The 142,345-nt window shown below is 41.5% G+C and overlaps 10 protein-coding genes and 1 long non-coding RNA gene across 13 annotated transcripts; 4 read left to right on the top strand and 7 right to left on the bottom strand.

Annotated features, from left to right (window-relative positions):
* Window positions 1–20,313: 20,313 nt before the first annotated feature.
* On the bottom strand, window positions 20,314–26,754 carry and2 (actinodin2). Its single transcript, XM_030401797.1, has 6 exons — window positions 26,648–26,754; window positions 25,975–26,066; window positions 23,004–23,048; window positions 22,542–22,705; window positions 21,343–22,245; window positions 20,314–21,127 (listed from the first exon to the last, which is right to left on the bottom strand). The coding sequence occupies exons 2-6, from the start codon at window positions 26,045–26,047 to the stop codon at window positions 20,732–20,734; spliced, it is 1,581 nt and encodes a 526-aa protein (XP_030257657.1). The 5' UTR covers window positions 26,048–26,066; window positions 26,648–26,754; the 3' UTR covers window positions 20,314–20,731.
* Window positions 26,755–31,820: 5,066 nt separating this feature from the next.
* On the bottom strand, window positions 31,821–38,175 carry LOC115573427 (COP9 signalosome complex subunit 9). The gene is made up of 3 exons (XM_030404221.1): window positions 37,943–38,175; window positions 37,242–37,314; window positions 31,821–32,462 (listed from the first exon to the last, which is right to left on the bottom strand). Exons 1-3 carry the CDS (start codon window positions 38,036–38,038, stop codon window positions 32,425–32,427), a joined length of 207 nt encoding a protein of 68 aa, XP_030260081.1. The 5' UTR covers window positions 38,039–38,175; the 3' UTR covers window positions 31,821–32,424.
* Window positions 38,176–39,549: 1,374 nt separating this feature from the next.
* Window positions 39,550–42,196, bottom strand: apoda.1 (apolipoprotein Da, duplicate 1). The gene is made up of 5 exons (XM_030402010.1): window positions 42,133–42,196; window positions 41,772–41,920; window positions 40,578–40,699; window positions 40,380–40,465; window positions 39,550–40,219 (listed from the first exon to the last, which is right to left on the bottom strand). The coding sequence occupies exons 2-5, from the start codon at window positions 41,886–41,888 to the stop codon at window positions 39,984–39,986; spliced, it is 561 nt and encodes a 186-aa protein (XP_030257870.1). The 5' UTR covers window positions 41,889–41,920; window positions 42,133–42,196; the 3' UTR covers window positions 39,550–39,983.
* Window positions 42,197–48,040: 5,844 nt separating this feature from the next.
* LOC115572156 (apolipoprotein D-like) lies at window positions 48,041–53,774 on the top strand. Its single transcript, XM_030401988.1, has 6 exons — window positions 48,041–48,153; window positions 51,389–51,536; window positions 51,639–51,772; window positions 52,875–52,996; window positions 53,185–53,273; window positions 53,397–53,774. The coding sequence occupies exons 3-6, from the start codon at window positions 51,653–51,655 to the stop codon at window positions 53,639–53,641; spliced, it is 576 nt and encodes a 191-aa protein (XP_030257848.1). The 5' UTR covers window positions 48,041–48,153; window positions 51,389–51,536; window positions 51,639–51,652; the 3' UTR covers window positions 53,642–53,774.
* A 1,305-nt stretch (window positions 53,775–55,079) lies between these two features.
* On the bottom strand, window positions 55,080–58,224 carry LOC115572954 (apolipoprotein D-like). The gene is made up of 5 exons (XM_030403482.1): window positions 58,188–58,224; window positions 57,943–58,076; window positions 57,635–57,756; window positions 55,550–55,638; window positions 55,080–55,406 (listed from the first exon to the last, which is right to left on the bottom strand). Exons 2-5 carry the CDS (start codon window positions 58,060–58,062, stop codon window positions 55,165–55,167), a joined length of 573 nt encoding a protein of 190 aa, XP_030259342.1. The 5' UTR covers window positions 58,063–58,076; window positions 58,188–58,224; the 3' UTR covers window positions 55,080–55,164.
* Window positions 58,225–62,700: 4,476 nt separating this feature from the next.
* Window positions 62,701–72,217, top strand: samd7 (sterile alpha motif domain containing 7). The gene is made up of 9 exons (XM_030401950.1): window positions 62,701–63,006; window positions 67,631–67,765; window positions 68,105–68,228; window positions 68,886–69,010; window positions 69,111–69,192; window positions 69,360–70,036; window positions 70,639–70,754; window positions 70,842–70,952; window positions 71,454–72,217. Exons 2-9 carry the CDS (start codon window positions 67,663–67,665, stop codon window positions 71,694–71,696), a joined length of 1,581 nt encoding a protein of 526 aa, XP_030257810.1. The 5' UTR covers window positions 62,701–63,006; window positions 67,631–67,662; the 3' UTR covers window positions 71,697–72,217.
* On the bottom strand, window positions 68,919–69,459 carry LOC115572131 (uncharacterized). Its single transcript, XR_003982027.1, has 3 exons — window positions 69,325–69,459; window positions 69,129–69,234; window positions 68,919–69,047 (listed from the first exon to the last, which is right to left on the bottom strand). It is a non-coding gene; the product is annotated as an uncharacterized LOC115572131 (long non-coding RNA).
* Window positions 72,218–73,550: 1,333 nt separating the features above from the next.
* On the top strand, window positions 73,551–87,141 carry sec62 (SEC62 homolog, preprotein translocation factor). The gene is made up of 8 exons (XM_030402932.1): window positions 73,551–73,641; window positions 79,061–79,169; window positions 79,956–80,061; window positions 80,658–80,895; window positions 81,201–81,296; window positions 81,388–81,448; window positions 81,539–81,658; window positions 83,010–87,141. The coding sequence occupies exons 1-8, from the start codon at window positions 73,606–73,608 to the stop codon at window positions 83,579–83,581; spliced, it is 1,338 nt and encodes a 445-aa protein (XP_030258792.1). The 5' UTR covers window positions 73,551–73,605; the 3' UTR covers window positions 83,582–87,141.
* A 1,221-nt stretch (window positions 87,142–88,362) lies between these two features.
* Window positions 88,363–100,885, bottom strand: nadkb (NAD kinase b). The gene is made up of 12 exons (XM_030403721.1): window positions 100,670–100,885; window positions 97,742–98,035; window positions 97,547–97,630; window positions 96,866–96,995; window positions 94,560–94,668; window positions 94,220–94,305; window positions 93,547–93,649; window positions 93,272–93,456; window positions 89,939–90,038; window positions 89,595–89,752; window positions 89,402–89,484; window positions 88,363–89,304 (listed from the first exon to the last, which is right to left on the bottom strand). The coding sequence occupies exons 2-12, from the start codon at window positions 98,032–98,034 to the stop codon at window positions 89,145–89,147; spliced, it is 1,491 nt and encodes a 496-aa protein (XP_030259581.1). The 5' UTR covers window position 98,035; window positions 100,670–100,885; the 3' UTR covers window positions 88,363–89,144.
* Window positions 100,886–105,240: 4,355 nt separating this feature from the next.
* On the top strand, window positions 105,241–108,090 carry gpr160 (G protein-coupled receptor 160). 2 transcript variants are annotated; one of them, XM_030403723.1, is made up of 2 exons: window positions 105,241–105,330; window positions 106,728–108,090. In XM_030403723.1, exon 2 carries the CDS (start codon window positions 106,799–106,801, stop codon window positions 107,696–107,698), a length of 900 nt encoding a protein of 299 aa, XP_030259583.1. In that variant the 5' UTR covers window positions 105,241–105,330; window positions 106,728–106,798; the 3' UTR covers window positions 107,699–108,090. The 2 variants fall into 2 exon arrangements, with proteins under 2 accessions (XP_030259583.1, XP_030259584.1); XM_030403724.1 differs by lacking the exon at window positions 105,241–105,330 and adding an exon at window positions 106,332–106,387.
* Window positions 108,091–109,348: 1,258 nt separating this feature from the next.
* On the bottom strand, window positions 109,349–142,035 carry skila (SKI-like proto-oncogene a). 2 transcript variants are annotated; one of them, XM_030402501.1, is made up of 7 exons: window positions 140,881–142,035; window positions 121,787–121,882; window positions 120,881–120,969; window positions 118,814–118,956; window positions 116,181–116,560; window positions 115,252–115,497; window positions 109,349–113,873 (listed from the first exon to the last, which is right to left on the bottom strand). In XM_030402501.1, the coding sequence occupies exons 1-7, from the start codon at window positions 142,000–142,002 to the stop codon at window positions 113,613–113,615; spliced, it is 2,337 nt and encodes a 778-aa protein (XP_030258361.1). In that variant the 5' UTR covers window positions 142,003–142,035; the 3' UTR covers window positions 109,349–113,612. The 2 variants fall into 2 exon arrangements, with proteins under 2 accessions (XP_030258361.1, XP_030258362.1); XM_030402502.1 differs by having other exon boundaries at window positions 115,252–115,482.
* Window positions 142,036–142,345: the final 310 nt, after the last annotated feature.

The raw sequence follows: 142,345 nt of genomic DNA, 5'->3' as shown, positions 1-142,345 counted from the left end.
TTTCAGCATTGGACTGCAGCATCGTCAGCCTCGTTATGTGAATATGTCGCCTGCTCTTCCTGCAGCAACACATCAGTGTCTTCAAGTTTGAGTGGAAGGCATTCCAGCACGGTGTGACCAAGAATTCCTCCATCTATACATCTGTATCCACTTTCTTCAACCTCAGCACATATGCTGATTCTCTGGCTGGTGTGCAGGTAATTCAACAGCTCATCTTAGCTGATAGCCCAGCTGACACCGCCAGCTCCGAGCCAGGTGTCCGCAGACGAGGGAGGCGATCTCAGACGAGATGTGTGTTGTGTGATTTCTTGTAGTTTGGAGTTATTCTGTGCTTCAGGTCGCATCATGGGTCTGGACTCTGGCAGAGCGAGCGCTGTAATTACAGTGAGGAGCAGGACATGTAATGCAACGTTAATGGCAAAATGGACTGATGCTGCGTGCACTGTGTCCTCTTTTCAAACACGAACAGTGCATTAGCAGCAGGGATCCACTGTCCCCACACTGATTGGAGCTATTAAATACAATTGAGGATGTGTAGAGAGGGGAGTGAAAGTGAGTGGTGGAGAAATGAGGTTCGTCCTAGTATAATGCTGCCAGAATTATACAAGGGAAGAAAAAAAAACCCCAGCATTTAACGGTTTGTAAGTTACGGCTCGGAGGAAATGTCGAGTGGCTATCCTCCACCGTGTTGCTCTTTTCTTTGTTGTGCCCTATTTTTGAAGGCATTTTCTCTGCATCAGCTGCCATTTCTCACAGAATTTACACAAAGAAAAAGTAATTTGAGCGTGAGATTCGTGAAAACACCATTTGTGCTGCTTATTTAAAAATAATGATGAGACAAAAGGTCATTTATGGATGCAGTCTGTGTGTGTGTGTGTGTGTGTGTGTGTGTGTGTGTGTGTGTGTGTGTGTGTGTGTGTGTGTGTGTGTGTTGTGTTTGTGTGTGCATTTCCAGAGAGTGGGAATCTATGCTGATCATGTGTTCGTCTGTGCATCTGCCAGCGCGCATGTGACCGATGAAGCGTAACCTTCTAATGTGTTTACACACTGACATTTCAAGATCTGTTGTGTTCCTCTGTGAAAGTAAAACCCCTTGACATTCTTTAGGCTCACATTTCCCTGAGCTGCTGGCCCCGTCAGCTCTCATATCCTGCAGAGCCGGCATCAACAACATAATTACATCAGCTTCACTACCTCATCTGCCCCCTGTCAAATATGAAGATGATGTTTTTCCCTTTAAAACAAAGTGTTCCACCCACCATCTGTGTGTTCTGTTATTTGGGCCGTCTCGTGATCTCGCTCGTCCACGTGGGAGGAAAATTTGATGTCCTCTCAAAGTGCTTATAAAGCCCTATAGATTTCACGGTGTACAGTAGTTATAGCTCGAGACGAATCCTTTCTCAACAAACCTGATGATTCACTCTCTCTCGGTGTGTACATCAAGCTTCACCACCTCGCCGAAATTAAAAAGCAATACTAACTTTTTTATTTTAAGATTACACATCCAGCCTGTGATACTGGCTTTTAAATGAGCCCTGACATTTAATGACTGTGTGGGTTTGAGTCCATCTGTTCATTTGGCTTCTCAATATGGCCACCCATATGTTGTGGTCTCTGTATCAAACTGTGAGTTAACCTGGCAAACTCAGTGATTCACCTCAGGATATTATTATTCTGTGTGAAGATAAGACCAAAAGTAAAGCTCTGACTGATTAGGATAGGGGCAAAGAAATAACTCAAACTTTAAAACACACAGAAAAAATATTCCTGCGGACATCTGCACCCTAGCCCTGGTTTCAGAGCCAAAGAGACTTTTTTATAAAGAATGAAAGAAGGAGACCAAACCAGAGCTAAAAGGTGAATACATATTAGACTCAGATTTATAAGATATAATTATCTATATTATATATAAGACTTTACCCATTAAAGTGTGTTTACATGTCTTGGGAAGCCTTAATGCACCTGTGAAGAAGTTGTAAAACGTCTTCAGTGGCTCCAGAGGAAGCTGCACGTTATCTGGTAAATTACCTCCAGTGATGTCACTTAGTGGCACAGTTGCATTGTGGGTAATGTAGGTTCCAGGTTTTGAAAAGCAGTCCACTTTTCTAGCATTCCACTCCTGCAACACTGTCAACTCATTATGGACAGTTTAAAAACAAATGATCAGAATTTATATATCACCCACAATGCACCTCGGCCATTGAGTGACATCAATAGAGGCAAATTATAAGATTACATTGAGCTTCTTCTGGAGCCACAAAAGGCTTTATACTATTTTTTACCATATCAAGACCTGTAAACACACTTTAATGTGTGAAATTGACGAAGTTACCCTTTAATAAGAAGACAGTGTTTATTTACCGCTTCTTCTTCTTCTTCTTCTTCTTCTTCTTCTTCTTCTTCTTCTTCTTCTTCCCCCTAAATTGACAAAACTGTCTGATAAAGAATGGTGTGCCTCTGGAGCGGGGCTGTGTGCAAAAGTTGTCTCTGCAAAGTGTGACATTGACAAGCAGTGCGACACCACGGTCTCTGCTAAAAGGATCAGAATATTTTCACTTGACGAATGCAACAAAAGAGCTCAGGGCAAACAGTGGTTTTCCTGGTGCATTTGTTGCAATGCGCTTACGGTGAAAATTACCTTTTTTCTTCAAAGTATAGAAAGGTTGTTTTTGGCTTCATATAGATCTGTTTTAAATTTGTATTCATTGTTCTTGTACATTTCCCCAAGTGCCCAAAGGGACCTGAAACTTATTTTCATTTTCACTTTACAATCAGAACACAATCAGGGTCAGTGGAATTTGATTTGCGTGGGTGAGCTGAGTCTGCAGCCCGAGCAGCATCATATTTTTGTTATACAGAAAAATATATTTTTTGTTTTAAAGAGTGAACATCAAAAACTTGCACTCATGGAAACATTATGAAAGCTTCAAAAGCGTCCACACACTGACACAAGAGTCTTCTCACTATTGCTAAAGATTGTTTTGCCTAATTAAAACGCACCTTAAATATTCCTTAAAGCAGCCCCTCCAGGAATAAAACAAAAGTCGCTAAGTCAGCCTTCTCTTCCGCAGCGTTCAGTCTAAACGTCAGTGCTTACCTTCCCAGCTGTCTGTTTGCAGAGCAACGTGTCCCTTGTGTTTCCAATTTGGAAAACATGCTTACTTTCATTTGGACCCCAATGCTCTTGTCAATGTAAATCAGGTAGGACTGTCGGGCAGATCGATACAGACGTGAGAAAGGATTCACTCTGTATACCCCTGGGACTCATCAGTGACAGCAGTCTATTACTCCAGAGAGCGAGCAGACGTGTGGGGGGGGAGCTGCTATGAATTGCAAATGTGAAACTACTGACTTGCCTGCTATGCAAACTCCATGATATATTATGGCACACTTGGGATTATCTTCCTATAACACAAAGGTCCTACAGCATGATGAGAACCAGCTCCCTGAAAATGCCCATTCAGTATGAACAGACTCAAAACAACGCTCAAACAACAGAGGTGAGCTGCAGACCCTGAGGATTCATCCTGATTCTCATTCCAGAGGAAAGCACTGTTTGCGCTTTTAACCCCAGAGGGTACTTGTATCACACTGAGGATTCAGCCTGAAATTCGCTCTGCTATGTAAAGTGAAATGGGTGCACAGTGTTATTTTTGTCCCCCTCGCTCTTTTTGGTCTTTCTCAAGTGGTTAAAGGTCATTTGGGGCCACACTGTGTCACACAGACGCGATGCTAGCCGGCGCGCTGAAGAAAACTCTCAGGCTCCTGATTAATTCAGCTGATGGAGAAGGTTGATGCTCTCGCTCATTTCCCTCCTCTCGTGGTTTAAGCTCAAGGGGTGATTATTAAACATCCTGAGGGGATTTTAAAATGTTAAGAAGTTGTCGAAACTTTCCGATGCATCCTCGTGTTCAACTTGTAGCGACGGCTGCCTCTAAGGGTTTGGTAAATTCCTTCAGTAAGGACTGAAGGGTGATTGGCTTGACACTATGCACACTCTATTTCTGTAAATGCAACAACAACAAACAGCTGTTCACTTTATTACGGAGAGTTAAATGAGAAGATTGATACCACTCTCAGGTCTGTGTGGTAAATATTAAGCTTCAGCCGACCCAATTAGATTAGATAAGGCTAAGGACGGAAACTGGGTGAAAGAGCTAGCCTGGCTCTATCCTAAGATAACAAAAATCCACTAAAGCCCTCCAATTAGCATGTTGTGTAGTCTAAAAAACTATTTCTTGGCTGGGATTAGTGCCAGGCCACCAGCGGAGACTCCAGGACCTAACTGGTCTGGCCCATAATCCCACATAAAACAGCAAATTGTTAAAGGGGCTCTGTGGAACTTCTGTGTTCGTTCATGTCGGCGGACCCCATTTCTAAACTAACGTTAGCTGCTGTTGCTCTCTGTTAGCGGAGCGGAAAGAGGCACTGAGACTTGAGAACATAAAGTCACATCCTTTGGACTGTCTCGGAAAATCCAACTCGAGTCCTCCACAAAGAAATCCAGAGACCAGCAGCATTAAACAGCTTCAACAACAAATGGTCCACAGGCCTGTAAAGGGCGAACAAGAGAGACGGGGGAGCACTCATTTTTCATGTCATGTTACGATTTGCTCTTGAATGTCCCCCCCCCCCCCCCCCCCAAAAGGGTTGATTAATTAATTTCTACATATCGTTACATAGAGCCAAAAAGAAAAAGATATTATAAGTTTAATAGTGAGTTTTAGAGCTGGTTTCCAGAAATTATTAGCCATAGACTCAGGAGGTCAGATTCTGTTAATTTTGTTTTCAACTGCATCACATCCACTAACCAGGAACTATCTTTCTCAAAATAAAATCTATCTATTATTATCTATACCTCCCTTTTGTATATAGCTTGTGAGCTTCCTGCTCTATTCATCTTTTCATCTGTTTAGTCTCCCTGGGTCTGTTCCTGTGTTTCCTCATGTTATTCCTAGTTTGTAACCCTTGCCTTTAGATTTGATGCTTTGCTTTTGTGTTTGATCCTTGCAAAAGGCAAAATACACACCAGGAATAATGCAAGGAATCTGTAATGAAAAGCCAGAAACGCATAACAGGAAGGCGGGACAGGGGGACAAAACAGACAAAATTACAAAGATAAGAGGGAAAGACAAGGATCGAAATAAACAGGAGGTGACAGAACAGAACACAGGTGGGATTGAAAAGGGTGGGAAAAGGTGAGAAAAGGACAAAGGGAGGAAATGAAAAGCAAAATGTGACACATGAGGGCAGAACTTCAAAATAAAACAGGAAATAACAAAACCAAAAACCCTGACTTTTACTGTTCAAACATGGGAGCGATAACAATCTTCTCATCGAACTCTCAGAAAGAAAATGACTCAGCTTCAAACTCTTCCATTACATAAAGGAGGTTATATAAACATTGAGTCTGGGTAGAGGTGCCATCTTAAACCTAGATTTCCTCTGTGACGCTCTCCAGCTCTGCCGCGCCTAATTTGTCTCTCTCTGCTCGTGTCAGGTCATTTAGGTTCATTACCCGTCGGCAGCTGATGATGAGCGCTGAGTGCCTGGCTGGAGTTTAGTGTCGTGTGCTTCCTCATTGTGTGTGACAGGAGGGTCCCAGCTCTCCAGTCCAGCACTTGAATTATTGAGCAGGTTCTGTTGGACTGACCCGGTGCAGTAGCTCAGTGTTAAAGGTGGACAGAGTGTGACTGAATCTTTCTCCCTGCAGGCCGCACGATACAGGACATCGTAGGAGGGCATTAACATATTAATAAATCATCAGTTACAACTAGTAGCGGGCCAGGGTCAGCTGAGGATGAAAATAAAAAGTGATTTGCCAGCGTATTTACCACATGCATCGTGCACCCAAGGGGCACGCGTTTCTATGGCTACTCATTTCCCATTCTGATTGTTGCTGCAGCTGATTATCAAACAGTGAAAGAGCAAAGCAATTCCCCGCTTGCGTGCACGGTGTGCGCGGCAAGCATCAGGTGGGTAATTTCGCAGTATCGTGCCCACTCCTGCCTCTCCGTAAAAAAGACACAGCCTTGTTAAATCTGGTCGGTGTTGATGCAAGTATCGATGTCAGGCAAGACACCAGCGAAACAAGTCAACCTACATCAAGTTGATGACGCGGGGAGGGTAAACAGGAATGCGAGGCTGCGCAACTTGCTCTCCTCTAAATGAGCTCTGAAGACCAGTTTGTGCACGTGGAGGAGAGCTGAGAGTTAATGGTAGTCCTTGAGCTAATGGGAGGGCTGTTCTGCTGAGTAGTTGTTACTGTCGAAGATGAAAAAGTAGCTGAAGATTCCCCTCTGTCTCCACAGTGGCATAAATCTCAAAAACGCCACTCACAGCGTCTTCCCGAGGAGATTGTTTCCACGTGATTACACAGAATGTCACTCAGTGGCCTTTTATTGTCCCTCTTTCTTGGCAGCAATCAATAGTGTATGCAAACATGTTCTAGGTGTGTCAAAATTTGGGAACAAAGCAGCTGAAGAGTTCAACTTCCTGACAGCTTCAGACAAGATATCCGCCTCTTCTTCATTCCCAGTCGGAGCTTCTTTCCCACGTGTTGCCTTGACAAGTGCTGGTCCTTTATATGTTTCAAAAGGCAGCAGGGCTCCATCTTAAGTCGAATCTTGAAAATGATCGTCTCCCTGGCTGGCAGCTTTCTTCAATCTAAGCTGCGAGTGTCATCTCAATTCTTGACTTTGTGTGCTTTGTCACCATTTTTCATTTTCTATCCAGCCTCAAAACACAAAGGAAAATGTAGAGCTGTGATTGCAAACGCACACACTGCGAATCCCTCTCCTCAAAATCCACCTTCAAATCACATACAACATGCCTAGCACGCGCCAGTTTTTCCACGACCACAGCCTGCAGCTGAAAGGCATGTTCTCAGCAGCCCGTTAAACAGAAAGTGAATTCCTCCGACATGCTTTAACCTTGACATCTGCCAAGCATCTGTTTCGGTACGTCCGCCTCCGAGCTGTAGGCCGGTCAGCTCTGTGCTTCAGAGACAGACCAAATTAAAAGCACATAAAGCTACAGATAAAACGCCCCACTGCCGTGATAATGATCAGTTTCTGCAATTTTTCTGGGTTTTTCGCATCGCCGTATACCCCAAGACGCCGAGGTGCATTGATTTTTAAAAAGTAAATAATAGGCAGCAAAGAAATAGATCAAACTGAGATAGAAAGTGTACAACAGGCAGCACGGAGTACATAACGAAAGCTGTGTGTCTCTGAAGGAGAAAAAAGTGAAAGGGTTTTCATTTGTCTTTTATGTTGTTGCAGTTCCAAATATATTATCAGAGGAGCAGTTACGGCCAGCAGCCTGTTAGCTTAGCTTAGCATAAAGACTAAAAGCAAGAGAGAACAGTAATAATGTCCATCAACCAGCACACTCTAAAGCTCAGAAATTAATTTCTTTAATCAATTAATTTGTTCTCTTACGATTAGCTTTAAAAAAAAAAAGCTAGCAGGCACATGTTGCTGCCTGTGGACAAAGCTAAGCTAGCTCTTTCCTCGTCTCTAGCTTTTTGAAGTCCGATGTTTTGGAAGATGCTCTTATTTACTTTCCTTCCAAGAGTCAGTTGAGAAAAATCAATACCACTCTCATATGTGTCGCTAAATATGAGGCTAGACTTAGCTTAGCATAAAGACTGGAAACGGGGAAAAAGCTAGCCTGGCTCAGTCTGAAGGGAGCAATCTGCAAATTAGCACCTCACATTAGAATCAATTTGCCGCTGTACAGTTGGTTATGTGCCACCACCACTGCTGACGAAAATGTATCTGAAGACATTTTTAATAAAAAATTCTTACATATTATATATTTAGCGGAAAAATAGAAACATTGGTATCGATCTCTTCATCTAACCCTGTTGTGATGGAACTTTTCAGCAGCGGAGAACAAAAAGCAAAGTACATAATATAGAGGTATCTCAGGGAAATTGAATAAGTCATCCAGCTGCGAGGGAAACAGTGAAAAAAAAATCACTGTGGTTCTATTCAGTGTTGCTGTTGATGAAAAGATGATGGCAAAACAAGATGGCTCTGCCAGTTATCCTTCTGTCACAAAGACAATGCTGTGTTGCCTCCACAGACAAAGGACATGTCATCTTCCCTCTGCTCTCCTTTTCTCTCCCACTCTGCTGCAGCACACAATTGACCTTCAGTCAACGTGTTGTGAACTTTAAAAGACAGGAGAGAGCGACAGTCATGTATTTTCTGCTTGTCCGAGCCATAATCCTGCAGTGAAAAACACATTATTTCTCTCTTGACTCTCTTTCACTGCCTTCTCTATTTTCTCACACAAAAGCAACACCCCAGGCGAAAGCTGCCATGGTTTTCTTTCCTCCCCTTCACATACGGTAGATTCAGCTACGATTGAGATTGTAAGAGGTATGCTGATTCCGGTTGAGAGCCCACTGAAGAAGGTTTCACTACACAAGTCTGTGTTCAGCGCGCAGCGTGTTTGACAGCAATCTGAGAGTATTTGGGTCAAAGGGATGTCGACAGAATGACCTGTGAAGTCTGCTTCCCTCCAACATCAAGAGCACAAGACTTAAAGATGTAGCAACTCTGAGAAACTCATACCGAGAGGAAGATTCTGGGCAGCAGATGCTTCAAAGCAAATGCTCAGCAGTGTGTGTGCGTGTGTGTGTGCGCGCGTGTGTGTGGGAGTACTTTTCCATATCAATATGGTCAATACCATTGAATCTGGGGTGTCTTTACGAATGCTTCATACATTCAAAATATAAAGGGACCTTAAAGGTGATCAACGTAGTGTTGAGGAAACTGAATAAATAAGCATCCCCAGAGGAAAATAAGGCACCTACAAAACTGAAGTCAGAACGGTGGCTAATTAGAAGAGTACAGCCGTCACAAACAAAGAAAAACAGCACACAATTGTATTTATTTAGTTTAGCAAGTCATAAAAATCAATCAGATTAGAATTTCTTTCCCAAAACTACACAGCACACCTTTGAAACAAGCTTTAAGAAGCCGTAAAAAAAAGAAAAAACACATTTACCTCCAAATCTGAAGTAGATATGTAGCTGTAAACTGCATTAACAATGACCTTGATATTCAACTGATAATCTGAACAAATGCCCAATCAGAATAAAGACGGTGACAGAGCCGACCGCGCCTGATCTGATGGGAACATGAGGGGTGGTGTAAACCTTTGACGTTCCAATCAACAGAAGATCAACCATGTAGACGCCTATTCAGCCATCTCTCTCTCTCTCTGGTTGAAGGAACGCTCACCTCATGTGGGGGAAACACCACAGCTGACGTCGCTGCCAGGAGGCACAAAAACACAACAGGAGCAAAATAAAACTGTCTGTGATCAATACAACTTTTGTGCTTTGGAGGTTAAAGATTGATTTAAAAAAAAAAAACAATACAGGCGCTCCATAAAAGAAAATATCAAGAAACGAGGAAGGCAATTTAAAAAGCCTTTATTGTCGTGGCTAAATCATAAAAAGTGAAATCGTCTATTTAGCCAAAAGGAAAGTAAAGTAGGAGTTGGAATAGTTTGTAACTAAAGTCGGCCTGTGAAGACGGACTAGTGAGTGGATGAATCCGCGTGTGTGCGCGTGTAAAAATGCTGACTGATTTCCGTGTTTTAGGACAACAAACTACACCACTCTATAAACATGAATGTGAAAAGCGTTTTGACAGACGGTGCAGAGGAATGATAAACTGAATATTCTCAATGCAGCTGGAGAGAACAAAACTCTTCTGTGGTATGTTCCAGCAGATCAAACCCTTCACAGTGGGCAGAGCCAGAAAAGTTGTATTCTGATGAGAAACACACGTTGTTATCGGAAGACTTTTTTTCAGCATCCATGTAAACGGTTAAAGTTTGCGTCTCTCGTCAGAATCACTTCCACCGGATTGAGAGAAATATTGTCCATGTAAACACAGCTGCGGTCGAAGATTGCGGATTATTTCGATCGATCAATCAAACCTCATCTATACAGCACTTTCCAACAAATCCAATGCAATTCAGAGTTTTATACCAGTGGGACTCAGACAAAGATAAAAGGCTGTCGATGGAGACAAAAAAATTGATTCATGAGGCTGCAATAACAGATTTGTTGTTCAAGTGATAAAAGAAAAATGGATAAGACGAGCAATGAAACATTTCCTGCAATCCACTTTGAATTATGCTTTTATTGAAAGCCGATACCCCCTCTATGTTTATGAGGTATGAGGACTTTTTAAAAAGTAGCATTGGAATGATTGTGGTTCGGCTCAGACCAGCTCCTTTGTGAAAAAAAAGTCGAAGAATTTTTAAATAATAAATAAACCCTGAGGCAGAGAAGCACTTTGACAGCACCACTGCCTTTGAACACAAAATCAGCATCTGTATCCAAAGGATGGGATAAAAAATCATTCACGCGCTTGAAAGAAGTGTGCCATATTTCTATTAAATGTTTTAAAGATGTCATATGATATTTCTCTTGGCTTTGTTTGAAAGGACCGCTCGGATGTCTTTGTGCTGCTGAGGGAATATCTCCAACAGGATAACCTGAAAAAAACTCTTGACAACATCCCTCCTAAGGCGGGGAAACATTTCTGACTCCTCTCGCTCCTTGTGGCGCTTGAAATTTAGAAGTAATAAGAGCAACTTTGTGAATTTACAACCACCAGTACATCTACTTTTTCCGACACAAGTCTGCCTGCAAACAGGCTCTCTGTTGTTGACTGGGGGCTTGCTGCACAAGCAGCAACAGTAATACACTGCAGAGGCCGTGTTTGCCGTCTTCGCCGAGTGTCTTTACTTGGTGTTTGCAGATTTTATCTGCTGGGATCCTCGAACAAACAGTGTAAAACGAAGCCAGTTCTCTTAAGTTGCACACAGACACTGACTGATAATGTTAAGATGACTTTCGGCAGCATTCAAGCCGACGCCTTTCATTTTAAACTTTTGATGAACAGGCTACAGACGCCCTCCGTGTGCTGAATCCCAAGAAGACTCAACAGTGCAACAGTGCAATGAACGAACAGAGGAGCTAATTTCACTTAGCTTATTCGCCAGCTCTGTTTCTTTTTTTTTCTTCTTTTTTTTGCTCCTCATTGCCATTCATAGACTGTAGGTTTGATTGGAGGTAATGATATTCCCCCGCTCTCTGGAGGTGCAGGGTGCTGAGGCCTCACTCAGCCACAGTCAGCACAAACCTCACCCGTGCTGACTCAAGCAGCGGAGAGAACTCCCCCAGCGCCCAGGACTCCCCCGCAGCCTCAGAGGCCGAGACTTAGTGAGCAGCTTTGTTTGTAGCCAGTCAGCTAAAATCGTTGTCCACAATACCCCGGAGGAGCGCCCAGCTGAATAACAATAATGGAGTTCAGTTGGGTTTGGTTTTTTTTTTAACACTCCAGGGCTGTCTGACTCCTTCACCCCCCACTCCCACAGTTTGTTTGTCTGTACATCTGTCGGTTTCCTTTCCCTCATTTTCTCTTTCACTCCCCTCTGTCAGTCCCTCTCTAAGTCTCCATCTGTCCATGTGTGTTTGTCTGTCTCTCTCTCCCTGCCCGCCGTATCTCCCTGCAAATATCCGACGTAAACGGCAGCTCTCTCCCGCTCAGAGCCTCCTCGCTCAGTCTCCTTCGCCCTCCTCCACCTTCCGTCCTCGTTCGCCTCGCTGTGAGTCAACGCTGCCAATCAGCAGGCGTCTCCCGGTTTACCCACGGGTCTGATCTCTGCTGGCAGAGCCGCCGAGCTGCGACAGATCGATGACAAAGCCTGTCAGGGCCGCTCACTGTTATTCAAGGCTAGATTGCATCTGAAAGACCGTGTGCCACGCGGTTAATGAATTAAAAAAGTGGCCAGCAAGCATTGATCAGATCAGCTGACAACCATCGATATGTTCCTTTTTTTTATAGGAGGGAAGAGAGGTTGTTGGGAGACGTAATGCCTCGGCTGTGATTCTGCTGCTCTCGCTCACTGTTTATTTATTTAACGCTGTTCGGCTTCAGTGCGAAGAAACACTGAGAATACAAAGAGAGACTTTAAAGCTTGAAGGTTAATTATTGACCTTAAAGACAGCAGTTTAAACAAAAGGCAGTTTACTTGTTTCTGAATATTTCAATCCTCACGTCCTCTGGACTTCTGCGTTGTTTTAAACCATCCTCAGACTCTGGCTTCCTTTCCCTTTTTCCTGTTCCCGCCTTAATTTAAAGCGGCCTTTGAGTCAACCAGAAGTCCCTTCATTCCGATGGGAATCTCTGTGATATCCGATGTACCTCCGGGACTCCTCCCCTCTGTAATATTTCGGTGAGGAATTCATTCAAAAAATGTCACTTTTGCCGTGAATTTGGGCCAAGCCAGTGTGTTATCTAAGCTAACAGACAGCTAACTAGCTAACAATTTTGGTCCTGTTCATGTCCATGTTGTGCTCCGATCTCATGTTCCAAACGACGGGTTGGCAAAAAAAAATGACAGAATTAGCTTTTCAGTAAAATTCCAGCCAGTATTATTACAATATTTCATACTTAAATAATAAATACATAAACAAAATTTAACAGAATTTACACTAATTCACTCAAGTAAATCCACACGGAGCTTTCACATTTAAACTTTGACCATCAAATTCATTCATTTGAGGCAGTTTGACTCATCCACGCATCACAGGAATATAAACTGTTTAACAAGACACATGGTTTGCAGTAATGAGGTAAGAATCAGTGGTAAAAACTATGTTCACTCACTGTATGGTTAGGGGTCAATCTGAAGCTAGCTGCATAAGTCTTTGAAAGTAAAAACAAGTATAAACACAAACAACAAACACTTATTTTCTTGCTGCAGCAAATCTAATCCCGAGTAATTTGATTTTAAAATCATAATTTTCTACCTATTTCTAACCTTTGATCACTTATCAGAACCCGCTTATTTCTAAACTGGAACCAATTTATTTTGAGTTTTCTTGTCAAGTTAAGTTATCCGACTTTGACTATTTGGCATTTAAGGGAAAGTTTGGGTCTTTTAATGTGGGGTTGTGCGAGGAACTTCTCCCTAGTTAGTGTGTTGCAGTCTCTCACCGTCAGCTCTAGACCTGTGGGGAGAAGCAGCGAGTAGCACTGACAGGACGAGGAGCATTGTACTGCTGTACAGCTAACCAGCAGCGAGACGTATTTCAGCCACCTTAAAGATATGTATCTGTTGAAGTGTAGGCTACGTTCTGAACATTGGTTGGGGAAACACAACACTTGGTCGGGGGTTAGGAGTAGGTTTGGGTTTAACTCTCACTCACCCTCTCGAGATCCTTCGCAGGTCTGGTTTCTCCATCTAGCCCTGCATTAAACTGTAAAGAGGAAACAGTGAGCCTTGATGGGAGATGTGTCATTAAAAAGGGAACGGGAATAAAGGCCGCTTAATGGCGTAATACATTATAAGAATACGGCAGAATCAGCACATTTGCCAAGTAAGGCTGTGGCAGCAAAACCCCTGTGTGTAAGTAGAGATGAGCAACAGTCCCTTTTATATCTAATGAATTCAACATTTCATCTGGAAGAGTTTCTTCCTTTCTCCGTCTTAAATTATGCATATACTGTAGTTTCATATTAACAGGCCGAACTGTAGTCGATCAAATTTCAGACGTCTCTCATGAATCTGTCAAAACATTACATGCAGTTGCTAAAAAGACCTCACCTGTCCCTGAGACATGGCAACCCAAAGAAAACCCATTAAGAGCAAAATAATAAATAATAAAAAATAACATAAAAAAAGGTTAAATTAATCAAATAAAACACCTAAATTACCTCTTTTATCTTATATGAAAAACAAAACAGGCTCATGCAGCCTTGGCAAGAGAGGAAGCTCTTAAAACGTCTTGTTGCAATTACTGCCCTACAAAGCTGCAGGCTTTTATTCTGGTGAAAAATACAAAAGACTAAGTTTTATTAGGGGGATGTTTATGCAGGAAAATTGATTTTTTTTTTTTTTTTAAGGAACAGTAGCAGCTCTGTTGTCGACAGAGATTCTCCGTGGGGTTTCTCTCCATGTTTGAGAGTTCTCGCTGTGACCCCGCCGCTGACTTGAGACTCGGTAAACGTTGATAGGACAATGAGGTGATAGCAGAGGTTCGGCCTGCACGTATTCATTAACAGCACTGCAGCCTAAGATAAACTACCGCGCGTAATTACCCATTAAAGCATGAACAGCTTCATTTAACCAAAATGAATGGCAAATTAAATAAATTAAGTAACAAGGACATTTTTTTCCTTTTTTTCTTTTTTAAGAATTAGAGCAATTTTCTCACACAAACGGAAAGCCGGTGCAGACCAAACACCTTCTGTTCCAGCTGCAATCACATCTGTATGCAAAAAAGTTCCTTAGATTTATGAATTTAAAAAAAAACACTCCGAGAGCTTACGCGGTGCTGACCTTTCAAATGACTCACTCTCTCTGCCTGTCACACTCACTTTCTCACACAACTTTTAGTCTCCCACTCTGCTAATCATTTGCATTTTTCCATCATCTCTCTGAAATAGCAAAAATAATGCAGGGAGCAGAGAGCAGCCCACAAAACATAATTATCATCTGTAGCACAAGTGCACCGGGGTCCCTGCAGACCGCCACATATACGGGCCCCTGTCAATTTATGGCTTTAGTGTACCTTTTTCACGGTATTGCCTCACTCATATAGAAAGCAATATCGAGGACAAGGCAAAGAAAATGAAATATTATGATATTGCTTCTTTAGACTCAGTCGGTGGCAGAGAGAGACAACTTTTTTGCTCGACTTTAAAGGACACTGACCTCAACCAGCTGTCAGATGGTCTGTTAGATGCTCTGGTCAATTCTGGTGAGTAATGAATACATGTGATGCCCATTAGTGTTGTCAGCCTAACTCTTTTAAAGGGACAGTTCACCCCAGAAAATGCATCAGCCTGTTCCTGATCCTGACACATCAGAGACAGAAGCCTGGTCGGAAGCTTCCGAGTACCTCAAAGTTTTGATGCTGTAGTTACGGCTCTCGCATAATTTCTGGAAGCTTCCCTCTGGTGTGGCAGTGTAAAGAGCAACAACGGTCTGAACACCCGACACCTATCTGCTGCCATACCACCAGACTACGGAGCACCTTCACTTCTCAGGCCATGAGACTCCTCAGTTCATACTCAACAACACTCAACGCTCCATAAAGAAAATGTAGCAGGACATTATTTTCGTTTTTTTTTTTTTTTTTGCCTGCCTCACAACCTGTCATTGGACAATCATGGATTTGCAGTGTGGAATACATCTAGGAATTTTCACCATAGAAAGACAACATTCACGCACTATGCAGTTGAAACATACTTCATACTCACTTTGACACCATCGTTAGCACGAATTGTACGACGAACACACACCATTGGCGAGAGGCCAGCCGGCTAAGCTAAATGAGCTAGCTAACGTTACAGCTCAGCTGAACCATTTGATTTTATCCATGATGTGGTAGATGATGGCTTACTTCTCCACGGTGTTACAGCTGGCGGTTGTCGTGTGGTCTGTGGATTATCTTGAGTAACTGGGTCATGATTTTAGAGAAAGAGACATTAGTGTTACTTTTTTCCAAGTACGTTTTTTTTTGGCACTTTGAGCACCCGAAGAGATCTGCTGCGTAGTTCCATCATATGAGAGGGGAGAGATGCATAAACAGCCATACAGGTGAGAGGAAAAATAGGTATTTTTTTAATCTTATGGTTGACTTTCCTCTTAAATGATGGATTCAGAATTTAAATGGATGTGACTCAGGACAAACTCTGTGCTTATTTATGACAAAAAAACTTATCCTCAACCAAAAACAGAGGCGGACCACAGACTTTTCATGTAAAATGTAGGCATGTAGGTCTGCGGCACACTGACATGTTTCTGATATGAATAATTCAGGAAAAATCTATCTATCTATCTATCTATCTATCTATCTATCTATCTATCTTTCTATCTATCTTTCTATCTATCTATCTGTCATGAATGAAGAAAGGAGCAGGAGGAGTAAATATGTTTTTCACAGCAGATAAATCCATCAGTTATTTAGTAATTAACACAAAACAGGCAGCCGTGATAAACCAGTAGACTAAATGCGTTCCGCTGTGACAAGCTGAAGAGGCGCTTATCTTAATATCATAATGTTTAAAATCCACAGCAATTATTCTTCACGGAGGCGTGAAATTGATTCCAAACATTTCTCTTTTTCTCCTGCTCACACTGTTTGATCTCTGCTCCCCCGAGACGACCTTTGATGAAATTCAATTTCCAACAACGACACTTTGTGCAGCTTCCACGTAGCTCACCTAAAGATATCAAACTTTCGCCTTTGATGAATTGTTCGGCGTGGCTCAGATTGGAAAATGTTTTGACTCGTGTCAGAGAGGAGGTCGTCCAGCTGAAACAGCCAAGGCTGGATAGATGACTTAATTACAATGAACTCACTTGTGTTTTTATTCTTTATCCTCAAATGACTGCCTGTCGTTTATTAAAACAGCAATTACAGTCAGGATGTGATGGAGACAAACATTTATTTGCCGAAACAGTGGCGACAGCAGGTAAACACACAGAACTGAAGGCGCTGACAGCTTCACGTCACGGAGCTCTGGGAGATCAGCGCCACCTGCTGGAAGTCACGTGTAAACATGAAGGGTCACGCTGCAAAATCAAGTGGGAACATCTCGACAGGGGTGCAGTTTTACTTACGTTCAGTGCATTTTTACTCGGTTAAAGTCAAGAAATACATTTATTGGACTGAGGCAGAGTGAAACAAATTAAAAACATGAGAGCTGACTGGAAAGTTTCCTTTAAAACAGTAACATCATCTGAAATTATCTCTTTCAAATGGCAGATTTTACTTTATCTACTTTAAGACCAGTAGGATTTAAGACCTTAAAGTATTTTATCACTTTAAGTTCTAGGCCAGAAACTTCAGTTTCTTTCAGTCGTGTGTCTCTGAAACTCTGCCATCAGCTTTAAACATACAGTGGATAACATCCCATTGTGAACATATATTGCACTTTTGTCAGGATAACCAAGACTATTTGAAAATAAAGATTTATTTGATTTGAATGATTACTATTAAGACACACAGCAGATTGTACAGACATGTAGAATTAGGTTCACCTGGAGAAAATTGGCAGCAAAATGCATTTTACTAAAATTCTGAAGGTGTCGAATGCATTAGCTCTTTATATAACGTAACTAACGAGTGGCTTTTACAAGATTTGATGAAACTGATGGCAACAAGGAGCCCACAACATTTTCATAATCAATGAATAAAACAGGAGTAAAGTTTAACCCAGGCTTTTACTCCAAACCATTGATGATTCTCAAGGGTCGAGGGTCAACACCTAGAGTATGAGTAGTTCGACTGAAACGTGAATAATACAAGCAATACATCACTCCCTGGACAGATGATAACATGCTATGGTGGCCACCACAAAAAACAGCTGACACCTGAGAACAAGTTTGCAAAAGGAAATTGTGCTTTTTACAAATAATACCAGAATTAACCAGAACTCTGGGGGGTCTGGAGGCCTGGCTGAAATGAACAAAAAGACGGAGCAAGTGTGAGCCAGAACTTCCTCCTAACCCCCTGAACTAAAAAGGCTACATAAACTAAACTAAAAAACAAACAAAGCTACCATCCTCAAAAGAAGGAGAAAAAAAACACTTGCACAGGAAAATGACAAATCAAACTGTAAGATGGTTCTTCTCCCTTAACATCCCTTACGTACGAGCAGGGCCTGATTGCCTGATTAGGAGCACCTAAAGAGGAGAGGATCGGAGAGGAGAGGAGAGGAGAGGAGAGGAGAGGAGAGGAGGAGAAAACACAGACAAATACCTATTTGAGCTGGAGCCCACATCTGTGGGAAGGACTGGCATTACATCACAGAGCAAATAAATGCATCTTGTTGAGCTGGAACCACCGACATTCAATCTGTTCAAACAAATAATGAGTGAAACTTTACGTCTTGAACAGTGAAAATGTCCTTATTCAATTTAAAATCTATGAACCGTTTCGTGATATGCATGAATATTCCAAATGTGTTCCACTGCTTATCTAAATGTGTTCCACCTTTCAAGTTGCCAGTATTGTTAATGGGGAATAATATTTGTCTTTTGTTTTGTAATGATAATAGTGGTGTCTTTTTTTTATTTACACTGAAAATGGAAGAGCAAATTCCTCCCTGTGGCCTTTAATTTAAAAAAAACATACAGAAAATGACCAGCAGCCCACACATTGTTGCGGGTAAGAATAATTTGATTTGAATAACTCTCAGTGCTGAATATGCTTGATGCATTTTCTTTGCACCGAATATGTTTTTTGAGATATTGAAAGAGAACTCAAATGTTTGTGTCAGCATCATTGTTTCAGAGCTTTGAAAGTATTCAGACGAGATAACAATTACTAATTAGTTAAAATGCCATGTCACTTGTATTCTGACCCAATCCTGCAGACGCGAATGACACTTTAAGTTCTTCTTGCTTCAGACGGTTTTAATTCCTGTATGACAGGAGAACTCAGCACAAGTCCAAACCTTACAGGACAACAGCTACAATTAGGAACATACCTCCATGAGGCTTTCTTGAGTGCGTGTTGTGTTCAGGTAGTCATTACTGCACCCGGCTGTGTGTTATCTGCCTTCAAAACTGTCAGCGGCTGCAGCAGCCACACTGCTCGTCTCCTCGAGGCGACTGCTGTGCTCTGCAGTTGGAAAAAGTTGGCTATTGAAAAGCAGACTGCAGTCCTCGTAGCCCACGGCTGCAGATCATTTCTAAAATATAACGTTCAGCATTGGGAGAGAAATACCACAGTTCATCCTTCAGTATTTCTTAAATATACAGACTGTTGAAAGAAGACCTCCAGTCATCAACCAACGAATTAAAGGACATTTTTAATGTTTTTAACTTTAGGTTAGCATTTAATTAGATCTGCTAGGGAGTCAGTGAGTCCTAACAACAAACAAGTGTGTGTGAATGTGTGTGCAATGACATGGGTCCTTCATTTTCACCAGTGCCATTTGCAACTTCATGTCAGACATATTCCTCTGACATCAGGCTCAGGGAGAGAAACTCAAATGTCGCACTGCTTCTACTGTTCCAGTTTGCAAGTCCTATAAACGCTGGGGAATTTTGAATCCCAGAAGTGAAACACACTTGATGTAATCAAACGGTAACATTAGCTAGGAAGTGGTAACTAACCACTAACTAACTAACTAACCAATGTTGTTTTACCTTCAAATATGACCGGATGTCCAAAGGTTTTCATACTAACTGATTGAATTGTGTCATGAATTACACATATAATGCACATCAGTTGAAAAGTTCCTTTTCCAAGTCTGTGGTTTGTCATAAAACCAAATGAAATATAAGAGTGTGAAAATACGAAATAATAAAGACTGAACAGCCATCAGTCCACGTTAGTGACGTAGTCTCGTTGACCGCTCACAAAACATTGTAGAGCTGCTGCTGTATAACAGCAGCTCACAGAACTGAGGAACTACACTTTCAAATAACTGCAGTTAACAGTATGACCAGATTTATTGTGATTTTCATCTTTTTTAGTACCTTTTCTCTGCCAAGTTGGCCGCCATAAGTTCATTGAAGTTGGTTTTGAGGTTGATGAATACAAACTAAGTCTAGCAGTCAGCTCAAACCACCACTTTGTCACAGCAAAGACATGAAATCATCTTTACTGACTCTGATGGCAGTAGGGTTTTTGTGATTTGGGTGATTAGGGCACTGACCTGTTATTTCCTCTTAATAGACCATTCGGTCAACTGTTAGCAGAGTTTAAGATTGAGTTTTATAACTGCAGTGTCCGTTGCTGGATCGACCCTCACTGAGCGTCATCCACCTCTCTCCCTGTGTTTCCTGTCTGTATCTCTACTTCTACCACCAATCCTTCAAATAAAGTCAAAAATGATAAAAATACAGGATGAGTATTGGATGTATCGTGTGTTAATGCCTCTCTAATTGATTAGGGGTCTGGAATGCAATGTCCTATCATGCAAAACACACATTTCCAGTGATTCTGTATGAAAATGAATCGTGCAGATGTACCAACAATTAGCTATTTTCATAATGGTGGAGGATAAGCTGGTGCAGGCGCAACACGCCAGCTGGCACACTGAGGCTCAACTACGTGCTGTGTGTTTTAGCTGCAACAGCTGGGGACTGATGTGCTGAGAGGTGGCTGCGTGCACATACAGAGAAGGCTCCCTCTATTTAAAACTTTCAAATCCACTTTGGAAACTTAAAGTTGTGGTGTTTTGCTGCTATCATCATGAGGTTTTACACTTGTCTGTGATAGTTTAACCTCGAGGCAAGAAAGTAGAGAAGTTTTTCAAATCTTTCTTTTTTTTTTATTTAGAACTTCATAAAAACTAAACAGATGAAGCATTATGAGGTCGAGAGTTACAGAAAAATGTGAAAAACAACTTTAAATACACTTTGGGTAAGTCAAATGGAAACAGAGAATGTACAACAGAGAGAAAATGATTGCCCGCTGACACAAATTCAAACTAACCCTAATCTATCACACATCTATACATACAGCTCCTTTCTACAAACATACATACATGAAGTTTTACACACTGTTCTATGTTGCTTTCCTCCTGAATTGTTCAGATTAGATTTTCTGATTTTTGTGTTTTGTTTGTTTGTTTTTGTGAGGACTTTATGACATTGTGGAAGGTTTTTGTCCATAGTCCAAACATCTTTGGGACTTTTTCTGCAGTTTTATTTTTTTTTCTGAAATCTACTGGCGCTGGTTCATGACGGCCTTGAGGAAGTCTTCAAAGCGTGGGGCAGCGGCCTCCTTGGCGGGCTCATCAGCAGCGGCCTCCTTGGCGGGCTCGTCAGCGGCAGCGGCGGGCTCAGCGCGGCGCAGGCGGCAGTTGTAGTCGAACTCCGGGTCGCAGTCGGGGTCGGGAAGGATTATGCCATCCTTGCCGGGCTTCGGGGCCTCAACGTTGGAAGGTGAAGCAAACTTGCCGCAGCTGGGGTCGAAAGGATGGCAAAGGGGCTTGGTTGGAGCCTTGATGGAGGCTTTGGCCTCTGGGCCAGACTTCACCGGGGTGCAGTCTTTATCATAGTGCACATAGCAGTCATAGCCCTCCTTGGTCTTGCCGTGGACGCCGAGCTTGTAGCGGACCTGATTGATTGATTGATTGATTGATTGATTTGTGTTTTTGTTCAAAAGCAGATCACAGATAGCAAGTGAAAGCATTATGCAACACCCATTTCTTTTAACTACATCATTTAATTAACCAAGTGAGAAGGAAAAGAAGATTAATTCAACAAGCAAGATTACACTAGATTAGTCAAAACATTGAACTATTTAATCCAACAATCAGGACTAGATCAGACCTGGTGCTCGGGGATCTGTGGAGCGGGCTTGCGCAGAGCGGCGGCGGCTGCCAGTATGCAGTACGGGTCGACGCGAGGGTCGCAGGACAGAGGAGCAGCAGGAGGTGCTGGCTGGTCGTTGGCGGGGTACTCCAGCACAGGCTTGGTGAGGCCGGACAGCTTGGTGGCAGTCAGGGGGTTGCAACCGGCATCAAACAGAGGGTTGCAGTGCTGCTCTTTAGGGGCCTCCTCAGCAGCGAGCGGAGCAGGAGGAGCCACGTTGCTCACGCACAGAGGATCGACTGCTGGGTCACAGCTGGGGTAGAGCAGGTGGTAGAAGCCAGTGGGAGCTTTGGCGACCAGGGTGGGCATGCAGTAGGGGTTTTTGGGGTCACATTTGAGGGCCGCATAGGATGGGGCAGGGCCAGGGGCCGGGCGGTAACCATAAGCTGCCCTCAGGTGATACTGCAGACACTCCACATCTTCAGGGTTGCAGATCCTCATCAGCTCAGTCCTCTGCTCATCACTCAGGAAGGGCTCCAGGACGGGGGCATAGTGGTAGAAGCCAGTAGGGCTCTTCAGGGGGAAGGGCAGGAAGGGGGTGAGGATGGGGGCTGGCACCTTGGCTGGAGCGGGAGCCGGCTCAGGCTCAGGTGCAGCAGCCTTGGGGAGGAGGGGGAAGAGGCAGTAGGGGTCGAGGTAAGGGTTGCAAAACCTGACGGCAGCAGACTTGTAGGGGGCGGGCATCACCAGGGCAGCCTTAGGCTTGCTGGTGGACTCGGAGACGCACTCTGGGTCATCAGAGTCGGCGCAGGACTTGTAGATTTCACTGAGGTGCTTGAGGTAGTGGTTGAAGGTGGGGCCCTCCTCTGACCTGTGCTTGTTCTGCAGGTAGGCCATGTACAGACGATCCAGATCCTCAACCTGAAAAAAAGAGACAATATTAATAAACCTGCTCTGATTTCATTGAGAGACTAAAGATAAAAATAATTTAAACCAAGCTTTTGATTGATGATGTTTCATACACATTCTCTGAGGAGAGCTCACCGCAGAGCTCTTACATGCTGAAACATGTCTTGTAGTGAAGAGTAACTTAGCATAATAAGAGGGTAAAGGAGTAATAATACTTTCTGTTGTGAGCAATAACGAATTAAAAAACACTGTTTCATAATCTCGACTCTGAGAAACTGAATAATTCATGTGAAGCAAACTGCACTCACTCCCTCCTGGTTGTGGCTGTCCATGAAGTACTTGTACCATCCCCAGAAGTCAGGCAGACGTTTAAACTGGGGCACCGCCAGGACCGGGACGTTCCTTCTGTTGCGAACCAGCTTCGTCAGGCTCGCCATGGCCTCGGCTATCACATCGTCAGACACCGCCGACACTGAGGGGAGAGCCGAGGGAGAGAGTGGACTACATTTAGTTTGCTGCTGTCTGAACTTACAAATGAGGTACTCAGACTGAAGAGACATATATATAGAGATGGTATTATGTGTATTTGTATGTCCTCCTACTCAAGATGATCGTAAGGGTGTGTTACTGTGACCACCACCTGGAAGAATGTATGTATGCTTGAAATTTGGATGGGTATTATTAAAGGTCTGTGATTTAAGTTTTTTAAAGTCCCTTCCCCAGTGACTTAACAGCCAATATATCCCAGGTGCCACGTCTCAGGTCCTCACCTTCCTCCTTCTTGTGCTGCTCCACTGGAACGGCCCCCAGAAACTCTGTAAAACACGAGCAGCAGCCACATTAGCAGCAGCAGGCGCACCAGCTGACGAGGACCAGATGTGGAGCAACCCCTCAACATCAGGGAAAACGCTGACCTGCTAATAAGCCCCTAGGTGAAGCGCGGCAGGTGCTGGGGCTCTGGCGCCCGGCACAGGCAGCATCCTGCCGATTAAACACCCCTCCCTCCTCCTCCAGACCCCCACCCACATCCATGCACGCTCAGTTTGGCTTTGAACCACACTGGTGGAGTTAGTGCAGCTACTAGGGGCCTCCTGAAACCTGTAAAACTACAAAGACTGGGCCCTCACACAAACCAATTACCAATACACCGTAAAAGTGGAGGTGGAAGGAGGGGACATGCCGGTGTGCATCCCTGTCTCCACATGTGGAGCGTCCTCTGCTCCACCAGGGGGTCTCTTCAGAAGTTTACAGTTATGAGAAAACAGCCGAGTCAGCTGATTATGGCAGAAACTTCCGGAGCTTTCTCAGTTATTAATGTGGAAAGTCTCCCGTAGGAGCAGAGATAAATGTCTCTTTATGACTCTGGGGAGATTCTGAAGTACTTACAGGCTGCCCTGCACATTAACATGTCATGCTATCTCAGTGTTCAAGAGATAAAGGTAATTGTGTCACTGTAATTCTGTGTCATAAATTAATGTGCATATTCCCAGGGCTGTAGAAGGGATTTCAAATACTCTCAAACGCTCATAATACATTTCTGACCAAATACCAGATACTTTTAACTGCCTTTATTTATTTTAATTATTTATTTTATTTATTTATCCTTTATTTAAAAGCCATTGAGGTCATGGATCGCTTTTAAAAGGACACCTGGCCAGGAATGACAGCAAACACATAGTTAAAATTGTGAATTTAGAGATAAATTCGCTGTAATACTAAAAGAACCGACTGATTTCACCATAGTTTTAAAATTGTTCACTGATATAAAATGATATTATGAAGTTTAACCACTTAAGGAACACCATTCCTACATAGGAACACCCTTCACTAAACGAACACCCTTCGTTAAAACGAATAGTTTTTTGCTAATAGTTTTAAGCATCAGATCTTAACAGTATATACTCACTGTTGGAAAGCTGAGACTGTCATGAATATTTTAAGCCCAAAAAAGTTATTTCCAGACCATGTAATAGCCTTCTAAACTCACCATGACACAACATTAGAAAGAGCCCTCTACCGCAAGAAGCAAGAATGCCTACATACCTTCGGAGTGTTCCCTTTTTCCACAGCTACAACGTCATGCCACAATTTCTTTTTCATAGTTCGCCAAGAGTCCATAGAATGGGAATATTCATGTCATTTTACCCAAAACTAGCTACAAGTGTCGAACCAGCAAGAAACCCCAGGGTCTTAGCTTTCATTTGAGACCACGATTATGTTTCTAGGTAAAGGGGTTCTCAAGTTATAAGCCTTTGAATCTCAGTAGGCGCTCTTGGAAAAATAGGACCCAAGCAAAACGCACAGACATGCCTTTAGAAAACAAATTGTGAAAAATCAATTTTTTAGTCTTTTGACTTCAAATTTTGAGTGTAGCAAGCTGAGACCTGTGGCTATGGCCTAATTGTTCTGTGTCCATAGACATACCTGAACCCTTATATCTTAGTCAGTTTACTGACATTTGAATTGGACGAAAACCAAAACCTGTGTTCCAACCTCTGTAACTCTGTGTCAGTATGTCATAGAATCACCACTTCTAGAAAAAACTTGAGGGTGTTACCTTTCCAATGGTACCAAGCACATCCCTGAGTCTAAAACTATGTGGGAGCTGTCATGCTTTTAATTTCGGTATGTCGTTTTGGAAAAAGAACCTTAAAACGGGGGCGTTCATTAAGTGGTTCAGTCTGTAGATTGTTTCATGCTGTGAGTGCCTGAACCTGAGAAACCTGAAGGCTTTCTTTCCCAAGTCAGTTCAGACTTGATGCTACTAAGTATATTAACTTAAGTACAATCTTGAAATACTTCTACTTGTTGTACTTTACTTGAGTATTTCCATATTGTCTGGTTTGTTCCATTCCATTGCTCTAGTTACTTTGCAGACTGCATGTTGCATCAGAGCCAAAGTAGTGCATCTTTAAATTAATTGATTTTAGTGGCAATTGAACTACTGAACTGCAACTGCTGTGTAGTCTGGCAGTACGGCGCCTAAACAAACTTATTGTCCGCAGGGGCCGCAGCAAAAGATTCTCACAGCAGCTTTAAGTAAAAGTAGCAATAAACAGAACTACAACAAAAAGTACAGTGTTAATGTTCTGATAGTATTACAGCACAATATCTGGAAACTATATCCCTAAGTGGAGGAACACGTTCACTGTTTCGCTCTGAAATTATTTTGGAGTAGAAGTATAAAGACAAGGAAAGGGGAAGTAAAAGTAAAAAGTAAGTTGGGTTTTTTTTTTTTACATTTTTGGTGTTCTTTGTACATTACTGTGTACTTTTGTCTCTTTAAAACTCTTCTAAGAAAAGAAGGACTCTGCAAATGAGATTCACAACCTGTGACACTGCATGGCAAGCTGCTTTAAGTAGTCGTAAGCCAGACCGATTAGGAGCGACTGGTCTTACTGGTTATTCAGTGTTTGCTCACTGTCATGAATATTATAAATGGAGCGAATAACTTAAATTTTTTTCGCCATTTTTTCATTCTAAAGATATTTTTTTTATATTTCAGAATTCATAAAATAACCCTCAAAGTATCTTGAGTGTAACTGTAGAGAGTGAAGACCTCCTCGGGTGCTGGGATCCCCAGAATTCCCCAAAAGACCTCATTATCTTTCCCTGAAATGGTTGCATCACTGAATGTGCAGATAGTAAACCAGGGTACAGTTCCACCTTTATCACAGAGACCATCTAAAGTCACACACACACACACTTCTTTCTGTAAAAAAGTTGTAAATCAAGTCTCACCTGGTAATAAAACAATAGCTAACAGGAGCCCTGTGTGGATCAGGGAAAGTGACGGTCGTCCAACGCGTGCCATTTCCTGTTTCGTGTGCTTCCTGAGGGTGAAAGACAAACAATGGTCACTGATGATGATGTAACAGAAGCTGTATTTGAGTGCAGATAACACAGTATGACCTCCTGGCAATAACAATCCAATTACACTTGGAGACTTTGATGACTGTGTCTCAATTTTTTGGGAGAGTTTTTCAGGAAACTCTCTGATATGGAAACAAAAGACTATGCGCTTGGAAAAAAAAGACGGAGGTTTCTATTTAACTGGCTGATACCAAGACAATAGAGAGGATTGGGGACACGCTGTAATGGAGCTTTTCATGGATTACTGAGGAAAAATAAGACTTTAGTTCCGAATATCAAAATATCAAATAAAGCTACTGAAGTGAGCAATCAAACAGCCAAAAGCTTGAAATGTTCTTCTCAATTACTGCACAGATGGCTGCTGAATTACAGCTGCTGTGCCCAAAAATGAGAGAGACTGTCTGCCACAGTCTCGCACTCATGAATAAATCTCTCTCACTTTTCATCCAAAGACAGTGAAGTTTCAGGCAGCCGCTGCTTCTCTGTGAACTCCAAAATATATATCAACTTCAGCACATCCAGCACTGACATCAGGCCTTACCTGCAAGGGTGCTGAAGTTCTGGCCTCCTGTGATCAGGAGCGGCTCTCTGGGTCGAGCTTCTTGAGGGCTGACTGAGCTGTGTAAACCCTCTACCTCTCTGCTCCCTTGTATGGGATGGACAGGCAGGCAAACATTTTTAAGGAGCCCACTTGATCATTAAAAACAAAAAGGCATGTCGTACGGCTCCAGCGTGCTGGCAGGCGCTCCGGGATTGGCTCCTGCACCGCCGGCCGTCCAACCAATAGGGGTCCTGTAATTAGCAGAGGTGAGCAGCACAACTGCATTAACAAGGTGTCTCTTGACTTGAAGTTTTTTCTTCCCTCACAGGTTTGGAATTTAGGGGTCAATGTGCGAAGGTGACATCGTATGTGTAAGCCACAAGTTGATTTTGAGATTTGAAATTTAAGCGGCTCAGTGGGCGTGAACTGAAAAAGTGTGAGCTGTTAAAACCACACAGCTTGAGGCCTCCTGCTAGGGGAGAGCAGATTTAGAAAGAGGTGCTTGCGGCTGTCGCAGAGGTGACGCTCATAAAACTTTCAGTGGAAAACTGTAGAGCAAGAGGTAACTCTGGAAAAGAAAAACACATAAAACAATCTAGCTGCAAATAACACAGAGAAAATAACTTCCTTTTATCACGTAAACGAAAGAAATCAGTCAGTGAAGCCTTGTGTTTTTGATTTATCTCCTTAAGAACAGTCTCTTTGTAGACACTGACTGAAGAGAATAAAAACATCTTTCTGAAATAACCACTGTATTGCATCAGTATATTGACAAATGTGTGAGCAATATCGTCCAGGATGACACGAACGTGACTCTTTTCACATCAGTGGTGCAACGTTTCATCCAAGCAGCAGTTGCACCAGCCTGTTTGAAAGTGTTTCCAAACTTGTGCCAGCCTTTTTCTTTTTCTTTGAAACAGCTACTCGGCCGCTCTACGAAGGAGCAAAATGTGAGGAGGGAAAAAATCCCTACTACAAGCGTTGTCCTCAGATTGGAGATGTTTTCATTCTCGTTGACCGGACCCACAAATCCTGATTATAAAAAAAAGTTTATTGTTTGCAAACATATATTAAGATAAAGTGTCTTCCAGACTACCAATAGCCGACTTTCCATTTATCCAACACCATGGAGGAGGCTGGGGTCGTTAGGAGAGGTCGGCCTCGTGTGTGCCACTAATGAAGCTGCTGCTGCTGTGCAGACCCATTAGGACCAGCATGCCAGCACCACTGTTTGTTTGGTACCTACAGATTCCTGAAGCCTGGATTGTGCCACGTAGCCTGTGCAGCCTCCAGCCTGTGTTAGTTAGTGGAATATGCAGTATAGGCTGCCACTGTATGGGAGCCATGGAAACTTGAAGTCATAAGTCAAACAACACAACAGGCATTTTTTTATAGGTATCTCCCCTAAAATTCTACACAGACATATGTAGTACATATAAATACACACACAGTACAGAGTGTTTGTTTGGTTCCTAACCATTTAAACTCCCACAGCCCTGTCACATCAACTTAAGGAGGCCTATCACTACATATGCCTTATATATATCTTTTACATTTGTGTTAATCGATAACCGTAGTGCATTACTGAAAGTGCACATTGTCACTTAAGTTCTTATAAAACATAATTATAATCTTATATATTATATATATATATATATATATCACTTAGGGTTAGGGTTAGAGTAACTAACCCTAACCCTAACCCACTTCAACCATTTGTCCAAAACTAACTAGACCGATGTTCACCATTCATAACTTTTATCTTACACTATTTATCCATTTTAGCCTAACAATAACTATTTCAATCATTCATCATCCACACCATTTTGCTTAAGTTACTATTTCAACCATTTATCCATAACTTGTAGCCTAGTTAACTGTTTCAGTGTCATTCTCAATCATTTCGAACACAAATATCTATTCTATTACTGTCTCAATTAAATCAAATACCAGACAAAATCAAAACAAAATCAGAACATTCTGCATTAGGCACCATCTCCACTCGGTTCCTTAATGCTCCGTTCTTGAAGTCTAGTTTAGTCCCCTGGCACTGTGCCGCTCTAGCATGACTGATGATGACTCAGCCTCGGCTATGATCCCTGCAATTTACACATTTCAGAATAACCAGTGCTGTGACAGAAGGAGACAAATGGTTGTCGTCTTGAGCTTCAAGCAGAACCGCCATCAGGTGAGATGTCTGTCTGAGCGTGGAGGATTCTCGTGAATAGAAAGCTCATTAAAAACACACAGGCCCTCGTAACAATGATGGCGCCTGTCGAACGCTTTTTATGTGAATACGTTAGTTGTGGTTCATGTTTCATGTCACATACAAATAGATCGGCAAAAGATCAGGGTTTTTGGGAAGGGGAGGGGCGTTATTCAATTCAAAAAGGACGCCAAAATGTGACAGTAAGCATCAGGGTTTACACCAAATGAGGTACATAGTTTCTAAAAACCTCTCAGATCTTCTATCCTTTGTCAGTAGATACATGTTGGAATTCAATCACAGACTGACGACTGACAGTGGATCTGTGGCTTGTCGCTTTGAATGAATGTTTATGTTCACAAACATTGACTGAACTGTCAGAATAACATACAGTGTTTCTCTGCTTGGGTTTTTTTTTTTTTGCCACACTTACGACTCTACAGCTCTGTGGATGCAAATCTTGGTTGTTGCACCACTTTGATCCAAACTGAAATATTAACAAGGCCTATTGGATAGATTGACATGAACATTTGTGCATTGATGATCCTCAAATGATGGACTTTGGTGTACTGTTTATTTGTCTGATGTCTTTTTTCACCACCCTGATACGAACATTCGTGGTTCAAAGTGAAATATTTCAATCAACAATTGTTTATCGTCTTACCATCTTAGCATTGTCATTGTGAGAATGTTAGCTTTCAGAGTTTTTCAAACCATTCACAGATTGATTGAACATTATATTGTACCATGTCTGGACAGGCTTGATTTTCTAAAGTGTTTCCTGCCAGTTCAGAGACTTTGGTTCCTTCAGATACTACTATGTGTGTACTGCTGTTTTTCAAGTGTAATTAATACCATTGTCTTGTACACAACTGTTGGACATGTCTGTGCTGACGGCGCGTTTCTCTGTTTTGCTGATTCCGTGCGGCAGGCCGTTAAAATCCAGCAGTTTGCATTTTGGGCTCCTCAGAAGCCTCTTATTAGTCTACCAACTTGTGCTGAATAGTAATAAAAACCCCAATATGCTGTTTCACAAAGCTGGAAATATTGTTGACCTTCAGATCAGCAGTCTCGTTGGCGCTGGTATTGAAGAGTCCCTCGTTATAAAGTAAACGCTTTTGGAAATGACAAAACCTACACTCCTGACTGACACGCTGAGACTGAAAAGTACCAGGCCTACATGTTGCAGTGCAGAACCTCGGCTTGTCTCACATGTTCAGTACACATCTTGAAGCAAGGTTTTTATTTTGACTGTACTGATGTAATCTATGGACACACACACCAGCCTGTGTGCTGTTTACTCATAGGCTGACAGTGTCAGATGCCAGAGCAGTCAAAACATTTCATAGCAAAAACTGTCCTGGCTCTTTCACATTCTTATCTATCATAGTCTTTCTTGGATTCTGTTTTAAAAAGCTCTTCTCCGAAAGTTACCATATGTCATTCTGTATAGAGGCTGCAGTATTGGAGTTGATCACGCGTGCTCTGACTGCTGAATGACCCTCTAGCACTTACATTCTGCTTTTTATATTCCTGGAATAAATTGCGGTACACCCTGTAGTTTAAAGATTTTGCCATGAAGGGACAATTCAATAATCTCAATCAACCTTATTATCTATCAACTCTTTATTAGATGAATAACACAATATATGGCACGTCTATAGCACGTCTTTTTTTCTCTGAGATCCATTTTCTTGGTCTGAACTAAATAATTTTCTCATGAATCTCAAAAATTTTTTTTTCACTCGGTTCCACACAGAAAAAAAAAAATCTTCTCATGTTTTTTTTTTCTTCATTTTCTCTGATGAAAAGAAAATCACAGAGCTTAGAAAGATTATCCTGGCAAAAAAATGTTTTGCCATGAAGATGGAAATGGATCACCAGAAAAGTACAGAAAAACCCAGAAAAGCTGAGGTGAAAAGTTCATTCTGGACCTCGGACAGTAGTTCAAAATAGCAATATCTCTAATCTAACGCTTTCAAGAATTATTTGACGATTGTCTTCTCGATCAACCACTCAATCAAATGTCAGCACATAGTGAAAAACGCCTGGTAGAATAACTTAAGTGTAAGTTCCCCCCGAAATCAGAATTTAGTTTGTTATCATGCAAATTGAATTCATTTAAAGTAATTTAAAGAGAACACTGCAACACTGTTTAGTTGTACATCTCCAGAAATGTTCTGTGAACTACTTAGGTGAACTATTCCTTTAAATATTACTTCTAGGTTACTTCCTTAAATGTCTTTCTTTGTCCAAAAGACAGTGAACATACTTCTGAACAACTTTTCAGAAGTCAGCTTGATGCAGCGTTTGGGTATGAAAAACCAAAAAAAAAAGGATTAATAGATTATGAAAATCAATAATAAAATTTAATGTAAATATTTAAATGTTCATTTCTTACTTCTTCAAGGACTCCTAAGAAAAATAAAGGCCCATTTTATTGCAGTTCTGTAAGTGCTATTCGAATATCTACAATATCAAATTTCAGCTGCTGATTAAGATCATGTCATGTGATCTAAAGCTCTGGAAGAGTGGTGAACCCGTTTCCTCAACACAGAAACAAATTAAACTGATGCTCAGTGTTTGGAAGTCCTGCACGCCTGCTAGACTCCCAGTTTAAACTCTGGTTATTCATGTGTTAGTCATGATTCTGGCAGAAGCTGAAACCAGCTGATGTTTCACAAAAACTCGATCATGAACAGGAGACCAGTGCACATATTAACACACATGTTAAATGGTAGAATATGTGACAGAAGATGTTTAATTATCACTCTGTAACTTTGCATTCTAGGCAGTCAAAAACATATACATGTAGAAACATCTGATCAATGTGGGATTTATCTGTCTTAAAAATACTATTTAACTTATCTAGTTTATGTCAAATGTTTTGGAGGATACAGGAAACTGCTCTTTAGATAAAATCATGGTTAATATTTAAATATAGTGAATGAAGAGACAGACACTTGCTGCTTGTTTTATAAATACAAAATGCTATGTATTGACTTTTGACCAGTGTCACATATACAATCCATCACAAAAATACAGCCGTGGATGCATTACTACTTTACAAATGTACAAATCCAGGACATTACAGAACACATAGAACATATGTGACTATCACACTGTCGTACAAAATAATTTAAACCATCGTAGAGGACCATCATTTATCATAAGCCATCTGCAGCGTGTTTAAGGGCGACAGCATATGGAGCCTCCGCCCATCACATGTATAATTACACTACTAACAGGTGTTCTCCGGCACACTGAAACCTGCAATCCAGCTCAGAAGCAGTCGAAGACACGAGCACGACGCAGGCTCATAATTTTAACATGCCACATATGAAGGAATCCTCAGGATCTTAAGAATCTCACAACATCTGGAGCCGGTGACGACTTTTCAAGGATGTTTTTTTTAAAAAGCCTGAAACTAGGACAACTATGAAAGGAAATTGTATGTCATTAGACAGTAAATGGCTGGTTTGCTTCCCACTAAACCAAAAATGTTGAGGAAAAAGAAGGTGTGGAGCTGTGCAGGTGTCATCCATCATTCCTCTGGAGACACGTTAGTCTGTCACTGGATGTCATCATCATCAAACAGATCCTCAAAATCTGTGGAAGGACGACAAAAACATACTCATTACACTGAAGTTACATAACAGCAGGACAATGAGACACTGGCCGTATTTCAAATGTTTCTGCAGGCCAGACGTTTTCTCATAAAGCAGCGTTATAGTTCGGAGGGTTAAACGGCTGCAGGGTTATAAAAAGTAAAAGGATCTGGGAGGGCACTCGCTGAGGAGTCTGCTGAGTGCCCTTCCTGTGGGTCTGTTAGTTTGTGAGGTCAGAGGTCAGCAGGAGAACTGCATGAACATGTATGGGAATATGTGCCACATCCCCGCTTTCTGCAAGGTTAACCTACATTTAAACCTCTAAAATGTAACGGTTTTTAAGACCTTTTTTTTTTCTTATTCAAGAATTGCAGGTAAATAAAGGTGATTAAGTGTATGCGAGAGTTTAGGTAAATCTACATCTTGCAATAGACATTAGTCATGTTTCCATAGAGCATTTTGAAGAATATCGCATTGAAAAATTTTATGGAAACGGCAAAATTCAAAAGAAAAATAATCACGGCATTTCTATGTCGTCTTCTATCAGCGTGCAATACGGCCAATGCAAGAACGACTACAGCTTGTCCTATCGAAAGTAATTCCTGACGTCCTCTCTCCGTGTATCCGCGTGGCCCTCACCCTTCATCCTCTGACGAAATTACGCTTTATGTAGCCGAGTTAATTCGCTCAAAACTGTTTATGGAATCGCAGCAGATTTGCCTTTTGACAAAAATGAATAAACAGATTGATAAATAAAATTGAATACTTTGTCTAAAGCATTTCAAACCTCAGAAATTCAAATTTAAGACTAATTAAAAACCTTCAAACCTGACTGGATGTTTGCTGGAACCACTCTTTACACAGATGCTGCCTTGTTTTAGTCGTTTTGCGACCTTACGACACTGTGTAATGAATCAACTGATCAAAGACATAATAGTGAATAAAATAATCATTAGTTGGAGCAGAGTGTTATCCTTGTGAAATAAAACCAAGGACAGTAAATGATGATTACCCTCATTCGAGATTAATCCCCCCCCCTTTTTTTTTAAATGATTGTTTTATTGATGTATAAATTGTCAGAAAATGCTGAAGAAGGACACTACAGCTCAAAAAGATGACAGCACATATGAAGTATTAAACCAGCCAAGTATTACCAAAATTGCAATACAGCAGAGTGCAATATCCGAATCACAGAATTGGCAATTTTTTGATAGTAAAAGGTCAATTGTGTGACAAAACAGCATAATAACAAAGTACTATGGTCCTAGCCTCTTAATCTTGTTCTCCAGATGTAAGAAGACGTGTTTAGGTGGTACAGACCCCGACAGACATCATGATTTCAATAGTCGTTTTCAGTGAAAGTTAAAATTGGGATGCAAAAACGTCATCATCATTTCCACTTATATCAGCATCAGTCAAAATGATAGCACCACGATTTTTTTTTTTAACCATATAGTGGAGCACTGACTAAACAATGCAAACCAAAGAAGGAAGCAGGCTCTACTCACTGTCTTTGTAGCAAATCTCTTGAAATATCTGAGTGTGCTACCAGTATCGGCATTCACATCACGTATATAAGATAAATCACAGACACACACACTGAGGAAGGCAGAGCCATAAACTAAAACTTAAATGATATTTCGAGTGATTTTCCTGTCAGCATCCAGTCTGCATTCAGTACAGACTGCAGGTTGTAATCTACAAGGACTCCTGTGGCAGACTGCTGTTTTCAAAGGTGTCATCACACACACAGAACACAGAAATCAGATGGCACATGACGGAAAAACAACATTTTGACTCTAATTAAAGCCTTCACACAAAAAAAAACAACACATTACCTACAATGAGAGACGGCCACGCTCAGGTGGCAAAATTCCTTTTGTTGGATTGCAACTGCAGGCTGTCAGGATTTCTTTTCTTTTTCCTTCTTTGCATTAATACGCTGCTATGACATCATTTGCCTGATACTAATTTGTAAAACTTTAGTAAGTGAAATAAGCAAACATGTTCCATAAGGATTCCTTCCGCAAGTTTTTCAAACTTGACCTCAGGTAGAAAAAGTAAAATCCTGATGCGGACACGCTGACAGCAGAGTATCTTCCTCAATTTATCGATGATGTTGAGGTCAGACCGCTATGCCGGTCTGTCAAGTTCTTACACACCGAACTGAGAAAACAAGTTTTCTAGTCATGTGAATCATAAAAACCATCCATGATTAAAAGGACAATCATGAACACTGCAATGCAACCAAGCCTCTTTACACTTTCACACAGTTTTTTGTTTGCCAAGAATTTCGTCTTACCAGTGATGACCCTGTCTTTTGTCCCCTTTAAAAAAAAAAGAAATGGGAAAAGTGCTTTCTCAAAACGTTTCCACAAAGTTGGAGGCGTCTTTCTGTCTAAAATATCCCTACATGCACGGAGATTTCCATAAATGATTTGTCGAGTACAAAACTTTACAAAACTTGCCATCGGCATGGGGGTGAGTAGATGATGACTGAAATGTAATTTCCTTTAATCAGAACTAAGGAATCAGTGCAACAGACCATTTAACAATGAGTTATTTGATGTTCAGTCTGAAGTTTCTGCACACTAGCAACCCATATTAACTCTAAAATCTTCAGACGTCCAGTTAACTGCACAGGACTGATGAAAATATATGTGCATCGATGCGATAATCGTGTGTTACTGTATTATCCATATGTTATTTTAATAATTTTTTACATGTGATACTACAAAACTATATCCAAAGAGGTTAACTCGTGTTTTACTTGCAGTAACAGCTTAATAATGCTGGAGTTTAATATCATCCTTGTAAGAAAAAGGCTTGGCAAAATAACATTAGATATTCAACACTGTTAACTTACTTTTCCACAGATCTGCTTCAGCCTAAATATTCCTGAGCAGTGTGAAATCACACAAATTAGCAGAGCAGTTTTACTTTTGTGACAGTGAAAGAGTTGAGCCGGCGTGTCACTGATTATTTCACTAAATGAACATTTAAAATCCCTTTTAAAAATGTAGGCCAGGGGACTCGAGAGCTGAGTTCAGTAAGCCTGGAGACAGTTGAGTGGTACACATCTCTACCGTAAAGGGAATAAAGCCTGCCACCCTAAATGAGCCTCATACAAAGCACATCCACCGAGCTCCCGCTGAGAAGTCTGCGTGGAATCTGTGTCGCATATGGCAAGGAGTTGTGGCTGTTTGATGTAGCTGCGCCTCGGGACAGAGATCACACTACATTATAAAACACAGTTTGTAAAAGGGGGGCGGGGGGCCACAAGGAATGTTTTGGGGGGCAGTAAAGAGATCCCCTGCTGTGGAACCGACATCGCCCCTGACGCCCAGAGGTGAAATAACATTATGTGCTAATTGATTCAGTATGCCCTGACTGACAGTTTACAATTTGAAGATGACTGACACCTCCTCACTTCACTTCAGATTACCTGGGTAGCAAAATGTATTTACATTGATACTTATATTATATTTGACAGCCAAAAAGCCCTGTACAGCTCTGTTTCTAGGAGTCTAGATGTCTAGAAGCGTGATTGAAACACTGCTGAAAGTGGATACAAGAATAAAACAATTTAGTCTTGCTGGTCTTTTGTGTATATGTAGGGTTTGAGTGTCTCCAGGTAAGTCCCTCCAATCAAATACCTACTTCAAGACATTTCTTTCCTGAGAAAAAAAACCTTCCGCCCAAACAAAAATGTCAGACTCCATTGTATACAATCTGCAGGTTTGTAAGTGCTAATTTTGGGGGGGGGGGGGGGAGAACAACAGAGAAATTCTAGCATCCACAACATAATAACCACTGGCACAGCCAATCTTTGTCATTTTATGGTGTCCAAACAGAAGAATGCAGTACTGATGGTAATTTCCGGTACAAGGAACAGTCTACATGAGGCCGGTCGCAGCGTTAGCATGAGCAGCTACTGGCCACTAACTCCATCCAGATGCAGACATCAACTGGAATAATAAGCTGTTTCATCTCCAAGCACAAGAAGCTTTGCAGAAACGCTGGATATGCAGCCAGTCCACAGTTTCTCAATAAATGTATCTTTAGGGAATGCCTCAAATGTCGCCCTGTGTATTAATACCTGGGGCTGTGGTGCATTTTTATAAGGTAAATAAAAATCATGTTGTGATTATTTTGACATTTCCGGTATGATGCATAATTAGTTGGAATGGTCACAATTTCATTTTCACTGAAAGGACTGATTAAAATCATAATTATGTGACATTCGCTGAGGTTTGTACCGAAGAAAGCAGAGAGGAAGGAGAGGAAGAGAAAGAACTGAAGCACTGCAGCACCTCATTATAATGCTGTTTTGCCACACATTTTACCTTTATCAAAAATAAATACCTGACATTTCAATAGTATTTATTTTTTTAAAAACTGAATGATTTGGCCACCTTGCTCAAGTTACTTGATTTTATTAAGGACAAGAATAAATGCATTAAATAAAGTCAAATCTGAGATGAATTGTGAATCTGATTTTTACCAATATGTCTGTAACTTTTTTTTAATCCATCCATAGATCATGTATATATGTGCAGGACAAGAATATAGGATAATTCACCGCCCTAGTCCTTTTTCAGAAGAGGTATATTTTATTTTAGGTTCCTGTACAAGTGAGGCCAGTGTTATATACAATCTCTGCACAAGACATCAGAATTCCTCTGCATTTAATGCGAGCTTCAACTATTTTTGCGTTGGGGAATCTCAATTTGTCAGCTGTTAAGGTAAACTAGCTGAATGTATATGAAGAAATCTTTACCATTGAAGAAGTCTGAATGAACGGCCTTTTCATTAGCAGCCAGGTCCATCAGCAGTCCTGTGCTTCCCCCAGCCTGCCAGACAACAAACATGCAGCTCAGAGAGGAACAGATTTAACCACAGACAGACAGACAGACAAACAGCAGCTTACTAACAGTCTGTTTAAAAACGCCTGAAACTAGAAAATGTTGAACCCCATTTTATAATTACATTTTTTTCATTTTGCTGCTGCATCCTAACGTTTTCATCCCACCCAGCAGACAGCGTTCAGTTTAACTTTGTTTAGTTTACCATCCATTTTATTTTTTCTCCACATTCACACCTGTGTACTATTGTTAGTTTGTATACATATATACTGATATATGGGACCATTAAATGTCTGGGTTGGTCATTGATGGAGACTTTGATACGCCTCAGACAGTACGTATCTTACAGTACGTCAAATTAACTTGACTAACGTTAGTAAATAAATGTTTGCTAGCTATTTAACTACCGTTAGCGAGAACTGTTACATTAGCATTAGTGTAAATAAATAACTTAACCCCGTCACTGCTGGTTTAAAGTAGTTAGCATTAAATGCTTATTTAACTTTGAAGGTAGGCTGAAAAGGGTGTAAGTTACAACGAAGACTGTACAGCGTGAATTGTTTACACACGTAACTAAGCTACTGAGTTAGCCTGCTAAGCTCGTTAACTAACAGACCTCGTCGAGATCAACGTACGGTCCCGCGCCCTCCGGAAACATTTCATCCACTGCTGGTTTCATGGCGGTCGAGTTGGACTGATCCTTGAGTGGCATGGATAAACAAAACCACGAGGTCGTACACTCAGATTATCATCAAATTCTCAGCTAGGGATGCTACACCAGAGCTACACAGCCGGGCTTAGTGTGGTACCGTGTGAAAATATATCCGACGTGAAAGTGGAGTGCAGACACAAAGGTTCCGCATCGAGTTCAGAGGCAAGCGTTCATGAATGAATTTGTGTCATCATTGATATAATACAAGCACATATTAATACTTAACATGTTAAGCCAGTTTTCTTTGAGTTAAAATTAATTTGAAGTATTTTCATTGTTTTTACTCTTGTTCTTGTTCTTGTACTTTTTCATTAGCTGAATTATGTTGCCATGTGAAGAAACCACAGCCTGCCAAAGTCATTAAGAAAGAAAGAATGAATGAATGAATGAATGAAAGAAAATGACACACTATTGGCTTAATAAATAGCCATTTGAAAAAAATAAATATGTCATTAAATGCACAAAAAAATCAAATGTGACAAAACTAAGCATTTCTGCTTTAAATCTAAATACCCTGTTTTAATTTCCCTTTGTATTTATTAATTCTATTTATTTACTTTCCCATTTGATTTGTGAAAGTCTTCATTTTTTAATGTATTAGGTTAATTAGGTATTTATTTATGTATTATTTACCATGTGTAATTCCCCCTATTTATTTCCATAAATGTATTTATTCTTGTGTTTAATTTTATTTTTCTGTGTGAATTTCTGGCCAGCACAGCGGAGCTCCAGCTTCCTCCCACAGTCCAAAGACATACAGGAGAGGTTAAAATGTCAGTGTGAATGGTTGTTTGTCCCTATATGTCAGCTGTCAGCTGTGATTAACTGGCAGCTTGTACAGGGTGTTACCAGCCGCTCGCTCAATGTCAGCTGGGATCAGCTCCAGGAAATACCAAGAAAATGGAAATGTACCAGACTTTTTTTGAAGCCCATTTAAAACATTTTTTTATATGGTGACTTATATGAAGGCCTACTTTACATCCATCTATACATGGATATATATACTTTATATGTAGTTCACATATTTTGTCACACATCTGAATTGTGTGTGTTTAGTATGTCATGGACAAAAGGTGGTATCATGTAGTATGAAACATGTATTGGAGTGGTCATTATCATGTAACAAAGACAGAAACTTTGCATTGATAATGACCACTCCAATACATGTTTCATACTACATGATACCACCTTTTGTCCATGACAGACTAAACACACACACTTGAACACAAAAGCTATTTAAGGGTAAAACTGATACAATCTTTTATGACGTTGATAGGATGCTATTAAGCTTCACACACCTCAGTAATTTGACGACACTAATTGGTAGTCCTTAGTTTTGATGTTATACAGGTGAAGTGAGATTCCTTTCATTGGGATCATATCCTGAACTGCACGTTAATGTTCACACAGTCTGTTTTCATTCAAATCACGCAGCTACAGAATCAAAGACGATCACATGAAGTTAATTCCATTGACTTTTATTGACCCTAATTGGATTCTTTATGTCTCCAGTTTATGTTATAATCAGTTGTATCATCCGGTTTACTTAATTCCATTTGATTCCATTATAATTTTTCTTTTTTTTTTTTCTTCTTTACAGCAAATTAAACAGCAAACATTGTTCTTTATGATTACATGAACAGCTTTATTGGTTCAAACTGTGCAGGCATCACTCTTAGCTTTCAATATTACAACTCAGTGATATTGTGTTAAATAAAAAGGTGGTTATACTATATGAACAGTTGAGGCATGCAGTTATTTTGTGCTGCAAACATTTTTATTGGCTTGAAAAACTCCTTTCTTACACACAACTGGGTAACTGAGTTGAGTCTAACCTCCTCGTCAAAATCACCATGAGATATTTGTCAAATATGTTTCAGGTGATGATGAATCATCCTCTCCCTCCCGTCAACAACAGCACCATCTTGTGTTGCACTACTGATGCTCAGAGAGTTTTGTCACAGCCCTCCTGCCTGCTGGGAATCATCCTGCTCACATCGATGTTGTTGCCGGCGAAGATGTCCTTGGCCTTCTCGATGGTGGAGTCTGGCAGGGTTCGTGTTCGGCCCAGGATCCAGGCGAAGTCGACGTGGAAGAGCCTCAGGACGTCCGTGCAGGAATACACCAGGGCCGAGTTCACGTAGTCAGTGGACAGGATCCAGTAAGGGGTGTAGGGCAGGACTGTGGAGCACAAAACAAGATTACCTACTGTGTTTTCTCCTGATCTGACACAGGAGGAGAAGTGATCTGTCTATAATGAGGTTCATTAAGGTCAAGGGTAACATTCCAACACATAACAGCGGCAGTTATTTCCAAAAGAGTGTATAAATGTCTGGCTCACCGTAGGAATAACTTATTCCAAGTTTGGCAGGATTCTTCAGATCCTCTATGACTCCGGTCCCTTCGATTTTCCTCAGGTCTCCTTTTCTGTGTCATTTCAGACAGTTACATTTAATGTTTGATTATGTGTTAATTCAAACCATGCCAAAATGAGCTCCTGCCTGCACATTTGCTCAGAGAAATTGCAGCTAGGACTCACAGTATTTCAGAGCTGACCACTCGAATGGAGTTTTCTGACGTCAAGCTGAAATTGGTTTCAATGCACCGGCCCTTCTCAAACTGCGCCGGCAGTTTGGCAATCTCAAACCATCTCCCCATGAACTGTGAGGGCAGAGACACACATGAGTTCAAAGACAATTCAGAACAGTGGATGAATAAATCAACATAATTTATTGGAGTCAGTAAATGTACGGCAGGCGTCCTGAGCTCATCTACTTAATTACAGTTTTGTGGTTTGTAACTCACCATAATTGATGTGGGAGGCACATATAATGGCAGTTTACTTGTCTGTTAATGTAGTTAGTTGTCTTCTGAAAACATGTTTTTTTAAATAATATTACAACTGCATTTTCACTACATTATCATTCATTATCTGTTTATACACCAGTCTCCAATTACGTGTACTGACAGAGTAGCATTTGTTGACAAAAACACATTATTAAACATGAATTTTTTGCTTATAACTAAATTATAATGTGTTAAAAAATCATGTTTTACACTCAGATCTTGATTAAAGGAACAGTACCCCTAATGCCAATGGAAAGCTGGCTCGTGTTTTGTAGTCAACAAGTAATTTCTGGGGCTTCACATTAAAACAGTGTTGCAGCACTCTCATCAACAACTGGGAGTGTGTTTTAAACTGTTAAAATCGGAAGAAAAAAAAATGACTCGGCTCCGTTCAGCTCGTCTGGCATGATCTGAGTCTCCAGACAGTCTTACAACAGTCTTTAAGCCAAAATCTTCACTGTAGCTGCTAAGCTAAAAGCTTTAGACTGCGTGTCGAGGGTGTAAATAAAGTCTTTTCAAATCAGTTTGGGGATTTAAGGGCTTCAGGAGACTTGGGTTGGATGACAAAACTCCACCTGATCTTCCATCGACATGAAGTTTAGTAGACAATGGCTGGATTTTCATTTTTGGTCAATTGTTCCTTTAAACAATGTGAAGATGATGATAAGTAACTGAATTACTAACTGATATTTTCTATTTTCTAACCCTAACCCCAATAGTTTTGATGCATTTAAAAAAAATGTTTTAAAAATGCTAATGACTAAAAGAAGGTCGACAGTTTTTAGTCTATTTTTCTCCTGCTGTTTTTGTCCCAACACATCACTGGAGGCCACCTGGCTTTGCTCTGCCTGTTTATTCGTCATATTCAGAACAAAGACGTTCGTACCTGTTTAAGGGTGAATGCCGGTTGAACAGCTGGTTCCGGACATGGTCCCCAGTGGGGCACCTGAGCCCTGACGATCGGGAGGATGAACACAAACACCAGAATAAAAGATAACTGCATGATGGAGACGGGCCTCTGTTAGCTGCAAGAGACTGTCAGCCAAAACACAAATGAGTTAAGAACTGAACATCTGCAAATTCATTTAATCTGCATTATGTGAAGAAAACAAGATAGTAGCAGTTAAGTTAACTCAACTTTACATTTAATACACAATTTGATTAAACACATGAAAATACATCATCTGTTAAATGGGATTAATCCTCACAAAAATGTTTTATATACATTACAGAATATATTCCCTCACCTCTGTGGCCCGGTGGGTCAGATATACGTTCTCTCCCTCAGACAAGTCCTGGTATTTGAATTAGAGACGTTGCTCTCGGCGAGGTTTTGCAGCGCTGCGACCGTGTGTCATCAATGGTGTCTTTGTGTGTCGCCAGCTTTATTTCAGACATGAAGTGAACTATTAGTAAAGTGGAGTCATGGGGGACATTCCAGGAGAAATGTTATAAAACAATCTGGATGTTCTGCTGCCTTGTAGACGAGTGGGAACGTGTTTTTCTTTATATATCCGAGGATTTCTTTAATCTCAGGTCTGCAAAGATGCACATTGTCCTCACACACAGAGAAACAGATAGACGCCATTTTTAATGTTATTTTGAAGTTTAAATAAGAAATTGCACCACTTAGTCTTTGGTTAGACAAAGGGCTTCACAAAATGGATTGGATTTGACCTAATTTAATTATATTCTGTCGAGTCACATCACTGTAGCTTATCTCCGCAATTGACAAGTCCAGACTCTGACCTCTACAGCCATGCAACAAAGTGTGATTCTGGATGTGGTGATGTCGGTCCTCCACTTTGGTCCAGACTGAAATACCACAACAACTATTGCCATGAAGTTTTGCACAGATATTCACAGTACCCCAACAATGAATGTGTTAGACAGTTGATTAATGGATTTGACATTGAACGCCAGTACCTGACAAGTTGGGAATGAGACTCAAAAATCAACTTTCTTAAAAAGTGGACCTCTGATGACTTTGATAGCATTGTCTGAATAATCCAGCGAAGATAGTGAGTTAATCTGCTTGCCTTTTCACCAGTAATTGAGTAATTTATATTAATTGTTATGTTTTTACACTTACTTCAACAGTTATGGTTACAGACTCTCTCTCTCCCCACCTCCCTACACTGGTATTTTGATTTTGATTTCTCTGCCAAAAAAAGAGACAAAACACACAGTAAACTTCTATTACATTAAATTAAAGATGGCTTTGTTTGCTAGCTGTTCCCCCAAAAATTTCTATAGCTATCGCAGTGGTATCATTAATGAGAATTTATTTGGCCACAATCATTGTGTAGTACAATAATCTGATGTCATGACGGCTCTAGTTACAACATAGAGGCACACGATTGATTTGTCATAAAAAGAAGAAGGCATACTTTATTCATTCGCCTCTAGGATCATTTTTTTATAACCCATGAGCATGTTATTTGGGGCAAACATCCATTTCTGGTGATCCCTTGACTATTGATAAAGCACCATCATCATGAAAGGCGAAAAGTGTATGTGGAGAAAGTGAAAGAGAAGCACGTGTCCCTCTGTTATTACCACAAACATGAGAGCTGCTCAGTGGTCAGCAGGTCAGACTGGCTGTTCTGGGCAGCCTCAAAATGTAAATGGTCGAATTGATTTCTTTTACCTTCCTTTATTTAACTTCACCAAGCGCTCACACAGTTTCACACAACACTGGTTTATTTATCTGCGTTGCACACTCTTAGTCATCTATGATTCACATCACAGATTTCCACCTTTGTCCGACACGTTTCTGTCAGTGCGCTGTGAGCAGAATCCCTCCTCTCCGTCGCTCTGTGCTGGTGTCGGGCCAGTCTGACTGCTGACTCTCATACTGTCAGTCATCATGCTGACAAGTCTGCTCGAAACAGAGGCCAAGCCCGCTGGTAACAGACTGCAGGAGCCAGTCCAGGAGCATCATTTTCACAAAATCGAGGGTTTACCAAGTGTTGGTGCGTGTGGCATGTTTCTGGAGATGGATGATTTCTTCTTTTTTATTTTACCAATTGATGTGTAGTAGAGTAGTGAATAGTTAACCCTGCCCCTGGCTATTGTTGTTGATCTTGCTTCTCTGCAGATTTTTGCTACAATGATTGACACATGATGGCACATGATCAGACAGTGCTCATCCATTTGAAGAACTGGTCGTGACTCTGTACGCAGGAAAAGTGTAAGACACGCCGCAACATACACGCAAAACCAGATTTTCAAAAATATGAGCCAATCCACAGAGGGATTAAAAATGTTTTTAAAAAAAGGTATATACTAATCAAATGACTTTTTTTTTACTCAATAGCCTGACATTTAAATATCTGCAATGCTCTGGTGCAGTGAACAACAACTGATTGACACTCAAAACGGTTCGTACCAAACACTGTCAATTAAATGCAAATACCATTAAATGCTGTCTGCTTTCAGACAAAAGCCCCGCAGCTACAAACAAGGTTAAATGAAACAAGAGAGAGATCAAAAAGGCTCCGTTTCCAGCTAATACGCTTCAGAGAGGAATGACTTGTTAGCTGCGCCCAGATACATCAAAGCCCGCCTGGTTAAAGCAGAGGCGCCCAGACAGAGGCAGCGAGCCTGGCTGGTCAGTATGATCAAGGACCACGCTGGCTAACTCAGTCAGAAACATATCAAAAAGGAGAAGGACTATTAAAGAAGAACATGAGAATGAAGTGACTGAGTGAGTTAGCCGGGAGCAATTCAGTCAAATCTGGCCCAATAACATGCATGGAACTTTAAGTTTTGTCTTCCAGAGAGAGCCCGTCATGTGGAGGGAAAACTCTTTTTGTTTCATTGTCATTCAGTCTTTACATTTGAATTGTTCACGTCACCTCCAGAGTATAGTCAACAGTATGCTCAGTGCTTTGATCTTTCTCTAGATGGCGCTCTTTTATGTGTTTTTCTTCCTCTTTTTGTTTTTCAGCCATGGCTTCCAACACTGCTCATGTCCCCCTTTTCTCAAACCTAATCAGACAACAGTCGCTCTGTGGGAAAGCCTCCTCTCGTACTTATTTTCTGTGGACGTGCCCGCCCACCTTTCAGGAAACACCCAGCTACACCTGCACCATGGGGCCCAGACCCACACCTGAACAGCTCGTCTTGACACTAGTAGCCTCGTGAGGCCACAATGCTCTTTGAACCCCAGAGAAAAATTGGATTTTGGATTTTAAAAAAGAAGAAAGGTGAAGGTACTCTTCCTTTACCTGCATTTATCGAGCGATTTGGTCACGGGGGGGGGGGGGCAGCGCAACGGGCTGCAACCACAACAGTGCATATTATTACTTTATAAAGTCAATAATGGCTGATGAGTTGGTAAAAAAATAAGAAATTTGACGCACCCAGCAGATGCAGAGCAACATTTAGTGAGATACGTTCCCTTTGCCATGAGCTCTGTTTGTTTTTTCTACCAAATCCGGAACAAAATATCCTGCGAGGAAGCTTTATCCATTTTCCATTAAAGCTACTCTGTCAAACTCACCCTGCCACCTTTCTAGCTTTGAAGAGTGTTCTGGGGACCTTGTTTTGTATTATTACCTCATTAATATTGTTAATCTAGAAGGTCTGAGTTTGACAAGCTTTCTCTTCTGATTAAAATGTCTCCTCCAAAACTACATAGTGCACCTTTAAGGTTTAGGACAAAAGTGGGAAAATCAATGAGAAAAGTAGAAATTGTAAATCCAAAAAACAAAGCGGAATTCTTAGATGTATGTTTTTTGAGATAAGGGATGTGCAACAGGAACACGTATGATTGACAGAGTTTTGTAACAGCTCTGGAAAAGACTGTTCCACGACACATGGGGTCACGCTGGGACTCCTGGCACCTGTGCACACACACACACACACACACTTACACACACATTTACACCGAAGCGTAAACATGTGGAGGTGAAAATTATGTATCCTGTAACACACACAAAGTTTGAGAATGTTTCCTGCTGCTGACGTACAGCAGAGCTCACAACACCATCTGTGACCATTCAGCTAAAGTGAAATTGAGGGTTTTTTTTCACAGAATTGGTGCAACACAACTGTCTTTGTAGTCAAAATGATTGTTTTGTCACTGAAAAATAAGTGATTGTAGAGTTGAGATGAAATTATGTCTGTAAAGGTTGTTTTTTTTAATAAAATAAGATAGCAGTTATTTTAATATAAAATACAGACTTCAGCAACAGAACCACAAACAACAGCATCACAAGCTCTGACAGAATCAACACCGTTCTGACCATCTAAACAACAACTCCATGTGAAAAGCATCCAACAGGTTTTATTTGTTGCATGTTTTTTTTTGTTTTTTTATTGCATTGGACTGATTTATACTGGCAGAACTTAAAAACAAACAGGTCTGTTCTCCTTACGATGCTGATGCTATTTTGTCTGACTTCGAATTGAAGACTCACAACTGATACCATCATTTTGAGGACTTTGTCAAATAGGCAACAAAAGGAAGATAACGGGAAATGAGGGGCTACAGAGATTGAGAACAACACGCAAAGAAGGTACGCAGCTGTCAATCGTCAAGGCCTCAGGCACAAATAATACGTATCTATCGTTCAAGTGTTTTCGCAAACAAGGCTGTGTGATTATCTCAAAAACGCTCTTACATTCCTCATGTTAGGAAAAAATCTGTTGAACCAGCCAAGGAATCCGCCTGGTGTAAAGATTACGAAAAAACAGAGAAAGCTCCCTTCAAAACTGCCTTGAAGTGGCTTCTTTCAGCCTTTTGGATGGGAAACACAGAGCAGACTACACACCTAATTGAAACTGACGGACCTGCTTATAATTAGAGTGAATACTGACCACAGGCACAGCTCCCTGAGCAAACCTATGACTCAGAGAGTAGGAGACGTAGTATTTGACGTTAAAAAGATCTAATTGTAAGCTGAAATTCTACACAGTTTCTTCCTTCAGAATATTAAATACGCATTCTATGAAGTATGGTGTGTTCAAATACGCACTATATGCATTTGGTTAGTGGTTAGTGTTGCACTTACTGCAGGTGAATGTTTGATTAAACTGATACAGTCTGTGGTTATCCTTTAACAAAGATAACGGTCCCGGTGCCTTCATATTCATGTTTTTTTGGTCAAACATGCCTGAGAATGTGTCACATTGGAGGGTCAGAGGTCGTCTCTCACCTGAGCGCAACAGCGTGAGCCACCAAGGATCGATATGACCACTGAGTGACCTTTACTGACTTTCCATTCATCCAAAACAATTCAGCTCAGTTGCAGATTATGTTGCGGCCAAGATTAACGCACCCGCTTTTGAAAAGAAGCTTATGTGAGTGTTGTTTAGTGTCAAAGGAATTCAGGTTGAGAATAAAAATGAGGCCTCGCTTTCTACTTTTTTGCGTGTTTTGGCTCACAGGTGTGGTAACGTCAGTGGTCTGTTTGTCTTTGGTCCACAGCTGTGAACATTAACCCTGCTTAACATCAGTATATTAGCATTGTAAGCTTGGTGAGCTAGTTAGCATAATGGACTTAGCATTTAGGTTTTTTAGCATTTTACAAATTCAGAATCAATGATGACTACAGACTTTACCAATAGCACGTTCATCCCACTGTGCAGTTTGCAATACCTCCTACCTACCTGTGCAATAGTATTAAAATGAATTTGAAAATTTGCTTTGAAAAACACTTTTCATGTTATGGGACAAACATATTTTTTACTGTGCGACCTCTGCATGTAAACAAACTTGCATTATTAAGAGACGACATTTTTATATTCTAATACATACGCAGGCCAAGCGTTACAGGAAACGGGGATTTACATAATGCACTGAAAGTGATAGTGAGCTGATTAAAATTCAACAAGCGAGCCTGTTGTTTATCACACTGTGCAGCAGTTCTGACCAGTAATGGCTCTATTTACTGTTTATAATGAGGTCTAAATGTTGAATGCTTTTAATGAGCATTTTGTGTCGCGCAGCTATTTATCTGATTATGTTTTCTCCATCTCAGCGCAGCGCTTGCTTTCCATTTTCCACTGCAAGTGCTTTTCCAAAGCCCTCACAGCTCTCTGTAAAAGCAGGCCAGGGATTAAAAGTGTATCCAGAGGCAGAGAGAGCAGCTGAGGGAGAAACACACACACCTGTGCCTAATTAATCCTCCTTCACACCTGTGTGTGCTTTAGAAAACTCTGAGAGGAGACGCAAAGGTCTGGAAAAGCAGCGAGGTGCAGTTAATGTTTACCTGACACCTTTCTTACGTTTGGAGAAAGAGAAACTTATACTGGCGACAGTAAGCTGAATTCTGAATGTGCTTTGTTGCTGTTTATATGATCTATAATGTCCTCTGTGGTGTCTTTCTTGGTAAAAGCAAGTGTTACAGCTGTTACATCTTCAAAACATTTTTTTTAGATAAAAGTAGCAAGAAAATCACACACCTGCTCCAACTCAATTGCCAGAATAAACACTGGCATTGTGCATCTATCTATAATACAAGGAATCTCTGTCTGTGTGTGTGTGTGTGTGTGTGTGTGTGTGTGTGTGTGTGTGTGTGTGTGTGTGTGTGTGTGTTCCTCAAATAGCTCTGCGGATCAGGATCAGACTGACCTGAGACTTTCAACATGGCTGCTGCGTGGTTCAGTGGTGTGCAATAAGCATTTGCTTGGACTGCAATGATAGGGTGAATAAATTATTTCATAAATGCTTTACAAATTCAGCCACCACAGTCACGTGGGCACCAGAGCCAACCACTGCACACCATGGCCACGTGCGCACCAGAGCCAATCACTGCAGAGCTCAAGCCCACGACATACCTTAAAAAAACAAGCGGATTTATACCTGCAGGCGCGAGCTGGACCGGGATTTTGCCGACGGTTCGGTTCTGTGCATCTAAACTGACTGTTGTGGATTAATGATATTAAACAAGTCCAAGTCTGTTCGGGTCTGAGGAGATCCAGAGACGCGCGGACAACAAAGTGGCATCGGAAGCTGTGGATGTTTGTGTGTAGCTAGCGCTAGCCGCTAGCGCTAGCGCTAGCTACACGGCCCACCGCCCGAGTCGACAGAGCTGACGCACTGGCACGTCCAAAACCGGATTTAGGGTAAATAATGTCCAACACGCCTTTTCGCGAACATTGCCGTTACGTTTGCTTTGTGTCTGGTGAAGGAAGAAACAGTAAAAATGTGCTTTTGTCACAAGTGGATTTATACCTGCAGCGGCGCGAGCTGGACCGGGATTTTGCCGGCGGTTCTGTCCCATTCTGTTCTGTTCATCTAAATTGACTGTTGTGGATTATAATGAGATTAAACAAGTCCAGACTGAGTCTGTTCGGGTCTGAGGAGATCCGGAGACGCGCGGTCAACAAAGTGGGATCGGAATCTGTGGATGTTTGTGTGTAGCTAGCTGCTAGCCGCTAGCCGACCCTCACGGCCTAACGTTACCTACCGAGTTGACGGAGCGGACACACCGGCACGTCCAAAACCGGATTTAGGGTAAATAATGTCCAACACGCTTTTTCGCGAACATTGCCGTTACGTTTGCTTTATGCCTGGTGCAGGAAGAAACAGTAAAAATGTGCTTTTGTCACGAAAGTGTCCAAGCAGCAAGTTTGGTTGTTGAGAAACAGGAAGATGTGGGAGGGACATCGGCAGATGATTGACAGCAGCAATGATGTGTTGGAGACAGCGACAGAGATAGCGAGTTTTGAGAGTTGAGAGATTTGTGACATATAGCGTGTTTGGAGTGTATAGTTAGTGTGTTATGTAGTGTTTGGTGTAGTGTGTTTAGTGAGTAGTGGAGTCGTGTTGTGAGGCAAACCAAGGAGGAGACGGCTGAATGTGGAACAGGCAGGAATGAGCTGAGCCCTGAGCCTGAGGCATTGCCTGCATTTAAATGTAAATAGTTACACATAGCTTTGTAAATTTCAAAAACTTATGCACCAATTTAGCAAACAACAATTTACATTTGCATGATAACTAATGCAATTGGTCCATTAAACATATTTGTGGTTTTCACAGTAAAAAAACTAACTTTTTCTACTCTGATTTTATGTTATTTTGTGATTTTAGGTCCATAGTGTTAATATAGTACCTTAAAATGAAAAAATAACTGTACATTCACACATGTGAGGTTGTGCTAAAAATAATTACACCAAGTAAGGCAAGGTAAATAGTTTTTAAGGTGACATATAATGGTATAATCAAAAACAGCCAATTATATCCCTGACGTCCCACCTTCAAACACAGCCTCATTTGGCCATCCATGAAAAAGCTACTTAACCTCCCACTTTTCTATAGAAATACATGCTTCCTACGGGCAATGCACTAGTTACTGCAAACCATGGATATGTTTGATATGTCAATTTTACATGGCAGTGCTGTGTTTTGGTCTGGTGATGTTCAGGCACAAGTTGGTTAGAGTCAGAAAGATATCATATTTTGATTTTGTTAGCTCTAGACACACCGCCAGGCTAAATGTCTCTCCCTGTTTCCAGTCTTGACGCTAAGCTTATGCTAAACAAGCTTGCTGCTAGCTGTAGCATTATAATTACCACGCTGATATGACAGCGGTATTGCATTCTAAGTGATTGTTGCCACTCTCATGTTCGTCCAGCAGCTAAATATGAAGCTAAAGCTAGCAGGCAGTTAGCTTAGCTTACCATCAAGACTGGAAACGGTAGGTTACTGCTAGCTTGGCTCAGACAAAGGTGGCAACTCAGACTCATTAACACTTGACATGTGGTTTGTTAAATGTACAACATTACAAAGTAAAAATGATGATTTGTGCTCTTTTTTTTTTAGCAATGTTTATGTGTTGATCTGCTTCTTAGCAAACGGCTAGCAGCAACGTACAGGAGTCTTTCTGCCTTTTTGGATGGAAGACAGAGAGCAAGGCTAACTGCTTCCCCCCCATTTTCAGTCTTTATGCTAAGCAAAAGCTAAACTAGCTGGGAGCTAGTTAAGCTTTATATTTAACATACAGACATGAGAGTGGTATTGATATTCTCCTCTAAAAGTGAGCAAGTAAGGACAAGGTATTTCATTAAATCGTAATTTTAAAGTTTGGGTGATCTTTCATGCATACAAATTATTCTTAATGATTTTGGGGAAGAACATTTTTAATATAGAAGCAAAAAACGCAAATAAGCAGCAACTAATTTTGAAGTTGGATAAACCCAAGAAGAGAAATGTGGCCTCCTCAGCCCACAAAATGAAAAATGTATGTCTTTAGTTCAAAGAATATCAGCATGGCCCTACAAACTGGCTGCGCTGATACTAGTTTACTGTCTATCAGAGCACCTAGGGGAAGAAAATATATTTGATCTTCATTGCAATTTTTGGATGTTGTTGGTGTTTATTATTCATCGTACTTGAAAATCTTTTTTTTTAATATTCATCATGCTGGTTTTTAGCCTTGATTCTTTTTGCAAAAGATGATATTGAAAAGTTCATTGGGATGAAAGGGAAAAAAGAATGACTGAGATAAACGTCTACAAAGAAAGTGAGGGGCCTGTTTGTCATTTGAACAGGTGCCAACTCTCACACTCCCTCCATCGCCTCATCACGTAAACAGAGGAGGGGCTCAAGAATGTGATCATTGATGTGGCTGCAGGTCCTCGGATGTATAAAAGACCCTTGAAAGTCCTTCACACAGGTAGTACCTCTGATTACGTTCAGGTGAGCGGACTACAGCTATTACTCCTATTTAATTCCGTTCAGGACCAACCTCCTGACGTAAAGCGGATTGTTTTAATAATCATGCTGTTTCGTTCTCTGCAGGTTCGGGTGAGAAGATGAAGGCCATGCAGGTGATTTCCTTGACTTTGCTGTGTGCTCTGGCAGCCAGCGCTCAGTTTCTGAAGTTCGGCAGATGTCCCAAGCCTGCTGTTCAGGCAAACTTTGACGCTAGCAGGGTGAATACTAACTCTTTTTACTTATCATTCCTTTCCTACAAATCAATGTAATGTATATAGCATGAGATTGAAAGGTGCTATTTATAGGAAAAGTTGATTTTTGTCCCAACTTTCTCAGTCCCAACCCATCAAAAATCGATGCTTTTGGGATGGCGGTTGACCCATCCCACAATCACCAAGCATCATTATTTGACGTGCTGGGAACAAGACTCAAATAGCACCTTTTTGAGCAATCTTGAAATGGTTAAGGCTACGTTCACACTGTAGTTACAAGTGACCTGAATCCGATTTTTTCACTCATATGTGACCCATATCTGATTTGTTTTTGACAGTGTGAACAGCACAAGTCGCATTGAATCTGACATTTTCTAATCAGATTCAGGCCACATTTAAATGTGGTACTGAATCGGATACGTATCGGATTTTTTTTAATGCGACCGCAATCTGAACAGCAAGGTCGCATTTAATGTGACTTTGACGTCATTCTGACCCGCGCTGCACTGTTTTGTAAATGAATGACAAATAAAGTTGATTGAAAAAAAAGTGTGCCACAGGCGGGAGCGAGCGGGAGCCACGAACGTAATCAAAACAAACATGGAGGACAGCAGTGATCCTGCTCGGTGTAACCAGCCACATCCCGATCCCACCACTCCTGGCTCCGATGCCATATCCAAATACTCCTCTGTACGGATGTACTCCGCATAGAGCCATCATTAAAATATGAATTTTCTTTCTCCTCTTCCTCCTTCGTGATATCACCCGCTCACAAATTTGCCGGCTGCCGCCACACTGTTTTTAGCATTAAGCCATACAGTCCCACGTTACCGGTTGTCGTTGCCATGTTCGCTTCCGTAAACACCGCTGTGGTGTGATGTCATCAATGATCAACTGCGCATGCGGGTCACTTCAGGAGCGTGAGCTGTTCACACAGCAATCCGTAGACAGGCCGCATTTAAAGAGGTAATGTGAACAGCCAAACAAAAAATCGAATTTGAGCAATAAATCGGAATTGTGCATTAAGACCTGCAGTGTGAACGTAGCCTAAATGTCCAGCACAATCTTTGTTTTTGTGATTGATTGAAATCCTGTGTTTCCTCTGCAGTACGTTGGTAAGTGGTATGAGATCATGAAGCTGCCAACAGCCTTCCAGAAAGGCGAGTGTGGCACTGCCACCTACAGCCCTAAGAGTCCTGGAGTCATCGGGGTCCTCAACAGAGAGCTGCTGTGAGTTTGTGTGGCATAAATAATTTTTTTGACGCCAGCAAGTGGAGAGTCTTTTTTAATATTTAGTAAAAGAAAAATGGAGGATAAACGATTTGCTGGGACTTCAAAAATGTCACTACGTGAAAGGAAAAACCTGACTATTTTGATTAAAATTCTTTCTTCCTTTTTTTTTTTTTTTTTTTTATTAGTGATGATGGAACTATTAATTTCATCGTCGGCTCTGCCAAGACCAAGAACCCCGCTGAGCCTGCCAAGCTTGAGGTCTCCTTCGATGATAGTAAGGAAGTCTAAGTCATTACAAACATATTCTAACATTCAAGTTCAGCCTTCATAAGTAGCTATGTGTGTGCGCTGAATATCCCCGCTGCTTTGACTCTCATACTTTTTTACATTTTCCCAGTACCTTCTCCCCCCGGTCCTTATTGGGTGCTCTCCTCCGATTACGAGGGTCACTCTCTGGTCTACGGCTGCAGTGACTTTGGCCTGTTCCGCATGGAATTTGCCTGGATCCTGAGCAGGGAGCCCACCCTGAATGAGGAGACTGTTGAGATGCTGCACGGCATCCTTTCCTCCGCCGGAGTCAATCCGGACAAGATGGTCGCCACCGTCCAGGAGGAGACTTACTGCAGACCCATGGAGCAGTAAAAAGAGATACTCTTGTTTCAACTACAGGACTGTTTGAAAGGCCAACCTGGATTTACAACATAGCTGTACTGTATTCAATGTGTCTCGCCTGGTCTATGTTGTGAAACTCAGCAGTAAACCTGTAGAAAGAAATGTATGTTGTGTGTTTTTGTCTTTGTATCAATATGGGCGTATTCTGAAAAGATAATGAACAAAGAAATTGCGACTATGAAAAAACTAAAGCTAAACTGCACTGCTGACTTTAAAATGAGAATGATACCAATCATGTGAAAAAGACGTGAAACATTTTAAGGTTTGTTGAAAAGCAGACGCTTAATTGAATGGCTGGCACTAAAACATAAGATCTGATCATAAGATTAGGAAAGGTTTAAGGACAGGACATCATTCACTGTACAGATTGTAAAGGCCACTGAGGCAATGTGATTTTGGGCTATAAAGCTCATTGTTTTGAAAAGCTGACGCTTGTCTACATTGCTGACTTAAAAAATTAGAATGAAACCAATTGTGTATGAAAGATTAGGAATATTTAAATGGTTTGTTAAAAAACTGATGCAAAACTGTATGGCAGGCTTATTTACTTGCAATCACATCTGTAGGACTTTTACTTCTGAGAGTGTTTCTACACTGTGGTATCAAGGGTTTAACTTGGTAAAGATATGAGTACTTCTTCCACAGCTGCTGAGCACGTTGTGAAAAGTGTGAGTGCATTTGTTCTTTGTCAGGTACAGAGAAAAGGCTTTATAGATGAAATATAAAAATGTTCAGTCTCCGGTGAGAATCTTCGGGAGGCAGAAATAACACAAGGTAGAGTCTAATTTTATAGCAGCAATGAATTATTCATAGTTTAGGAGAGCAGCAATCACTTTGAGTGTTAGGAGTTGTTTAAGGACATTTCAAGTGTTAATATAAAGTATTTGTCAGTAACCATAACTTCTCTTATGAAAACACATCTTATATCATTAGAACTGTAATTTACTCTAATGTCATCCAGTTAGCCTCCACTTATGGGCGTCCACAGGAGGAGTTATAGTGTTTGATAAATACAAAAATAAACAGTTATTTCTGCTTGCATATAGCAGATGCTTTTGTCCGAAGTGACTTACAGTCATTCATACACCGATGGCTGCCATGCAAGGTGCCAACCAAGCACATCAGGAGCAGGTTCGGGTTCAGTATCTTGCCCAAGGACACTTGTACTTGCCGACCAGGGGAATTGAACCAGTGACCTTCCGATAACAAGTTGCTGGCTGTAGATGGATGAAGACAATAGAGAAAAGCTACTGTTGTACATTTAATGGCATATTACATTTTTAGACAGGACAATCAATCAATTTTTGGGTAGCAAAAACGGCACTGTAAGAAACAGTTAATCAGTTATCAATATTGATAAATATGTCACATCACCACAGAGTCCAAATAAAAGCCACAAAAACCTTCAGTGCTGTTTAAATCAGTTTATTGCATTGACTTGGCATGAGACAGTGAGTTACTCTGTGGGCTCGATCAGGTCCATCTCAGTCCGTTTACTGGTGCATGGCGCTGCAGTAAACTGAATCCTGGTTGGAGGAGAGCAGCTTGTCCACTCTGACTCCGATGGAGGACAGGGTGCCCTTCAGCTCCTCGAGGGTCTCCTCAGGCATGGTGGGCTGCCTGCTCATGATCCAGGCAAACTCCACATGCAGCACGCCGAGGTCGGTGCAGCTGTAGACCAGAGAGTAGTTGTTGTAGTCGGTGGACAGCACCCAGTAAGGGGCAGGGGGAGCATCTGGAGGTGCAGAGTTTAATGTTAGGTCTGATAATTGTCAGTTTTCAACATTTTCTACATCGACAGTGTTGTTAAAGACAAACTGCAGTTTAAAGTGTTGTGTGGGTGTTTTTGTGTGTTTGTAATAAATGAGAGGTTCTTACACTCAAAGAAGGAGACGGACAGCTTGGCAGGCTGAGAGGGGTCCTTAGCCATGGCAGAGCCGCTGATGGAGTTAATGGTCCCATCAGCACTAAAAAAAAACAACAACACACAGATGGTAAAAATATACAATTAGAAAAAGTGACAAGCATCTGAAAAAACCATCTGACTCTGTTCAAGCTCTTGTAAATATTTGATTTACAGTGATTCATTGGGAGAATATGTTCCTATTCTTAAATGTATTCTTTAAGATGATTTATCAATCAATTGAACGTCATAGTGCTTTACAAGTGATTGGAAAAACATGAGATATTATGAGGATCAAAAGATGATGCAAGCAATGAAAAAAAAAGACTTTAAATAAAATAACGCAATCTACACATAAAATAATAAAATAGAGAAATAATTAGACACACAAGCAACTTTGTTTCATAGTTTTTGCCATAAAACCTGTATGTCTTATAGTTGTAACTCCAAAAAGTAAGAATATACTGACAGATATTGTAAAATATAATGTACTAGTGTTGCGCGGTAAACCGATACTAGAATGGTACCGCGGTACCCAGCCTTTAAGAACAATACTTTTTCACGTTTTATTAGTATCGGTACTTTATGAACTTAGTGCGACAGCAGTGCTGCGTGTCTGTGTGCAGCTTCTCTCTGCTTCCTCACTGCCTGCAGGCAGAGTGGGCGTGGTTTCACAGTGACAGTCACAGAGCAGAGCGACACAGACGTGTTGGCTCTTGGTCATTACGGATTTAAAGCATCGTTTACAGACGGGCTTTGTGGTGTCCTTGGGTTTGCCCTTGTTGTCGGCAACGTAAGCGAAATATTTCCATATTTCGCTTCGTGCGTCTGCTTTTTCAACAAGCCTGGGACGGTCGACAGGAGCACTCATGCCACTTTCAGCTGACAGACATGCGGACTTGTTCAAAGAGTTCAGAGAGCTGCAGGTTAGCGATAGATGACATAAACATCCCCCGGATCGAAGTCAGGCGAGGTTTTTGTTGTGACATGACAAGCGAACTATTTTCACCATCAGAGTTGCAGGAGGCAGTCAGAGGTAAAGCTAACTGTTAAACAGTCTGATGTGGTTCCACACATCTCTGTATGCAAACACAACGTTCACACTGGTAACATGAACTTTACCATAACATGCGCTGGAGTTCACAAGTATGCTGATCAACAACACCACTTATAATTTATCTATTTTAAGTCAATCAGTACTAGTAATATAATCATAGGATGTACATTTTTGTCAATAATTTATAATAAATATTGTAATTTATATTATTAGAAAATGGTCTGATTAGAGCACAGACCTCCACCAGGTCTGGGCCATTTGTGTTGTACTTTAGTGCACTAATGTAGTTTGCAGGCTAATAATCCAGGGTTTGAATTTTATCAACATCAAAGGCAAATTGCAAATTTCCCCTTTGTGGGATGAATAAAGTATTATCTTATTTTATAAATTGCCAGACTTAAAGTTAATGTCATTTATGTTCATTATTTTTTATGCTGAAGGTGCTGTTAATTTTTTAAGACACTTGTCTTCTTGGAAACAGGTACAGATAATTTTAAGTTCCACATTCTGTCATCTAAAATGTATGCCATTACTTTTGATGATGTTTTAGTTTTCCGCCGTGGTATCGTTTCAGTATTGGTATCGAGATATTTTAGTCATAATTTTGGTATCGTGACAACACTATAATGTACCATGTTAAAAACAATTACATATAGAAGGAGTTCACATGTATTTGACAGTATATGCAAATATATTGGCATTTTGCTTCTAGAATGTATTCCAAAATATAATAATAATACATATGTAATATACTGTGTAATGATATGTATTTAAAAATCTATCATTTAGATATTTCTATCTAATATATTTTCATATCAGTGGAATGAGTAATTACAAAGTGAAAATATTGTCATAATGCTGTGTAATTAACACTTACTAGCATGTTAATACTTATGAACTACATATATGAAAACTACACTTGTGTCTCTACATAACAAACACTTTCATGACCGATGACAAAACTCTTGTTGGATTGGATGATGGATGTGGGTGGAGAACTTACAGCAGCTCCCTGTTGAGGACACCAACGACTCCGGGGCTCTTCAGGCTGTAGGTGGCAGTGCTGCACTCACCCTTCTGGAAGGAGTGTGGCAGTCTCTGGATGTCATACCAGGTACCGAGATACTGTAGAGGGAGCGCGACGGATACAAGAGCATGAAATGAATTTACTGTTGGTGGTAATTTATGCTAAGTTGGATAATTTGTCAACCTCCATGGATTAGTTTGTTTACTTTTATTATTTTTTTTTCCAAACAGCATTAATATTAAATACAGACTTTATTAAGGTAAAAAAAAAGATGTGGTTTTCACCCTGGCAGCATCAAAGTTCTCCTGAACTGCAGGCTTCGGGCATCTTCCTGGCATGATGACCTGAGCGTTGGCTGCCAGGACGGACAGCAGAGCGAGGGAAATCACCTGGATGGCATTCATCTTTTCTTCACAGCCTGCAGAGAGAACAAAACATACTGTACTTTATGAAATGACATTAATTATCTCAGTTCATTTAGGTATTCACACAAAGAGACTCCGGTGGAGACTGACACCCTCCTGCTCACCTGTTTTACTGGGTAGCAGTGAGTTTCTGAGTTTTGTTGGTGTTTTTAAAGATCAGTCACACGTCTCCTGCAGCCCCTCCCATCTGTTTACATGTGAGGCTAGTTTGAAAAAATGATGTGAGAATTGGCACCTGTTCACATGATATTTGGTGTTAAAAGAGGCCTCTGATAAAAAAGAACTGATTGACAGGTTAGTGTAAAGGTCAGGTTACTGTAGTACACAGACCATGGCTGCTGTTTCAATTCAAGCAAATAGTTATGGAACTAACTATTTTTCATATCCTGTTAGTTGATTTAGAAAAAATGGACTATGGCACCATTTTAGATGGTAATATTGGTCAGTCCACCACTTTAGAGTTAAATATCTCAACAACCATCTCTCCGAGTATACGAGTTTGATATAGCTCAATATGTTAGATTTCTACATCAAAACATTTGTACTCTCAAACATTATGAATCTCTGTGACTTTTTCTCCGGTGCCCTAACGAGGTTGAAATGTGCGTTTTTTATTGATTTATCTCAACGTCCATTCGATAGTTTACTTTCAAATTTGGTAATCATTCAACTAAATATGTCTAAGTTATAAACAAAACAAACTTTTGAAAAGATCTCTGTGTTGTTTTTCTGTCTGCCCAACAGGCCGAGATGCTGACTGAGACGACTCTGAGCAGTACGCATGGCAGTACATTACATATTTGTATTTTTGTCGCTTTGTAATAACTTTCTGCTGCACTGTGCCGCTGTTATGATGCTGTCTCCTCCTGTTCTATGAGTAATATGTTTGTTTTTCACTGCAAGAGAAATGGAATGTGTGGCGCGAGAGCGTGTGAAAAGTGTCTCATGTGAGAGAGTTGGCACGACCTCACAGACTCACTACTTAACGAATGAATCGAAACATGAATGATTCCCGTGATAAAGGCCATGCCAACTCCAGTGATTTATATTGAACAGCCTTCGATAATGTACCAAAGGCTCTGCTAATCAGTTCTCTTTCCATTTCTAATTCTTTTGTCACTTTCTTTAAATCACATCGTAAAACATCTTGCAGCAGGAGTCCCTTGCCTCAGATCTGCCCGCTTGAGACCGAGACATCACAGAACAAGATATAATTCTTTTATTGATGCAGACTGCTACTTCAGCACACTGAAAACAAGAGTACCTGCCTATACTATACCTCAAGGATCTCACTAAAAGAGCCTAATTTCCTCGATAAGAAGAGAAATTAAACTTGAAATCAAGAATGATGCAGAATGATGTCTTCTCTGCATTTATTAATGATGATGAAACACATAAAATAGCACAATTTTAAAGCGTAAAAAGGCCTAATGCTTCCATTTCGGAGAGTTCACAGCTTTGGCACAGTTCTTGCTAATGTCGAAGAACACAGGGCCACCAGCACGGTGATACGGAGACCAGACAGTGTAATAAGAAGATGGACGGTGTTGGCTGTTTATACTGACCCAGTGAGTTGATAGCCGGGACTGTTTCTCGAGGTTAAACCTGCTCTGATCCCTTCGCCTCACTGTGACTCTATAATGCTGAGTGCAAGCAAGACGGACAGAAATCCCTTATAAAAAGCTTACAGCCGGGAGATCTTAAATTAGCAGTTTAGATGTCCTAATGCTCAGTTCTCTTAATTCCTAAGTCCTTTATTAGTCTTTTTTCAGTAAATATTGTCAACCGACAGACACACAGCTGCTACAGCTACAGCTTACTACATTTCATTGTTCTTTAAGAACTAAATGTAAGGGACGCTCATGGAAATGTTCATTTATGTCATAATTTGACATCATTTTAGTAGATTTTAACATGGTGCTTTGTGTTTGGCCATTTGGTTCATTGGACACTTTTTAATACCATGTCTATAATTGAATTAGATAGCTAAAAATGATTGTGGTTCCAGTCAGCACCTTCATTTTTCTGTGAGCAAATAAAATTATACCCACACCCCTGGACACTTTGATAAAGGTGTTTGCTAACAGAACATCTAGTTTATTCACCAATAGGAATAAACTCTTAAAGAAAGCTCTTTTAGGCAGCAAACTCCCACATGACACAGACTGTCCACTCTCTGGTTGAACAGCACTTGTAGGGGATACGTGCAGAAAGGCTTGTTTAAAGTGAAACTCTCGCCAAAAAGCAACCAAGGCTTTATTTGTGATTGAATATGAGTCAAACCTTCGTGTGAAAGCATAATTACGACGAAAGAGGCACTTTTAAGATTTACCGTAGTTTCGTTTTTGGGCAAGCTAATTTTCAATGGAGTGCGGGGGCACTCGTACGCTAGCATCAAAATCGCTATTTTTGAAACACTAAGAAGGCTCGACACAACATGAAACTTTGCTCGCAGTATCACCAGGGTCTCTACACATGAACACGAGCATTGAGAACATTGTTTGTGTACACAGAGTTTACTAAAAAGAAGGTTTTTGAACAACTCATGTTTGTAGCTGTGTCTCTCCGGCACGCTGCCGTCATGGCAGACAAAAAGTGTCGATCCCCGAGTGTGACCTAACAGGCAGGAGAGTAATGGTGGACTGCTCTTCAAGCCCACTATAGCTGATAGGAAATTCACATACCTGCCATTCAAACACCTGTTTAAAGTGAGCGTCCATGTTTTTTCCGAGCAGATGCACTGGAAAGATTTTAGATTGGAAGTCAGAAATACCTATTCTGACTTGCAATGGACTGCACCAAAATACTGTAGTGTGGTGACGTTGTGAAGTAGCCTGGGATCATGGGAGTTGATGTCTTCATTGTCAGACAACCAACAGTGCTGGTAAAAAAACGAAACCTTTTTTCCTAGAAATTGGTAAACCTGAGTTTACAAGCCTGGCATGGCTAAACTAATTCCTTAAGTGTGTAACCTTCATTTACAGTGTTTTCCATAGGCACCTACCAAAATGCTCCTGGACAAAATTGGATGCACCTACAACCAATCAGAGCAGCGAAACACGTGATAGTGCTAAGTGACACCTTTAAGTTTGGACAGCTCTCAGCAGTTTTCAACCAATCCAGTCGGAATTAACCTTTCTGTAAACCACAAACATGTTACAACTTACGTTTCTTTAAGCTAGAAGTTGTGAAACTTAACTTTCCTTCAGATGCAATCTTCAATTATATTATAGTAACAATGTTGCGCATATGCTCTGGTTAGATCAAAGCACAAATAACACATGGTTAGGGTTGGGAAAACATCATGTTTAGGATGCTTTGGTTGCTACAGCTGGAGAGCTGGGCCTGGTCCCAAAGCTTCTCTGATCAGAGTTCGACAGAGTACTAAAATGTGTTTTTGAAAACACTGGAGGTAGGAAAAGAAGCAACGCAGTGACAGAAGATTAATTCATATTCGATTAACATTTCCCAGTTGGACTGTTTGCTCTGAGTTTCATGCGATGGGTGAGTTACACCGGACCGACCTGCAGACTGGGCGCAATCGGATAGAACTGCAACCAATCAGAGCAGCAAGACGTGTGACATGTGACTCTTCAATAATGGACCTGTGTCATTCATCGTATCAACAAGCCCCATATTAGATGAACGGTTGTGATTGGCCCGTCAATAAAACCAGGTAAATCTGTCTGAACGGGAGGGCCAGACGTATGTAAATCTGTCTGACCGAAAAAACTTGAGCTGGCAGATTCGTCTGGCTCCACAGATTCATATTATTCTCAATAATTGGTCAATAAAAAAGATAACTATTGATTTTTAAAGTTAAATAATCATAAAAGAAATTAAGGGAGAATCTGCATCGCAGTTACTTGTGGCCTGGTGTCAACAAACTGAACATTATAACCTTCATGAGGCAGGGATGTTTGCAGGATTAGACTACATTAGTACACCTGAGTGTGTGCGTATGTATCTCATAAACAACACAGTCGCGCTGACCTCTACGTCGACTCGACTCTCCGGGAGCTCTCGGCTGCCCTGCAGACTGTAGAAGGAGATGGAACCACCACACGGCCCCCCCTTCACATCGCGTCTGCTGTTTAGCAAAATTACCGCGCAGCCCACCAATCGTGCACTACTTACTGCCCACTATGCATTAATAAAATACATCTTTCAGAAGAGTGCAGGCCCAGGCTGTAAGCGGTGTGTGAGCACAAACTGTCAGATTAAGAGGTCTGATAGGATGATCTGTCCAACTTTTAGTCGGATTTCTAGCAAATTACCACAAAGCATGTTTGGGTCAAACCCTGTGGCACCCTGGGGAGTACAAAACCCCTGACACCCAAAACTGGACATGTGAAGAAAAACAAAAACAAGACTGATCCGCTGGATTTTTACAGTCTACCACCAGCATCATGTAGCCTCTCCGCATGTGGCCACAGGGCGGATAAAGAGGGGTTGGCCCTTTTGCAACTGGAAAAGGAAGCTAAGCATTTAGGTGTCTTAACTGTGGTCTAAAGTGCTAACAAGGGATTAGTGAGGTAAACGTTGAAAGAGGTTTAGCACTCCATGCTTAGGACCAGTGCTGCTTCGGTAATTACACTTCAGTTGCAAGGTGCGGCAAGCAGTTGGATGGGAGATCACAGTGATGTCAGGACAGGGAGGGCTTACTGCAGGAGATAAGGCCATCTAATGGAGATGAAATGAATCGGTATTTAAAAGGTCTTTTTTAGTTAAGGCAGTTAGCTGGCAGCAGATAGAGCTCAGAGCAGTTGGTTGGTTAGTGGGAGGCCATTTATTTGGAAGGGAAAGAGGCACTGTGGGGAGACGGGTCCTGTGAGCTCACCAAAGGTTTTTCTTTCTTCACATTTCTGAACTTAACTGGGACAAAACCAGATCCAGGCTGTGTTTACTCGTGCGAACTTGAAGGTAAGTCAATTAAAAACTTTCTCTTTCAACATGACTGATTTGTTAAGGTTGTAAGTTGGTAGTCGTCTATCACATTCGCGCCGACTTTATTCTTGTGAAAGCACAAAATGTACTGAGCTTAACCTACGAAGTGAGTCTTATGCCTTAGTTTGTGGTTGCAGCTGCAACTTTAAAATTCATGCACACTGCTGAATATCTGCAAAACTCTCAAGCGGCAACTCTCGTCATGCATAATGTAGGCAGTAAAGTGCAGAAAAGGCTGCTGATCCCTCAGCAAGTGATTAATCTAAAGGCCAATGCGATTAGATGAGCAGCCTTGAGATCTGTGTAATTAACCTAATAATTAGCCCAGATTCTGTAATAACATGAAAATAATGCTAAAATACATAATGAATCTGCCTGCTGTGATTAGTTGTGTCTATGTTATGCTTTACATTTCTTCATATTTATTCTGGTTTAGAATTATCCTTTTCCTCACCATCCTTTTTTTGAGCGAACGACACCACAACTAAATAAATACAACCTGCAACTCTCCACCTATGACTCTCATAAAATCTAATCTGCTCCATGTAACCGACAGAACATACATGGATTCAGCATGTGTTTGTTGCGCGAGGGAGGATTAGGGAGGACTAGACAATACTTCTGTCTTGTCTGATATGACCTCCTCAGGGCTCCATCTAAGTCGTCAGCAATTTTTCCCTTTAATTCATTCTTGTAATGAGATTAACCAGGCAACAGCAAATCCAAGGACTCCAATCCTCGGATTTGGCAGCTGCGGTGTGACCCCTGCTCGTTAAAGAAATATGACAAGAGTTTTCCGGGCTCACCCGTAATGACAGTTTCGTTCGCAAAAACGGCGAAGCGGCTTGAAAAAAATGTGCACGTGAGAGTCTGTAGCTGCCAAAGTCATCAGGTGTGAACATGTGTTCACAGCAGTTAAGTCACAGGCGACAACTTCGCTTAAGAGACTTAAAAGAAATGCTAATCAAAAGTGTGAGCTGTGATTGAACGGGCCTTACAGAGGATTCCTCTGAAGTTTCCTCAATCCGAGACCCACTTTGTGCCTCTCATGTGTCACCACTAAAGGTGCACTATTGAATGTGTTTTTTTCTGATGAATTATAAACTGAATAAACAAACTGTACTATTTTACTTTGTTAAGATTTGTTGGACCCCGCCAGTCTTTCTAGCCTCAAAAAGCGTTCTTTGGACCTTATTTCGTTCTGAGGAACAGCATGTTTGTTCAATGACAGGTAGATATTCAACAAATAAACATTTCCGAATGTTTCTGAACATTGTAAATATTCACCATTTCGAATCTGAATTTCTTTCCCAAAACTACATAGTGCAGCTTTAAGATGCAAATGATTTTACATAGATAAAAAATACCCAGCACTTTCCCTTGTTGTATAGCTATTTGCAGATTCATATACAAGTCTTGGTATCACTTTATAGTCACCATCATTGATAAAGGGTCAAATTTGAGTTAATTAAATGTTTGTTAATAGTTATTTCACTTTTTACAAGCAACTAAATCCTTAATAAACTATTTATTAAGCAACTGTTTATGTAAAGTTAATGAAAGAGCAAATATTTACTGTGCAGTTCATCTATTAACCGTAGCAATTATAAAGTTGCATCTGATGTTAAACATTTACATCTACTTAATAAATGTTTTATAAAGCATTTCATTGTTTGGTTACAGTGAAATAACATTAAACTGGCACTAGACAAAGTTTTTTCTTGTTTTCTTGTATTATGAAATAAATGTTGATTGCACAGTGTCATCGATTCAGAGCGATGAAACCATCTGCGTTTACATTCGTCGCCTATAAAACTAGCAATCACTGCTGAATTTGTCAGCCACCCGGGGCACAGTCAACTGGGAGAAGGAAGGTTAACTGACAGTCCATTTCTATCATAGACTACATGATTGGATAAACTCGTATATTGTCCGGTGATGTTGTTATTTGTGATTCTGAGGAAAACTGAGATGATCCAGTTGTCCTCGCGACAGCAGCGTCAACGATAATACCAACTGGAAACGCTAGGGGGGGGAAACGTTGTCTATGGCCTTTATAAAGTGTTACCAACTCTTTTAAAATATTCTGTCTGCTGAACGATAAAGCAGATTTTTGAGCAGCCTCTCAAGTTGCAAACAAAGACGGAAGCTGGAAATGATGTCTGTCTCTCCACAAAGTCAAACAGTTAAACATTGGTAACACTATCAGCAAACGTGTCCAGATTAAAGTGAATTGTTTCCAGCTTACCTCTTATATTATGGTATTTTGCTTATTTAAATGTACATACATATGATGCTTTTATTAGTGGTATGTTGTATTGTCTTGTCTGTCCTGTTGCACCATGAACCAAGTTCCAAACAATGTTTGTTGTATAGGCAAAACATTAAATAACTTATTAGTATTTACTGAAGTTTGCTTCCAACATGTCAGTGTCAATATCTGGCTTCTGTTACACAAAAAGGAAAGGCAGTCTGAACTTTAGAGACAGTTTAAAAATCTTCGTCATCATACGACGGGCTGAATGTATTTTCATCCGTGTAGTTCGAGGAGTCTTTGGGGATTCTGGAAAATATCTTCCAAAGTGTTTTTTAAAGATCAAAGCATTTTTATTTTTTGAGGAAACAAGATGCTGTGTGATTGAATGTAATGCTGTCACATGGGAGGCACAATCTGGTGCTAACAGCCTGTCACAGATTGTGATATTTTCAGGGATCAAACATATCGCTTTTTGATTAATTTACTGTCAAGATGTTATCACCAAGTGTGTTAACTGTTCATCCACTCAAACTACACGAGCAAACTACACTAATCATCCCGAGCAACAAACACATGAGTGTGAATCCTTAAACCCGACATGAGAGAATGTGAAGGCGATCAAGGCCCAGAGGCTTGTGGCTTAGTGCCCACTTGGGAATTACAGTGACATATATGTTGAAATACATTTCCTCTCATTTGCTGATGCTAGCTGCCATGACATTGGCAGAGAAGTAGGTGGAAGCAGGGTGCATGTGTTCGCGCCACATAGCTCCACATAAACCGATTGCGTCCCCAGATTTATCCCCAAGGTGTTTTTAGGACATCCTGGGAGCTAATGGAGGCTAATAGGCTTAGCACTTAGGGTGTATTGTCCGGGATGCTTACAGGCAAGGTTTGCTGAGGGTAAAACTCTAAACGTGCGGATTACCTCCAACACATCCCTTTAAAGTGCTGTATAGCCAGGACTTAGCTAATAGGATCCTGGGGGGGAGCAGGGGCCTGGGAAGGTGGGGATGGGGGTTGGACGGGCCAGCAGGGCGGTCTGCAGGCGGGGTCAGCAGATGCAGCTACCAGACTGTTGCTGGGCTAATAGGCGGATTACAGCCCTCAGATTAGATGGGCTTCAGAGGGAACTTGAGTGACTGTGGATAATGCACAAGGCCTCAGGGCAAATCTTATGGCAAAATTTGTCTGGGGGAGGGGGCAGAAGATGAAATGCGGACGAGTACATGTGCACGGTTCACACATGTTCGATGAAATTTACAAAACACTGATAAAATACAATTATGATCGATATAAAAGACTCATAAAAGCACTGGAATTGCGATATGAAGGGGTGGATGATGAAACTGGCACAGTGAAGCTTCAGATTCATGTAATCAGAAGCATATTGGTCCTGGATTAGCAGAACTGGATTATTGCGCCGTCATTTACAGTATCATATTTTGTAATGGGATTTCTGGCGTGAAGAAGGCTAATTGCGAGGTGTCTAAGTCGATTGCGGTTGTGTGCTCAAGCTGCTGCCTCAGCCAAGAACAATGTGGCCATTTGGTGTGTGTATGTGTGCGCGGCTTTACATTCGTCACTATACATACAAGGACAAAATGTGCTTGCAAGGATGGAAGGAGAAGGGAAAATCCTGTTCTTCATGTTTCAAGGGGTTAGGATTTGGATTTAGGTGTTAAATTTAAGTTAAGGATTAGGTTTAGGTTACGGTGAGGGTAAAGGGTTAAAATTGGTTGGAGGGTTAGGGTTAGGATAGGATTAATGCTTAATACTAAGGTGGAGGTGAGAGGCAAGAGTTAGGATCAAAGGTTTGAGAATGAATTTGACAGTGTCTGTGCGTGTGTGTGCATAGAGCCCATATTAGGAGCTTGAAAAAGTCTCTGGTCTTTAATATATTCTGCCAGTCTGTTCAATATCTTCTGATCTCAGTAAAGATATTTCATTGTCACAGCTCTGGTTTTAAATAAACACACAAATGAGAGCGCAAAAAAAAAAATCCTCTCGTTGGAATTGTAGATTTTTTTCTTCTCTATGTCATTAAAAAGTCCAGTGACAAAATGTGTTTGTTTACTTGTTGTCGTCTTTGGTACATTTACATTTTTTTCTCTGGGAAAAATGGCAGCACAACGTCCAATAACAATCAACAGCTCTGTAATGTGTGGGGAGTTGCTGCCCTCTAGTGGTGGTAATCAGACATGCGAAAACTTAAACATCCGCCAGCCATCAAGGTCAATTTTATATGAGTTTATACTTCATAGCAACAAAATGTCATTCAGTCAAAGTAGTCACATGTTCCAGTGTGTAGGAGATTTTGATTTTAACTTTCAACCTCTGCAGGATTCAAGTTGAGGTCAAAGGTGGTGTGTGACATGACCCCACGGGAGCAGCTGAGGAAGATGACAGCACTGGGAGAGCAGGGGGCTTTGGATGAGAAGCACTGGTACCGTCTGGTCAACGGCATGTCCGCTGGCGGTAAGAAAAGCAAGCGCAGAGGAGACGATGCAGCATAAGAACATAAAAATAAATCAGAAGTTTTTATATTTTTTTATATTTTTATATTATTAAACAGAATATCACAAGTTCAAGCTCAGTTTATAACATATTGTAATACACATACTATAAATTGTAACATATTTTAATACACATACTTTAAATTGTCTGAATTTGAGATCCTAACAAGTCAAACCAACTTTGTGTTCCACATATGGATTCCTCCTGCTTTAGTCTCCAGCTTTCACAGTCAGTGCATGTCTCAGGTGTTGTTAGCTCTGGCTCCTCCCTGACCTGTTGGGCTTTTGTCTTCTCCTGCAGAGTTGAGGCAGAGGCAAGAGATGATAATGAGGAACCAGATGGCCATGGCTCCACAGATCCTCGCCCAGGGGCAGCAGAGGTTGCAGGGGGTCCCGGCTCAGTTCGAACCTCGCTTCATGGAAAGGTCTGCACCTGAATTCTCTCTTATATATGAAACAGTAGCTCTCTGGTGAAGAGAAGCCCAGAGAATTGTCAGGTACAGGTGCACTTGTGAGGAAGACGTGCTTGAGAGACAAATCGGACATTCAAAGTTTGGTTAGGTTTACAAAAACAAAAACTTCAACTGAATGTAACTTTATCATTTTGGTAAGTTATAATAACTCACCACTAAGTTTCAATTTCGCTTCCTTCCTCTACAAATGTGTCATTCCTTATACAACTTTACCTGACTTGCTCCTTTCCTGCTGGAATAATTACTGTGGCCACTAGAGATTGCCACCTAACTTAAATATGAGTCGTAACAAGCTGCTTTCACAGTCAACCCATACTGTCGTTGTTCCACAACCCAATCACAAAACCATGGATGAATCAAAACCATCTTGGAAATCTCCACTCAGACTGCACTTGAAAGCCAAACCACCAGTTTATAAGCATATAATGTGAATGTGATATGCCTTGTTTGGTACAAATATCAATCTTGAACGTATCTGTGGTGTCTAAAACGATGTAAATTCAGCTCTCTGTTGAGGATATAACCTTAATCACTGACAAAGCAGCAGTTATTGAAGCATCCTCTTGATATCTTGTTTAGAAGACTGATTTTTCATGCACTTGTCATTAGGGATCTGGTTCCCCCCAGCGAGATGGTACCATCCGATGCCAGACAGATGCACATGGGACCTCACCTGGGTCCACCTCTACCTCCGCATGCCAATGTCCTGCCTGGGAGAGCCTTCCCTGGAGCCGGTGAGCATGCACATTCTTGCCTGATAGCGTTCCCAGCCTGTCTGAAGGAATGTGAATGAGCATTAACAGCCCGTGTCTCTTTTATCTTTTTGTCTCTCAGCCAGCTATGGCTTCTTACCCTCAGAGCCCATCGAAACAGTTGCCCGGCGACAGGAGCTCATTCACAAGCAAAATATAGCCAGGTAGTGTGCAGACACTCCACCTACGCAACCATCTGCAACACACTTTGATGAAAAACAGAGACCATTCATGCAGTATCAGGCTTTATTCAATCCCCTCTGCTCCAACAAAGGCACTGTTGCATAGATGTGTACCTTATTTCTCTCTACTATTTGTCTGTCCTGTTCAGAATGGAGATGAATGCCATCCTACATCAGAAGGAGCTGGAGAACGCCCACCATAAGGGACTCATGGGAATGGACAACCCCATGTCGTACCCTTCCAACCACATGGCGTTCAGAGGTCGTCAGCGCATGCCAGATGGCCACGACGTCTTCGTCCACCGCCCCACCCTGGATGAGCTCCACTCCAGCAGCATCCTCATGTCAGCCAGCCCTTATCCACCGATCAGCACGCTGCACAGAGAAAGGGGACGCAGGGCCGGGAGGAGGCCCACGGCTCACAAGAGCGCAGAGAGCCACGTGGCCAACCTGAAGGGCCAGACTGAGGATAAAAGTGTAGAGCAGAGCCCAGGAGCTACGTCAGGGGAGGAGAAGGAGGTGGAGGCAAAGGGGGACCTTGGGGAGGAGTGTGCCACCGGCAAGACACATCATCAAGCAAAAATAGACTCTGAGCTCGCCACAGGAAGCAGGAAGAACTACAAAGAGGGGGAGCCGGGCCTGCGTAAAGCCTGCGTGAACAGTCAAGATGGCTGCTCAGACGGGGCCAACAGTGGCACAAATGATAAAGACATATCGAGCCAATGTTCGGCTTTCCAGGAGAAATTCATATATCCCTCAACAGGTGGAGCACTCACAGGCATGCCTTACATGTTCCCGGTCCCTGGAAATGGTTTCCTTCCACCGGGTGGGTTTAGAAAACAAAAGATAGATTACAATAAATCATATTTACACAGCGGCCATTTTATTTTGACATCACACTCAGGATGGGAAGATTACATTTCTATTTGACTATTTTCCACTTAAGTCAACTTCTCCTCTAATATCAGGGAATTAATATTGGACTATTCTACCACATTTACATCAACTATTAAACTTAAGTTACTCTGCAAGTTAATGGGTTTAACAGCATGCTAACATAAGCTTTGTCAGTTGGTTCAATTAGCTACACGACCATCAGCCTGACAGTTAATAGGTGTATCAGCTAGTTAACATTAGCTTTGTCAGATACACAACAGTTAACGGGTGTATTAGTATGCTAACATTAGCTTTACCAGTTGGTTTAATTAGCTACTCAACAGTCAGCCTGACAGTTATTGGGTGTATAAGAATACTGACATTAGCTATGTACATTAACTGCACAACAATTAATGAGCTCCCACTGTCAGAGGAAAATGGCCGCAATGTGAATACAGTTATTTTGTAAATGTTGTTCTTTTTGTTTTTAGCGAAATAATTCCATTTGTATGTTATAGTACTGACAAATGGTATATGTCATCATTTTTCCAGGTCCACCCAATCTCTTTCTAAATGGCGACGAGGTGTCTGAAGACATAAGGAAGTGGACAGTAAATGATGTTTACAACTTTATCAACAGTATACCCACATGTTCAGAATATGCTCAGGTTGGTTCCTGCTCTTTTCTTTGCCCTCTTCATTTTCCTTCTTTTGTGCCTTTGCTGTGTCTGAAGTTGTGTGATTTCACTCTGTAGACATTCAAGGACCACATGATTGATGGGGAGACACTGCCCCTCCTGTCAGAGGAGCATCTACTGGACACACTGGGGCTCAAGCTGGGACCAGCTCTTAAGATCCGCTCACAGGTAAGAATTCTAACTGAGCCCTGAAAATCCACATTTGAGTCATAAAAGAAAGAAATGTCGAGCTTGACTCTGTGAACATGGGGTGTGTGTTAGTTTGACTTTACTTTTAAATCTCATGGATTCCTATGCAACACTACGCAATAACTCTTTGATAAGTGCAACTTTTGTAAAGCTTCTCATGGCCTTTGTTCATCTTTGATCAGTCTGGCAGATTAAGGAGTCTCTCATCTTTTATATTTTAAATCATATCAAGTTATTTCTAGGGTTCAAAAAAGTCAACAATTTGCCCAGAGGTCTTCCAAAACTATAAATCTTACGTCCTTAGATCCTTTGATTTAGGTAAAGGAAAACTGCACACACACACACACACACACACACACACACACACACACAAACATTGCATTGTGTTGATAATTCTGAGCACCCTTTACAGGTTCATCATTCCAGATGTAATTAAATCAGCACTCTTTAGTCTAATATGGGTCAACACCTCCTCCACAGGTGTCCAGGCGAATGGGCAACATGTTGTACATGATGAACTTGCCGCTCGCCACCACCGCCACCGCCCTGCAGGCCACTCCGGAGAAGCCCGGCGACCGCTCACCAGAGATCGGCTCCCCTGTTAACTGCAACAGCGAGGAGATGATGGTGAGTCCAAGAGACCCTGATGTCCTCAAATCCACAGAGCACCTCCACGAGACAGAAAACAACTCCCCCCCATCTGCCAGCAGTGAGACAGCTTGATCATCTCTAATCGAGTGGACAGATGCTGCCAGGCTCAATCTGCACCTACAGTACAGCATTACACTACCTTAACCCCTGCTACCACACTGGTGGATTTGTTTACATTTACTGGATTGAAGATGCTTTTTTACTTTTTGCTACCGGGAAATTTAAAGCACAGGTTCACACTAGGCCCAGGTGTCGGCTAAATGTTTGTATTTTACATATATATTTGCAAACTGTATATTTTTGAAAACTTCAGTGTGATGTGATTCTGAGTTATGAGGCACTAAGAAGGTTTTCTTTTCTTTCTACTTTATTACAGGCCTTAGTCTCCAAGCATCTGATTATAGCTTTAAACGTACTTATTTTTTTAAGCTGCTAAGTGAAATTTCTACAGCGGGTCGGCATACAGACCATAGAAATTATTTTGGAATGGTTTTGTAATGGAATAATTATAAAATCTGTGTGTTTTGGATTTGGATGTTTGATATGTTTTTGCATTTGTTGGACTGTAAATAAAGTGTTTTTCTACATAGGAACTTGCACTACTGTCTTCATGTAACAGTAAAGAACAAATAACTGAAGATGAAGAATGACATATTTTGAAAACAAAGCCCTAAAAACTGTCAAAACATATTACATGTATCTGTAGCTCCCTTTTAAGGTATTTAGAGTGAAAAAATCAATTTGCTGAATAAATGTATTTTTTGAAATATAAGTCTCTTTAAATGCATTGTTCTGTTTTCATTGGGGTCCTAACAAGGTAAATGGTAAACAGAAACAATGACAAATGTATGACATTATATAATAATTATTATATAAAAATTAGTATTAAAAGAAAGAATAACTGGATTTCAAACCAGAAAAAAAGCTAAAGAAGCCTTAAAATGATGTTTTGTTTTGCGCTGATATCCACACAATTTTAAAACCCTCAAATGTGCTTATCAAACACTTGTGACAAAGATATGTAATGAAGGCAGGATATTAAAACGACACAGGAATACTGGAGCAGTAAACTTAACTGGGAAATTATGAATATTTATAAATGACTCCCGTCAAAGCATCTTTTTATCATCTTGAATTGCATATCAGACAACATACATGACAATACGGTTATATTTGTGTTATGCCAATATAGGCAGATCTTTTTTGGCTGATATACTGCCAGCTGGCTTGTGTAGTTCAGGTATCAATAAAGTGTAAATTTCTCTCCATAATAATACTTAAGAAATTATTTGTTGATTTGATTTAATTTAATGGAGTAAAAAATGTATTTACCTCTGAAATTGTATCATATTAGCAGTAATGGAATGTAACTAAGTACATGTACTCAAGCACTGCAATTAATTACAATTTTGACGTATTTGATCTTAACTTGAGTATTTCCATTTTCTGCTACTTTTTACTTCCACTCCACTACATTTTTGAGGCAGATATTGTACATTTTACTCTACTACATTTAATTGATTACTTTAGTTTCTAGTTACTTTGCTGATTACATGGTGCATCAAAACCAAAGTAGTGTTTTTTTCATTTATTAATAATCAGCAATCGGATGGAAAAAAAAGACAACACAAAAACACGGTTTCTGATGATCAGAAAAGTGCTGAATATCAGATCTGATAATTGGTCGACCCATAGTATACAGTTCATAAAAACAGGATAAGTAGCTAAATAAGTATCATTTGTACTTCTGACGCAGCCAATATTTATTACCAGAAAATTCATTTTGATACTTAAGTACATTTAGCAGTATCATGATACACAGAATATGAATAAAGAATGGATATGCTGCTAAATAAATCTTTTATCACTTATGAATGAAACTCACGTTGTTTCCTACCGTTACTGTATTAGTCTCGCGATACTACATGCCCTATGCGCGTGCGCAGCAGCGCGTGCGTCGGAGGAGCTGAGTTGGAGGATCATGGCGGAGCGCAGGAGGCACAAGAAACGGATCCAGGTAACATCACTCAATTCACAAAAATTACTACCTGTGCAAGTCGGAGCACAACGATTACACTTCGGTCCCTGATCCACGACCTGTTGCAGAATGTTTGTTCATGGCAGCATCCTCGTGAGGAGCCATTAACAGGCGGCAGGTGAAGCCATATGATGGCTAACGGTAGCTAGCATTAGCGGGCTAGCGAAAACAAACGTTAGTGTTTGTATTTTGATAAGACGTTTCCGAGCCAGTTATACAGCCCACTTGTAACATTCACACACTGGTCTACACATCATATCTGTGTTGTAACTGTCGGTCAGTGAGCTGTCTCTCCAGACGGACCTTTTTAATTGTGATTGAGTTGGCTTTAAACATTTGCTGGCTAAGCTGCGTCAGCTCTTACCAGGCGTGTTTACATAACGTGAGGCAATCTGCGGGAATTTTAATTAATGAGTCAACACAGGGCATCATTATGTTGCTTACCGTGTCTGGAGCAGCAAGGTAGTGTGGCTCCGGTACCGCTGTTAAGACTGGATACTAAAGCAACAGTTTGCAGAGGGGCTACAGGTTCAGACAACTTACACATCACCATAAGTCATAGAATAATCAGTTTTGCTGTTTGATATTTCAATCCCAAGCTTCTCCCAAAATGGTGCACCATTCAGATCTGTTTGTATGAACGTAGACAGGCACTAGTAGGATAATTTGATCACCATGAAAGAAAAGATGAAGAAGACTAGAGAAGGCTCCCATTCCAGATGTTCAGTGATGCATAGGCACAAAGTCCAGAATAGAAAAAAACTAATTGGAATCAGTTTGATTGAGTGTGATTGTTTGTTTTCATTCAGACATGAGCTCTGTGTCCTCTAGGTGTGGACCAACTGTCAGTCTGTACAATATTCAGCGGCTTTACGATTATTGGTGTCTGTGGTTTTTGTTTCTGATTGACAATAAAATTAAATAAAAATATTGAAATGTAGCACTTTGGCTCTGATGCAGCATCATCTGTCTGTTAGTGGTCATAGTGTCCACGAAACTATCTGGTATTATGACTAATAGCCAATCAGCACTGAATAATCTGAATTTGCATCCTAAAGATATCAAATAGATAAAGTGGATTGAAAGAATAAAGTAGCAGAAGATGGAAAATCCAAAGCAAAGTACTTCCAAATTGTACACAAGTACCGCACTTGTTGTTTGTAACATTCCCTCACTGGTTATTCTTGACTTTGAGGCTAATATCGCCATTTTCCTGTAAGTGGATAACAGTACCAATTATCAGTTATTTTATGGATTACTAATAATTGGTATTGGCCCTGAAGAAAAACATATGACTCATCCCCTGGTGTCCTAGTTTCACACTTAAGCAACCCATTCTGATCAGGTTTCCAAGTTTGTTTTGATAAAATTGAATAGAAAATAGAATACCAAAAAAATAGTATATTTAGATATAATAAAGATATTTGAATGTGATTTTAAGTCTATGATTGTTCCAAAATGTAGTACTACACAAAGGAAATGGTAGGGCAGCTCACAGCTAGATACAACTACTAAATATTGTAAAAAAATTTGTGTAGTTGCCAGTGGCGATGTATAATTCCCTGTAAGCACATACTAATTATAAAACAAATACAGAACATACTGTATACTGTTAGTATGTAGAATGGATTTGGGACACAGAAAAGGTGTCCTACACAGCAGTGGGATAAGCTAAGCTGAACCTTTCGCTCCATTTGTTGTAACTGTAGATGAATGACAGTGTTGAATTTGCCTACTGCAGGGCCTCAGGCCACCAATAAAAACAGTTCTTTTGTATGTGTAAGTTCTGCTATGTCACAACATATACCACTGAGTGAACAGTGATGAAAGAGGCCTGTTTATTACCAACATCCTCACTGCTTGCACAATAATTATCTCCTTTTTTTGATCGCAATGTAATTTTTAGTTTTTCATTTTTCATTCTTAAATGGCATTTGATTGTGGTGTGCTTGACAGCATTTAATTGTTTTATAACAAACAATGTTACTCGATAGCTAGTTATAGACATACACATATCAGAAATGTATGCAAGCTAATAAAACAACCCAGCAATAAAAGTTAAGTTTGTGTTAACAGTTTTAGAAATGTTTCTATCAATGTAGACTTAATATTAACCTCTGTTGCCTTACACCGGTCAGTGTGACAAAGTATTATTCAACAGCACCGCAGCTTCAGCCTCCGAACAGTTGGCCAAACAGTTGAATCAGCAGCTTAAACGAAAACTGGACATTGTAACATTCATGTAGGGAGGATTAAATCTTGTAATAGGCTGCATTAGTTTGAGCTAGATGTACCTAATAGCCTGGTACCTGACTGACTGTAGTTCTCTTGCCTGTTCGAGTACAGTTGCATAATGACACATACTGTTATCTCATTTAAGAGCACAGCACAACCACAAGAGGTAGGTCTGTTAAAACATCCCCACTTCACATCACACACGTTTCCACTGTGATCGTGCTTTATATCACAGCGTCTGATGTTTCACGTGAGTTTGCAGCCAAGATTATTACACTTGGTTGCCAGATACTTGGCACACCTAAACACTGTAACTAATGCTCGCTAATTCAGCAGGCCTGCTGTAATGAAATCCTGCCTTCATGAAGGTGATGAGGTTCAATTTTGTTGAAACAGTTTTACTCCACTTGACACAGGCTGTCTAGTAGAAGCACCTCTCAGTATAATGCAATACAGTTCAACATTACCACAAACTACACAGCTTAAAAAATGAACATTGAGTTGATTCAGAGCCTTTCATAAGACATGTGCAACTTCAGCTTTGGTGGAAATAGGTTTTTTTGCATTACTTTGAGGTTGTTATTCTTAATAATTCACCCATCTGCTAAAAGTGTAGGTCTCTGCATGTTACAGTACAGTACGTTGCACAACAACACATACTGTTATCTCCTTATGTGTTATATGTAGACCACAACTAAAGAGGATATTTTGCCATTGGACTTTACTGCATTCAGCGGATGAAATGTGTCGCATATCAAGCCAGAACTGTTTCTTGTATATACATTTTAAAGGACTGGTACTTTGGTCTTGGTGTGGAGAACAATCATTCTTCACATACTGTGCATATGCTTCATAGGCACATAGTTAGATCACAGTAGCTAATCCTCACGTGTTCCTGCCAGGTAGATCTTATAGATGGAAACAGGGGGCTTTCCATGCAGGTCTCATGTAACTGAGCTGTGTGACTACCTGTGATACCTGCTTTCTTAAACAAAGGCCTGTTTGATGGCCTCGTCTTCCTCATGTTGCTGCTCAGAGCCAGCTGGACTGGATAAAGCAGCGCTCTCTGTGCTGATACACTCAATCTCTCTATGTTGGCATGTGACTTAGTGCTGCTGGCAGAAAGTGCAGATGTTCTGAGAAGGCAGGATTTGGCCGCTTTCTGTTTTAGCTATACGTGAACATGTACAGTATATGAAACTGGGTTTGCAAATAGACAGAAAGTGTCGCTTTCTTTGGAGATCGAGGCACTTCAGTGTCAGTTTGAAAGGTTTTTCAACATTATTTAAATCATTTTGGTAGCCTCTAGGGCTGCAATGGTATGAAATGTTTACGGTATTGTGGTGTACAGTTTTACAGTTTATTATTATCAGTTACAATGACCCTAAATGGGATGAAAACAAGGGTTTTTGATCAAATGTCCTGACAGACATGAAACGTTATCTAAACTTGAAATATGTATATCTTTTAGATAATACAATAGAATTTAGTTATTTATGATAAAAAGCAAATGTATACAGTCAGTTTAAATACCACTGTGTACATTAAAGGGGCTAGTGTAGTTTTTGAAGAATTATCAGTTAGAACTTTTTAACGCAAAGGTTATAATACATTACATAATTGAATAAACAAGCTGTTCCCAGAGGAAAATAAGGTCATTCTCTTTTGATTAGTGTCATCCGTACTAATACTGGTATACATAATGTACCATTAAAACAGGTACACCACTGCAAACCTGGTTACCTTCCAGTATATCATATAAAAATGGAAACTTCGGAGTGAAAGTAGGTCATGGGTGTAAAACAGATCTACCCCTGCTGGTACAGATGTTATGGTAATTTTGTGATGAAGTGAAATATTCATGATTGACCCTTTAAATGTCGTATGAACTTGGTCGGGTCAAAATAAATACCTGATTTACATATGCCACCTGTAAGAGACTGTTCTTTAATATAATATTAGATTTACAGGATGTTAATATCTCCAGACTCCGCCCATCACTGTCCCAGTCCAGCACCGAAATCCTGGTTCATTCACTTGTCACTTCCCGCATCGATTACTGCAATGCCATCCTCACTGGACTCCCCACCAAACTCATCAACAGACTGCAAATCATCCAGAACTCAGCCGCCCGGATTATCACCCGCACCAAATCATCTGACCACATCACCCCTATTCTCATCCAACTTCACTGGCTCCCTGTACAATACCGCATCCACTACAAAAACCTCCTCCTCACATACAAAGCTCTCCACCATCTAGCCCCCACCTACCTCTGCAACCTCCTCCATGAATACAGCCCCTCTCGCACCCTCCGCTCAACCTCTGCTGGACTGCTAACCATCCCCACACCACGCCTCAGTACCATGGGTGCCCGAGCCTTCAGCTGCTCGGCACCCAGACTATGGAACTCTCTCCCCCCACACATAAGACAGTCAGACTCCATCACAACATTCAAATCCAAACTCAAAACCCACCTGTTCAAACTGGCATACTCACTCTGACTGGTCACTGTGCACTACACCTTTCTTTTCCTTTTTTATATCAATGTTTGTTTTTAATATTCTGTGATATTATGTGGTAATATTACTCTGTGATTTTATGCTTTTATCCTATGTAAGGTGACCTTGGGTGACTTGAAAGGCGCCACCAAACAAATAAAATGTATTATTATTATTATTATTATTATTATTATTAAAAGAAATATCTCTCTCAACAAAAAACATAGCAATATATGTATACATATTGAAATAAAAAAAGATACTGCAACTATTTTAGTCTTCACTCCCACTTCCCATCCACCAGAACTGTTCTGTCGTTAAAAGCACTAACCCCAATAGAAGACACACTTCTGTAGTGTAAAGAAGTGCAGGAGAAACGTGGATGCAAATTTTTTCTTATTTGTGTTGACTCATATCAGATGTGTTTGCTTGGATTCAAGGTTATTCACAAATTTCTGCTAATTTGTCTTTTGTCTTACAACTGTTTTGTTTCAGTTGGAAAAACTTGAATTTGCAACATAACTTAATTTAGCTAGTAAGCGAGCTTTGATGTCTCATGTTTATTTGATTATCTGTCCTATGATTTTCCCAGCTCTGAGGACTGACTGTGATGTTGGTTTCGTATTCATGTTTTTATTTGTGTGTTTGTCCGTGCTTTGCAGGAGGTGAGCGAGCCCACCAAGGAGGAGAAGGCGGTGGCCAAGTACCTCAGATTCAACTGCCCCACCAAGTCTACGAACATGATGGGACACCGAGTCGACTACTTTATTGGTTAGTGCTCAGCTGTGGGATGTGAGGCAACAGACAAAATACACAGGAATGAGACAGTGGGTGTGAGTCAGGAGATTGCTGGTAAACCCTGCCCTCTGTTTGTTATGGGAGCCACAGACAGTTTACTGTGTCTACTGAACATTTAATCTTGTCACTGTCAATGAAAATGACTTCTCTGTTGCCAATTAGTACTTTTTGGACAAAGAGTTGCTAAAGATGTCATGTTCTATGACAAACTTTTCCACTTCATTCCTGTTTGCAGACCTGATCCTCCCACTCTGTGTTTATATTTGTCGTGTTCTGTGGCATCCTGGAATTCATTTGTCAGTTTTGGGAAATGCTGTTTGCTCAGTAGATGTGGGCAGAATAGGATAGGACTGCTGAAGCCAGTTATTCCTCTAATTACCATCACATGACCTTACAATTGCTGACCTCTGCCATGGACAGTAATATATCTGCACCATAATGCAACCTGCAGCCATTATTCAAGGTGGATTTTTGTCTGTTGTTGAGAAATTAAGGGATGAGTTGACATTCTTCAGCAGCTATGATCAGTTTTTTACAAAAATTTACCAAATGACAAAGTAAAACCAGTGTAACAATGTGCTCATCGTGACGAAACATCCAAGAATTATCATACAACCCCCTCCTCAAATTTTTTCACACCAGTTACACATTTCTAGTCACCTCACATCTGATAAAAACTGTAAGAACACCAGGACAATGACTGCAGTAGTACTTTGTGACTGTTTTTTTTTAACGTCTGTGTTTTTGCCCTATATTTAGCATCCAAGGCAGTGGACTGTCTGCTGGACTCCAAGTGGGCCAAGGCTAAGAAGGGAGAGGAGGCACTGTTCACCACCAGAGAGTCTGTGGTGGATTATTGCAACAGGTCAGCTAAAATGACCAGAAAATCAAGTCAATCACTTAAGACGATCACATACACACGTTTGAGAAGCTGAAACTAATGAGTTTTTGGCATATTTGCTTTAAAAATGACTTGATCAATCAACTACAGCTCAAAGGCCATAAAACTGACACTTAAATAAAATTGCTTTCAGTCTTGCAAAGCGAGTCACTGATGAATCGTGGAAAAGCATTTGACAATAAAATCCTTCCTCTGAGTAGAGCTGCACAGCCTAATCGATTTGTTGTCAACAATGAAATTAATCACCAGCATTTTTTTTGGGTAATAGATGAATAATAACAAAAGTTTTCTGTTTTTTTTCACTCCTCTGTGACATTAAACTGATTATTTTTGGGTTGTGGACAAGATGAGACATTTGAGGACTTGAGAGCATTTTTCACCATTTTGTGATTTATTAACCAAACAAATGGTAAGAAAATTATTGACAGATTAATCAACAGTTAAAATATTCTTTATCTGCAGCTCTAGCTCTGAGTGACACTGATGGAGATTCCTGTTGGATGGTAATGATTAAAAAAATGTGTTTAATACCAGTCGTTCTCCTCCTTCCTTCTCTGTAGACTCCTAAAGAAGCAGTTCTTCCACCGGGCTCTCAAAGTGATGAAGAAAAAACCAGAGAAAGACACCAAGAAAGAGAAGGAGAAGGAGAAGGAGAAGGAAAAGGAGAAAGAGAAGGAGAAAGAGAAGGAGAAAGAGAAAGCGAAGGGAGACAGCAGCAAAGAGGAGGAGAAAAAAGGGAAGAAGGAGAAAGAAAAGAAGAAAGAGTCGGAGTCTGCTGAAACCAAGAAAGAGAAGAGTGTACGTAACCCAACGCTGTTGTCCTCTGTGATGACAAGACCCCAGATTGTTTTATCATTGTGGGAGCTTTTACTTTTTGATCCATCTTGTAAAAATTCTGACCTACAAATTTACAAGTAAGCTGATCCAACGTATTTGTTGCACAGTCACAGATCTCCAGGAGTTATATAAAGTCTCTGTGCTCAGCTAAGTTAGCTGGTTGTATATTCATATTTAGCATACAGACATTAGACTGACATCCATATTCTCTGCTGAATCCTGGCAAGAAACAGGTTTTATATTAAAATGTTGTTTGTTTTGCTTAGGATGACAGTCCTGGAACCCCTAAGAAGAAGAAGGAGGTGAAGAAGAAGTTTAAGCTGGAGCCTCATGAGGATCAGCTGTTTCTAGATGGAAATGAGGTGAGTGTGCAACCATAATTTAATTTGGGAGAAGTGTTTGCGACCCTTACAGACATAAAAACCCTAAAGTTGCCTTTTTTTTTTTCTTCAGGTGTATGTTTGGATTTACGATCCTGTCCATTTCAAGACCTTCGCCATGGGGCTGATACTTGGTGAGTCAATAGAGGGTTGTCTTTAACTGGTTGCAGCTGATTTTAATTTTCTGTACTCATACAATCTGCGTGTGTGTTCCTGTCTTTCAGTCATCGCAGTGATCGCAGCAACGCTGTTCCCACTGTGGCCGGCAGAAATGCGTGTAGGAGTTTACTATCTAAGTGTCGCAGCGGGCTGCTTTGTGGCCAGTATATTGCTGCTTGCTGTTGGTAAGTACTTCATTAAAAAGACCAACCTGGTACCTGTAAAATGACTCAGAAGTTCCCACAAGGCATCTGTTGCCGTTCATTTTAATAGAAAAAAAGCCCACCAGAAATATTAATTACTAATCAAACCATAATTAAAACATGCCAGAGTAGAGAGAGAACTCTACTTTGGCATGGTAGAGAGAGGTGTCTTGCCTCAGACACAGTCATGATGTTGTACTGGGTCGTTCATGGATTTCAGAATAAAAGCAGTCCAGTTCAGCATCACCACTCCCTTGAAATAATAACATAAAGCTAAGTTATACGTCGCTGATGCTCTGAGTCAAAACCAAACATTAATGTCTTGTGGAGGTAGAATTTCAGGCCAAGCTGTCATATTTGATTTTAATGTATAAAGACGATTGTCAAACAAATGTGGAAACATGAAGTATATTATGAGGGCTGTGCGATATGGTAGGAATGATGATTTTTGGATAAAAGTTTTAATTTTTGACTGAAGCCGATACAAGAATTCTGGGGAAATTCTCATATTGATACATAGCCAGATATTTCCTTTTTTTTTTTTGCAGTCATCATTTGGGGTAATCAAACACTTGTGACAGAGATGTGTGTCAGAGGCTGGGAATTTTACATGTTTACAATTAAATTGATTGTCTACAATGACATCGTGCACTGAAACCAACATCAGTGGGACTTAAAGTATTTTTATTTTATTTTTTTAAATAATATCCGCCAATAGATATATTGGATGGGCCCTAGAAAAAAACCCAAACTATTAAAATCATGATGATTAGACAAACCAGGGCATCTCTGCAGCACTAAAGTACATCATTATAAGTTTCCTTTATCAAAAAATGTCAGCTTCTGCGATTTGGTTATACATTTTTTACTATTTCAGTGATAATTAGATGAATTGCTCTGGCCTTTTAAATTACTAAAAAAATAAATATAACCTGCATACCTATAGAGATGCTGTCAGCAAAATAACACTATACTGAATACCGTCACAGTGACACACAGACTAGAATTACATTTTTCATAGCTGTTTACATAATTTGATTTTATTAATTGCAAAAAGATGACACAGGTCTCTAATTATAGCACTTTTTAAACACCTACAATTCAAAGTATTTATATAACCAGAGTAAATTTAAAACACAACAAAAACGAGAGCAAACAAATCCAAGTTGACAGAAACAATAACAGACTGACAAATCTTTGTCAGGCGCTGATGAACAGCAGAGGTTTTAAAGATTTCAATCCCACTAAAGTCAATAAGTTGAGACACACAGATGGTGGATTTAAACTGCTGTAGTTAAAAACTGATCCCACTGGTTGTTGCGTCTCTCCTCAGCCCGCTGCATCCTCTTCCTCATCATCTGGCTGGTGACGGGAGGGCGGCACCACTTCTGGTTCCTCCCGAACCTGACGGCAGACGTCGGCTTCATCGACTCGTTCAGGCCGCTCTACACTCACGAGTACAAAGGACCACGAACCAGCAGCAAGAAGGGCTCGGACAAGACGGACGACAAGGACAGCGGCTCCTCCAGCAAGGCTCAGAAGTCAGACAGCGACGAGAAGTCAGACAGCGAGAAGAAGGACGGCGACGAGGAAGATGAGGAAGAAGAGGAGGAGAGCAAAGGGGCGGTGCCAGAGGAGAGTAAAGAAGCAGAGGGGGAAGGGACGGACCGACACTCGGACACAGACAGCGACCGTCGTGAAGACGAGGGCTCGCAGCACAGCAACGGAAACGACTTCGAGATGATCACCAGGGAGGAGCTGGAGCAGCACACGGAAGAGGAAGAAGAAGAAGAAGAAGAAGAAGAGGAGGAGGAGGAGGAGGCGGAGGACGAAGAGGAGGAGACGCAAGAAGAGAGGAAAGAAGGGGGTGGGAGTGAGACTAAACCCCTGACTGCTGAAACATAAACTCTTTACAATCCCATCACTCTCTACTTCTCTCTCTCTGTCCTTCCCTCCCTTTCTCCTGTCTCCTGTGATCCCAGGACCTGCTCGTCCGGCCTCTCTGAGCCCGCCGAGGCCGAGGAGAGGCTCCATCTCTTGTCGTTGAGATCTTCCACTAAACAGTACCAGGATAGACATGGCGGTGAAAAGCAAACGGCTACGACCATGTACGGGGAAATCAAATCGATAAAAAAGAAGAAGCCTTACGGTGGCTCTGATTCCACCTACCCAAATGTTATTTATGTACGAATGAAAACCTGCCTGAGGAAGTCGTCAACTAAAATTCAGCCCCTAATGGAGGTTTTCATTTCTTTCTTATGTCATGAAGTAGCTTTTTCACCAACTCAGAACGTTTTATTTGTGTCCCCTGTCTTTGGTAACATTTGGATGTGATATCCGTGAGGTCAGATCCTGATCTTAGATACAGATGACGGAGAAGAGCTATAATACTAAACCGACCTGTAAAAGAAGACATGCCGGTTTCTTTACCCCCTTTCTTTTTTTTTCGAGCTCCATGTTGTGGGTACAATCACAGAAAGCCCTGGTCCTTTCACCTGTTTTTGGTGAGACGTCAGGAGCACTTTTCACGAGTCTGACAGCTCTCTCGGGCAGCCATTAAAGCAAAGTGACCAGCTTTGAAACCTGAACGAAGCCAGATGGACCAAATCCTGTAGTTTATGCCCAGGAACCTAAAAAAAAACAAAAAACGACCATATTGAGACTGGATGGAGAACAGAATAGAACAGCTCTTTGAGGTACTTGCCATTCTCATTTTTTTCTTCTTTTTTTTTGTTACACAGTCTGAAGTACTTCTAGTTCATGTTTAATGTGGGACTCATCTTTAAGAGTAAATGTGAGCAACTGGGACACAGCTGGCGTACTTAAATTTTCTTTTTTAAAAAAAGACCACAGCATTTGTTGTACAACTAAACCTAGAAGATGTTCACTGATCACAAACAGAACCAGATATAAAGTTAAGCGAACTCTTGTGCCAAAAACGTCTGATAATAACGATGTTCTGCATGCTGATTTTATGTGGAGAGCGAGGGGTACATTTTTGTTCATTCGTTCATTTTTGTAAATGCAGTGTCAAACTCCTCCAAACCTTTCACATCTTCGGAACAGAATGGGGATTAAAGGATAAAGTCACCAAAAAATGTAAATTCAGTCGTTGTCCACTCGACCCCATGTTGAGGGAAAGTCAGGTGCATAAACCATTTCTAGAGCTTTACAGCAAAACTGTGTTGCAGCATTCGTTGAAATTAAACTAAAGACAGAAATACAAATAAAATGGCTCCATACAGCTCATCCAGCATAATCCAAGTCTCTGGAAGTCTCAAGATCCAAACAGTTTTGACTTTATTTTGACCCTGAATGCAGTGCTAACACGTTTAGCTTAACAACCACAGTGAAGATTTTGGCTTTTAAAGGTAAAAGTAAGTTGTTTTCAAATCAGTTTTGGATCTCAAGTCGTCTGGAGACTTGTAGCCCTTTCACACTAGACAAAAAAGCTCCCGACACTCGCAAACATCTGGCTTTTGTCATCAAGGTGAAAGTGTATAATTGGCATTTAGCAGCAATGGCTTCAGTCGGCTGCAATGGAAACACAACACTAACGGTTTTTCCCCCGTCGTCAGGCACAATCATAAGACGTGTTTAAGTTAAGGGCGCTGGCTTGTTGATACTTTTAAATCCGTATCTATTCAAGCAGCAGTTGAACATCATTTAGTCAGCGCCCAGTTTGAAAGAAAGTCAAAGATAAAAAAAAAAAAAAGGGACATTGTATCCTAAACAGAGATGTGGAAAGGAGCAAGATGTCTCAGTCCTTTTTGAAAGTCCTATTATCAGCACCGGAAAAAATGATGTGTCTAATTCAGAATGCTTTTTTTATCAAGACTTTTTTTTTTTTTTAAACAAGTTGTGTGACACAAGGGGGAAAAAAACAAAGGCAATCTTGTCGGCTGGATATGTGAAAACGTTGAATGCCTTTTCTTAGCTGGTTTAGGCGAGTTTAAAAAAACCTACACATGCGCGCTAATTTTGGCGTAAAAGTGGCATTGGATTACACCAGGCGAGCTGTATGAAGTCATTTAATGTTTTTTCCGGTTGTACGTAACATTACATTATGTTTTTACACTTGTATGTCTCCATCTGCTTCAGTTGTTAAGAGAAAGAATATTTTTTGCTGCGGAGCTCCAGAAATGTTTTGTGGAATACAAAACTTCCGCTCAGCTTCCATCAGGGTGGGGATGAGTAGATAATCACAACATTTCCGTTTTTGGGTGAACTTCCTTCAAGAAAAAGCACAGCACGGGGTTGTTGATGTGTAGCTACGCAAAGATTTTTGGTCTCAATGAAACCATTTAAAAAAGGAGTTTGCACTAGACTCCCAGCCAGATCAGTCTCACGCAAGCCGTCATGTGTGAACCAGGCGACAGTTGAATTTCCAGTCGAAGCCCAGTAACTGGCGGCCGAGGTCCAAGCTGTTCCTTCACGTTAACTTCTGGCTAGAAATGTCTTAGACGCTCTTTTTAGTCATAGCGAGGATTATATTTAAAAGAAAAACTAGAAATGTATCATTTATATATGGATTCTATTGATATATCAAATATATACTTACAGTCTAAAACTATCAAACGGCTTCTTTCTCTTTCCTCCCTTACTTTCTTTTGTATTAGGAGGTTTGATTAATTTGTTTAATGCTTTTTTTTTTTTTTTTTTTTTTTACTCATTATTTAAGGTGACATCTGGGGTTAGAAAACAGTGGGAATTTATTAGATATCAGCATTTTTCTGTATTTTATTTTTTAACATTGGATGTGTGATCTGGTTGGTTTATGCGCTGCCACATCTGCTTCTCACTTTAAAAAAAAAACAAAGGTCAGTCATTAACCAGAGCTGAACTGGTGGGTTGTTGTAACACTGACGCTCTTACTCAGTCTGATATCTCACACAGCTTTCTGTACAGTTGTCCTTTTGTTTTGTCTGAAAATGAACTCATCTAGATTGAATTTAGTAGTTTGTTCTCTGTAATCCCACTGAGCTTTGTAGCTCTCACAAACCACCTTGTTGTTGCTCTTGTTTTCTTTCCAATATCTGTTAGTTTTTTTCTTCCTTCCCAAACGGGCAAAGTGCATCTCTGTGTCCTGAGTTGCCAGTTGCTGTACTCTGAATATTGGCCATAACCATTTCACTAAAGAGAAAAAACAGAAAAGATAATTCTCCCAGTTGTTCTTGACTCTCGCACAGTATCGGTCTGTTGTATATTGTAGTATTACTCTCTATGCTGCTGCTTCTCATCGCACATTTCTGGGGGAAATAAAAAGTGGAATTGTAAAACATCCATGTTTTATCTCTGGTCGAAAAAAAAAACCTGTGTCTTTTGATCACCTAGTCGTCCACATTTGGATCAGTGTCATTCTGAAGACTGTCTCATGCAATATTGGAGTATAATTTAATAAAACTGGATGTCTGGAAATATATCTGTATCTTATCATTGCAATAAAAATATAGAAAGCACTGTCATATGTTCCTGTGATGTATCTTTGGTTTTTTTCTTTGTGCTTGGTGGGGACAAAATGCAGCACAACCCTCATTTATTTGTGAGGACAGTTAAATTAAATTCTGTGTAATGTAAAAGATCGCTCACTGATGGTTCACAAAATACCTTTTTGAGCAATGATGTGTATTACAGTTGTTCCAATTTCTTTTGATCTTGTACACAGGTTTGAATTATTTCCATGAAGTATTGATGAAAATAATAAATTAGAATTTTTTGGTTACTTAGCAAAAACTCGTAAGAGTTTCCACGAGTCTATCATGTAACCAATTAGAACAAAACTCATGTTTAAAAACCTGAAGTTTTTTTTAAATGGCATTTTAAAGTACTTAATTATTAAAATCATGACCAATTTTCTGTTGATCATCTAAAAGGTTGAATGACTAATCATTACAGCCATTACAGTTTAATTCTCTTCCAGTGTCTAGCCATGCTAATGCTAACAGCAGATAAGTGAGATGAGGTAAAAACTAAAGTCTGTTTACTGTTTATTAGGTAAAGCTAGCTAAAGCAGCAGTTTTTTTTCATAACTGAATAAACAAACTGGTCTCAGTGGACAATAAGGTCCCCAGAACAGTTTGAAGCTCTTCAGTCACGAAACAGAAAATAGTTTATTTCGTTTGTTTAGGCATAAAAAGAAAAATCAGTCAGTGAAGATCTTCTCTTCTGATTAAAATGTCTTCACCAAAACTATGTAGTGCATCTTTAAACTGACAGGCATTTGGTAAAATATGATGAAGTTGAATCAACTCATGTCAGAAACATTTACAACAAAAACTGAACATTATAATCTCTATGGAGGGAGGAATTTTAGTAGTTTTAGCTCAGTGTACTAAACTTACTGTACTAAACTTGCACCTGGGTGATCAGTGAAGTTGAGTGATAAACAGTAAAAGCTTCACTTACAGCTTCACTTTTCAATAAGTGGCAGATCATGAAAGACACCACAGCTGTTCAAGCCTCATCTAGTTAGACTGCATGATGTCCAAAGTTCCTGAAAGAATCTTAAAATGTTTATTTTAAAGCAATAAGAGTAATATAGCAGATTTTACTTATTAGATGGTGCTTAAATGTATCTTTCATGTAATCAAATGTTTTTATCCAACATCTAAGCTGGAGATGAAAAAATTTAGCATCTTTTTTTTTATGACATCCTGTGAAATGGTTCCACACAAATCAGACAGCAATTAAGTCTTTACGTGTGCTTCAGCTTTATTTCAGCTCTGCTGCAGACCAACAATTTCAGTTAAACGATCGTGGACAGAACATAAAAGTTTCTCCAACTCCATCTTTCCGCTTTGTTTTCTGCTACGACATTGCAATCTGACCGGTTGAATTTAACTTGGCTGAAAACATTTAAAAATGAAGTAAAAAGAAATCCCTCAAGACTGCTGTCAGGACGTACAGGAAGCTGGCTCTGGATTAAAGAAAATGTTTGTGCGGAGTAATCGCATACAGAAGTCTTTGGCTGAGTCAGTGATAGAAATTCAGTTTTAAAGTCTTTTAAAGCGCTTGAAAATATATAAATATCACATAAATATGACATTAAATAAATGTATCCAGAATCATCTATGTACACATTTACATTTACGGTATATTCTCTTCATTTGTCGGTTTCTTCTACGTACAATTCCTTCGCGTTGATGTCCAAAAACATGGTATTTATTGTAAGATGGAAGTTATTTGAATGACTAAATGATTTGGTTGTATTTTCATTTCTAGATGAGAACATGCTCTTTTCCTGTAAGCTAACTACAGGTTGTGTTTAAACTGGAATGTAACGCTCACGTGTATAAAATACTGTACACATGCTGTTCACAGTACTGATGAAACACTCATTTGGCTGCAGACACACATGCTCTCGCTCTCACAGTCCAGGCAGGTTGACCTCACGCTCGTCTCCCAGACTCCCACGCTCTCACTCACTCGGCTGCTGTGCAGAGAAATGTCTTTAATGCCGGCGGCAGATTCAGTTCTCTGTGTCTGACGAGTCAGATGCGTCTGCCAGTCGCGCCTGCCTCTTGCGCACGTTCCAGTGCAAGCACTGAGCCAGGCTTTCGAACCAGTCGTACACCAGGTCATGGCAACAGATGGAGGGCACTGGGTAACAGGACGTAGTGATCTTGATGCTGTTCGGGGAAACACAATAGGCAAGTTCATGTAAATTGAGGGAAAAAATCCTGTGGAATGAAAGGGTGGCTGATAATGAAGGTTTGTGAACTTTACCAGTCTCCATACTGGATCTCTTGTCTCTTCCTGCCGTCAAATGACACCCAGGCGGTGTTCCTGGCATCGGGGGACAAGGTGATCTGTTTTAGGAAAAAAAAAGGGACAAATGATTGGTTTCTTCGAGTTAGAAGTCAGCTCATAATGGCCTGACCTTCTGAGCTCAGAGCGGCCTCCTCCACGTCATTCTTACCATGAGCTCCACCCCAGCAGGGACGACGATGGGCCTGAAGGACAGCGAATGTGGACAGATGGGTGTGACCATGATGGCGGGTACGTTAGGGTGGATCATGGAGGCTCCTGCTGCGGCTGCATACGCTGTGCTGCCCGTGGGTGTCGAGACAATCACGCCTGGAGGAGAGAGAGAGAGAGAGAGAGAAACTTTCCCACATCACCATATTTATTTATTAGATTTCCTTCAGTTGTGCAGTTCTTTCATTGTGCATGTAATCTGCCGTGACCCCACTGTGAAAAATGTGACTTTCAGTTTGGGAAGAAGGTGGAGGCAAAAGCGAGACATCGCATAACTGCCCTTACCGTCTCCCTGCACTGAGGTGATGAGTCGTCCATCGAGGTACAAGTCTACATTGGACAAGTAGGAGGATGGGCCTCGGTCCACCACCACCTCATTCAGCACCTGCAAAAAAACACACACACACAGATGGAAAACAAAAGTCAAGTTTCTGCTCTTATCTCATATGCTTTGTTACTTTGCCAGCGTTTTTCTTTTTGGTAAGTTAGTCTTCTAACTAATGTAAGTCACAAGCATCAGACATGTATTTTAGATAAATGAGATGCATACCAGGGGTAGTTATTCAACATGTTCCCCATTATCGATATCAGAGATTCTTTCTGTCAGATTGCCAATAAAATACAACTAATTTAAAGATGTGCTGCTTTGGCTGTGATGCATCATCCTCTCACACATTATCCCATCCATGACAATATCTGATTGGTAACACGTCGCAACTAATAGTCTATGAACACTGAATAATTTGAATCTACAAAGTAACTGAAGTTATGAAACAAATGTAATGGAAAGGATGTATAAAGTAGCAGAAAATGGAAATACTCTCGTGAGGAACCTGAACATTGTACTTAAGAACCGTACTTTAGTACACTGAACTGCAAATGAGTCTCAGCCCCAGATTTTCAGTCCCCTTGATTTCTAATTATAGGTATGGGCCCCCTAATGGGTACACCTTGCATCATGAAAAAATACATAATGCCTGCGTTGCCTACCTCTATGATACTGTGAACAAACAATGTGATTGGTTCCATAGCTTTTACTCTGAATGTGTATAAAAGGGTTATAGTCAATGAGACTCGTGACCATTCACATTAATCATGTTATTGTAGTGCCATCTATAAGCAAGTTTCTACAAATGTCTTGATGTGCATATACTTATATGTGCAATCTATGTGAATTTGGCCACCCTTAGAGGAAAATAAAACAGCATATCTTTATCAAATACGATACAGACTGGGTGAAAGGTGCAGTGCTAAGAGCAGTGCTGCAAAACTAAATTTGTTGAAAAATGGGTTCATGGAGAAAAAGACGAGGACTGATCTTGAATCAAAGAATGGCTTTCACAAGGGGTGAAGTTAAAGGTGCTTTATAAAATGGCCACATGGTGGCTCTGTACACAACAAAAAAAAACCCAACAGTGTGTCGTTGGCCAATGGCCTAAATCTGCAGCAACATTTCACCAGTAACGGTTCAGTGCATTTCAAGACATCCTGCAAACAAACAAAAGACTGAAAATCAACCTAGTTGACAGAGATGATAAAGGCTGTACTGCCCCTGCTGTTTAATGAGGAAATGCCGTCTTTGATATGTAATTTCTTTTTCACAGACAGTAAATATGAGACATATGTCATTGATGATCTCAAAAACAGACGCAGGGCTACACTGGATTACATCCCGCATGACAGCAGCAAACTACACCATGAGAAAAAATGCTGTTGTGCAGACAAGCATCGTACAAATCATGTTCCAGTCTTAAGTCAGTCACACAGAGTACTGCCGCAGTGAAGTCTGGGAGGTGAACTGACGTCAGCTGAGCGCAGAGCAAACATCCTGCAGACGTGGTGTAATGTGAGGTCAAACTCAGGCTCAGAGAGACCACAACAATCCAGACTCTGTCTTGGATCGATGAGATGGGGAAAAAAAAAAAAAACCTGAGAAAAAATATAAAATAACACACTGCAGCTGTGTGTGTGTGTGTGTGACTGCAGCAGTGAGGCATGTTGTTTAGTTACACCGTGTGTCAGACGGAGAGCGGCAGAGCTCATTAAATATCTGTTCGGCATAGACTGCACTGTTGACGCCACGGTCTCCATGGCAACTGGCTCTAAAGAACATCACAACATCTGACTTTATTATGACTGTCGCCATAGTAACCCGGCTCGCTTACTGAGCAGTGCACATGTACCGATGAACGCACAGACACACCCAGGATGATATAGGAGTCACGAGCCTTACTGACACACACACACACACACACACACACACACACACACACACACACACACACACACACACACACACACGTAAGAGGGTGAATGGTGTCTCTGTCTCAGCCACTCTGGCCCCCATCACTTGTTTCTGCACTATGTTACTTCAGTAAGAGGGTCGGATCACAGGGTTACATACACGTTCACTTCAACGTACAAGTTTTCAACACATCACATTGTTATGATGTAATGAGTTTTGTTAGTATTTAGCACCAACATTATGTCTGACAAACTGTCACAGACCTGGGATTTGTATTAATGACAAATCCTGGCGTATCAAAAGGTTAATGGGGTCTACTCTGATCTGAGACCCACCCTTCTTCCTAGTTTGTGGAAATCTGTTCAGTAGTTTTTATGTAGTCCCAATGTTACGACCCTAGCGGTCATAAATGTTTGCATTGTTGTCTGTTTTTAATATCCCTCTTTTACCTGAGTGAGAGTATGAGTGGGTGTGTGAGATTGGTTGCAGGTGTGTTTGATTGTAGGCTGGTCTCATTCTCTTGTTGCACCAGGGTTTCCCCTAGGCCCTGGTCGTAACACCCGAGAACAAGCAAACAAACAGTCACTGGTGAAAAGATAACCTCCTTGGTGGGGATACGAATGCTCGAGAACTATACAACCTCCTTTAAACATTTGTTCTTACATTTAAGTGTCTGCAGAACCAAGAACTGACTTAAAGATCACAGCACTTACAGACACAGAACAAAAACAAAGGTTTGTTCTGTTCATCATCATTTGTTTTTACTGCTGTGTAGCTCTGATGTTTCCGTGGATTCAATTAATTAATGCAAAGGAGATGTGGAAAAGGAGACAGAAAACTTCAGAGCGTCTGTTTACAAAGCTGCTGAGTGACTTAGTTAGTGACAGTTCAATTATCTGTTTTTAGTCATAAGTGCAGTGAAACAAACAGCAAATTAACGTTTGTTTCTTTGTTCTCTCCTCTGTTGCTGCCTCTCAGTAAAATAACACTCTCTTGGTATCTTGTTTTCTTTTCAGACTGGTTAAAGAGCCGACAACATAACTTTGATTTTAAGATCAATACACTTTATTTGAAATGTCTGACGCTTGCTCTAATATCGACTCGAGTCTCACCCAATATTGACCCGCCTCCTGTGTGAATAAAGCTGTTGTAGAGTTGTCGATGAGTTGTAACTATTAGGGTAGAGTTTTTACCCTAATAGTTAGAAAAGCTCCTGCAATGAAAACAGGCTGTGGTCTGCATCTTTACCCTGCTTTGTGTCTCAACTATGAGGCAAATAATCAGGAAGGGACCAAGAAAACACATCAAGTAATAGTAGCTTAGTGCTTCAAAAACCCAGGTCGACACTGTTAATTGTGCCTCTTTGTCCTCACCTGGAGCTGCAGGGTGACCTTGCCGGCCTCGCTGTTGGTGTGTCCTTGGGGAAGAATTCCGTTGTGTTCCTGCTGCTGGTGCTGCTGTGTCGTCTCTCGGCTGTACGGCTGCTGACCTTCTCTCTGAAGCATGTCTTTCACCACCTTCACCTTTAGACGACTGCGCAGGGTGATGGCTGCGTTGCCTGAAAACACACATTATCTACTTAATGTATTTAATGCAACAACAGAGAGTAGTGATTCATTTCAAAGTATATATGCAAATAACTGTCTACCTTCAAACACTTTAGCCACTTCAGTCTTGTATGACTCAAATTTGAAGGGCGTCAGGAAACCCAGGGAGCCGAGGTGAAATGCCATAACAGGAGGAACGCTGCCCTATAGAAGACAAAAACAAGCTGGACATAAAAATTACACATCTGACGTCTTTGCTGGATTCACAATCGACAGAGTCGCGACCCAGACACTCATCTGTTCACCTTACTCAGTATAAAACTGGTATTTAAATGTTGTATACATCTGTATATCTAACATTCATTCATGAGAGAGCTTATTATGAGCAATTATCCAGTAAACTAAATATTCTTGATACTCACAGATAACCTTTTCTGTGTTTTTGAATACATACTGCCATACAAAATAAGGACATATTAATTTTGCACAAACCCAAAAGTGTACCTTGGGTTGTTTTTGACAGACATTTTACAGTTTGGATTGAGACCATGATCCACCCAAAAAAAGTGAAATTCTTTATCTAGGTTTTTTTTTGTTTTGTTTTTTGCAGTGATCACAAGGGAGGTATGCTTATAATACAGTTTAGACTTGACAGTGTAAATCCCAGGTTAGGTTAGAGATGACAACATATAAGAAAAGATTTTAAAGTCATTTTATGTAACTTTTAAGTATGACTCATCTTGAATGTAGTACGTACTATACTGGTGGGATTACCTGGAAGAGAGAGGAGGCGTAGAGCAAGGTCCCGTCTCCACCCAGACAGATGATCAGGTCTATGCAGTCAGAGATATCATCATAACCTGCAGGCGGACACAAACACTGCTACATTCAATACATTCCTATCATGTTTAAAAAAAAGTGTTCTTATGTAAGAATGTGAGGACCAAGAGAGCTAGACCTCCAAATTCAACATTATGACTATTTGATTACTTTTTGGGCATTCTATGTGTATGTGTATCATCTTTACTTGAATTTAATTGTGAACACAGAATTTTCTTTTAATGGCAGTATTATTTTGTGTACGTCATTAGTTCAGTGTTAATATGTGTCTCACCCTCTCTGAACGTGCACAGCTGATTGCGTATGGAGCCGAATGCCTCGTCCTTTGACAGCGTAGCATCGTCTACCACCCTGCGCTCCACGTACACCATCATCAGTTTCTCCTGAAACACAAGCTTTAGTGAAAACAGCCAAAACTCACACAGACATCTCTAAAATAAATGTTTGTGATGAACTAAGGTGACCATTTGCCAAACAGGTGTAGTTCGACGTGACTGTGTTTGTATGGAATGCAAATGCTTGAGTTCCTGTTCCACAAAGTGCAGCTTGTTTAGGAAACGTGGACAAAAGGTGCTGTCACTCCGTGAGACCAGATTGTAACTCTGACACACATGTCTGCTTCATTTCCTGGATTCTTTCTGTTAGATGTGTTTTTCTTCACTAAAGTACACGCTGTTCTTGGACATTTTTCTTTTTTTTTACAAATTCCAGCAGGAACATGGCTTTAGCCAAGGACAACACTGTAACTAAAATCAATAAAACTGACAATCTAATCTCAAAATCCAAACAGAGGAATCACCCCACTGCTGAAACCTAAAATAAAACTGCATCCTGGTATTACTGTCAGATATCTTAATGCTCCAACATTATAAAAAACAACAATTTTGAAATATTATTGAGAAGCACATACAATTCAGATTTTCCATCTTTACAGTCTAGTGTAATCTTTGTATTTATTTGCCCAACACAGAAGGCCTCGATGGTGCTGATACAGCTGATATTTCATTAAAATACTGCTTTTAATGCAATCAAACAATATGAAGAGAGCAGCTTTATTGTAGTGATATTACTATTATATAATTGAAAAGTTTATCTCAGCACAAACCAAGTAGGTCTGCAGTGTTCATCAAGTTAAATGTATGATTTCTTAAGACGCTTTAATACTTCACAGAAAGCTATTACTTGGTAGTTATTTTGAAGGGTACATGATGGAAAATAATCTAACAGAATGATTTCATCGTATCACATTTGTTTAGCACTCACAGAAGTATGAAACAATAGTTCCCAATGCTATAAATAAATCAACACGACCTGATTCATTAAAGTTCTTGCCTAAATCAACACTTGTCCAGTTTCCTCGCTACTACAGCTCGCAGTAGAGACAGTGTCAAGTCTGATGGTCCTGACAGAACCTCTACAAACAAGACAAATAACAACAACCTCCTGTAAAATCTCTTGTCTCAACAAATTTACTTTGATATTATAGTGTCTACCGAGAGCCCTCATTAACATGCAAACACATTTTACAACATTACTGTGTGTAGCAGACAAGACTAAATATTTACAACTATGGTTAATTACATTTTTTTTTTAAAAGTATAATCTGAGGCTTTTTTAAGGGAACTGAATTCAACAGATTTTTAGACTTTCGAGATAAGTTTTTAATGCATAACAGGGCATTTTTAAATAATTGTTCACAATTTCTTCTGAAGTATACATTTAAAATTTTTATTTCATAGCTTACTTTTTGTTATTTAATTTCTACTTTAATTTTTTTTACTGAACTTTCTGAGTATCTGTTTTTGATTTTATATTTTTCTTAGAATTTGCTACAACATTTCTATTCTAAAAGGAACACCTGTAACATAACCTTATGTTCCCCTCAGGATCAATAAAGTACATCTAACTCTGATTTGCTCCAGCTGTGGATTTCTCTGAGTGAGATAATCTCGTCCTCAGTACACCTGGTGTGAGATCAGCTGTGCAGTGTGTACAACCTGTCTGTATATGAATACGCTACATAATCCAAAGGCAGGGTTCATACACATTTTTCAAGGTCAAATTCAAGCACTTTTCAAGCACTTTTAAGGGTCATTTTTAAGATTTTCCAGCACCTTATTGCTGGGATGAAATACGTATCTAAAGGAATATATATACTTATGATTTTTTTCTTCACTTTTTATCACAGTTATGTACATTGTATCATGCTGTAAACATCTAAAATTATATTTTATAATAGCAAAAACTTCAGAAATTAATTATCCAGTCTGATCCCAATTTTGTGAAAGACACAGAGTTATAATGTCAAGCACTTTCAAGCACTTAAACTAAAATCCAAGCACTTTTCAGACCTTGAAAACACAACATTGAAATTCAAGCACTTTCCAGGATTTCAAGCACCCGTACGAACCCTGCAAAGGAAAAGGAGACTGGAAATGATCAATGCTTGCAATGACATCTGAAAGAATCAGGATCTGCATGAGGTCTGCCTCCTCAATCACATTAAAATCCTAAAACATTCATCTGGTAAAACACGTATGATAACAATCATAAAGTGTATGAAATGCTGTGATCCTGTACCTCTACTAGAAACCTGCAGAGCTCCTTGAAAGGCTCAACGAGGCTCTCGTCTCTGATTTTCCTAATGACCAGCACATTGACAGGGGGTTTATTCCAGGTGAGCCGCTGGCTGGCTGGGTCCTGGATGTGCCTGGAACACACACACAGACACACAAGTGAGTAAAAAAAACACACATATTTCACACACAGAAACAGAATAAATGCATACCAAAGATTTTCAAACAAAGTTGACTGTTACATAATCACACTGTTTTGTAGTTTCAGTTTGTTCCAAACAGTCAGATGCAATCATGATGACTCAATAACACTCTTTAAAAGTTAATTATTAACTTTGATGTACTGTCTGAAGGAGTGAGGTCCAAATCCCAGACATCAAAAGATAAAAACCCTTTCCTCTTCTTTACCATAAGTATCTCCTCTCCTTTGCGTGATGGATGACAGGCATTCTGCAGATAATTGCGTGCGTGAGTGTGTGTTTTCAGATCAAGTCCAAGGAAACCGTCTATAGACCAGGTGACAATCACCACATGCAGTCTGCTCTGTCAGCCAGCCCATTACACATAACATCCAATCACAGCATTTTCACTTTATCTTATCTTACAAGGTTGCACAAGCCTCTCAGTGTCATTGTCCCCAACAAAGAGCTCTCAACACAAAGTTCAACTCATCTATCATGCTTACATGACTGAAGTTGGGTTGGGAAGAATACAGGCTTTGGGTCCAAAGTGAGTTGCTGGATACGGTCCATGTAGAAAGTGGGCTCTCCTGTGAGGAGGAAAGAAGAGGAGGACCAGTCAAGACACTATCACCTCATGTCCGGGGCAACAGAGTTGTGCCAGTGGCACGGCAGACCAGCTGGCAACCTGCAGTGCAAACCTCTTAGGACAGCTTTCCACTGTGTCGCTCGCTGAGCCAGAGGGCTCCAAGTGTTCGTGTTGGCCTGGCAACCTCCGCCGCTCCATCTCCCAAAGCAGCTGTTCATGACCACCCCCCCGTCGCTGCGACTTCGTCCCCTTCCGCCGTCTCCTTGGTGACTTGGACGGGTGCTCCCGGTGCTTGGAGGGCCTGGCTGACTCTGACAGCTGACCAGAGGGTGCTGAGGGTCGAGCCATGCCTCTCTCTGCCACTGACACTGGGCCAGAGGATGGACCGCTCTCTGAATTCTCCATTCTGCAGGGAAACAACAGAGAAACATCTGTTACAGATAATTTTACAATTTAAAAAAAACTTGAGCTGAAATAATCAGTGGGTTAGCAAATGATTTTATGTATAGATTCTGATAACCCATTATTTATTCGATTTATGAAGTTAAAACGCCAAATTCTGTCTAGTTTCTGCTCCTTAAATATGAATATTTGCTGCTTTTTTTTCGTTTATAAAAATGTGAATTGAATATTTTTTAATTTTGAACTGTTCGTCAGACAATAAATGTCACTTTAAAGACATAACCTTGAGATTTGGAAGGTTATACTTGACATTTTCACTCCACACAGACATTTTGAATTCAATGCAATGTGACTATTGCTTTGCCTGACTTATCCTTTGCTAATGTGCTGGTAGCCCAAACGCATTGAGCACTGCACACTTTGATCTATGCAGTGTTTCACTTTCACTAAGTCACAGTTTGTCGACAGAATAATCATTACATTATTTGAGACCAATAAACATTAAGAATGTTAATTAACAATGAACATAAACACCAGTTGCATCCCAGTACTTGCAGCATGAGGACAGAATAATTCAATTATCTTTAGTGTAATTCATAATTTGTTACAGTACTGTAACTACTAAGTATGATCTACCAATGACTGCTGAGGAGATAAATAGTGAGAAAATCAATGAAATAAGGAATTAAAGCCATTTTCTACTTCAATTAAAGACATTTCATCTTTGATTTCAATTTTCTCAATTTAAAAAGGTGCACTATGTAGTTTTGGAAATAAATTCAGAAAGGTTATATTTACAATATTGATAATGTAGTAATTCAAATCTATTATTTCTAGTGTTGCACAGTAAACCGATACTAGAATGGTACCGCGGTACCCAGCCTTTAAGAACAACACTTTTTCACGTTTTATTAGTATCGGTACTTTATGAACTTAGTGCGACAGCAGTGCTGCATGTCTGTGTGCAGCTTCTCTCTGCTTCCTCACTGCCTGCAGGCAGAGTGGGCGTGGCTTCACAGTGACAGTCACAGAGCAGAGCGACACAGACGTGTTGGGTCTCTTGGTCATTACGGATTTAAAGCATCGTTTACAGACAGGCTTTGTGCTGCAGGTTAGCGATAGATGACATAAACATCCCCCGGATGGAAGTCAGGCAAGGTTTTTGTTGTGACATGACAAGCTAACTATTTTCACCATCACAGTTGCAGGAGGCAGTCAGAGGTAAAGCTAACTGTTTAACAGTCTGATGTGGTTCCACACATCTCTGTATGCAAACACAACGTTCACACTGGTAACATGAACTTTACCATAACATGCACTGGAGTTCACAAGTATGCTGATCAACAACACCACTTATAATTTATCTATTTTAAGTCAATCAGTACTAGTAATATAATCATAGCATGTACATTTTTGTCAATAATTTATAATAAATATTGTAATTTATATTATTAGAAAATGGTCTGATTAGAGCACAGACCTCCACCAGGTCTGGGCCATTTGTGTTGTACTTTAGTGCACTAATGTAGTTTGCAGTCTAATAATCCAGGGTTTGAATTTTATCAACATCAAAGGCAAATTGCAAATTTCCCCTTTGTGGGATGAATAAGTATTATCTTATTTTATAAATTGCCAGACTTACAGTTAATGTCATTTATGTTCATCATTTTTATGCTGAATGAACTGTTTAAGACACTTGTCTTCTTGGATACAGGTACAGATAATTTTAAGTTCCACATTCTGTCATCTAAAATTTATGCCATTACTTTTGATGATGTTTTAGTTTTCCGCCGTGGTATCGTTTCAGTATCGGTATCGAGATATTTTAGGCAGGTATCGTACCAAAGTCATAATTTTGGTATCATGACAACACTAATTATTTCCATAGCTGAGTAAATTAGTCTTCCTCAGAGGATAATAAGGTCCATTGAAAACAATCTGAAGCATGAAATGTGTCAGTGTCTGGCAAATATAAACAACAACAACAACAACAACAACAACAACAAGTAAAACATTATGAAATGATGTTGTCCTTTAGAAACACTTAGCATATGTTATCTATTCAGTCTTAATAATGAAGACAGTTGTTCCTTGAGTTTGTGCACCTTTACAGCTGGATGCTGGGTGGGGTGTGGAGTAAGCCATTTGTCTTTTGGGGGTCTCAGTTAATATTTAAACCAGAGAAATCGATGAATTAATCATTGTTATCGTAAGTGTCAGCCAGGGAGCTAACACACTAACTATATATTGATTTTCTACAAAACACAGTCAAGCATTAACATAACTTCTTTCTTGTGATGTTAACTTGACAAACCTGAGCTAACCCAACTATATCAAAACAAGATGTACAATTGTCTTTTTAAAATTAACGCCAGCTTATACTGACAACAGAATTAAAGTAAAATACATTGTTTATCTTTTAGTGTTAGCAGTAACAGTGACCTTGGACACAAGTATTACTAAGATAATTGTGTTTTTAATAACACAGGACTTAGAAATAAGCAGTTGAGTGACACAAACACAACTAAGCTAGCTAATTAGCTTAGAAAACCGTTGGTCTGTTGACAACTGATGTTACTTATCGTTTAGCTAACTAGCTAACCGGTGTTCACCTCGGAACGAAAAACAAAAGTCTTACTTTGTCAGAAAGAAGCAAACGTGCTCATATCGCTGCTAGTTCATCAAGGCTCGGATGTGTTTGGACGCAAATAAAAACGTGTATTTAAGGACCCACACCGCTGTCAAACTCTAAACGCTGGAGAATTGTAAAATAGTATATATGACCGGCGGAGGAAGTGATGTTTCCGGCGGACGGGTTCAGCGAAGGACGGGTGTGCAGTTAAGGGAACAGCGCCATGTTTGGTGATAACGACCACATAGTGTAAGTCACGTAGTTATATCTACAGTATTTTCATCATAGTTAATTTATAAAAAAGAAAACACTGAGTTTAAAAGGCTGCTATCGTTTTCTGTCTTTTTTTCCCAAACTATTTAGAGATTTTAAACACACCAATTGCAAGAAGCCATTTAACACATGTGGACACTTGAATAATGGAACACCGTGTAGTTTTTTCAAATTCAGAATTTTAATATTTACAATATTAATGAGGTATTAATAAAAATTAATGTCCCCAGAACACTGTCTGAAGCTGGAAAGGTGGCAGGGTCTGCCACTTTAACAAAGTAAAACAGTATGAAATTGTGTTGTCCTTTAAGGTCGGTTTATTCAGTTTTATTCAGCCATGAAAACAAAGCAAGGTTGTTCATTTTGTTAAAAGTCCACCAAAGAAAATCTTTCTCTTCTGATTAAAATTTCTTCCCCAGAAATATAAACTACAACCAGTGCACCTTTAAATATAGAAGAAAGAGATGAAATGACTAAAATAAGTACATATAAAAATATCACGATGGTGAGAATCATTATTAATAATAATTTATAACACTCTATGCTATGTTACTATACTAAAGGCCTACTTTATTACCAGACTTAGGGAGTAATGGAATACATGTAAGGAGATTACATAATTTGTTTCCAGAAAAATTACCTTTCATTCTCAAGTACTTTTAACATCAGATACTTTAAGAATTTTACTCGAGTACTATTCGTATAGGTGACTTTCACTTTCACCAGAGTAATATTTTCACATGGTATCTTTACTTTTACTCAAGTAGTCTATGACTTTTGGGTACTTTTTACACTGATTACTCCACATAATACACATACAGTTAACATACTTGATTAATGATACACCAAAGAGTTGAAAACATACATGTGTACATATAGGCCTTAAAATATTATTATCATCATCATCATTATTATTATCTTTGATTGAAGTAATAATATGTAATGAATACTGTGTGTTTTGGTGTTTTAGTATTAGGTTACACTATATGACATTACATTTCATCTTATGTTATAGATTTCCTTACTATATTATGTAATACTGTGCACTCCATATTATAGTATGTGAGTATTTTATACAGTATGCATTATGTACTACATCATATTTCTACATTAACAAAAACAAACACTAAGTGTAATTAATCATGTTTTATCATTCTGTGTGTACGCTGTTGTAGTGAATGGTATCATATTTCTCTTACATATATTATCATCATCATCTTAGATGTTTCATTGCATGATTGTAATGCAAACGTAAAAAATCTAGTCAAAATTATTACAATATATTCATTGACTTGAGGTCGCCATATGAATATGATGTGGAAGAAGCACAAAAAACCATTACACGAGAAAAAATAATGACTCATACTGTAAGTTCTGTAAAGTTCTGAATCCAAGTACAGTTTCAAGGTACTCAAAATAGTTTTTTTGCAATTTACCTCTGCTTCATTATTACCAGGCCCAAAGTATTGGAAGAATAAGAAATCAAATTTAAGATGCATTATGACAAAAAATATACGTAACTTATGTAAGTAAAATAGAACTATAAGCAAATTAATCCAATATCTCTTTTTAATGCAAATACGTAACATGCGCAACAGAGCAGACTTCAGTATGGTGACTTCAGTGTTTTGGAACCTGGAGGCCGATTTCTGATTGTTAAAACAATAAATAAATGAATAAATGAGAAGAAAAGAAAACAAGCACTGCTTTCAGCGCAGCATCGCTGTGAATCCAAATGTAATATATTCAGGGTCATATTTCCTCACCCCACTCCAGAGGGGTCATTAAAATTTGGATTCTAATCTAACCTTTTGGCAGTATCACTGGGTCCACTGCCCACTAGATGGCGCTCTGAAGCCCACCAGGTGAGAATGGCTGGACTGGTTCCCTGTCATGGACCACACCTTGTTTACACTGGGCTCACATTACAGTCAGCATACATGCTTTTTGCTGCTGCAAAGTTGTGGGAAATCTCTGCTGTCCTACTGGACTGCATATAAGTCTTACTTGCATTTAAACGGTATGTATTTTTTGCAGTGCTGGGCTGTTTATACACCACTACACATAATAAAAGACCCTGGACAAAATATGAATTCATAACTTTGGCATTCATTCAAGTAAGGTTTCCTGATTAATCCTGTCTGAACTACCCTGTTCAGACATGATTCAAGATTGCCAAACCTACTTTCTTTCTTCTAACAGACTTTCTAGACCAAAGACTTCTTTTGCAGTACAGCGGCTCTGCAGCTGGATCCTTCACCTATGATGACCTGAAAGGAAACAGCATCAAACACACATTTAACATTAGATGACTTAATTAACCCAGGTAATACATCTAAATGCAACTGCAATGTGTGCTTTAAATACTTGAGTGTTGTGTTGTAAAAGTCACATGTGAAGCTGGGAAACATACAGTGGAGGAAGAAGTAGTCAGGTCTTACTCTTAAGTAAAAGTAGACATACTAGAGTGTAGAAATATGTAGCTATTGTAAGTACTGAATTCAGAAAAGTTATTGAGTAAAAGTAGATACAAATATGTAATCGAAATGTACTTAAAGTATCAATCAAGTACTCATTCTGCAGAATGTCTCACTTTAGAGTATTGCCCTGTTTGCCTTCATTGATCAACACCTGTAAGAAACTTTTAATGCTGTAGTTCGTCAACGTGGAGCCAATTTTAGAAACTTCATATACTACCTAGATCAGTGGTGTAGGAGGCTATTGCATCACATCATATAGAGGCGTGCTTGTCGAACAGTAGTGAGTGTGACACAGCTAGACAGTTTGTTTGGCCTTTGAATGGCTATATTGATAGGACAGCTTCAGAGATGACAGGAAGCATGGCAGCTAAGGGCCCAAAGTCAGGACACGAACCCGGGGCCGCTGCAGCGAGGACAAGGCCTCTGAACATGGGACGCCCATTCTGCCAACTGAGCTAATGGGTGCCCCACAATTGGACATGTTTTTTAAGGAGAGTTTCAGCCCTGGCGAACCCTAACCAAGGGCTTTTTGTGCCTAAACCTAACAAGAGCATCTACTGTCTATCAAAAGTGGTCGCCTCTGCCTTTATATAATCAAAATGAGAGAGGGAACACAGGGTTGTAGCCAGGAGACTTAAAATACTCACATAATAAATTATGTTTAATGTTCAATTTATTTACTAATCACATTTTTTATCTTCTTTTCCATCTGTTTTGAGTCTCAGAGAGTTTTCTCACTTCTTCCAACTTAAATAAATAGCTGTATTAACATGAATAGCCTCATACAAAGCGTTCTACAGACATAGGAGAAAAACAGGAAAAATAAACATGTCATTAAAAAAAGCTTGATAAACATAAAATCGTAAGAATTGTGAGAGTGTCCTGAATCCAAGCTTTTTGAAAAACAGAGTCAGGTGTGTGTTGCCTAAATCAGCAGTCCCATTTCATATAAGTTTCTTGCACAGAGTTTTTAAAAAGATGTTATTCAAATGCAATTCAGATGAACCAATTTATTTTGTGTCACCTTTTGCACATGAAATAAATTGATTCATTTTGCATCTGAATAACAGTTTTGGCATAAAAAAAAATAAACATAAATAGAAAAAAAATGAAAGGTGCACGGATTCAAAGGTTATTCTTCACCTTGGAAACAGCAGACAAACATCATCCTTGAGTCTGCAGCTGAGACTGTTTTTGTCTGTCTGCTGCTGTTTCCAAGGTGAACAATGAACTTTTCTCAACTTTTTAAGCCAAAATAGACAACAAGTCATCAGAGGGGATGAAAAGTGAAACATCTTGGCAAGCTCCATCTTTGGAGGGAGATCATGTGATCTGACTCAGAATGGCTAAATGGACCTTAAGGTGAGGAAATTATGTAGTTACAAAGATATGTATGTATGTATGTATGTATGTATGTATGTATATATGTATGTTTGTATGTATGTATTTATTTATGTATTTATGTATTTATTTATGTATTTATGTATCTCTTTGTCAACCATCAGGCACTGTGTATGAAAATATAGTTGTTCCTCTTTTGAAATCCAAAATGTGTAACTTCTGACTGTAAAAATTAACATTTCTTCACCTCAAATCTCCATATTCCCAGATAGAAACCATCGAGGGGATTTCCTAACACATCTGTAACAGTCATAACCTGTAATATTCTCAGAAGGACTCAGAGTAGGAAGTTACAGATGTGGAGAGGCGGGACAGTTTTGCTGAGGCTCTGATCCGCCTTCAGAGGTAGTATCAGAGCTGTGGCAGAGGCGTGCCGTCGTCTGTTTGAATGGAAAAAGCTGGAGGCACGGATCAGGGGTGTGTCGGCGTGATGGTGTTCACAGGCTGACGGCCAAACAGGTCCTACACTTCAACCCACAAAGCAACGTTGCAGGACCAAACAACAGTAGCGTGGTAACTGGTAGTGTCTTTGTAAACTTATATGAGGAAAAAAATAGCGCAGTTATACGTGGAAAAGTGTCTGTCATCCTGTCTGTCCTACTGACTTCTCAGACAAACAGGGTCCGCTGTTGACTGGCGGTTATGTAATGATGAAACTTAGAGTAAAAAAGGTAACTTTGTCACTTTTCAGGATGCGTGATGGGTTAGGATCTAAATCCCAACACATTACAACTGCATCCATATGATTCTAAACAGTTGGTGGATACATGTTTTGATTAACAGATGGACACCAGGGGAAATACGTTGAAGAAAAGCACAGATCTAAACGTCATGATGTGTACCACCACGCCTCTTTTGTTTACGCATCACCCAGCATGATATATGAATTAACACACCGGTGCGGCTTAAAGGAGAACTTCGGCCGTTATTAACCCATATCTCTGTTCATCGAGGTTACCAAGTGCTGTCATTAGGAAAAATAACGAGAACATTTGGCGCAATGTATACCGAGTATCAGAACGGCAGCAAAAGCGAACCTATGGGGGCAGACATAACCGAAAGTAAAACTTGATGTCTGCCCCCATAGGTTCGCTTTAGCTGCCGTCCTGATATCTGGTCAATATTGTGCAAAAAAATCACAGTATTTCTCCTTCTGACAGCACTCGGTAACCTCGATCAACTGGGATATGAGTTAAAAACGTTCTCCTTTATGCCGGCACCACTTGGTTCAGTGTGAACGATCAAAAGTGGAGAAAAGGTGAGCCTTCGCTGTGGCGCTAATGCAGAGTCTGTGTGTGAACAGCTAGCGTCTCTTTTAATGTAATAGTCTTGTGTGGTAAGTTACAGTCTGGACAGTGTACTTCTGCTCCATTTCCTGGCTTTGAATCAGCCTGTTTTAGTGGGTTAGAGGACAAAGTCACACCATTTGCATGTTGAATGACAGTTTGAAAAAGCAGAAGTTAAATTTACAGTTTGTATGGTGTCAGTGGCCTTGGTCTTTGATCCCATGATGACTACAGTTTTTCACAGGAAAGATGTCTGGGTTTTTTTTGTTTCTGTCTGGTTTGAGGTGAGTAAGGCTTATTTGGAAAAAGGTGATTAGAATCAGCATCTGGGTTTTGGTCACATATGTTTACACTTATACTACGTTTAGGCACATTCGCCGGCTTCTTTCCTCACTCTCTACTTCACAGTAGTTATAGCGACAGGCGACCAATGAAACAATGAAACCTTTAATATGATTGCACATTTCTCTGCTTTTGACTATTGTTGGAAAACGTTTAGAATAATGTGAGTACTAGGTCGAGCTCTTTTGACACATTTTAAGGTGCAGGTGTTACATTTCATACCTTTAAGTTTTTCTAGTGGTTTTAAAACCTTTATTTAAAAATGCTGTTTTCCCCCTGCAGTGGCAGAGCCTCCAACGTTGCCCACCTCCCCTGGTGGATTTCCGATTAAAACCTCCGACAGACTGTGCACCATGTATGTCTCCATCCCCTCCATCCTGGTCGGTCTGGGAGGAAAATGCCTGCTTAACTGGACGCTCGTGTTTCTCCAGAGAAAACACATCTGCAAAACCCTCCTGGGAGTCTTCTGCGTTTCCCTCTCCATTGTTGACTCAACTCTGGCCGTCTGTGTCACCACAGTTCACTTCCACGCTGATGGATACGTCTTCCTCCTGGGCTCCAAGCTGACCAGATATCATGTATGTTTGCTGGTTCAAATTGTCGGACAGGTCTACAGCACTCTGCAGTGGCCTGTTGTAGTCTCCGCTGGTTTGGGCCATCTCTGCACTGTCACTCTGAGGTTGCAGTCCACCACCGCCAGGGCCAGATGGCTTGTGTGCCTACTTGTGACCGCCTTCTTGTGGTTCCTCGCTGCTCTCTACGTCCTCCTGCTGTCTGACTACACTCCCATCATGGAGGACGTTCCTCACCACCAGATTCACCAGTGCTTTGTCCTCCACACCTCTCAGATCCTGCAGGTTGCCATGTTGCTCCTCCTGACTCTGGGCTGTGCAGCGCTGCATGCTGGATGCAGCACACGGTTATTTAAAAACCCTCTGAAAGACCAAGTTACACACCAAAGTAGAGCTCACGCCAGAAGAAGTGTTGTCCACCAAGCCGTGCATGTTTATCTAAACACGTGGGCCCTGTTCCTGGTTTTCCTGGCCGCGCTCTTTCTCGCACCTGTGGAAATACCTGCGTACCTGGGTCTGAACGCTGCCTGGCTCTGCTTCCTCAACAGTCTCCTGATAGCAGTCGTTTTATGTGTAGTCCATCCAGCCTCGCAGCTAGACCAGGGTCTGGCAGCAGTTCCTCCCGACAGCTTCTGTGAGTGGAGATTTAGATTTAGCTCGGCTGCAGAGGAAAAAACATGACTGCACCGAGCAAATACACAGAGGACGCATGTTAGAGGAAGTGAAGTCAGCTGCTGAGACATGAATGTTGCACACAAAGGGAAGAATGGAAAAGAAAAGTTGTGTGTTTTTTTAGCCTTGTTAACTTTATGAATGGCAGTCCAGCTATTTTGAAATCAACAGTTGGCATGAAATTTGGAGGAGGGTTTGAGGAGAGTGAATCCTCCAGACTTTGGTTATCTCATGACTTTTCATCTAATGCCGTTACCAAGTGTAAACATATCTCAACAGTTAAAAGGTAGACAGAGAAAAAGGCAAAAATTTAGGTACAGAAATTCATGCTATCCTGGAAGTGAAGATAAATTAGATTGCTCGTCCCTGATTTTTTATTTGCCGCCACAATTAAGCTGACATTTGTGGTTGCAAGTGAAATGTGTCAGTACATATTAAAATGCATAGATTGTGTTAAAATGTTTCTGTCTCAGATTTATTATATCGCATGGTGTGGATTAAGGACAAAATATACAATAAAATCTTTGCGGCGAGGTTTAACGTAATGACCTCGACAGAGATTAAACATTCTTTAAAAGGCATATTATTTATTATAACACAATTAATGAAAAGAATAGACACTTACTGACACTTAAAATATACTAATCCTATTTCCGAGTGCTTTACATTATAATTCATTAAACTCATTTGTTTTTATTTGTCCAATAACGAGCAAACTTGCGAAACTAATGTCATTCCCATCATGTTGGCATGTTTACACAACAACCTAAAATGGAGAACATGGTTAAATGTAGCCTCAGTTTGTGCCTCTAATGTTAAACATAATTAACTGGTAACTGAGAAAAATTAACAGAAGGTAGTTTAGACAATATTAGACACTAATTTTGAGCTTGTTAGCATGCCAACGTTGTTCATAGCACAAAGTAACACGGTAATGTCAGAATACAACCTCACAGAGATGATAACTGGCGGAAAACTCTCCTTACCATTAACTTCTCCAACATTTAGACTTTTTTTTTAGCGTGTATTGTGCTGACAAGCTGCAAAGTTAGCTACTGCTAGCTAAATGTTAAAAGTAAAAAGGATGTTTGCAAGAAAATTGCAATAAGTTACTTAAAAATATAAATACTATATGTTACAAATTCAGCCAGGAAAACACTTCAGAGGGACCACTAACTGCTGCTCACTGTAGCTGCTGTCAGCAGCACCAGGCTTCGAAGCCATCTTTTGTTGTTACAAACCGTGTATTTATATCGTCACCTGGTGCGCTGAGGCCCAAAAGACTTTTTCCACAAGCTTACACTGTGAAAGAAGTGGCTGTAAAACGGTGGATTCATTTTTTTGACTATCACAAACTCATTACTGGAGCCATTCCGTCCAATAAGAAAAACATTAAATTGTATTTTTACTCAAGTTAGCTAAACTGGAAGTTAGCTGGCTCAGGCAGTGGCAGTCTTTATTTTGCACGCTCTATGGGACCCACATCTGTACGACAGTATTCAGCTGCTTCTTTCTCTCTTGAAGCTGAAACCACATCAGCAGCTCCAGTGACCGTCGATGAGAATCTTGTGAAAAATGTGCGGACCTTGAACCGATCAGGAAGTTATGAGGACGAAATCAGCATCACGAGCGGGTAAGAAAAGGCAAACACAACACAGGTTTGACACTACAGAACTTTACTTGAATTTGATCCAAGTTCATTGTCTATACAGGGTATATTTACAAGATCTGAAATCAGGGAAGGGCAAAAAACAGAAAGAAAAACAAACACTAGATACAACTGAGGTATTAGCTAAAAGCATTTACAGGTATGTAATTTACTAGTAAATATCAATGATAAACAGTTAGAGATGCAGTGTCTTCTGCATAAAAAACATCTTTTTATATCACAACATGAGGTAGGAGAACAGTGTCTCGATTCATGCAAGAACAAAAGTCTCATCACACTGTAGTATTGGCAACGTAGTATGCAATGGTCATACACAGACACTGTGTTTCATGTTTCAGAACAGCATTGAGGGGGGGAAGGGTTCTTTATAGCCGAGCCATGAATATCTTTTCACAGGATGTGTATAAATTAAAAACATGGTGTACCTCTTTCTTAGTAACCAGTGATCTGTGTCATCAATCACCAACGCAGCTCTACTTCCTACGTCTCCCACACAGGCACAGAATAATTACTGGCCTAAAGTTAGACACCCAACTACAAAGCATAAACCACCTGCAGCAGTTCAAAGGTCACCTTGGATTTGTTTACTAGTTTTCTTCGCGTAGCCAGGAGGCGATGGGCATGTAAATCCTGTATTCAAATGTGTTCACTTGCCTTTTTCACCTTCAGTTGGGCAAACTTCGCACCTGTAAAAATTCTGTACAAAGCATATCCATATCCATTTTTCATAACACTGCAAAATGCAATAAGGCCCAGCACACCGTGTTACCGGGGATCTTTCTCCCCTTTCATTTAAATTTTTTTCATTATCGTGTACAATTAAAGAAGCAAAACAGCGCCCCCCGGTGTATAATATTCAAATTACATAGAAAGTAAAATCACAGAGATAACTTGATTATCTGCTAATGTGATGTATGGAAATTATTTTTTTTCATATTTTTGTTCTGTTTAAGAGGTAATTAAGTCAATAAAAACTAATACTGCTTATCTTTAGAGTGATGTTAACACATCCAGAATCAGAAAACATAACTACACATCCAGAGCTACATGAGCAAGTTTTTCTCTTTCCCTTTTCAAAGCTGCTGTGCTTCAGTCAGACGTGGGAGGCCAACAAACACACACACACACACGCTCTTCTCTTTCACACACTCTCACTTCATTTCCAATTCAAATTAGGCTACATGTTATCTTCTTCATAATCTGACTTCTTTATATTTAGCCAACCTCTAAACCAATAATGATATAAAAACTTGCACATGTTCAATGTTCATGCATATGAGCCATCTCAATAGTTTGTGTGTTATGTGAGGGGAAACTTTCTTCTTCTTCTTCCTTTTTTTTTAAACAATGAACAGATTGATAAGAGTGGCCCGGTGACACAAAACATGAGGGGCAGCAAAACATGCAAAATTATTATTTTTTGTTTGTTTTCTTTTTTTTCCAAAATGCATTTTCTTCAACAAATGTTCTGTTTTCAATTTAGCTCAGGGGGAGGGGGGGTTAATAAAGAGGGAAGAAGCTCATTACACGTTAAACAGTCCGTCAAGATGAAATCCATAAAAAAACAAATGCATCAGTTCAGAAAAGGGGGAAAGTGTGTAACAGAGTATTTTCCTATTTTTGCCTTTGTCCTGCATCATGTCTCAGTAAACCATGCGTTTCACACCCCCACATCCACTCGACAGAAGTCGAGCTCTGATGTCTGCAAAGATCACTTTTTTTTCAAAAAGAAAGCAAAAAACAGCCGAAGCCATAGTTCTGGTCCAATTTATATAACCTTTTGAAGATTTTTCATATAAGAACAGTTAATATATTAATGACTACTGTATTTACAAAGTGAATATAAATCTTTAGTTAATACGTTAAATATTTTCTTTCATAATTTCAATAAAGGTTTAAATGGAACAACAGTAGAGTGTACATTTGCGGCATGGGTTTGATTTTACTGGCTTGCATCTGCACCTGCTCTTATGACTCAACAAACCACAACTGTACTCTGCCCGGTCTTTAAGGTCTGTTATTGTAAAGGGTAGCTGGGTAAGAAAATCTGCATCGAACAGGATGGAGCACAGTGGAATGTCTATCAATTTGCATTTATAGCAGATGCATAAAAAAAGCTCAGAGTTTAGCTGAGGCCGATCCCCCTCTCTTTTTAAACAATTATTTACACACACGCACGCTCGCTTGCAGGGATCTCTATAGTGGCAATAAAAAGCGCTTTTGCCTGGCAACTGACACAATAAAAGTCCTCTCTTCCTCCGGCTGGACGTCTACTCGCTCTCCTGGGCATCTACAAAACACAGCGCACCCCCAGCTGATCTGGCACTGGAGATGGATGGACGGGCATGTGTGAGTGAGTGACGGTCGTTTTGTGGGAGAGGAGCGAGGGAGTTGAGAGATGGGGGGATCCTTGTACAGTCCCACCCGAGGGTGGGCAGAGGCCCCCCCCCCAGACAACAACAGCTGCCCCCATTCTGACGACGCTAAACAAAAAGGGCTCCCTCTGTACCTCCGGCGTCTGGGCCACCCAGCCTGCAGCAGGGAAGAGGGCACCAGTCCCCTGAGCGCTCCCCTCAATCCTCGCCTCCCCTCTCTTCCTCTTCCTGCCCGCTGCTGTTTGTTCAGCCATGCAGAATAACGTGAGGCAGGGGCCGGACCCGAGGCCCAAACCACCCTGGACTAACCGCTTTCACCTGCGACCCACATTCTTAGATGATGCTCTGACAAACAGGGTGGGGATAAAACCGTCTCCTAACAATGAAGTCAAACGATACAGAAAAAGAAGCCCAGAAAACAGGGGCAGACTGGCGCTTTGATCATCTGCTGGGAACGCTGGGGCCATTGTTCTGCCTGAATGCCTGGACTGCACTGACACACTCGAGTGTGTGCGGGCATGCGGGGCTGTTATATGTATTATGGTAACACGGCACAGCCAGCGTACATGTGACGCTCTGCCTTTCTTCTTTCTTAGAAAAGCGACACCGGCTAAACCAGCCCCTGTGTCCAGACACATTCCTTTCCCAGGGGATTCTGGGGGAGGAGAGCGCGTTAAGTGCATAACACTGCTCCTGAGCTTCTTCATGCCAAGCCTGAAAACAGCACAGTGTTTCCAAAGTGGAAGCCAAACAACAGTGTTGAGGAGTTTCCCAGCAGAGGGCAATGGCGCTAGCATACAGTGGTGGAAGGTGCGAGGCCTCATGAGTGGAGGAGGAGGAGGGGGGCGGAGGAGCTTTAGAGGAGACGCTGGGCAGCTGGCGGATCAACCGACAGACTGTTTGGTCTACGACAGGAGGGTCCAGGTGCTGCCCAGCAGAGGGAAGAGGAAAACTAGTCTGTGTTAGGAGCAGCTGGGGGTCCAGGCTAGACGATTTTCTAGCTAGCTACCTTGTGGGGGGTCACACTCAAAACACTCTTTTCAAGTTCAGCGTCAATATTGGCATATTTTCATGATGTTTTACAACATCTGTCTTTTTTTATATATATATATATAGTAAAGATCTTTTCTCCTGCATATAGATTTGATGTTTTTCAGATGATGATACACTTTTCTTTCTGTTCTCTAAAGGAGCAAAAAAAAAGAGAAAAAAGAAAAACTGTGTTGAAATGTCCATGCAGTTTCCTGCAGTCGCTGGTACTTGAGCATTCGGGCTGTACATACAGAGAGACGGAGAAGGGCCTCGCAACCAGGCGCCATCTTGTGTCCATGGGCACCAGTTGCTGTGCCAGGTAGTAGCATGAAGTGACGTCCTCGAAGAGCTGAGTCTGTGTGTCTGAAATCTCTGAGTCATTTGCTCCTGATTCCGGAGAGAGCGAGGAGGGATGGGAGAGGAGGGTGACAGTCATGGAGGAGAAAACAAAACAGGGATGGGTTGAGCTGGTCGCTACAGGACCAGACTCATGTCTGTGAAGCAGCTGCTTGTTCAGTAAAAACCATAAATTAAATCAAAACATACATGCCCCCAAAAAAATCTTTAAATACTGTTTAAAGAGGAGAAGGGAGCGAAAGACAGAATAATAATAAAAAAAAAAAAAAACACAACATCATTTTTTTCTTTTAAGTGATGTTAAATTATAAAAACAAAAGTCAGTCCTACACGGAAATAAAAGGGGGGAGGGGGAGATGCACAACTTAAAAAAAACAGCCGAAGGAGACCTGAAGCTCCTTTCTGCTTCAGGCTGATTTGTTTGTGTCTGTGGAGTTGGCGGGTGATTGGGAGAGGAATGAGGGAGGGGAGGCGCCTGGAGGGGTGGCAGTTACTTGTGGCCAGCCGCTGGGGCCTCCGAGAAAGAAGAAGAGGAGGAGGAGGGCGGGGAGTGGGCGTTAGGGGGTCCGGTGGAAGGGGTAGGAGGAGGAGAGGGGCTGCCTCCCATCGTGCCAGACTGGGCCATCTGCTGCTTGAGCTGGGTGATTGTGCGCTCCAGCTTTTCCCGTGCCTCCCGCTCCCTGCGCAGCTCCTCCTGCAGCTCCTGCCGGTCCGCCTCCGCTTGCTCCAGCCTCTGACGCAGCTCCGACAACTGGCAGGACAGAGAGAGAGAGAGAGAGAGACAGACATGAGGTCAACATGTGCCTGAAGCAAATTAGAAGACGTTTAGTCCAACACATTATCACATTTAACAACAGTCTGTCATAAGTCAAGATGTGTAGTTCTGGATGTATTAAAGATGCTGTGATTATTAGTAGTTATTTAGCATCACACCATACAAAACTCCATTTAGAGTTTTTATTATTTTAAATACATATTTTAAAAAAAACAGCTAAACATGTACAAAAAACAGACCCGTCTCACAACATTTAAAATGAAGAGTAGCTGAAAGGTAGTTAGCTAGTAGGCTAACATAACATACTGTGCAAAGAATAGCAAAAGGTCTATCTACTGGCTGATGTTTGTTATTCTGTCAGTCATCAGCTGTCGCATTTTGATGCTCAGCCTCGGGCTCTGACTTAACCTTGTTTACTATCATACTGTCCTGATCAATGAGCTATCAATCAAACAAAAATGTGTAAAGAAACCTGTGACTGACTGATTCACTGCTGTGTTTTTACTCTGACTTTTAACATCTGTGTAAAACTGATAAATGTCTTCACACTGTCTAGTTTCGGGCCTCAGTGCTAATCTTGTAACCACACAAACATATGCACACCCCCTTTCCTAGCTGGCAGACATCCTGAGTTTGATGCCAAGGGGAGCGGGGCAGGAGGAGCCAGGGCTTCAATAACAGACAGGATGGGGGATACTGCAGCTCTGAGCCAACAAGACAGAACCTATACTGAGATTAAGTCTGGTATAATCTAAACAAAGGCTCTGAGTGTGTGCGTTTATGTGGGCTCGGTGACTCACATTTGACACAGATACACATAAAATTATTCAGCTGTGGAAATCACAGAAAGACTATGACCAATGTTTTGGTGGAAAACACTCTCCGCTAGCCTTAGAGGGAATATGTGGGTCAGGACTATGTAATCTGAGTTATTCGCCACTATGATGGGAACATCAAAGAAAGAAAAAGATCAAAATATTTTTACATTTAGTCAATGCCACTGGTCCAAGCAAACCCCTGCAGTGATTCAGAGAGCTTACTGAAGATTGAAGAGTCATAAAGTGATGTTTACATTATTGTTTATCTGACTTTGTTGTTGGATGAATGTGCTGTGTTTCAACCTTTTCGGAACTGTGAGAGGAAAGTTAATTCATTGGTTGTAGTAGCTTAGAAAATGTGAGGAAGTATGATGTAGAGTGCAGCTCTGCAGCGTAGCACTGTAATGTCTCTGAGATTAAAAGGGCATATGTTAAGTGATGCGAGTTAATGTGCATTCTGTGCTGTATGTGTCATCGTGATTCACTCAGACGGTTTCCAATACCAAAATCAGTGCTACGCATGCGTTGGTCCATACCTGTGCAGTGTAGTGGGCCTCTTGCTGGCGTTGTGCCCCCGGCTCGCAGGCGCAGGCCTGCTGTCGGAGCTGCTCCAGACGGGTCTCCAGCTCCAGCTGTTCCTGGCGGGCCTGGCTGAGCTGCCGCGCCTGCTCGCTGTGCACCGCCTCCAGCTCGCAGCGCAGCTCCCTCTGCTCGGCGCTCAACTCCCGTAGCCTCGCCGCCTCGCCCCCGCGCAACGCCTCCAGCTCCTGGAGACACACAGACTAAGTCAAGGGAAATAACAATAATAATGTGATACTTCACTGACCTCTGCAGAGAAAAATGCTTTATATTTCAGCTTCTCCACAGGGAGGTCATATGTTTGATACCACGCGGGAATCGAATGTAGGCTTCTGCTTCATATGCCGCCCTGCTGGCTAAATTCAGACAGTGTGTGTAACCTTTGACCTTGAACACATTCAGTGGGAATATGGATGAAGTCGAGAGCAAAGAAGAAGCAAGAGGAAAACAAGGCCAGATTACAAAATGGCAACTGGCAAGTGTTATGTGGGTGCAAAAACTTATCTAATATTAAAGCACTCTTACTTATTATTCTGTCAGACAACTTATGACTAATATTTTGGAATGGTCAACATCACCAATATAGGTCAACTCTTTTTCCCGTATGTTTGATTCATATAAAATATATAATCTATCAGTGAAACATTGTGATTTACATGAACTGGAAGGCTGACTTGTTGGACAAATTACAAAAGTATCTGATTTTTCTCCAACTTTTGAACAGAATAGGCTTTTTTCCAGGCTGTCTGAGGCAATGGAAGGGTCAGTGGAAGGTGAACATCACCTCCAAATCTACATGAAGGACACTTTTAATAGGCGAGGACAGTTATGGTCTAGTCAGGGGCTCATTTATCTTGGTCTTTGTTATTTCCCACCGCCAACTCACCATTTCCAGTTGCAGCTGCTTGTGCAGAGTGGAGTTGAGCTTCTCCTGCTGCCTGCTGTACATCTGCATGATCTCCACGACAATCCTGTCCTTGTCGTCCTCCATCCCCCCCACCGCTGCTGCAATGCTGCTCATGGTGGAGCCTGTGTCCTTAGCTGCAACTTCCGTTACCAGCGACAACAACGACGCAGGCGGAGGAGGAGGAGGAGGAGGAGGAGGGGTGTGGGCGGGGATGTGGGTGGCTTTCTTGCAGCTCAGGCTGCTTGTCTCCATGGAAACTGCCTGGGTTTGGCATTCCCGCTCGGTGGCCGAGGCAGCATCGGCACGTTGGGATTTGGCCTCCTCGGCGCCAGCTGAGACGGGAGGCGACGCATGAAGATCTGAGGAGGGAGGAAGAAGAGATTGGGGGAATGAGCTTTACAAAAAAAAGAAGAACAAGAAGAAGTAGAGGAGGAGGTGGTTGAAAGACAGGAAGTGCGAGCCGAGCTGGTGCACACTCCCACCTACACTTAGTAACACCCTCGCAAAAACCTCACTGAAGCTTACACCTCTTTCTCAGTGCAAGCACACACGCAAGCACAAGCACAACATGGCAACAGCCAAGGAACCAAACACTCACTAATTCTGTGCGAGTTTGTGTCTGTGATGGGGATAGATAGAGATAAACATAGAGATAGAGAGATAGAGAGAGAGAGAGAGAGAGAGAGAGAGAGAGAGAGAGAATAGAACGGAATAAAGGGCCTTGTGTGGGAGCCACTCTGCGTGGGCTCCTCTGTTCAATCTCTGGCCTGTTCCTTCACTGTGGCCTTTAAGGTGTACATCATAGGAAAAGGATCAAATGGGCAGTGTCACATACTCACACACAAAGACACATGTGCGCAGATGCTGCAGTGAGACATGTGTAGGCTGGTAAAGACAGTGTATTTGAAGTCATGAGCTCACAGACGGACAGAGAAGAATAGTGGAAGAAAGGCAGAGAGCGTGCGGATGGTTGTTTACCAGCTTAATGTATTCATACAGTATGTGTGTGACGTGCTCGGCACACAGCATGTCTAGTGCTAGAGAGGACACTCATTTACTGACTCAAGTTGCGTACACACACATGCAAGTCCACATACATGCTCTGCACAGCACACACAGAAAACCCACACACGACAGTAGAAGCACGAAAATAACAGGAGTGGGTCATGCGGTGGTGGATAGAAAGGAAACAAGCAGGAGAGAGAGCGCGCGCGCGAGAGAGTGAAAGGCAAACAGACAGACCAGGAGAGGAAAGCATTCAATGGAAAGAAAAAATAAATAGAGGATGGGGGGGGGGTTAAAAGTGACAGCAGACTGCGAGGGAGGCGGAGATGAAGGGAGCCGGAGAAGAAAGAGACATGGATGGATGGATGGATGGATGGATGAATGGATGGATGCAAGAGGAAGTGCAGGAGGGAGCAGACGGAGAATGGACTCGGAGAGGATGCAGAAATAGCCGCAAGGAAAAAGAGAGGGAGGATGGAGGGAAGAGGGACAGATTGGACAGAGAAGAAAAGGGGGGGGGGGCAGAATGCCTGAGAGACAGCCTGGCAGTCAGACATGGTGTAATAATGGCAGACAGTAACCATTCCTGTGATTCACCCTCTCTCTCTCTTTCTCTACCTCTCCCCACACACAGCTTATTAATGCAGGCTTCACACAAACCTTAAAGTACACATAAACATACACAGGGCAGGGAGGAGGTCACTGCCATTTCCCCCCCCCCCCCTCTTGTTCATCAATAGTGAGGTGCCCCCACAGTCTTTGGGTGAAGGTCATTGCATGATTATGTGCACGGCTGCAGGCGGCAGTGTTGTGTGTGTGTGTGTCGGGTGGAGGTTTACTGTAGGTTGTGTGTTTACAGTGAGCACGTGTCGCCTCTTTGCACTGCATAATCTGCATGTCTCTTCTGCTTATGTTGTATGTATGTAAATCGCTCCTGCTCGCTGTATGTGTGTTGTGTATTTATAGCAGGCATGTGTCAGCCGTGTTTGTGTGTCTAGTGTACTTTTATAGTGTAATTTTACACTGCTAAACATGATATTTCATTTTATGCTGTCTCATGTTGGGTAACGTAAAAAATAAAGTTTTGAGGGGAAGAAAAAATGGCAAGGAATGTGTTTGTCATCTAGCATAACCACAGCATGTGTTAGGGATGCAAATTTTTATTATTTCCTTTAATTGATAGCCGGCTGGCTGAACAATGATAATTGATTGATTATAAATAATATATAAAGATGTTGGACTTTTTTCCATCAGGAATTGGTTTTAGCCACCGACATGATCTATGTTTGATGCAAGTCAGAGCAGGCTACATAAGGAGGTAAAAGAACAGATAAAGGTAACAGCAACACAAGCTAACGACTTAATTACAATCTACTTTGATTTATTTGACAAGCGAGTATTTGTAATTTGTAATAAGATACTTTTAGATGTATTTGTGCCCGTCTTTGATTGCAGGTTAATTCTTAATGCCGCTTAATTGATTAAAGAAAAAATACTAATATCCTTAGCATATGTGTGCATATTCAATAAATGTCTTCCCATTTGTCTCCATGTGTATTTGGAGTGTAATGTGTGTTTGGTCAATGCAAGTGTGTGCCATTACTGACCCATGGGTGGCTCGTCATGGCCCAGCAGTCTGCGGCTGTAGTGGTGTTTGAGCAGCGCTCCAAACATCTCTGGGCTCATCTCCGCCTCCCTCCGCAGAGACACGTTGGGAGCCACCATTTTGTCGTACGTGTACAGGTAGTAACTGGGGGGAAAAAAATTGAGAAAAAGAGATCATATGTCGATAAATATTTAATAAATTAACCCTAAAATAAATGACCGAACGTCAAATTAATTTCAAGGTTTTCAGCTGCTAATTTCTGAATAGAGTGTCGCTTTTTTCATTGTTTTTGTCATTCTAATCATAATGGTAGCAGTGTCACCTTTCACATACTTCTCTCTTTGTTGTAAATATCGTAAAATGTTACAAGTTATGGACTTTGTGATCCTTGTATACATAAAGCGACACATCCACCTGTGATAAGTTATATGGCTCTGCAGTAATAAAACACAGCGGAATCAGACTAATGAAACGACAGTCATTTAGTGGGCTCCAGTAACTGCACCATCTGAAGACAGGAGCTGAGAAAAACACGGTGTGGAATATGGATGTTTCTTATCGTGTGTTTACAGGATCTCAGCCTAAACACACCCTGGGCTTATCACCAATGTCCAGGTAGTGGGTACAGCTGAGAGAGATAGAGCCTGGAGATGCACTGAAGTCACTGAGCCAACGCTATCTGTCTATTCCTGGCTGCACGGTGGAGAAAGGAAGAAGGGATGGAGGGGAGAGATGGAGATGGAAATGGAGAGGAGAGGAGCTCTGAACCCCTCCCCCCCACCAGCAGTCCCCTCCAGACAGAGCTGGAGCTGTGAACTAGGTTAAGCATGACAGCTCAGTGGGGCTCTGCTCACTACAGCACTACCAAGCGAGCATTGCTACGTGTCCTCTGGATGGAAACACAGCGCTGCCTGCTCGCCTGACTGGGAATCTGAAACTCTTTCGCATGTAATGCCTAAGATGTGATTGAATAATGTAAGCCTGCCTCGTATTTGACAAGTGTACTGCTGATGGATGTTAGTAGAATCCCAAATAGGACGTTAAGTGCTGTGGGATGTCTAGCACTATGTTTCATTGTTGCCAACGGTCTAAACTGGTCTGTGCAAGTCCTGACTGGATTGCTAGTGTAGCAGTCATGTGATGCTGGTAGGTGACCAGAACCCTAATCCTGCCAGTCTGTCTGGTCTGATGTCGGCAGCCTCCACGCACACAGTCAGTATGTCACGGCGGTCACATGTAAGCTATGGCGCCGTAAACCATCTATTTCCATCTTTTAATCTGGGTCAGATTACTGTGTGAGCCATCAACCCAGGCTGGTATGCTCTGGGGAGGGATGCGGGAAGGAAACAAGGGAGGGAGGGAGGGAGAAGAGCAGCACATGTGATGGAGGCGAGAGAAAGAGGAGGGAGCAGAGCAGGAGAGGGAGCACGGGACCAACAAATTAGAGAACTGAATTTCATTTACTAAGAACGAAACCTGAAGTTAAAGTGAAACTTAACATTACTCTGGTAATTACAGAGGGAGCAGGTTTGTAAAGATAACACCGGTCCGACTGGAATAGTTTCAAGTACTGATAGATAGTCAACCCACTTAAAAAAAAACCTTTCAAACACATTTTAATGTTCCCTGACAGAACAAACCAAACCAAACTAAACTGAAAAAAAAAAACATAAAAATACAACTATTCTGTTAAAAAATCCTCTTCCTACAATAAATCAAAATCATCTGCACCAAGGAGGACTGTTTTCAACCGTGTCTAGTTGAATGGATTTTTGACATTTGTGTTACTTTCTCAGGAGATAATGCATGGTTCTTGATGAAAAAAAAGCATAGTTAGGTTGATGGTATATATGAGTGAGTAGAATCTGGTGATTTTAAATGATGGTTAAGCAGTTACGCGTGGTTTAGGGGTATTGAGTTTGATACTGGATTAGGCTTGATTGAATTAAAGGGACTGCTGAGCCTTGAAAAAAAAACTGTAGATAATTTGATAATGAAAAAAACTGTCAGCTGCAACCCTAAAATGGCATACTGGTGTTGTTTAATTAAAGTCACTGAGTTGTAGTACCTGGGATGGACCAGGGTGGGGTGTCCTGGCTCTTCCTTGATGTCCGAGAAAAGACGGTTGAACACCAGAGTGGGTGGAGATGTTTTCCCCTGAGAAAAACAAAACATACACACAAACACAGACATAAATATCACACACCACTGCAACATTGTCTCTTGAGCTATTGTGTTCTAGCTACAAAGGTACAAAATTGCATCTTCAATCTACATGTATTGATCTTTGCATGACATTCTTGCAGATGAATGATCACAATGGGAGTCAGATGGCAAGCTCACGCACGCACACACACTACCACACACACACACTTTTACACATGAATAATATGAAAACATGGAGGGAAACAGCAGGAGGAGAAGGGAATGTGCTGTACTGCACATGTCGCTCGTGGAGCCATAATCTAATAAAGCTAATATATGCATGCATACATGTGGATGAGGGATCATCCATCAGGCATCAGCTGAGTGTGTGTGTGTGTGTGTGTGTGTGTGTGTGTGTGTGTGTGTGTGTGTGTGTGCTCACATGTAGGAGAAAAAAGATAATCATGATAAAGAGCTTCTTCCCTGTGTGTGCGTGCGTGCATGCATGTGTGTGTGCGTGCGTACGTGCGTGAGTAAGTGCGTGCGCATGTGTGTAGGGGGAGGTGAAGAGCAGAGCCTTTCAGCAGCCGTATGAGCGTATTTCCTGGCAGGTCAGAGTGGAGAAGCGTGCCGCTATGAATGGGTGAACAGGGGGAGTGTCTGTCAGTCAGTCAGTCAGTCAGGGTGGGGGTGGTGACCCTGAGAGCTGACCTGTGTGTAGAGGAGGGGGAGGGGGAAGAGAGGAGGGGGATGTCGGAAGGGTAGGAGGTGATGGAGAGATGTGGTGGGTGGATGGATGGATGGGTACGGGAGTGAAGCAGCGGCTGACCTTTCTCGCAGGGTCGGCGTCGGCTAACTTGCTGCCAGTGGAGCACAGATCTGCCACGGATTTCCTCACCTGGCTCTCCTCCTCCTCCACAGCCTTCTGAAACAAGCAGACACAAACAAATGCCAAGGTTGAACACAAAACAGCAAGATTATACACATCTGTAAGAACAATTAAAATGATGCACAGATCCCGTCAGGGAGCGTGGGAACGAGAGGAAGAAAGTAGGGAGGAAAAAAAATTACAAGCTCGGTCACAGAGGGGAAAGATAGAGACAAATGACATTTAAACGATAGGAAATAGAGACAAATGACATCCAAGAGATAGAAAATGGAGACAAATGTCATTAAAAGTGAGCAGTACGAGTGAGCTATGGCCTGAGTCGGCCGTGATACAATGTCGCCCAAGGAAGCAGGTAAATGGATTAGCTAAGAGCAGAAGCTGAATGAACCCACTGAGGAAAGCCTATGAATAAAACAAAAGAAAAGCCAAGCCGATAGTCAACATGGCTCCAACATGGCCCGTCATTATTTGCTTCTGTGTGTGTGATTCATGGGTATACATGCAACGCGGTTGGAGTCGGCCTTTTGCTCAATGTGAAGACATATTTTTTGTTGAATGTTTATGATTCATTGTGTCAGCACCGTACCCTCTGAGCTGTGTGTTCAGTGAATACTGCTGGCGCTGCCTCTAGTTGTGTGTCCGACTGTGTGTCTGAGTGTGTGTGTTTTTATGAGCAAATCCAGGACACGCTCAGCGAGAGGCCACAAGCTGATGGAGTTGATGCTTATCTGCGGCAGACAGGCCTGACACTACACACAGGCTGCCCACAGTTTACACACACACACACACACACACACACACACAAGGATTGAAAAGGCACCGGAGGACGAGACTTTCCAGCATTGCGATATACAACGCTAGGCAGCAGATGGAGAAGATGGAGGAGGGAGAGGAGGAAAGTGTTGAAGGAACAAGAAACAAGAAAAGAGGTTAGAGAGTCAATTCAGCGAGAAGAGTGGAAAAGCAGAGAGCAGAAATAGATAGAGGTTGTAGAAAGCATCAATAATTGACTTACTAGCCCTTTAAAGCCATCTATAAACGTTCATCCACAGAATACACACATACACGCACAAGCACGTGAACACACACGGACATCAGGGTTTTCCTCTGCACTTTATTGGCTGAGACACACTGTCATTACCAGAGCTAAACAGCCTGAGAACAATACGGCCAGATTACCTTGACAGCCAGCAAACATGCATATTAGCAAATAGCCTAGCTGCAACATCACTTAGCAACTTCAGCCAATAATACATCCATAAATCATAATGTTACACTTGTTATTAGGGCTGCATCTAATGATTATTTCCATTATTGATTTATCTACCAATTACTTTCAAGATTAATTAATTATACTTTTTGTTTAAAATGTCACTATGTAAATGTCGAATCATTATACCTCTACTTGTTACATCTCATTCAGCATTCTTTTCCAATTATTATATTTTATATTTTTTTATTTATACTTTCACCTTAGACAAGAGTAATTTCACTATCTTAACATTTCAAGAGACAGAAATGTATCAAATAATCCCCCAAATTTGAAAAAGATTCATAACTAAAGGTCAATCTTAGCTGCAGTCAAAGTCCCTCCATATAGATAGATAGATAGATAGATAGATAGATAGATAGATAGATAAAGGTATAGATACAAGTTAAACACAGACATTAAATACAAAGTGTTAATATCTCTGCTTTAGAGGTGTAATTACATGTATTTATGAGCTTTGGATATAGCCCAGCTAGCTGATTTCCTCTGCCTCCTGTCTTTATGCTAAGCTAAGCTAAAATAAACACATCATGGCTCCAGGTCCCATTATAACACACAAACATTAAAACATTAAACAGGCAAAACAAATACTACTAGTCCCTGTGTGTGGGTCTGTCTGTGAATTCATGTTATGTGTACAGTATGTAGGGGGATAGTCTCTTATTTACAAGGGCATGGATGAATGAGCATGTACATGCAAATGTAATAGGCTGGAGCCATATGTGTTGCCAGGTGCGTCTGTGTGTGAGAGCGTATATAGAAGGGGGCTGGTGTTTTTTCCTTTTTTTTTCTCCAGAAGGCAGCACTGCAGCACTGAACAGGGAGGGAGGGAGATAGGGAGGGAGGGAGAGAGGGAGAGAGAGAGAGAGAGAGAGAGAGAGAGAGAGAGAGAGAGAGAGAGAGAGAGAGAGAGAGAGAGGGAGAGAGAGAGAGAGAGAGAGAGAGAGAGAGAGAGAGAGAGAGAGAGATGGGACAGGGCCGAGACAGAGGGAAGGTTGAATTGACAGAAACAACAATAAACCCACTGCAGTGGTGTGTGGAGGAGAGCCGGGTCCTCGCTGGCTGGATTACCTCCAATATCAAGGTTGCCAATATGTGTGTGTGTGTGTGTGTGTGTGTGTGTGTGTGTGTGTGTGTGTGTGTGAAAATCTGTCACACCCCGGCACAAGTGAGTGTGTGTGAGACAAAAGCAGATAGAAGGAGAGCATGATGGGTCCAAACTGATATTAACACCAGGTCATCCCGCGGTCTTTCATCTGCTTGACCTCCACGACAGCAGAAGCTCTACTGATGAGACAACTGACAGCTCATTAAAAAGGTAGCCCTGTGTGTGTGTGTGCTTGTGACCACATATATAACATACATACATGTACGTGTGTTCCGCTAATGGTTGCCTGCGTCTCCGCCTATAATCCTCGCTTACCTGACAGTTGACAGTTTAACACCCTCCCCACACAGACACACACACACACACACACACACACACACCCCTGCTCATTATTCCTGCTGCTCTGCGCACTCTATTCCTTAATGAATGTGTAAGGGTGCAAACGTTTGCACATTTCAACACAGCTGTTTTCCTCTCCCCCTGTTGTTGCCTGTCCCTCTCTCTCTCTTGTCCGTTGCACCTTTCCCCGCACCCACCCACCCCCGCTTTATTAACACACACCATGCTGCTTCTTGGTCCTAATCTACAATAATGAAGCACCTCTCTTATCCGGATGGCTTCTGCAACAAATACACACACACACGGGCACACACACAAACAGCCTCTAACCCCCCTCATGTCTCCAGCCCTTTGTCAGGCTGAAGCTCGCCTTATGACAATGTGGATTAGCATTCCACACACTCACTGAGCTGAACTCTGCCCTGTTGTTCCTAATCACCAGCAGTCTGCCTGCCGCTGCAGCCACACACACACACACACACACACACACACTACACACTACACAGTTCATCCCACCACTACACAGCTACATGAAACATACTGCTCTAGACACACACAGGGCCATGTGAACTTTTACAATGACCCATTTCCACAGCGTCAGTTTGGTCCCCCGACCATTAGCGCACGTGACATTTTTACAGCTGACGCCTTAATGGAGCAGAAAGTGTTTTCCGTGTGTGTCTGTGTAGCCTGAGTGCTGTTAAATCTAACAATAACAAGTGCCACTCTACTACACAGACGTCCATGACCGCACATTACCATGCACAGTCTGGTGTACGCAGGCAGGCATGAGAGTGAACGCACTTCAGCGGCAGCCCTGCGCTTCTCCATCTGTGAGAAGCACTAACATCACGGGAATCCTTGTTGCCTCTTTTCTCTTTTTAGCTGGAAATTTGCAGCAAAGGGTAGTATGGAATGGAGGCTGACATTCTTGTGTAGAAGCAATCTAAAAAAGTGTCATTTTCAGCTGGTGCAACTTGCAATTCAATGATTCTTTTTTTTTTTTTTAATTTTAAGCTAGAAATGAAACCTCCTCAGAGCGTTAGATTTCATAATTGGCTGTGTGAGCGAAAGCGCCACTGTATCATTCATGCAGAGCTGATTTCTGATTGGGGTGAAGGCTTTCAACTTCACAAAAAATTTGACAGATACCCAATTTTCTTTGACTGTAGAGGATATACGCGAGTCTCTTTCAGCTCGTGCCAGTTGCAGACAAGAGGAGGAATCTGGTTTCTTTTCTACTCTCGGTGTAATTCATATGCAGACACATCGACACACACACACAGGCTGACACACTGCCACACAGAGTACAAACGAGTCCGAGGTCAAGCTCTCCTCCACTTCCTCCTCCTCCCCTCCAGTCACATGGACACTCCAGATGACTGCTGTCTCAGTGCATATAAAGACACATACACACGCAGTTACCAGCTATAAATACACACTCCATCTCCATACATGTATAATAAAACACATACACGGCTCATCCCTCACACACTAAAGTAATGCATTTTCAATGGAGCAAATCGGCAGTTACTTTGAAAAATTTAGGGGCAAAGAATATTTCCTCTTAAATCGTAAGCTCAACATGTCGCTCTTGTGAAACGAACAATTCATAAATCCATCGGGGTGAGTTGTTGCATCTGCTGAAAGACTAGTACAGAAACAACTTTCACTGGTCGCACCAACGCACCTGACATTCAGGAGTTCAGACTAAAAAATGTATTAATTAACTGTAAACTGAATGTTTTTGGGTTGCTTGGTAAAAAACAAGACATTTATTTATTCATTATGCATTAATTTATGGAAATTATAGATGAATCTGGAACAACTGTATGTGCTGGTCAGGCTCCATTTCAAAAGTGAGTGTTGCTCAGACACTTGAGACTTGAGACACTTTGAACTGTCGTTAAAACGTCCTTCACAAACTTATCTACAGTCCACTAGCATCCAACAACTTAAAAAAATTGTCCACAGGCTTGTACAGGCAACCGAGAGAGATGGAGAAGGTCTGTGTTTTTCACGTCACGTTACATTCTGCTCACATATGGCCAATAAAAAAAGTGATAATACCTCCAAATTACTACAAATTGCTACACAGCGCCCATTTAGCTAACAAAAATAGTCATTACTTGCAGCCCTAGTTAATCAGTTAGTCAGCAAGCTCAGTGTGTTCTCTCTTTTTTTGGCTGGTAGCTGAGAGAGAGAATGTGCTACTGAGATGATAAAAGTGTTAAACCTTGCCCAGGATGTAACACACACTCACATAAACATACTCACACAATCTCAACAAGCCTAGTGGCAAATCTTATCTGGGGCATAATAAAGAGTTTTCAATTTATGCTCTGACCTTTCATCCCAGAGCAGCAGGCCGTGTGTGTCTGGATGTGTGTGTGTGTTATTAAAATCTATTTATAACCCCTTCTGTGCCCTAAAACATAAACACTGTTGGGGCCCAATTGTCTTCACATCTGTTGAAAGCCGGGCATCGGCGGCTGCGCATGAAAACCGAAACAAACCCCAGGCGAGCGCCACAATCTCGCTCATGGGACAGAAGCAGAGGGGTTCACACAAAACATAGCTGTGCCACCCATCCTCCCTCTTCTTCCTCCTCCCCCCCCCCCTCTGAGCCATTCATGAGCCTGGCATTCAGGAGGGAGGGAGCGGAGAGGAGGACAGAGTAATGCAGCTCATTCTCCTTTTTCCTCTCTCAGGAGGAAGTAAACAGCCTTTATTTGGGTGCCTTTTCATTCTGCCTCAGACAGCGAGAGGAAAAAGGAGGAACACACACATGCACAGACACTCAGAGACAGTCACACCCTGTCTGTTTCTAGACCACATCCTGTTCTACTGCAGTCCTCAACTGTGTCAAAGATCGAGCTACAGATACACAGATACATACACTTCCTGGACTGAACCATATAACAACGACATATTGAAGCTTCTTGCTTGCCTCCAACTAATTTATGTCTCATCACTATATCCTCAAAAATCATCCATATCGAGTTTTATATGATTTCTAAGATGTGTGTCTTTCTTTAGGATCTAGTTTTGTCTGCGTTTTATTTGGGCCCAGTGCACTGGTGGTCTTACCTGCCCCCTCACCGCACACATAGACACTAGAGGCCTTTATATGGAGGTCTTAATCCAATAAGCCATTTATCCATGGACTGGGAGCTGCACTTTGTTTCAGCAGCCAAATCAATAACAACCCACAAGGGAAGCAGACAGAAAAGTGGGGCATTTAAAGGAATACATTATTTTTTTTAGGTAGACACTCGCTAATTAACTCGGCACTGTGAAATGGGATGACTGGGTTTTGTTTCAGAGTGTGCTGCTCTTGACAAGAATGCTCAAGTTTTAAGCTATACTTGTGTATAATGGATTAATGGCGAAGAAGTCAAGTATATTAGAAGAGACAAAGTCAAGAGCCAATGATAATCTTTCATTACTTCTGCTCAAAGTGTGTGACCTTTCATTTAGTGCTCAAATGAAGAAAATTACTGTATTTCTTAGCGTGTGTATCAAGGATAGACCGATTATTATATTATGGATATAACATGAATTTAAAAATGTCATATTTTGCCTCTGAAGCACCATTCTTTCTCTGCCTGTGGTTTCACTCAATGCCCCGCCCACAACACTATCTGATTGGCTACACATCCCGAGTAATGGCCTATCAACACTTAGTAATCTGAATCTGCAAAATTACCTCAAAATTGTTCATAAGACTTTAAGATTTCTATTTTTACAGCATTTATAATTTGGTTCCAAATAGTGGTCAATGGTTTTCTTGGGTTAGGTAAAAACCCCAAAAGGTTAAAAAAGTTTTTTAAAAAAAGAAAGAAAGAAAGAAAGAAAGAAAGAAAGAAAGAAAGAAAGAAAGAAAGAAAGAAAGAAAGAAAGAAAGAAATGGAAGGAAATGTGCCTCGTTCCACATTCAAGTAATTATCTACAAATAATTACATTTGGGGGTGGGGGGTAATTTGACATTACTCAATTACTTAATGGCATCACTCAAATGCATGTTGTAACTGTCAGTAGTCTAGACATTACACAAGCAGCAGGAAGCACGATGAAATATGACTCTAAAATCATCTACCTATTCTTGTACCGGTGAAAAAGTCAAGAGCCAACGATAATCTTTCCTTACCTACTACTATCTGACCTTACACTTAGTGCTTCAGGGAAGAAAATGATTGTGTGTCCAACTGTATGTGCTGAGAAGATTACTCAACCCATTTTCTTTCACTTAAGCCTTGAACAACAGAGATAAGCAGTAATAAAAACAGAGCCGGGAACAGATGAGGACAGGTCTGACAGGTGGACGGTTAGACAAACAGGTGACTGAGGTAAACAGGAAAGGGGAAAAAAGGGGGACAGGCAGATAGCCAAGACAGATGAAGAGACAAACAGACAACATGTGACTGTCTGCCTGTTTGTGCCTTCCCACCAGACACTCACGCACACACTCAGTTCACACACCTGTTCCTCCCTTTTTCCAAACACAAAGAGAAAGAACAGAGCCAGACAAGCACGCTGATAAGCATCAGCCAGACTAGTCATGCCAGAGTCACAAACACACACAAGCCAGATAAGAACAGGTTCATTCCCGAATTGCTTTGGCTTCAGGCCTCGGGCACATTTTTGCGCCACATGGGCACTCTGTCTAGACAGTCATCACGCGCACGTCGAACACACACAGAGCCTTTCCCCTCCCTGCCAACGGGTTGAGCTCCTTCGTCCATAGCTACAGCCACAGTCAGCCATTTTACAATCCACACAGCCTTGATAGCCACAGCCAATGGGACCCAACAGAAAATGAAGTGAGTTATAAAAGTGATAGTGAGGAATCTCCCCCTAATAACTACAACATCTATTCCACTGTCCATCTACTGTAGCTTTTCACTGACAGGAGTTAAATTTGGAAACCAGCCACAATATTTCTCTTATGATCCTTCACATAAAAAGGCGTCTCTTTAAGCTCTCTCGATCAATTTTTCTATTCATCTCCCTCCCTCCACTTCTTTCTCCCTCCTCCGTTTCTCATGTTTCACAGTCAAATCCCAGGCGGCAGCTTCCAGTCTATATTCACAGCAGTACATGAGGAGGGTTGTAATAACGTTACCTCATGAATGGACAAATTGTCTGACTGGAATACACTAGGCAGGCCAAGGTAACCCCCACAGACAGTATCTCTGACACAGTATCTAATAAAGCAGCAAAAGAAAAATACCAGGATTGTGAATTCTAATCATTTTCATAATCGATTAATCTGCCAGTCATTTCGCGGATAAATCAGAGGATTACTTCGTCAATAAAATATCAGAAATATTGTGGAAAAACTAACGTCTAGAACACTTTTCTAATGCAGGAAAACAGCAAATAGCCACATGTGAGAGGCCTGAACAAGTAAATTCTTTGGTATTGGTTTCCTTCCACATTTGTTGCCCTAGCCAATTCATTTTCACTGATCTGTCCAACCTTATTTTAAACTGCTGTATGGCTTCATGATCGACTAATATAATGCATTAGTTGCCATAATTATCATGGAGACGATTAGTGCTGATCGATGAGCTGGCTGGCAGTATATTAATCCATGACAACTCAAATTGTTAATCATTTATGTCATTTATAAAGTTTTAAAAAACCTGCAAAAATGGCTGACATTAGTATGAATTAAAAACAATTTCATCCTTTTACTGTCAGACAGAAAAAATAAGCAATCTACAGACATCACTTTGTCTTCTGGAAACTGTCATAAACTAAGTGATTAATTGATCAATAATGCCAGACATAATTGTTACTTAATGAAGCATTACTCAAACACATACCACAACTGTAACTAGGCCAGACATTGCATCAGAGGCAAGAAGTGCAATGAAATGATGTCACCCTAAAATCATCAACCTCAATCACTATGATTAATAGTCATGAACAGACCAGACATATGTTGCTAAATAAGATCATTTTAGCCATCATCGTTCAGCTTTACGAGAAACCAAATACCATTAAACATTGTAAAGACGGGCACGCCATGAGCACGATGGCTCTTAAAATCCGTACATTTTCTCCTTCTTCTCCAATTTAGGTCATTAGGAGTCACATGAAGCATCACAGGCCAGTATCAAAATGTGGCGAGGGATGTTCATGTTCTCTGCATGCACAAGGAGACCGTGTGTTTGAGTCAGTGAAGGACATTTAAAAATCATCTGTGTGCAAGAGAGCATACTGGCTGCATATGCATGTGCAGCTCTCTGTCTCTCTAGTGCAGCAGCCCAGCGTGTGTGTGCTCCACTTTCCTTCCCCAGTGCCCCCCTGAGCGTTAATTACCAAAGCTGTCGGGGCTCACCTATGTGAGTCAACCAGGCCATGAGACAGACAGACAGACAGACAGACAGACACACACACACACGCACACTTAAACACAGATGCACAAGCAAGTAAACAGACATCCCACCAAACAACTGCTATGTCTCAATCAACCAGCAGTGTAGGAGGCCGAGGAGGATGACATAGTTTACCGCAAGCACACGGTCGTGCACAAATGTTATGCACGCAGACACATTGATTGAGAATGAGGCCAGTGGGCTCTTATCTTCTCTGTGGATGACTGTACTCATGATTTGAGCTTCATCTGGGGCAGTGTGTGAGTGCTGCCATCTCTAAAAGAGAAAGAGAACGTCTCAAGAGAACGCCGCTGCCTTGGGATGCTGTTTGGAGGTGGGTTACTGGTTCAAATTCACAATTAGGGAGAGAAACACACCACCGCCGAAACACAACTTCGCTGCTTGGTTTTTCTAAATAAGGGAACTCGGCTCACTATTCGACTGGATGAAACAACTCAGAGTGCTTGGAGACAGAGGGGAGTGAGAGAGCTGCGGCAGAGAGGACGAGCGTTGCTAAGCAGACTGAAAGCTGAGAGAGGCTGTCAGCAAGCCAGCAATGCACTGCTATCGCTTCTGAGAGAAAACACAAAATGGAGACACTGCCCAAACCTCTCGTCTTTGCAATACATTACACAGCATCCACAAAAATGCATTTATATGCAGCCACTCATAAGCTAAATGTACTTTGTATCACCCAGAAACAATAACCTCAACATAATGTGCCCAGACCGTCATGTTAAGCAAACAGGACACTAAAAATAGCTCTTAGAGAAAGGTGGGAATGAATATTCTTAATTCTTGTGCTACATCTCTAAACATGTTTATATTTAAATGATGTTTTAATGCAATAGCTGGAATTGCCCCACACGAAAACCCCTCTTTACTGGCCCAAGTATACGATCATATATCATTCGGTGGTTTGTTTACTTCTTCCTCAGCACAGAAGGCTTCCCTGCTGTACTGCAGTAAATGTCAATACTTGGTTGGACTTCACTGTCTGCAACGAGGCCAGAGGAGGGGAAGAGGATGGAGAGATAAAAGAAGGGAAGGGTTGGGAAAGGCAAAGAGGGAGGAGGGTAAGGAGGCTGACCGATGATATAGTCACGCAGCCCTCCAAAGAGAAAGCTCCACCTGGCCAAAATGCACCGCAGGGTAAAATCTATCACAGACACATGGAAAGAGAGACAGTTAAATCCAAACAGGCCCCGAGTCCTCTGACTGTTCTGCAGGGAGCTCCGGTCTCATCCATATTACATGCAGGAGCTTGTTTGAAGCCTCTACTGCTCGTCTCTGCATGGGCAGCTTGGCTTTGCTGTCCAGGCCCCTCGGGCTCGCCTGTCTCTCCCACACACAAACACACACACACACACACACACACACACACACACACACACACACACACACACACACACACACACACACAGCTCCCGTAATGCAAATCCATCAGCCCCCGTGACTCTCTCTCTCTCTTTCTCTGTCACAGGCTCTGGTTTTCAAAACAAGTCTCTGAAGGCCATTGCCCCTGATTTCACAATGGCTCATGTATTGCAAATCTGGCCCAAAAAAAAATCTGAATTATTAAAAGCAGAACGTCGAAACCAACATAAAGAAATCTGCCAGCATTTGGTCAGAGGCGGCTCTCCATTTCCATCCTGCCTGTACTGATATTAATGTACCGAAACATTTGACAGGTGAGGCCACAGTCAGCACACTTGCTCCCCAGACTTCCTTTATTAAAACAGTCTGAGGCAGGCTTGACAACACCACATGAAAAGCGTGGCTGGGTTTGGTAAATGTCATTAGGGTTGAGTCAGAACTCTAAGTGAACACACCTGGGCGTAGATCAAACAGTCTGTGAGAGAGACCGGGACAGTGATAAATCTCTGTCCTGGCTCCACACAGTGACGCTGATGAGTGGAGAGCAGACTGCAGCACTGATGGAGCACCATGACTCACTCTGCAGGATGGGGTTGGTGTGGTGCTGACGGGAGGAAGTGGCTGATGGTGGTTGAGTTTCATGTGTCTGGCTGTGTTTCTGGCTGTGTTTGACCCTTTGACTTCCTTTAATCACGGACTGCGGACTCTGTCATCTGCACAGCATCTCGTGCTTCTGTTGTGTTCTTATATGTGCGTCAGCTCTCTAATAAGAGATGTCATCACATGTTCAAAGTTCACGTCAGAGTCACAGTCACGCTTTATATCAATCACCTCTGATGAAACAAGGACACAAAGTTTCTCTTTTGGAATTAAAATTTCAATAGTAACTTTACTTTCTTTAGAAAGTATACTGCTTCACAGATTAGGAAATAAGGTGGCTTGGTTGTCTGCCAAAGCAGCTGACAGGAGAGGCAACCTTGCCAAAATTCACCATCATTTAGCTGGAGGCTTAATTTCTTCCCTCATCATGAGTCAGTCTTCTGAATAACTACTGTACATGTGGCCTCATCTGGGATCAGGATGTGTCTCAGCCAGTGCATTTTCATGGTGATGACAAAGAAAATGTCTGGCATAACAAAGTGCACTTGTCAGAGGAACTAGTTAAATTGTAGCCAGACTGTAAACCACAAGGCAATGCTTCACTCTTCAAAGGATAAAGTCAAGGGCAATAAGGCTCCATGCGGGCCAAGTGGCCCCAACAGCAAGGCTGTTTTAATACGAGCAAGAGCAAGGCCAGAAAAAGAGCTGGACACGCAAAGCATCAGTGCCACATGCTCGCCAAGAGTCGCACACACACCGTTCTGCTGCTTGGGGACAGTTAAGGAGGACATGACTGTAAGCTTGCGTGCGAGGATGCTGAAGTGCAGTTAAGGAGTCTCAACACATACAACACTTAATGAGCTTTCCATCGCTGAAGCATACTCAAATAAAAATACATAATATACAATTTATGAAAGCTATTGGGTAATTAATTGCATCTGGAGGTCAATGACCTCGAGGATTGCCTACTACTTAGTTTATGCTGTAAAGAGGTGCAGCGGGACTGTTGGGGATCCAGAGGGAAACAGTCTTCTATTTACAGGATCTTGATGAGCTGGTATGGACCCCTGAGGTGAATGAGGCAAAGTTTGCATGTGTGTGTCTGCCCAAAGAAATATCACAGAGACAGATGATTCCCCTGGGCGGCATCACTGCAGGTGGGAATATCAGTGTGATAAACACATCAGCGTTTGGCAGAGCAGAGGCAGAACGAGATGGAAGACTGGGCAAACCACAAACTGTCACTTATTTCACCTTCACTAATGCAGTCTGTTTCCCAGTTGCTAACTTTACAGCCTTGCCCTGAGCAACATCAGTCAGGCCCCTGGTGAGATAAGGATTTACAGGGCATAGAAGCTGCGAGCAATAGAAGGGAAAGAAACAGTTGGGGGGGGGGCGTTTGATGTTAGTGGAGCAAAGGTGAGGCTGCAAAATACAGGACTTTCAGGGATAAGTAATCACCTATCCAAGCTTGGCATGTCAACGTCTCACAGTGGTTTGCTGTGTTTTCTTTTGCTTTAATCTGGTGCGTAGGCTGAAGGTCAAAACTTGCATGGGCCACATCAGCACTTAACTTGGCTGCCATTGTGTGCAATTAAGCATGTGGGGGGGCCGTTTGATAAAAAAAAAAAAATGTGGACAGCTTAAAACAGTAAACGCAGGCAGGATCGCTTCCATATGGAAATGACAAGCCATTACCAAACACGGAAATAAATTACTGACAAAGTGGAGAGATGGGGATTCCTTTAATCGTACAGCCCGACCATTTCCTCTGATTTCTCTGTGTTTGCAACATGCATAATTGATCAGTGTGGTGGCTGGGCTTAATGTGTTGTAGATGTGCCGGGTGGCAGCCCAGCGGGACTCATGACACGCCTTTGATATCCTGTGTTTATCTCCCTGTCTGGGCGACTGTGGCTGTGGGACAAAATATGAAGGGAGTGTGTCTAAGTGCCTATATGGTGTGTGTGTGTGTGTGTGTGTGTGTGTGTGTGTGTGTGTGTGTGTGTGTGTGTGTGTGTGTGTGTGTGTGTGTGTGTGTGTATGTGTTTCTGCTCTGTCTATGTAGCTCCTATGGAAAGCGCCGTCTCTGGCCTTCTCCATTTATATCTTCATTAATCACCGTTCCCACAGGGAAGACAGCAACAGAAGAGTCTTTCAAATGCAAACTCGCTCTCTCTGCTTGCACACAACACGCACAGGCTGGCAGTCTCCCACAGCCCTTTTACAGTATGCCTCCCTCGCGTCCCAATCCCTGCCCCCAACACACACACACACACACACACACACACACACGCACACACACACACACACACACACACACACACACACACACACACACACACACACAACCTGCTCGCCTGACTGTCTCCCAGGGAGACCAGACAGTGGACAGTTAATCTTCTCATCAACACATCGATTAATTAATACCAAGACTCCTCATTATTCTGGGCTAATGCAAAACAACCTAGGCAAGCTAGTCAGACTTGTTACGAACCTAGCCGCTTTCTCTCTTCTTACAGTCTTGTTTGAACTTGTAGCCCATTATATCCCCCTCTCTTTCACTTGTTCATGCTCTCATTTTCCTTTAGAAGCAACAAACTGGTCTGACGCCCTGAGGGGGGAGAGCCAGAGCACAGCGAACATGCAAACAGGCTGTCAGTCCAGGACTCTTTTAAAGCCTGCAGGACATTTGGCTGGGAGGGGCCTAACCAGTTTGTTTAGTCTATGAGACTGTTGGCAAACGTGGCAGAGGCTCCACTATATCTGGACTGACCTATCTCTGCTGCCTGCTGCTGTGGCTAGCTCACATCAGTCCCATAGCGGCGCATTATCTTCGACTGGTGGTGAGCTGGGAAAAGAGTCCAAGCCAAGGAAGCAGTCAAATATAACAGGCTGTAGTTGCGATGGGAAATTGCCACCAGACAACCAATGGTACATTTTTAAATGGGGGGTTTTAGCTCACAGAATAAGCTGTGGACTGGTGTGCAACAAATCAAAGTGGTAAACTGAACTGTGGCCATTTTCAAATGTTGCTTCACAAACTAAAAACTTGAAATGGATTCTTATCCATTTAAGAAAAAGCCAGAGAAGTAATGACTTTGGCATTCCTCCAGTGAGCTGCAATGCTGTTATGGAGCTGTGATACTGGCACTGACCTGATGGTGACATACCAGAGGCCCCTCAGCTCAGCCCCTCCTACCTTGCAGGGCCCCATTTAGCCCTTTACAACAGGCAGCAAACACTGGCCAAGGCACAGCCTGTTGTGCACAGTGAACACGGACAGTCTCGCTCCAAACTACATATAAGCATGATAGACTTTAGTTTACTCTGGGCCTGCATTCAGAGAAGCTGCTCTGTGTTCAGTATAAGTGGATAATTGTTCTGTGGGAAATGCATAGACATAGAAACAGACAGAGAAATATGTGCATGGGAGTCTTGGGGTGGGGTGGTGGGCAAAGGAGAGAGCGTTAGCTGGGGAAATGCGAGCTAGCCGGCATGTGATTGGCCAACCAAGAGGGCTGTTCCAGGCTAGATTTGTGGTTCAGCTCAGGTCTTTGGGAGGTTAATTTTCAACATGGCAAAAGAAGAGCTGGGGCCCCAAGTCCCCTTTAACAACCTGTTGGCTGTGAATACGGCCTGTTTAATGGACGGCTACCAAAGTGTAGAGTAGTTTGTGACTAAGACTGTCCGGGCCTTACCTTCAATTTTTCTTCATTTCATATTCTTCTTTTCTCTCCTACGCCCTTACCTCATCTGCTAAAGAGCCTCCCCCACGGATGGGTTGGTTTCTGACCACAGATTGTCTTTCTGTGTCTGCCTGACGCTACTTCTGTCTGGCAGGCTGTCTGAGTTACAAAAATGAAAGCAGGTGACAGCAGAGGCAGAGATGAGGTTAACTTGGGAGACTGGTGCACACGTCTGAACACAGAAAGGAACTTATGCAACACCAGCTGTGGCCCCTGTAACCGAGTCTCCTCGTTTCACTTTTCTTCCGTTTCCTCCAGCCTCTTTCAGTCTACCTCCACATCTATTCAGAGCCTGTGTCACACGACAACTCGCCACATCCATCAAGGTCAGACACCTGATCAATAACTACTGGCTTTCTTCTCATCCGCCTTGCAGACGCACACAAGTGGTCTTATTGCTTATGTAACGATCGACTTATCGGGTCATTTGGCTGCTTATTTTGTTACTGTCCGCTGATTGGAGCCTAGGGATTACTGACTGTTAACAGACACATATAGGCAACAGCAGAACTGTCTGGGTTAGAAGACAGGTATGATGGTGAGCTAAGAGTGGTAGAGTAAAGCACAGACTGAAGGCCACAAGTCAAGATTGGTGAGGACATTAACCCAAGAGGCAGATTGACGATATAAGCAGAGGAAGGAGGAAGAGATAGCAAAGGCAGCACTGTGAGCGATTAGCATGCCTGCCAAAATCCAATTAGATACAGCCCAAGAGAATGACTGACAAGCAGACAGACAGACAGAGCAGACAGCCCTGGAGACAGCCAGAGAGTGCAGCTGCACTGGTCTGCGGTAATGAAGTCACTGGTTTCCAAATAGCAAATAGAGGAAGCCAGAGAGATGCAGCTGTCTGCCGTCTGTGCCGCAGCCACTGTGTCAGCCCAGCCAGGGAGACAGACAGAGGAAGGCTGTTCTCTCAGTCTGACACTTTTGACTCGGGGCCAGCATAACGCAACAAACCAGGCTGAGGCAAATAAGGAACACACAGCTATGTTCACTGTGTTCTGTCGCCTGGTTGCGCTTTCTTGAGTGGATAAATACCAGTATGTCCTAATTATCAGGTCATACTCTTTTGGGGAAATAATAATAATCCACCTTAGACATAAAATTACAAACAAAGTTCATGACTCTTGTAAATTAGCTCAATTAAATCACACAAAATTACACCGCTGTATTAAATTGTCTCTTTAAGTATCCTCTTATGTTAAAATACAACTTGTAATGCGAGCGCTCCTAGGGATTTTGTAATTTAGATGTTTTGCAATAGACTGCTTCACTAGAGCCTGTCTGATGACATGCCATCTAAACACGCAGCCCAAATAAAAATAGTGATGATCTTCGATGGGAGTTTGTGTTACTTCCTGTTCTATAAAAAAAAATCCCCCAATAAAAATGACGACACATGATCTTGTCTCAGTGGAAAGTACAAGTGTCCGTCTCAACCCCTGAAGGCAAAATGAACTCATTGTCTGTCATATATTAAGTAAAACTTGAGATAAAGCTTCAGTTTGTTGCTGTCTGTTTGTGGCGTCTGTCTAGAAAACTATTTACACAGCAGGAATCAGTAGACAGGGTAGCAGTGCCTTGGGGCACAAAGCGCCATTTATATAGATCGAGTCCTGGAGTTTTTAACTGCACCTTCTCAAACCAAACACTCCTAACAGGATATGGGTCTAGTAGCCATTGGAGAAGGTGGGAAAAAAACTTCCAGAAGGCTCCCTTGTTTGTGTCTCTTCTCTTTTAGAGGTCCCAGAGCCCTCCAGTGAAACTACGAACCGCTTGTAAATGTGCACATTGACAGTGTGTGTAAATAAGGGCCACTGGGAAAAGGGTTTGCAGTCGGGGTTAGACCAACACACTGAGGCAGGCCATCTTTCTAAGAAGCATGTGTGACTATAAGCTGCTTGGCCGGCCTTCCACTAACATCCACTGGGATGTGGAAAGTATGAGTCACACAGCCAGTGCAGTGGAGGCGGCTGGACGCTGAGAGTCTGGAGGATGTTCTGGGTGAGAGACATGTCCGTCTGCTTCACTTCCTGTTCAGGCTAACACACACTAATACACACACGCACACATAAACACAGTGTTTGGTTGTACTTGGAAGGACCCCAGTGTCCTGACTGAGTGGAGCAGGACACTGCCAAGTCACCTTGTTCTCTGGCCACTGACCTTTCACACACCCTGACATCCGCTTGGTTGAAGGGGGTGAAGTGGCATCCTCTTTTAATGCCAAAATCACCTGCTTCCTGTAGACTCAAAGGCAACTGTCTTTCCAGGAATTTGTCCGTTTGTGACTTTGTGTGCCTCTGTCGACACAAACCTAGCTATTTTCACTTCCACAATTAATTTGTCGACGCCAATTCTGATCAAGACGAACCCTTGCGAATAACAGAAAACAAGTACAACTGAATCACCGCTGCCAGACAGTAGTTGGAAGATATAAGAAAGAAAAAAAACAACGAAAAGGAAAAGGAAAAAAAACATAGCCTGAGAAATCACCTCACAGAGGGACGACAACACCTGAAACTGTGGTGAGACAGAGGCTCCAGAGAGCCTGGCAAAGTGTGAGACAGAGAGAGTAGAAGATGTGTCATACTAGCCTCCGGTTAGCAGCTCATTACACACACAGAGGCTGGAAATGTCTCACACATAACACACACAGTAGGGCCCATCATCCAGCCTGAACGTATGTTTTTGTACATGTGTGTTGCGTCTGTGGTCTGTGTACATCGCTGTTTGTCGAGCATGTTTCCTCTGTGGTATTAAAACGTCTCTGCCTTTGAGAAAGAATGTCTCTGTCTTCCAAGATGCATACCTCAAACTGAGGCAGACGAAGAGAAGGAGGACAGTTGGGAAGAGGCGAGTCAGGAATGCGGTCAGGACGCTAGACGAGACAGAAGACGGTATTTCCGGCACATTCACACACCAAGCTAACCAGACGAAAAAAGTAAGGCTTCTCCTCAGCTCAGGTACACAAAAAAAGCCAAATCTGTACCTGTTCTTGTACACAGACTATAAACACACACTGCAGCTTCTCAGTTTACCTGCTACCTGCTTTACGACTATCACAAATCAATCGTGCCAGCAAAGGTTGTGATTCTTTTTCAGTGTCTTTTGTTGTTTACTTGACTGAGAATCACTCCAAACTGATGGATTTGAGTGTGAACAATCCACAACAAACACACAAAAGAACAACCCCACCTTTACCCACCAAACAATACAAAGAGGGCAGCCCACTGTGGTCAGAGGGAGGTCATGAGACATAAACCAGTCAATGGCAGGGAAACAATCTAGAGCTTTTCCCCCCACTGAATGCTGACTTTTCAATAGGCTTGTTGCCCTTGTGGCTTAGATACTGCATTGACATGATTTTTTTTTTTTTTTTTTTTTTTTTAACACAGCAAGAATAAAAAGAATCAGAAAATAATTTGGAAGACTCTGCAGCGTTCTAGCTTTCAGTGATAACTGCTGGTTATGCAATGAAGCCATTTCACTGTCAGGTTTCTCTGGAGGTGAAGGCGTCAATAATGATGAACACCTCTGTATTTTCTTATTTCAAAAGGCAACTGCATTTTGCCCTAGTTCCGGGGCAAGTCTTGATATGATTTATATAACAATTCTTTAAGGGAAGCCATATAAGCCTAAGATGTCTTCAGTTTTGGATTTAACTGGATTTCATTCCCGTTTTCTCGAATTGTGCAGGAATGTGCATAAACACTCATTACAGTTACCCTGAGCAAACTATAATGTTTTATTTTACAGTAACTGCTGACATATAGTTTTAATACACGAGTGTAAGAGGCTCCTCCTGCGCCTCCTATATAGGCCTTTTGTTCGGTGACATTCCCAGTGACCTCCATGTGACCTGAGGGGACAAATGATGCATTTCCCCTTCAGCTGTGGCCAGCTGGCCTAACCTCGTCTGATCAGACCTGGCCGGGCAGATGTCACCACCTGTCCCAGGCCTCTCTCACACATACTAGGTCAACACTGGTTTAAGAGAACACCAGCAGTAAGGTAGTCTAATCAAGCCTGCTGAGCACAAAATACAGACACACAGAGGGACCAACTAGCCAGCCAGCTCAGGAGACTTTAAAAGCACATCATCACGTTTTAATTGGCTTCCTTACCAGAATCATGATGAATGACTATTTTATGACATGCAAAAAAGCAAAGACACCAGTATTATTCAGAAGTGCACTTACTTTGTCTAGCGACCGCTTGAGCTTGTAATGGAACTTCTCTTTGACTTCGTCCAGGAGATGCTTGAGCTTTGGCTCATCAGGCGTGCCTTGGTACTTCCTGGCAAGCTGCAGGTAGCAGGGCCACTTGGCTGAGTCAAAGCCCCAGTGGCAGGTCCTCTTATCAGGTGACTTGTGTGAGTGCATGACAAACTTCTGTGGTGAAAAGAGCAACTGGCACTCAACGCACTGGATGCAGGGGGCCTCGGGCTGGGTGTAGAACTGGGGCACAAAGAGACCCTGGCACTTCCCCAGACACTGGTGCTCCACCTGGAAGCTGGCTTCGCTCTCCTTCAGCAGGCCCTGGGATGACAGCTTACCATTGGGGTCGGCAGGCAAGGCTGCCCCGGGACGCAGGAGAGCGTTGCACAACCGTTGTGCATCCGTCAGTGTAATGAGGCCACAGGACGGTGCGTTGAATGGCAGAATGCCCAGCACCTTGAGGATGTGCAGCTGCTCAGCGTCGCAACGTGAGCAGTAGACGTAGAGCTCATCGCACACTGTGTTGATCTGCTGCAGCGAGAAGTCGCGGAGCACAGAGTTGAGCACCTGGGGCAGGCAAAGTCGCTTCTCTCCCCCGACAACAAAGCAGGAAATGGACTCTCCTTCCAGCAGCGAGTGGGTGAGTTCAGTGGAGCTGTCACAGGGAACCAGCAGGGGGCCCCCTCCCAGAACAGGAGGTGAGGGCAGGGGGGGCATGCCGGCCGGGGAATGCTCGTGGCCAGTGCGGGCTGAGAAAGCAGCTGGGCCCCCGAGAGAGCTCTGGCTGCTGAGGGTGAACTGGGCCAGTGTGTGTTTAAGCCCAGGGCTCAGGTCCAGGGCTTTAGCAGAGCCCACCACGTGCAGTTCAGCCCGGCCCTCCACATCCATGTCAGAGTCATGACACAGATCCTCGATTTGCTCCCTCTTCACCCTGGGAGTTTTTGGAGAGGAATCCAGACTGCGACGCTTCAAGTTGATCTCCGCCATCACTCGCTTCTTGATGGGCGCATCCTCGAGTCGCTCTCTGTAAAGCCGTTTCATGTTGCCCTTGAATGAGGTCAAGTCTTTGAAAGGGTTTTTCAAACTGGTCTGGGTGCTGGCCATGTCTTAGCACTGGGTTATTGTCGTTTCTGTCTCCTGACTGAGTTCTTTTTGTCCTCCGCGTCTCTTTTCTCCTCAAGTCTTTTCAAATGACACAAATCTTCTGGTTGTTAGACACATGCATGATGGTCAGTGAAGTTTTCAATGTTCTGGTCTGCTTCCTGCGGATGAAAAAACACACAGAAGAAGTGTAAAAATCACTCAGTCGCTATCTAAACTGTAGCAAATCAATTTCCCTCCAGTAGAGGAATAAACAAACTGAAAATTATCTCATAAAATAATGTTGTGGGCCATGAAATATCCATAAGGAGTTTAAATGTTTTATGGCTGCTGTCCCGGCTGGTGG

The sequence above is a fragment of the Sparus aurata genome, chromosome 21, assembly GCF_900880675.1.
Source record: "Sparus aurata chromosome 21, fSpaAur1.1, whole genome shotgun sequence".
Lineage (NCBI taxonomy): Eukaryota > Metazoa > Chordata > Actinopteri > Spariformes > Sparidae > Sparus > Sparus aurata.
This window is presented reverse-complemented; position numbering and strand designations above follow the sequence as displayed.

Bases quoted from the DNA above. Each gene is read 5' to 3' on its own strand.
- nadkb (XM_030403721.1), bottom strand. From the start codon at position 98,034: ATGGAGAATTCAGAGAGCGGTCCATCCTCTGGCCCAGTGTCAGTGGCA. The intron at 89,485-89,594 runs GTAAGAATGACG...TTCCTAAAACAG, and splicing joins CTGCTGGGGTGGAGCTCATG to ATCACCTTGTCCCCCGATGC. The intron at 89,305-89,401 runs GTAAAGTTCACA...TTCCCCGAACAG, and splicing joins GAGATCCAGTATGGAGACTG to CATCAAGATCACTACGTCCT.
- apoda.1 (XM_030402010.1), bottom strand. From the start codon at position 41,888: ATGCAGTTATCTTTTATTCTGGTGTTTGTGTTCATCCTCCCGATCGTC. The intron at 40,700-41,771 runs GTACGAACGTCT...CTGCCCTCACAG, and splicing joins CGGCATTCACCCTTAAACAG to TTCATGGGGAGATGGTTTGA. The intron at 40,220-40,379 runs GTGAGCCAGACA...TGTGCTCCACAG, and splicing joins TGGAATAAGTTATTCCTACG to TCCTGCCCTACACCCCTTAC.
- LOC115572156 (XM_030401988.1), top strand. From the start codon at position 51,653: ATGAAGGCCATGCAGGTGATTTCCTTGACTTTGCTGTGTGCTCTGGCA. The intron at 51,773-52,874 runs GTGAATACTAAC...TTTCCTCTGCAG, and splicing joins CAAACTTTGACGCTAGCAGG to TACGTTGGTAAGTGGTATGA. The intron at 53,274-53,396 runs GTAAGGAAGTCT...ACATTTTCCCAG, and splicing joins TGAGGTCTCCTTCGATGATA to TACCTTCTCCCCCCGGTCCT.
- samd7 (XM_030401950.1), top strand. From the start codon at position 67,663: ATGACCCCACGGGAGCAGCTGAGGAAGATGACAGCACTGGGAGAGCAG. The intron at 67,766-68,104 runs GTAAGAAAAGCA...CTTCTCCTGCAG, and splicing joins CAACGGCATGTCCGCTGGCG to AGTTGAGGCAGAGGCAAGAG. The intron at 69,193-69,359 runs GTAGTGTGCAGA...TGTCCTGTTCAG, and splicing joins CACAAGCAAAATATAGCCAG to AATGGAGATGAATGCCATCC.
- LOC115573427 (XM_030404221.1), bottom strand. From the start codon at position 38,038: ATGCCACTCAAGGATCAGTCCAACTCGACCGCCATGAAACCAGCAGTG. The intron at 37,315-37,942 runs GTCTGTTAGTTA...GTTGTCTGGCAG, and splicing joins CGTACGTTGATCTCGACGAG to GCTGGGGGAAGCACAGGACT. The intron at 32,463-37,241 runs GTAAAGATTTCT...GTCCTTCCACAG, and splicing joins TCATTCAGACTTCTTCAATG to ATTTTGAGGATCTGTTTGAT.
- skila (XM_030402501.1), bottom strand. From the start codon at position 142,002: ATGGCCAGCACCCAGACCAGTTTGAAAAACCCTTTCAAAGACTTGACC. The intron at 118,957-120,880 runs GTACTACAACTC...TTTTCCCCCCAG, and splicing joins CCCACCCTGGTCCATCCCAG to TTACTACCTGTACACGTACG. The intron at 116,561-118,813 runs GTCAGTAATGGC...CTCCCTCCTCAG, and splicing joins CCATGACGAGCCACCCATGG to ATCTTCATGCGTCGCCTCCC.
- LOC115572954 (XM_030403482.1), bottom strand. From the start codon at position 58,062: ATGAATGCCATCCAGGTGATTTCCCTCGCTCTGCTGTCCGTCCTGGCA. The intron at 57,757-57,942 runs GTGAAAACCACA...CTCCCTCTACAG, and splicing joins AGAACTTTGATGCTGCCAGG to TATCTCGGTACCTGGTATGA. The intron at 55,639-57,634 runs GTAAGTTCTCCA...GTTTTTTTTTAG, and splicing joins GTCCTCAACAGGGAGCTGCT to TGCTGATGGGACCATTAACT.
- gpr160 (XM_030403723.1), top strand. From the start codon at position 106,799: ATGTATGTCTCCATCCCCTCCATCCTGGTCGGTCTGGGAGGAAAATGC.
- sec62 (XM_030402932.1), top strand. From the start codon at position 73,606: ATGGCGGAGCGCAGGAGGCACAAGAAACGGATCCAG. The intron at 80,062-80,657 runs GTCAGCTAAAAT...CCTTCTCTGTAG, and splicing joins GTGGTGGATTATTGCAACAG to ACTCCTAAAGAAGCAGTTCT. The intron at 80,896-81,200 runs GTACGTAACCCA...TGTTTTGCTTAG, and splicing joins AAACCAAGAAAGAGAAGAGT to GATGACAGTCCTGGAACCCC.
- and2 (XM_030401797.1), bottom strand. From the start codon at position 26,047: ATGGCACGCGTTGGACGACCGTCACTTTCCCTGATCCACACAGGGCTC. The intron at 23,049-25,974 runs GTGAGACTTGAT...CGTGTTTTACAG, and splicing joins AGCTATTGTTTTATTACCAG to AGTTTCTGGGGGCCGTTCCA. The intron at 21,128-21,342 runs GTCTGATCTAGT...TCAATCAATCAG, and splicing joins CACAGATCCCCGAGCACCAG to GTCCGCTACAAGCTCGGCGT.